Consider the following 111,848-nt stretch of genomic DNA (forward strand, 5'->3'; position numbering starts at 1 on the left):
TTTAGTAATAAACAAATTTTGTTATGGGAATAAGAGTTTAAATTATGGTTTTGTGATAGTTTTTATATGATATACGTGTTTGTAAACCCGAAATACATTCATTTTAGGCTGTTCAGAGTGGAAGCAGGATGAGTTGGGATGGAATGCAAATCAAAAATCAAGAATATATTTGGATTTGATATTAGCTATTATAATAATAATTTAAATGACAAAAACATTTATTAGTATTATTATTATTTAATATTAATAATATTTTTATGAATTAAATAATTAAGAAAGGGTTTTAGGATGGATCGGATGAAAAGTGAACTCATTTATGTAATTTTGGGTTAGATGGTCGGGATAAAGTGAACAAAAGGTATATATTCTTAACACCTTTAAGGCAGGTGTAGTGTTATACCCAGTGAGAGGTGTACGTGTTGATGTGGCGTCACTCAAAATGAACATCACGCCATCTTGATATGTGAGGCCCCGTAAGAAAAGGATGGCGCGAGTGACCTATGCTCATGAGCCATACAAAATCAATTTTCTTAACTATTAATTAATTCTCTTTAATTCTTCATCATAGATAGGAAGGACTATACGAATATCATCTCCCTGACTGAATAAATCATGAATAATTTATTTTTATTATCTTACGCACATGTCAACATGATGACAACAAAATAATTTTAAAGTGGCTCCATAACCAACAAGAAATGATACTGAACGAGCATTCGGTCTTCTAAAGCGACGTTGATGTATCATGCAAAATCCGGCGTGACAATGCTTAACAAAGAAAAAAAAGTAGAAGTAATGTATGCTTGCATCATATTACCTTACATGATTCGAGAACACAGATGTAATGTGATTTGTCAATGTAATGAAGACATCCAACCGACTTTTGAGACAATTGATGACTAACAAGTTAATCGTCCAGAATTACGTAACCAAGAAAACGTAAATCAACATTGGCTTGGATTTGATTGAACATATTCACAAACCTTGTGTACCTGACTGCGACGAGGACCAGATATTTAATGAGCGGTATTTAATTTTTGTTTTTAAACAAGTGTTTAAAAATATTAATAGTAAATCAGTTATATCTAAAATGAAATTTAAAATTGTGATGTCTCACCAAGTATATATAACACCATTTGAATAAGTTTTTTTATTAAAGTCAATATCACTATATATAAAGAGAAAATGATCACTTGAAAACCGTAAGAGGCCTAACTAAATACAAAGAGTTGCATACAAGACAAAGCCAAAACAACCCACAATTTATAATGAAGAAATTACGAGATTAAACTTGTATCAATCTTTCCAATCCACGCTTGCCATTTGAATAAGTGAGTGAGTGAACTTGAAGGTTGATGAATGATGTATCCTTGAGGTGGCACTGGCCACTGTGTAAGGTTTCACACTCTTCATGCATAGCACATGATAAAATTGAATAAAGTACCCTTCTCATGACCAAATGTTCCATGCTATCAAATTTGACTATACTAATTATCACCATCGTTCAAGTCTATTTAATTTGGATTAAAGAAAATGTTGAAAAGGAACTAGCTATGAGAGAATATAGGTAAGAAACTAGGCAGTCTAGCTACTTTTATAAGTGGTGTCGTTTGCATGCAAGTCAAATTGATGGGCATAAGTGCACATTTACAAAAGCATATATATAATTTGGAAGTGTAACTTGAATTTTATATTATACATGTACTTTCAACTTTCAAGTATATATTCAACTAATATATTTTCCCTTCTTCACTGAATATTTGATATTAGCTAGAGTTGGCATAGAATCATACCAATACAATTCCTCTTCATAAGATGAATCTCAGTCGACTGTTAGTCCCCAACGTAGTTGTTAGTCGAGATGGAATTTGAGCAAAGATAATCGCTAATTGTAAATCTCAAAGTAGTGGGCGCTAAACGTAAATTTCATTGATCAAAATCATGAATAATTTAAAAGAATAAAACTTATCGTCCAACTTTTTTTCAAAAGGCTAAAATCATTAGAAAGAAGAGAGAGTAACTTGCAAGCAATAAGAGCTTAAAAATGTCTACAAATCAAAAGAACAACAAAACATGAAGCAACAAACTAAATGGGAAAATTTTACAAAAAGTTAAATATGCACTATTCTTCCCAATCCAAGCTTAATTAACCAACTGCTCCTAAGTTTCGCCCATAAAAACGATGTTGCCTTGATGTCGTTAACCACCTTTTTTTAACCGAAATTGGTATATCCTGGTAAATCTTGTCATTTTTCGTTCTCCAAGTCAACCAAAAAGTAACAAAGAAGATTGCTTGTATCACTTCACATTTTGCTTCTATGTTTGCTCGAGATGTCCAGTATCTCTTTGACCGACCAAGATCTGGTTTAATATGCTCAACTAGTTAATAACTTTTCAATTTCTCACAAAAAGCATACATAACAAAATATCAAAAAGCACTTTCATGTTGAGAAATAAAACACTATGAAAAACACAATGAAAAAGAAACAATTGAAAAAACACTATGAAAATAAAAAACACAATGCAAAACACAATAAAATAACACAATGTCAAAAACACAATGCAAAAAACACTATGAAAAAATAAAACACAATTGTATAACACAATTTTGCAAAACACAATTTATAAAAAACTCACGAAATTTTTTTTTATTTTTATATAGCAATATGATACTCATATAAAAGATAAAAAAACACTCGTTATTAAGGTGAAATTGTTTTAAAAAAATGTCATATAAAAAAGTTATGGACGTTTTAAAATGATAGGGGAATTTGACATGTGCCTTAGCATGTGGAGAGAGAAACTCAACAAATGTGTTATCCCTATTATGCACTTACCCTTGTTTTACACTTGATTTTCTCTCTAATTTAATCTCAACCATTCAAATCTAAAATGAATGGCCAAGATTATTTCCTATCATTTTTACAAAAACTAATCTTCTTATTATAACTCAACCCTGTTTTGTATATGTGTGTATAAAAGTTATATGCTTTAAAGGTTAATTAGCCAAACTTTTTTAGAAATTTAAAGCCGGTGTAGTTTTCATATTAAAAACTAATCTATAAGAAACCATATAATTAGCTTTATATTTGTAATAATAAAAAATTTACCGGCTAGAAAAAATCATTCTGCATGCATGTTGGTAGTTTTTTATTTTCAATATAAATTAAGTTCTTAATTTTTAACATCAATATTAGATATACATAACAGATATTTTGTGCAAAAATGAAGCTAGGTTCTTTCAGATTTCGCAAACAATGTTTCTATTTTTTTTTTTGAAAGGCAAGCTTGGAATAGAAACCAAACCCGGAAAAAAAACCTAACCGGGCACAAAACAAAAATTACATGCTAAGGGGCTGTTTGTTTTTCTTCAGAAGCTCTTCCAAACCACTTTTCACTTCGCCACGCAGAACACGCGCAGAGGTTATGGTCTGTAGTGTGTTTGTTTTCCCAAAGTGATTTCATTAAAAAACCTCTTCACACCCTCTTCTCCTAGAAGTGTTGTTCTTGTTACTTCTCACCTCTTCTCCCCCTCTTCTTCCTTTTTCCTTCATTTCCTTCATCAGACTCCAACCAAAGCTAAACCCTAATCATCTCCAACCCTTTACTCCACGCCCCACTCCTCCACAGCCGCAACCCCGCCGGCGGCCTCCACTCCACCGCCGCACTCCTCTCCACTCCACCGCCGCTGCTCCACTAACAGCTGCTGCTCCACCCACAGCTGCACTCCACCTTCTTCCTCCATCATTACAAGAAATTTGACAAATAGCAAGCTCAAGATCTGCCATCACCGGGCACCACCTGTCCACCAGCCCGTCAAGATCCAAGCTTCCAAGATCTAAGCTTATGTTAAAAATATATGTAAACATTATAATTTATTTTTTAGTTTCCGTTTCACCATGTTTTAGATCTGGAATCATGTAATTTGCCCGATTTTAGTGAGAAATTACATGTGTTTGTTTCAATTTTGAGTTCAATTTGATTAATTATTATGTTTTGTTGTGTTAAAAAGTGTGAAAATTCTTCTCCGGTAAGTTTTCGGCAACCCCCTAACGGCTACGGCATGGTGTTTTCCGGAATTTATACGTAAAATGACTTTTTGATTTAAATGTCAGCTTATTAAAAAATTTATGTTATATTTTAGCAGTTTGCAGATGTTAAAAAACAAACAGTCTTCTTGTTGCAGACTGCAGAGTTTTGGTCCACCTCTTCTGCTACAGATGTTGGCAGATGTGGTCCGCAAACTTCAGACATTTTACCTCTGAAAAAACAAACAACACCTAAGTAACGGGTATTTGAGCCACACCTGCACCCAGTTCAAATAAAACTAATTACGAGATGATCACCATACTTAACTGAAACAATCGAATCAAACAATGTTTCTATTACTTCACGTAAGCAAATGAAAATACAAAAACATATGGTTATATATACGAAGTAAAAAAATGGAGTTACACTCCATTCTAAAAAAATTACATATAAACTTCAAATATATCGAAAGCTTTGATCACAAGCTACATATGTGTAACAAGAAAATAGTGAATATCTAAGCATATTTAGACGCTAAAAAACCTAAGATATTCTAGTAAATCTGAATAAATTAAGCGAACGATTTTAGGGTTCTGCGGGTATGCTCTCAAGCATGACTTCATTGTTAGGACTGATCCATGGATGATCATGAACTAAAGACACACGACTTGCGGGTATCTTTGTGAGCTCTTTAGCGACGTTCTTGAAACTGAGGGTTCCTGATCCACGCTCACATTTTGACAACAACATCATTGCTTCTTCCTTGCTCATCATCACTTTAACCCTCACGGTACCCGTGTTCTGATTGCCACAAGGGCTTGAGTGCTTCATATCACAATTAGATACATATTGAGTGACCCCTTTAGTGACAACCTTTTTGTGTACGTCTAGATCATCTCTAGCTACGTAATTTGAAGATTTATTGCTATTCTTCTTAAACTTGCATCTTGCAAAACAAGAGCTCAAGAAGCAAAGCATTGTGTAAAATAAAGGAGTATTAATGAAGGCGGATTAGTTGAAAATCTGCCTATCTAATTATCTATATGTTTTTAAAGATGATGTTGATGAGGAAGTTGATGTAGAACCAAAGGCTTCCTTGGTGGATGTTACAAGTACTCCCTATTTCTATAGAGTGGAATGCGGGTTTAAAATTTGCGTATGAATTGGACTACGTACACTAGTTTCCAAAAAAAACAATATGTTTTAATTTTCCAATAATAATAATAATAATAATAATGATAATAATAATAATACAATAGTATAAAAAGAACAATTGGTGACGTTTTATAAAAGTCGTTGTACGTATAATATTTATATCAATTAAAATAAGTAAAAGGTTACTCATGGGACATGTGATTGCATAAATATATATATATATACGAATTTTAAGCATTTGCAGCATGTGAATATAACTTTGCGTATCTTTATTTTTACATGTAAATTAAACTCTATTGTTGAATGTTGGTTGCTAAATCTTTATTTTACCTTTTACAATCCCCAAAGAAAACATAGTATATGAGACTTCTAATTACTTTAATTGTAACATACACATGTTAGATGTTTATGTTAACCGATATTATTCGTTTTACTCTAAATAAACTTTTGTTTTTATCAACCGGTTGATCGAAAATTTTCCAATATTATGCAATTATCATTCGGGTGATCAGAACTCTACTTAATGTAATTATCCTCTTATACATAATCAACATGTTACGTGTTGATATTATTTATGGTCAAATATTACTTATAAGACAAGCATCTCCCATACGCATCACCAGTTTGAGATTTGTGTGTAGAATGCACGTTACATTCAATCAAAAAAAAATTATGAAGCATAAAACAAGCAAGCAACAATAAAACTATATATAAATGCAAGTGAATAAAGATACAACGATACATGAGCTGATATGCATAATATGATTTAATAATATACGTAATAACCTATCTTATGGATTCATAACATATAAATAATGATAAATAAAATTTAATAATTCATCAATATCTAAAAATCTCATTTAATATAACATTTAAAGTTACATTTGTAACTTTGTTAATTAGTAATTCTATATCAATAGTATTAGTATTATTTGACATCCTAGTTAGTTATTTTAATTAAATGACATGTGAAATAATGTTTTGTTTTAATAATATAGAAGATTTTCAATGTTTGTAACGATGGTTATGAAATTGCCTCTTTTTATTAACAGTCAACGGAATTTAGTCTTAGGCTGAGTTTTGAACTTTATTATGGAATTTATATCATAAATTTGTCAACATTGATATAAATAAAAATGCTAGAAATATGAAGAAGCTTCACCACAAATAAGTTAGGTTTCTTAGATGTAGCACTTGATGTAGAAAAAATGTAGGTTGTCTCGATTCTCAGAGAAAGACATATAACCGTTTGTTTGTTTGTTGCCTCTTCCATTCCCACCAAACCGTTTGCCTGTTTTATATTATTTTTTAAAGCCACTTTATTAAAACAGTTACATACTAAGAAGCTGATTTCTAAGCCGCGCTCTACTTAGCATTAATCTAAAATTACGATTACTTGAAGAAAACCAAAAAATAAATAAAAAAGACATCAAAACGATTGAATCGAAGAGTGTTTTGAAACTCAATATAGCCTCGTTTTGAGCTCTCTAGATTATCCACCAAATATTAATGCGTATGTTGTTTTTATTTAATCGGTGTCATTTTATTTTAGTTCAATATCAATTTATTGGAAGTGTATAAACATTATGTTTCATATCAGATGAGTTTATATGTGTTTTTAATTATTGTTTGAGGCTTTAATATATAAATGAATCATAAGTTGTTGGTTGTTTAACAAATTCTCAATTAAAAAACATAACAGGAAAAAAGAAAGAAAAAGTTACATGTTTATATTTAGTGACACACATGATGACCACTAAACCTTGTATAATGTTCCTTATACCGATTTTTTTAATCTCTCATGTCACATGTATCTTTCTTCTACATGTTAATTAAAAGAAAAAAAAGAGTTTCAGCCATTTGCCTATAACTTTAAACCCGAGAGTTCCTCCATGACTACATTATGAGAGCAATGCGGCTGCCTCTTCCTTCGTTTTCAACACTTTTATTCTCATTGTCGTCCCAACACCGTCAATTTAACAATGCCATGTTTATGTTCATGTTTCACATACGAACCATCTCCCCCCACATTGTTTGGACAATTAGACTTTTAGTAGCGTTATTCCTCAACTTAAATCCTTCAATGGAGCTAGATGTCACAAAACTATGCATCGTCACGGTTAAGAACACAAAGATTTAATTAACTATCCATTGTCTATAAAATCCGTCTATAAGAAGTGTAATAGACGATGGTAGTTAACAAACACAAAGATTTAATTAACTTTTAAATGGAAGTCGGTGGATGATAGTTAGTTATGTGCATGGAGTGAAATTCGAGGCTAAATCAACGTATAATATGGGTTTTACACGTTAAGACGTCATAACTGTCTATGTGTATCGCTATCTCAATTAAGAGCATCCACAATGCTAAACTCATCCACTTTTCTAAACACCATTTATCTCTTCTCTCTCTACTTTTCACTTTTCTCTCTCTACTTTTTCATTAACTTCACACTCACAAACTTATCCAAACTCATCCACTTTTCTAAACATCATACACTCTCTCTCATCTATTTCTCTCTCCTCTCTCATCCAACTCATTTGACACATAGACTAAATGACAAACTAAATATATGGTTGGAGATGCTCTAAATGAAACCATAAAGGATAAAAAGCAAAACATAATGATTGTTTTGGTAAGAATGCTTATGACATTATTAAACAGCTCAGACTACCAGACCTTGGAAAGGAAGTCAAAAGTGGAGAGTTTCACAAGTTTCCAATCCCACAATAGAAGAATCCCGAGATGGCTTTTTAATAACATTTTTAACTACCTCTAATACCCGAGTGAGTTTTTTTTTGACGAGATTTCAGTCATTCATATTGATTTGACGTTTCAGGTCTAACTCAACGCCCTGCTTGCGGTGCACACATATAATGTATATATGTGTGAACTCTCGGGTGAGCAAAAGTAAAATTGCACTAATTTTGACGTTATTTTACTAATCTCATGAAAATAACGTTAAAAGTGGCGGAAGGTTAATCAGGCATCATGTGGTGGCGTTGATAGCCGAAAGACAAGGGCACATGCACCAATCAGCCGGTGTCCCGATGATTGAGTGCTATGTGCCTTATGTCCAAGGCTTGATGCAAAACTACTATCGAGCCGGGGGTCTCACTGGAAGCAGCCTCTCTATCCCTATGGGATAGAGGTAAGGCTATCTACATCTTACCCTCCTCAGACCCTACCATAGCATTGCTATTGGTGGGATATACTGAGTACGATGATGATGATGATGATGAGGTCTAACTCATCCAAGAACGCAACAATCAAGGATCAAACCCACCATTATTGAAAACCTTCTTGAGTCATATTTCGATCCTAAGATAATAAGAATTCCAAGATGTTAAAAGTTAACTATAACTGTTTAGCGTGCGAAACGAGTTGATAGTTATTTCATGCCTTGTACTTGCTTAAAAATCATTAAAGAAATTAAAAAGAAAGCATAACAAAGAAGTTAAACGAGTTAACATTCGTTAAAAAGCTTTTAAAACTTTAAATTTAGATACAATTTTAAATTGTTTTGTTTAAAGCAAACTATTACACCGACATAAAGCAGTTTCAAATTTGTATTTGAAACATAAACTGAACTGTTTTAGGTTGATTCCCTTTTCTATTCTAATTCATTTTAGTTAAGACGAATGCGGAAATTAATATCTAACAAAAGCAATTTAACGAATAAGTCAATGGTCTTTAATAACTTTTCAAACACGTGATTAGAAGAAACTACATAGTTAAATAGGTCAACGAGAAAGAAAAAAATAATTAAAAAAGTTGGAAATAAAAATACTTTTCTTTTGATCTATCCCAATCAAGCTTTTGTATTGGAAAACTTTGACCCGTTAAAAGGGTATTATTGATTATTCTTTCAAAACTAAATTACAAAAGTTTAAATAAATATTAAAAATTAAAAATGATTTCTCATAATAGATATATTATAGAACTAGTGGGCTTGAATCCATGAGTTGAGGCAGAACGTTGTGTGGATTTAGTGGTATCAATTCAGTTAGTTATAGCACCGACGCTCGCTATAGCAACCAGAAAATCCAAGCCAACTAATTTATTTGTTGGATTTTCAATGATTTGCGTAAAATTTATTGCATAACTATTTTTACATGTAATGTAAATGAGTAATTATTGTGCATAATTAGTTGTATATATGTTGCATAACTATCTAATTTTTATACGTAATTATGACGCTAAAAACCTTTGTGCATTTTGTACAATAAGCGTCATTTATACAAACGTTTATATGCTCACACACTTAATAAATAAATATATGTATAATTTTACATCGGATACTCTAATTAGTTCATAAATTTGATTCCGTCTCAAAGTTTGAATTTTGAATCACTTCTAATCTAATACAAACTTTTGAAAACGAAACTTTAAATCAAATTCCGAATACCAACAGTCTTAACTAGAGGTGCACCAAACCGGTTTAAAACTCAAAACCGGTTTGGGTTAAAACCAGTTTGGTTTGGTCAACAAAAGTCAAAACTGGTTTATGATCGGTTTCGGTTCGGGTTGAAACCGGTTTCTTACCATATTATGATCGGTTTCGGTTCAGGTTTTGATAGGTTCGGTTCGGGGTTTGACCGACTTTTTCCCGGTTTTGGCCGGTTTCGGTTCGGTTAACCGGTTTGGAACTAGTTTTGATGGAGAAAACTACAAACAGGTTCCAAACCGACGGTTTCAATCAGTTCCAAACCGGTTTCTACATAATCGGTTTCAAACCAGTTCAGTTTGGGTTTGGTTTTCGGGTCAGTTTGGTTAACCGATTTATCTATAGTCTTAACACCCATACTTTAGTTTGTGCAATTCAAATACCAATCAACATCTAGTCTGTTTTTGTCAAAAATCTTGTAGAAGATTAATTTTAGGAACAATGATAGTTTACTAAAGGAAAATTTTCACTTAGTAGTAAACACATTTTTCAGTTGTTTCATGGTCCCACTTAATATTTACTTTCAACTCATATAAAAGTTCCAAATAAGTTTAAAACCTACAACAAAAGTCAAAGTACACTATAACGTTAACAAAAATTTTGAGTGATTTTAAAGTAATTGATAAAAACACTTAATTAGTATTGTGTAAAGTTATATTTCAATTAATTCATTAGTAAAATCACATAATGCAACATTTTCATAAATAAAATAAAATAGCACAAAACAAAGAAGTAGAGTGGAGCGCTCATACATTTAAGTGGTTTACTGCTTTAAGAAGAACATTAAACATAGTAAGACTATAAATAGTATTCATACGGTACTTTTGATTATTAATCGAAACTAATCAATAACCAATTTAATCGAAAATTAGTTAGCATTATTTTTTATACCCTCGGTTAATTGAAATTAACCCAATTAAATCGTTCATATTTTAATATATTTAGAGCTTTTATAAATCAATGTAACGCATTCCATGTTTTATACAACAACTATATGATTTATATCTTTATTTTATAGATTTATATCTTCATTTCATGAACTTATATCTCTATTTAATGCATTTATATGCATCCAACTCATGCATTTCCAAGTAAAAATTTTAGTCCAAATTTGATTTTGATTATTAACCGAAACAAACTAAAAACCAAAAAGTTAATCGAATAATGGTCGAGTCTAAAAATGGAACTAAACTGAACCGAACCAGTACATTAACGACCAAGAGTAACTTTGAACTTTGATAAAATTGTAACTTCCCATATAAACATAAACTAAGGGTGCAAACGAGCCGAGTCAAGCATGGGCTCGACTATGCTTGAGCTTGGCTCGTTTAACTTACACAGGGCTCGAGCTCTGTCTTTAAAGCTCGAGCTCAACTTGTTTACTATATATCAATTATTATTTATACATTTATAATTATTTTTATATGTTTTTTTCTATTATAGTTTTTTTTATAAATAATATATATTATTTAGTTATTTTAGTTTATTTTGATAACATTATATATATATATATAGGATGAGTATCATTACAGAACCCTTAAAATTATTTAAGAACTTGAATGAACTCTTGAAAACTAACGTTTTTTATAAATTTTTTTGTATATTAGTGTTATTTGAGTGTAGTTTTATTACTATTTATATATATATATTTACGATTACAATTATGAAAATTAGTTTTTACAAATATCTAATTTTTTTATTGCATATATGTAAATTTGTTATTACATAAATTTTACACATATGTAAACTTGTGATTTATATATGTAATAAAAAATTTATATATAAATATGGTAAAACTAGTCTCAAACAATGTTAATATATGAAAATAATTAAAAAATTGTTTAGTTCTTATGAGTTCCTAGAAGTTCTTAACTTTTTTAGAGTTCTCAACTGATACTAACCATATATATATATATTAATTAATAATTATTAAATATAAATATATATTTTAAAAAGTTATATAAATGACATGCTCGTTTAAGCTTGCGAGCTGACTCGAGCTCAATAAGTGAAGTTCGGGCTCAGACTTGATTAAGCTCGGCTCGATCGAGCATTTTAATAGACGATCTCAAGTGGCTCGCGAGCACCTAGGCTCGTTTGCACCCCTAATAGAAACAAACAAACATTAATTTTCTCTATTCTCTCTTTTTGAATTAAAAATGGCAACACATAGGGATGAGATGATACCGGTCACGAAAATACCAATACCGACTTTTTTTAAAATTCTTAGTAATGATACCAAAGACAAAATTTGAAAAATACATATTTAAAAAACTCAAAACCTAATACCGATTGAGTAACCGTACCCGTTTCCTCATCCCAGTCATACACGCCAAAAAAATATGGTCAATTATTTTCAATATTATTTTATAACCAAAGACCGGTCCCTTGGAACTCGCAACCGCAAAATATTCGTTGGTCGCGTTCGCCGTCGCCGCAAACCACCGCAGCTTCCAATCGAGTAAGCCATGGGAGCATCACAAGCGTTGAAGAGAGTTCCACGGATCAAGTTTCCACAGCGTCATCACACGCCTTCTGGTTCGTCTTCCTCTTTCTAGGGTTTCATTTTTTATTCCTTCTTATAAATGATGTTCGGATTATTATTATTATTATTATTATTGTGCATTTAGATTCAATATGAGAAAACGTGTTATTGGTTAAGTTAGATCTAATAAGTTATGTTAACTTATTAGTCAAAATGTGTTAGTATTGATGTTTAGGGTTTGTGTTAGTATTGATGTTTAGGGTTAAGTTATCTTACAAAATATTATATTACACAATGCCGAGCAAAAATAAATATAACACAAATCCGAAAATAAACAAAAAACACAATGATCCGAACAAAGTTCTGAAATCTACAAGCTATGATCGAAAAGCGAAAACCTAAAATTTAATATCACAGAGTTTGACGAGATGGTTTCAATGCCGCTCGTTTGAGTTCAATCAGAGTTTGTTTGATACCCTTTCTACAACTTCCTAGCTTTAGAGACTGTATTTGAACCCAACCCTTGATGTTCATCAGAGTGCTATTAGTTAGTGCATCATTTACTTGTACCTTTCTGTTATTATGCTTTGGAGATTGTACATGTTAGTTAGTTTTTGATTCTCACTTTCTCAGCTTCCTATATAATGGATATGGAAGGCTTGTATTGTAATTAGATTTAGGGATAGAATAAGAGAATTTGATTTTAGTTATGGAGCTCCAATTGATTAAATAGTTATTAATTCTGTAATGTTTTAGGAGATTTTGAATTTTGATTATTGGTTATGTTACTATATAGCAAGCATACAAATCAAAATGTGTTATATATATAGTCAGTTAGTGCATCATTTTTGTGTTCCTTTCTGTTATTATGTTTTGGAGATTTTACATTATAGTTGGTTTTTGATTTTTAGCTTTTTATATAAGGGATTACTCCATAGAATAGTAACCAGCTTTGAAAGTTGTTCCAATCAGGTCACTGATGTAAACTTTTGTTCCAATCAAGTCACTGAACTTTCATTTTTGTTCTAATCCTAGATATTTTACCTGGATAGCAGGTAATCTAGATTTTTTTTTAATTTTTCAATGTTTTTACTTTGCATAATAACTTTTAAAGGTTACGAAATTTAGTAAAAATGCGACATATAATTTTAAAATTCCGAAAATTTGCCAAAAAAGTTTAGAAAATTGCAATAAATTGCAAAAATAGTAAAAAAAATAAAAAAATGTTCAAAACGGGTCGGAACGGGTTAGGATCAACATATTCGGGTTAGAACGGGTCAAGGTCGGAACGGGTAAAAACAGGTTTTGGGTCAGTTTTTTTTTACCAACGAATCAGCACGTGTTCAACACGTTACAGCTCGTTTTAACAGCAAAAACTCGTTTAAGTAACTTTTTCAGTTCGTTTCAGCACGTAACAGCTCGTTTAAGCGATTTTTCAGCTCGTTTCAGCACCTAACAGCTCGTTTAAGCGATTTTTCAGTTCGTTTCAACGCCTAAAAGCTCGTTTAAGCGATTTTTTAGTTCGTTTCAGCACCTAACAATGATTTAGGGACGGGTTTCGGGTCGGAACGAACTGAAATATCGTTTAAACGAGCTGTTAGGTGCTGAAACGAGCTGAAAAATCGCTTAAACGAGCTGTTAGGTGCTGAAACGAGCTGAAAAATCGCTTAAACGAGCTGTTAGATGCTGAAACGAGCTGAAAAATCACTTAAACGAGCTGAAAAATCGCTTAAATGAGTTGTTAAGTGCTGAAACGAGCTGAAAAATCGCTTAAACCAGCTGAAAAATTGCTTAAACGAGCTGTTAAGTGCTGAAACGAACTGAAAAAATCGCTTAAACGAGCTGTAACGTGTTGAAAACGCGCTGATTCGTTGGTCCAAAAAAAAAAGCTGACCCGAAATCTGTTTTGACCAGTTCCGATCTTAACCCGTTCTAACCCGAACATGTTGACCCTAACCCGTTCCGACCCGTCTTGAACATTTTTTTTTTTTCAATTTTTGCAATTTATTGCAATTTTCCGAACATTTTTTGCAAATTTTCGGAATTTTAAAATTATATTTCGCATTTTTACTAATTTTCGCAACTTTTAAAAGTTATTATGCAAAGTAAAAACATCGAAAAATTAAAAAAAACCTAGATTACCTGCTATCCAGGTAAAATATCTATGATTGAAACAAAAATGAAAGTTCAATGACCTGATTGGAACAAAAGTTTACATCAGTGACCTGATTGGAACACCTTTCAAAGTTGGTTACTGTTCTATGAAGTAATCCCTTTATATAATGGAAGGCTTTGTATTGCAATATTTAATCGGTGAGAAACTAACAAGAGTTTGTTACATACTTGAATTAGCTTCTTTAGTATCTAGTATGTATTCTTAGTTTATGGTTCATTGACCCGATATAGGCTTTTCTAGGGTGTGCCTTTTGTATATATTGAGTTTTTTTCTTTTGTTATAATGCATTCATATATTATTCTATTCAATTTTTCAACTTGTGTAATATCATCAATATGAACTCATTAATCAAAGCAAGCCTTCTCTTCCTATTTTTGGGTGACGGATGGACTTAAAATCAAGGTTTGAACAAGTGAATATCCAATAAGGTTGCTGCATTGTGGTATGTGGGACGTGTCATGTATGTTTTCATAAGCTTATGCAGCTTTATGATATGTTAATGTATATAAGATAATATGTTACAAATCCTTTGCACGAATTAACTGCTCATATATTATCAATCTAGGGACATTTAAGTTGTAGCTAATGGGATCATTCTGCAGGTTCAGGGGCTCAGACACAAGCCGCACCTGCTGCCAGTGATTTACCATCCACTTTTTTCTCAAGGTCTGCTCCATCTGATAAAACTCTAGGGGGGAAAGCCTCTCTTCAACCCAAAAGAACTTCAATGACTCAGGAGGAGATTGATGCTATTATGGTAAGCAATTTCTTATCCTGCTTCTTTATACTTTATGTTGGAAACCTTGAACCTAGCATTTATTTGAAGTAGATTGGTTTTAAAAATAGATGATGAAAATTAGGGTGTTTTTTGGTGGGGTTTGAGAAATAGGTTTAAGTTTTTTGTTGTTTGAGATGGTGACTTTAGCTAAGACAGAATTCTGGAACGCTGGTTTGATATATTAGCAACTCTGACACAACAAGCCGTTATCTTAGATAGTGACTAACCCGCAATTAATAACAAAAAGTAATGGCCTTGTTTGTCATCAATCCTTTTGAAAGAAATTATGCTTCTTTATACTAAATGTTGGGGGAAAATACCAAAAATAATTAAACATAGCAAACGAGGGTGAAAATAAAAGAAGACTAAACATAGGCAGTAGGCACTTGAGTGGTTAGCCTAAACATAAAGTCAAAACAAATGTGGTGATTCTTCATTGGCTGAAAAAAACGCCAGCTAGTGTTGAGGGTCTCTGTGCTAGAATCGATCCAATATACTAACTATATAATGTTTTTCTTACACGGTTTCACCTTGGCGAACTAGCCGGCGTTGCACCACTTGTGATCTTAATACATGTGTTTTTTTTTCTTTGACAGTTGGGTGGATGCTTTTGAAGTTGATGAGGCTTTTACAACTGTCTTTTGTTTTCATATTCATCTATGAACGATTGCTGTATGTTATGAGAAATCAAAACCAATTTGAAACTTTTGTCCATAAAAGATATGGTTGAATCTTAATTCTTTTATGTATTATGGGTTGTTCGCAATCTTTATACTGGTAATTACTTCATTCAGTGTAAACTGTAAACTAATAGACAAGCTTTGTGTTGCGTAGATTAACAATTTCAGAGGTGTGATGACTTGTGCCGCGAATGACATGTTAGGAAGGCCCTTTTTTCTTTTTTGTTATATATATTACTTTCATATAAAAATATTTGAAGTTTGTGAAATTGTTTTTGATTTTCAAAAAAATAACATTTTAATATGTAATATGTTGATTGTTTACCGAAAGCACTTTTTTCTTTTAAAATATCTCTATTTAAAAGTTATAACCAAAATAAGCAAGCTACGGCTGTTATGTTGTGATTGTAAACTGAATTGGTTGTTCTGCAATCCGGGGGATGGAACCGTTAACGTTTCAATGGTAGCTTCGAAGCATAAATACGTAACGTAGAAGCTAAGAACACAGTTTGATGTAAGTTTGGTTCTGAAACACCGTCAGCAAGCAACCATCGTCGTCTTCTTTTCTCTCTATTCTTGCTCTAGAATAAGTTTCTTCAATCTGCATTTATAGTCCACAGATTTAGGAGTGACAGAGTGTGCCCACTCTCTTCAACTGCTTGATGCTTGCTAGAACCACGCAAGATTCGGGTTGGACTGAGTAACCCATACGCATGGAAACATTTAAATCATTTTACGTTATCTTAAGTTGGGATTATACATAGTTTATAAGTTATCGAGACATATGAAACATTTTAACATGAAAGGATACCAACCCAACCCGAAAAGACCAAGACCAACTGACCATAAATTGGTCTCGTCTTCGGTTATGATATTCTATAAAATTTTGAGTCTGTTTGGTTCAATTCGGTTTGGCTTCAACTTGACACACACAAATGATTTTTATGTTTGCTATTACATTAACATGATGTTGGCCACTTTAATCTATAACAATGCTTCGAACCTTATGGAATGCACTAGTTCGGATCTGACCCACTAGTTCGGATCTAAGTTGTTCTGAGCCAAACAAATAACACACGTTATTGTAAAAACAATGGTCAAAAGGTAGTACTTTTAGTTTTTACCCTCCAAAAATTATGTTTTATAGAAAAACCCATGAGGTTTACTGCATGACAAAGAAACCCACCCTTGTTTATCAAACACAAACATGTAAATTAATTTGAAGATTCAATAACTACTTTTTTAACATATTAAAAAAATTAAAAAGAAAAAAAAACCTTGCGTTGTTTTGTTGATATTTGTTATCATTTTCACGGTCTACATCTTTCAAGTAACTAAAATCAAGAATAATTTGTAGGTTCTTAGCTCAGATTTTGTTTACTGTATCTTACATATAACGTATCGTATTTTTTGTGTCACACATTTCTTAAATTCCACTGCTCCTGAATAAGAGAGATGTGGGGTCGTAATAAATGCATCGTCTTGAATTACCAATGCAATTGGTTGTGAATAAGACGTGAACTTCATAGCTCAATGTGATTAAGTAGAAAACCTTCAAAATTTTTACGGATGATTAAAAATAAAGTTGAGAGCTTCAGGTGGGTGAAATGAACATAGCAGGACCATGTGAGTATGTGATGCTACACTACATTTTTGAAGAATAAACAAGAAAACTTTAACCCCATAAGTAACATTTGTAGATTTAATCAAAAAACAAAGGACCAACTTTAAGCTAAACGAAAAGCGGATGGATGTAATTGTAATTTAATGCAAACCTTAAGGTCTTTTTTGAATTTCCCAACTGCTAACCACATGTTTTAACTGTTTTAAGATCCTTTTCTCCATATTGAAACCAAAACAAATACATTTTGTACCTTACTTTGTTGTCACTCATATTAATTCCATTTTTCTTGTTAAATTCTGGTTGATTGTTGTTATTTTGATTGATTGATCGATTGAGAACGACGATGAGTTCTGAAATCTACAGATCCGCCTCACGGGCTGCTAGATCTCTTCTCTTCTATGCTTCCAAACACAAGCATCATGTTTCATCTAGTAAGTTTTTTTATCAACTTTGTGATTTTTTTTTTAAATAAAGTACGTTTCTTCATTTCAAATAAAAGGATCCAATCACAATAAAGAGGGTGGTAAGCGGGCAACAAGTTGCGCCGCCACCCCCTTTTGAATGGCAAAACCGATCCTACTGAAAATAAAATTATCGTTCTTTGGTGTCGTTGAGTTACTGTGCATGACCCGCTGAACTCGTTTTAGAAACGTAGCAGCATCGGGAGCGAGAGACCCAAATGTATCAAAAGCAAAAGGAATGAAAGCGTGTTGATTCTCCACACACGTTTTCTCGTGTTTAGCAATTTTTCCTGCTTCGGCCTTTAACACGGCCTGCCTAGCAACAATGCCGGTGTCCCTAAGCCCGACAAGAGGGGACACCCCAGTAAGGTCCACACAAGCATGCTTCCCCCCAGCCTATCCAAACACAAGAATGTCCGCTGGTCGGAGAGTAGACCTTCCTTCACGCGGATCCGACTAGAAATTCACTGGAGCCTCTTTTCTTGCCGAAATTCCCGCCCGTTTTAACAGATCAAAAAGGACATCCCTGACCAAATCATGTCTATATTTAAATCCCGGGAGTTCTTTGCAATGAACCGCATGTTCACCAAAATTGTCTAAACACGCCTTACGACAGACCGGGCAGGGCTCATCAACTGGGAACAGGGGGATCATTAACCGATATTTAAGAATGGCTCGGTACTCCACTGCTGACATGTGCTGGCCTAACCCTTCGATGGGGGTGACAGTCAAAAAGTCTTGAGCATGAGGAGCCTGAAGACATTCTAATATCGCTCTCTGACGAGAGGACATGCCAAACTTTTCTCCCAAACTTTAGACGGTTTTACTATAAAGGGCACTCGCCAAAGCATTTTGGGCTTTAGGGGGGGGGGGGGTGCGGTGTCCTTATTAGCGAACCCGCCAAGATCAAAATCGGGAATAGAGTTATGCATATAATCCATTGCACACCCAAAATCGGAATCTAACCCATCAACACCACAATCACGCAAAATGTGGTCCTGTAACTTCCAAGATTGTGTTCTCGAGGCTACGAAAGCATAGGTGGAAACATCCTCAGCTGAATATAACCCTAAACTACCGTAATGGATAGGGAGAGAAGCCAGTCTCCATTGAAAATCCCCAAAAAACGGACCCCCGCATACCACAATATCCTCAATCGCCGCTCGAAGCCCTTTGTCAAAAACAGAGACAGCTTCCTTAACAAACATAGACTGACATGTTCGGAGTCTTAACAACAACTTAGCCACCCCCATACATGAACAAAGCAAGAGAAGCTCACATTGAGGGTCACGCAGGCGAGTAAGACATCTCATTAGTTTCACAGCTCTTGAAGCTCTGGTACTGGCCAAACTAATGATAAACCCCGCGTCTAGGCTAACCGCACCTCCAAGGAGTTATATAATTTGATTTATGTGTGTTGCATAATGTACATTATCAAGTGTGGATCTAGTTAATGAATAATGGCAATTGTTGATGATTTCGAATTTTGGTTACTCGTAGAAATGTTTGTGTCTATAAAATATGCAGGATTGACATAAAATGTTAGACACGAACACGGCACGATAACTAATCGTATCATTTTATGCAAACTGATATCGTCACGTGTTTAGAAGCAGCTTACATGACACGGTTCGTTTCGAGCTTTTGCACACATATTTGTAATTAGCCCCATTGTATACCTAAGTATAGTTGGTTAATCAAAGCATATATCCTAAATTTCTAGTATTGTTAACTAAATGCAGCTCCATCAAGGCCTAGAATCATGCTCAACCATGGAGAAACTAAAGCAATATCATTCCCAGCTCATCAAACTCGGGCTTCAAAGCGATAATGATACAATGGGTCGAGTCATCAAGTTCTGTGCTACCTCAAAAAACGGTCATTTGGGTTATGCGCTCAAGGTGTTTGACAATATACCTCAACCAGACACATTCATTTACAACACCATTTTTAGAGGTTACTTGCAATATCACCTCACTAAAGATTGCATATATTTGTACATACATATGCTGCACGCTTCCGTCACACCCAATAACTTTACATTCCCTCCTGTCATCAAAGCCTGCATTTTTAACAATACTGTTAAACAAGGCCTGCAAGTTCATGCTCAGGTTTTGAAATTCGGGTACCAATCGGACGTTTATTCTCAGAACAGTTTGATTCATATGTATGTGAGTTTTGAGAGGTTAGACGAAGCAAGGCGGGTTTTTGATATGATGCCACAACGGTCCGATGTATCGTGGACAACTTTAATTAGTGGTTATTCACAGTTAGGATTCGTTGATGATGCACGCGAACTGTTTGATAAGATGCCTGAGAGAAACCCTGCTTCTTGGAATGCAATGATTGCAGCATATGTTCAAAGCAACCGTTTCCATGAAGCGTTTCAACTGTTTGATCAGATGCAACAGTCTGATAAATTTAAGTTAGACAAGTTTGTTGCTGCTAGTATGTTATCAGCTTGTACCGGGCTCGGAGCATTGAAACAAGGTGAGTGGATACATGATAATATCAAGAAAAACGGGGTAGAAATTGACCCAAAACTCACGACATCTGTCATTGATATGTACTGCAAATGTGGGTCCCTCGGAAAGGCGTTTGAAACGTTTAATAAGTTAGAAACTAAAGGAATCTCGACATGGAATTGCATGATTGGTGGATTTGCGATGCACGGAAAGGGGGAGGAGGCGGTTGACCTTTTTAAGAAAATGGAAACCGAGTCAAACGTGTCTCCAGACTACATCACGTTTGTGAACTTACTGACCGCGTGTGCTCATTCCGGGTTGGTCAAACTAGGTCAACACTATTTCCAACACATGGTCAAAGTTTATAACATTGCACCTAGAATGGAGCATTATGGATGCATGGTGGACCTGCTCGGGCGAGCAGGAATGTTAACCGAAGCGATGAAGGTTATAAACGAGATGCCAATGAACCCGGACGCGCGAGTGATGGGTGCACTTGCTGGGGCGTGTAAGATACATGGAGACTTAGAGTTAGGTGAAAAGATAGGGAAAAAAGTTATAGAATTAGAACCTTATAACAGTGGGCGATATGTATTATTAGCTAACATATATGCAAAGGCTTGTAAATGGGAAGCGTTGCCAATATTAGAAAGTTAATGAATGACCGAGGCGTGAAGAAAGCGAGTGGGTTTTCGTTAATTGAAACCGATGGGACGATTTATGAGTTTGTTGCAGGGGGGAGAAGTCATCCTGACTGTGAAATAATTTATGCAAAAGTGAAAGAAATGTTGTCGTGTATTCGGTCTGTTGGATACGCGCCTGAAGGTGAGGGTGTCGGGCATGATATTAGTGACGGAGAGGATATCGAGAAGGCGTTGTTTTACCATAGTGAGAAACTAGCGATTGCGTTTGGTTTGTTGAAAACGAAAGCGGGGGAGACTCTAAGGATTACTAAGAACTTGAGGGTGTGTAAAGACTGTCACGAGGCGAGTAAACTTATTTCTAAGTTTTATAGTCGGGAGATAATCGTTAGAGATAGAAGTCGGTTTCATCATTTTAAAGATGGTGTGTTCGTGTAATGATTACTGGTAAGGTGATTATGAACAAATTGTGAATTTACTGGTCGGACTAGTTGGACCGGTATTAGAAATCACTCAATCAGAGGACATTGTAATTACTTTTAAAAACATGTGTATAAGCATTGCATATAAATTTACTGTAAGACTAGTTGACCAGTATTAAAAACCAAATGACAAAATTGATATTATAATTACTTTTACAAAACAAAAGGTATATAAGCATTACATAAAATTATTATCAGCTCAACAACCTAGAGATGCAAATCCTAACCAGTTAATCGAACCGAAACCGACCTGGAGTTGAAATTGGTTATTAACCGGCATAGTAGTAGGCTAGAAGCCAGGTTGAAACTGATATTAATCATAGGTTGCAGACCAGTTAGGGATTTTCACATAGGAACCAATTAACTGAGATCAATTAGTTCAGTAGGTCAATAAGGTTGGTGTTAATAAGGATAACAAAATTTAAATCTCACCGGTCACTCAAAAAAACTGTTAGAAACTGATACGTACCACTAATCCCGCACCCATGTTCTATCATTTATCCACGTTGCTTTAGTTAACCTCATGCAGTTGTGCATGTTTACATTATTTCCTAGTTTCATGTTTGTGGTAGTTTATTTATTTGTTTCTTTAAATACGTACACTTGCATTGAGAATGATTAAGAAGAATAGTGAAGTAAATTACATGTCTTGTTCTCTCTATTTCTTTGGAGTCTGGGTCACTATCTTGAGAGATTAGCCATCTCGAATCAGCGTTCTATCAGAAATCTTAACCAATTACTGCCAATAACCGGTTTTGACCGTTTGTCCAATAATCGGATACGGTTGATAACCAACTTTTTAAAAATTGGTTAACCGGTATTTGCATCTCTACTTTACATCAACCCATGACTTGCAGCCAACAGTCCAATCGGCCAATTGGAACAGGTCCAATTTTACATTTTTACGCTCCAAGCTACATATAGTCCATAGCCTTAGCTTTCGGGGAAATATTAGACCTTTGTATTATATACTCTATATATGTGAAGGGAGCCACTAAAAAGCCTCTGTATCTGTAGTCATCTTAATATTGTGTTCATGTATTATATGGAACAAAGTCACAAACACGTTTCTTTGATTATAAGTTGGATGGTCAATTTCTTAGGAAAGAAAAAAAGGTAACGGTACGTTGACTTTGCTTTGTTGTATAGAGTTGACTTAGAATTAGTCAAATACTATGATTTAAGTTTGTTACATATCACGAAATTAGGCCACAAAACACACGTTACAAACAAAACAAAGTATGGTATTCATTCACCCATTCTTATATTACTCAATAGTCTCCTAATAAAGTAAAATAACAAGTCTTTCTTATGCCCTGAAGTTTTTTTAAAGTAGGGAAAGAAAACGAAAACTAAGGATAGTCAAAAAATAGGTGTTCCCTTGAGTTTTTTTATGATGGAAAGGAAAGGAGTATGAGGAGTTCGAAAGGATTAAATTAATGTATTTTCCCAGTAAGTTATTTCCTAAAAAATGGGATGATTCCTAAGGATAACATAATTATCCTTTCATTTCCTTTAATTTCCTTCCAACTCAAGAACACACCTAATTATAAAAAATTAATTATAAAAAATATCATTCCCTTTCCTTCCCTTTCCTTTCATTTTCTTTCCTTGGTTAAAAAACTCAAGAACAAGACGTTAGTGTCAAGTCCACATTTAATTCTAGTATTTTTTTTTCTCATAATCTTCTAATCTTTTATCTCCTTCAATCTAGTTATTCATGAGTCATGGGTCAAAACTATTTTGACAATCTTAACCTTAAGTATACTTGAAACTCGATAAATTAATACTCGATTATTTTATAAACTCTCTAAGATAATATTTTTTGTCGGTCCCGACTCGGGATAAGGTGCTAAATTAATAATTCGCTAAAATTATAAGATAATACGTTTTTGATAATTTCTTTAGACCCCATATAAAATATAAATCAATAATTCTTATATATAGCATATTACATAAATGATTTATGAATGTTTTTTGAAAAATAACTTAATTGTCTTTTGTTTTTTGTTGAAATCAATTTCCCCTTGAATCTTGTCTCTAATTTTTCTGGGCATGGTAAGAACTTCTGGTGTTGTTTTCTCATAACTCAACAAGAAATTGTTCAGTGTGATTGCCGCTTTAATAGCTTCGATTCGCGAAGGGGGCTCCATTGTAGAACTTTCATAATCTTCTTCATCGATATCATCTTTATTAATTCTAATAATGCTTTCAATAATTTCTTCATCAGTCCACAACTGTGCAACTACATTTTCTTCTGGGTGAGTCAGAACATCTTCGACATCCATTGCATTGCGATAGCCCAACTCTTTGATCAAATTTTGGAGTTCTTAAGTGCTTTCACCACCTTCATCTGAGTTCTCAAAAGTCATGTTATCTGTTGATCGAAGTTTACAATGACGAAAGCAGTTCGCAATTGTATTCGACTATAAATTAATAAAATATTAATTAATATATAAATTAATAATTATTAATTTATCGATTAATTAAAAACTCTTTTAATTAATAAATTTTGGTGGTCCCTAGTGTATTATTTTATAGAGTTTCTACTGTATATATAAACAAAACATCCTTAAAATTCTCTCAAGCCATCATATTGTTTTATTTGTAAATGAAGGTTTCTCATGCATTTAACCCGAATTCACGGGTATGAGTCTCAGTAAACCCAGATAGCCCTTAGACAGGTTATAACATTTCATTAAATTAAAAATTAATCTCACCAAATAAAAGATTTTCAAAAATACGACTATCTCTACGGACATAGTTTTGGAGGAGATTAAAACTAACTTGTTTGGTTGGATTAGGTCTCGCTCACTACACAAAGAGATAGCTTGGAGAGTTTGAATGGAGTCTCCTCTTTCTAGTTTAATGCTTTGAATTTGTTTAATTGTTGATTGTATGTGCCCTTTTTTATCTATCTGTTGCTTTGCCAAACAAAAAAAAAACAAAAACAAAATATTTGATATGAAAATTCTAAAAAATAGGTATATACTAAAATTTAATATCTAATTCTTTTTTTTAAATATTATTTATAATTAAAAAACAATTTTATAGTAAAAAAATAAGCGGGTTATGGGTCCACAAAACCCAGCTTTTAACGTGGTTATAACATATCATTTATTTGTGAAACCATTTTATCATCAATTTCTAAGTATATTATTAACTTTTTTACAATAAATAAAGTTAAAATCCTAAAAAAATATAAGTATTATAAACGAATAATGTAAAACAACCTCGTAATACGGGAGATAAAAGCTAGTTGGGTTATAAAATAGTAATTTTGTGTCATATTCTTCTAATCTCTCATCTCATTCATCCAAGCTATCCATGAGTCATCGGTCAAATGACTGGGTTATGAAATAGTTAGGTAATAAAAAAAATATTGACCGAAGATCAAATAAGTAAAAATATAAAAGTTAAACAATAAAAAATAGCCGAGAACAATCTTTTATAAGGGTTGGTTTGTTTCTTTATGTCTATAGTTCATTCTATGGACACCATGTGGCACTACCCAAGGTAACTAGCAGGCGTGATTAAAAGTTGTTAATGTTAGATGACGATGAGAATGTTTGTGATCAAACAACAAATGTGTATATAAAGAGATTTTCTCATATTTATAAATTTGGGATTATAAACTTCTTATCTACTACATATTTCATTTCTTTTATATATTTAATTTTGTTTATTCATTTTAAATAACGTATCTTATTTACTTTTATCATTTAACAAATCGTGAGTCATACACATGTTCAAAAGCTAGTATAATTATAAATTAACTTATCGTATTATAATCTCCCATAATTATATATCTATGATATATATAAACGAAAACAACAAAATCATATGTGTCGCGATGTGGTCGCTTCCCCTTTTTTTGGAGTCATTAGATTTGCTTGATTTTTAAATGGAGACTTCTCATGCATTTGATCTGAATTCACGTGTATGGGTCTTACCAAACCCAGATATTCCTTAAACAGGTTATAACATCCCATTAAATTAAAAATTATTCTCACCAAATTAGTGATGTGAAAATCCTATAAAATAGGATATACTAAAAATTATTATATGATTTATTTTAAAATTATTTATAATTAAGAAACAATTTTATAGTAAAAAATAAACGGGTCTTGAGTCTTACCAAACCCAGATAACTTTTAAACCGGGTTATCACATCTTAGTTATTTGTGAAACCTTTTTTATCATCAAATTTTAAGTATATTATAAATTTCATTACAATAAATAAAATTAAACCCAAAAAAGAATATAAATATTAAAACGCGTAATGTAAAACAGCCCCCGTAAAACGGGGGATAAAACTAGTTATACCATATATATCAAATTAACTAAAATGGAACAAAAGTTATTTTATATTTTTTCTTTCAAGGGGAGACTGTATCGAAGCAAACCAAACCGGTTCATCGTTTCCCGGTCCTCATTCTACCTCAGTTCGAGGACACACCGGTTGAATATGGTTTCCCAACACATGCATGTTATGCTTTATTTGTTAGGTACACAATCATTATTATTGTTATTTTTTAATAATATATGTTTTTCTTAAATGTTATTATACGTATGATCACTCCTGGACATCACATGGTAGTATGCAAACTTTCCTCACACATAATGAATCAAAAGCTACCTCAACTTTAATTTCAAATACACTTTAACCCGTTGTCACACTAACTTTATCGTATTTTAACTTTAGAATTTATATTGTTAAAATAAATAGGTAATAAGAAAATGTTAGGCTAATTAATAAGTATATGGCTAATCTATTACTTGAATTAGATAATCATATCTCAAGCTAGTTTCTTGTTTTGAGACGTATGTTTGTAGCCTTTTTCTTTATAACTTAGAGATGGAAAGCAAAATAAAGAACGAGATGTAGATGCGATTTAGCTCTTTTCTATATAATTTAGAGATGGGGAGCAAAATAAAAAAAGGATATGACTTATGAGTGCTTTTAAACAAAGTATTGACACCTTATCATGAAAATATCTCACGTCTAGACAACAATTCGAGATGAATTACTAATTAGATACCCGTTATTAAAAACCTTCTTGTGTCGTAACAATTATCAAAATCTAATTATTCTAACTTTAAATAAAAAGTATAAAAGTTTCTATTACATATCTTTTCCATTATCAATGGCACGAGTATCTCAAAACTTGAGCAAACCATTTAAGTTGAGATTCCCCAAATTTCTTCTCTTCCCCAAACTGGGGTTGCCAAAACTACACTAAAAAAACCCTACTTTTTGACCTCCCTCCATTCTTCCAATCTGTCACCACATGTATAATTATTTAATGTATAACTAATTGTTGTTAAAAATTTATAATTAATGAAAGAAATTATGTACGGGCATTTGAATTATTGACGAACTATTGACTTACTAGATAATCTTTATTTTATCATCAAGATGAAACTTCTCATAGAAAAGAAAATTAGAACCTCTATCTTTTGTCATATATGGAAATTGAATCAAGTACCATCTTATTAGATTGAAATCTTTTAGGTAGCGTTTGGTTTGGTATGTATGAATGATAGAGAGAATGGAATGATTTATTACGTGGGGATGAAGAAAGCATTGTTTGGTTACTCAATGGAATGAAATCATCCATTATACATGGAATCTCATTCCATCAAAATCATTCATTATCACCCCATTCTTTTTTCATATCATTCCTCGCTCACCCTGCTTTATTAACACCACCACCACCTAACAACAACCATCACCACCACCACCACCACCACCTGACCGCCACTGTCACCGTTATCGTCACCGTCACCGTCACCGCCACCTTACCACCAGCGCTACCACCGCCACCTGACCATAACCACCACCACCACTGTCGTTGCCTGACCACCACCACCGTCGTCGCCACCCTACCATCGCCATCACTACCAATTCTACTACCGCCACCCTCGCCACCACAACCACCCCGCCTAACCGCCACCACCACCACCGTCGTCATTTCAGTTTTTTATTGGTAAAAAAATATATTTTGGGATAGGAATATTTTTAATATTTCTATTTCATACCTACAAATTTTTTTAGATACCAAACATCATAAATTATTTATTCATTTTATTCTCATAGGTTAACCAAAATACCAAACAAGACAAATGAATGATAATGACTCATTTTATTCCCTTATTCATTTCATTTATTATCTCATTCCATTACTTCTAACTAAGCATAACCTTAATGATTCACCTTAACTATTTGGACTCTATTCATTAAAATATAATTTAATAAATGTATATATACAATTAATATGTGTAACACCGCGTCTTTTACCCTCTTTAATTTAAGCTTAAAAATACTAACTTAGAAAGTACAGGTACCAGAAGTGCAAATTCTGAAAATTTGCTCCCATCACGGTACGTGACGGGGGTAACAATCAACCCATCGCGTAGCGCGATGGGCTTGCTGAGTCAGTGGACACGTGTCCAACAACGTGTCAACACGTGGCACGTTGTGAAAGGCCACGTGTCACCACCGCATAAGGCGGCGTAAAAAGGCGGCGCCGCGGTACGCGACGGGTCCCAAAGAACCCATCGCGTACCGCGATAGGGTATGAAATCAGCCTATAAAAGGGGGTGACGGGTATTGAGCTCTCCTCATCCCATTTCACCTCCATTTACACACACTTAACCTCGAAATGTGTGCCCCATTGCCGTAACAAGCCGACGTGCTATTTTCTCGTATTTCGTGCAAGAAAGGAAGTTATAATCAAGTAGCAATCACTTAAGCGAGTAGATCAAGATCCTGCCTTTTTCTTATTATCAATCTAAGTATCCGCGTTAAGGTAGGGATTACATTTAAGTTATTTGAATTATAGCTTAGATTATCAATCGAGGCTATGGCCTTTAACCTTGATCGTATTTTTACAAACATTCATTCACAATCATGTTTTTCATGAACGTCACTTCATGATGAAGTAATGACAAACAAAAGATATATTTTGATGGGCATGTAGTAACTGGAAGGGGGATATCACTAGTAGTAAGTTTCTTGCCTAAGGAAAAGTAATTCGCATAAATCCCAATCAACCGAGGGACCCGTTTACTTACCTGGAGAAACTTACCAACGTGATAGAACCTATTAGGCCAAAGCATGCTATATCAAACGTCACATAAAACAAGTGTTTTCATTCACAATCAAAGATAAACGATTTCAAGGTTAAGCTTACAATCATAGCTTAACATCATTCAAAACATTCATACGAACCTATTTATGTATAGGTTAATATCATTCACAATCACTCAATCAATCAGTCAAGATTTTCAACACCGACGGTACAGGTGAATACGTCAACCTTTTTATCAGTCAAAACATATTTATACTCAATGAGACAAACGGGTGTTTGTCTTAATGAGTCAATCAATGTCTACAGGGGATCAAGTGATCTCTAAAACATTATAATACAAGATAGAAAATAAAAGCAACTCAGACCGAGTACACATGTGTCTGGATCCAAACATAACTGTTTAGCCTAATCAGTCAAAGGCCAGGTGGCCGTGGGCTAACGGTCATGACTAGTTCTCCTTGCAAGGGCGTCATAGCTCGGGAGAACATTTGTGTGTATGTAGGGTAGTGGTACAAATCCCAGATGTGGCCGTGCATCTGCTGAGTGTACAGAAAACTATAATTGTATTATAATTGTCATTCAAAATGTTTTATCGAGTCATACGTGTTCACCAGCATATAACTAACGTATTTTTCCAACCCATTGCAGGTAATTAAGCATAAGTAGTCTTAGCAAGGATTGGAGTTCATATGAAGATAGAAGCGCTTACAAGATGGCTCCGTTTTTTGATAAATAAATCCTTGTATTATGAAGCATATATTTTGTAAACTATACTTGGGTGTTTAAGTCCCAAGTAAATTTTCAATATAAATTAATCTTATATACGAACTACAGTCTTCCGCTAAAATTAACCTATAAACTCTGATATATTTACAAAACATGTACCAACTTGTGGTCACACGCCTAGACCCTAAGTCGGGGTGTGACAATATGTATAATTAATTATTAATGTGTATATATATATATATAACAAAATTAATTGTTTTTTTAAAGAATCAATTAATGTATGTATACGATTATTTAATTTAATGTGTATATAGCCAATGAACTTGTGTGACTTTGCGTTCATTAGTTGGACTTTGAACTGAAAAGATTTTATTTCACCGTATGGTCATGCCTTTTGGCAAGTGTTTACGGACGTTGCCCTTAGGCTAAATTTTCCCCCAGATCGAAATAGGAGTATATCCTGATGTGGTGAATTTAATTAGTATCTCATTTGAAGAATAGGTTGGCCATTCAAAAAAAATGTGTGTGAGTATATATATAATTAATTGTTGTTAAAAAAAGAAGAAATGTACGATTAATTTAAAAAATTTACCAATCCCCCAACTGTGACCTAGTGATTAGCGGCCTTGAGTTCTTCAACGAGAAACCCAAGTTCAATTATCACATATGTCACTTTGAATGGATATTGACAATGCAAGATTTAAGCTAGATCTTGCAAGGTTGTCAGCTCGGATTTCGCTTTCCAGCCAAATATGGTATGATTGTGAAGGAAATGTTTATAGCTCATTACAATATTACTAATTTATCCTATCTCAATTATCTTTTGCATGTTACTATGAGAACATAATTGTAAAGTTACAATTTTATCCCTAACTTTTCCTTACGATCTAACTCAAGAATGTAGTTAACATTTTCTTTTCTTTTAACTTGAAAATTCATTTTAACTATATAATATCTTTTCTTTTCTTTCTCTATCAAATCTTATCATTTTTTTTTATATTTTAAACCCGAGAATACGGTGTAAAACCAACGTAAAGCGGTTAAAACAATGACTATAATTGTGCAAAAATGCTCTCCAAATTTGAAAATTAAAGGCAGTTATATAAAAAAAAATTAACGTATCCATATACTTAATTGTTGTTCCAAAAAAGTATAACTAATTAATGTATATATAAATACATATTTAATTAATAAAAATGTATATATATAGAACATAGCACAACACAATTCTCCAATCTTATCATTTTTTTTTATATTTTAAACCCGAGAATACGGTGTAAAACCAACGTAAAGCGGTTAAAACAATGACTATAATTGTGCAAAAATGCTCTCCAAATTTGAAAATTAAAGGCAGTTATATAAAAAAAAATTAACGTATCCATATACTTAATTGTTGTTCCAAAAAAGTATAACTAATTAATGTATATATAAATACATATTTAATTAATAAAAATGTATATATATAGAACATAGCACAACACAATTCTCCAATCTTATCATTTTTTTTTATATTTTAAACCCGAGAATACGGTGTAAAACCAACGTAAAGCGGTTAAAACAATGACTATAATTGTGCAAAAATGCTCTCCAAATTTGAAAATTAAAGGCAGTTATATAAAAAAAAATTAACGTATCCATATACTTAATTGTTGTTCCAAAAAAGTATAACTAATTAATGTATATATAAATACATATTTAATTAATAAAAATGTATATATATAGAACATAGCACAACACAATTCTCCAATCTGTCTGTCACAAATATTATTATTCCCTTCATTCACAGATCCCTCACATCACATCACATCACATATAATAATAATAATAATATTAATAACTGTACATAACCAACCAACCAACCAAAACCCCCAATTCTTCCTTAATTCTTCTTCTGCAGATTCAGTCACCTGCAGTTCAATTGGGTTCCGATTTCACAGCACAACATTTGGTCAATTCAATTTATTAATATTAGCAATCAATCACAATGTCGCCATCGCATTGCGTTCTTGTCACCGGTGGTGCCGGTTACATCGGCAGTCACACCGTCTTACAGCTCCTATTAACCGGTTACAAGACGGTTGTCATTGACAATTTTGATAATTCTTGTCAAATCGCTCTCAATCGAGTTCAGGAACTTGCTGGTGATCGTGCTGTTAACCTCATTTTTCATCAGGTTAGTGTTGTTGGTTGATTTGATTTGTGGGTTTGTAGAATTTAGGGTTAGGGTTTGTGGAATTGGGGGTTTTTGGTGGGTTTTGATTTGGCTTAAATTGGAATTGGGTTAGTTGATTTAGACATTGATCTCAATTATGCCTAAATTGTTATGTTAATTGATGTTGACCTGTATGCCTAAATTTGAAAGTTGATTTGATATAAAGAATATATTTTTAATTTATTTTATTATTATTTGTGTTGTTATTGTTGTTGTTTGTAGGTTCTCAGCCGGATTTACACGGAATATCTCGTTCTACGTAGGTGCGGAATCCCTACGTAAGACGTTACGAGCGTAGAAGACGATAGACGTTAACACGATTAAACACACGTTACAATAAACAAAGACACGTTGTATTGCAACTGGAAACACGTGATATCAATCATCGATTACACTGGACAACTCGTTACAACTCGATCAACACACATTCTTTCTGCCGTAACCTAACAGATTATATAAACACGACAACTTCGCCTGGCATGTTCAGGCGAAGTTGTCACTAACTTCGCTTATCTAACAAGTTCGCCCATATCAGGCGAACTTGAGACTCAACTTCGCTTAATTCAAATACAAAACATTACTAACTCGATTACAGACACTAGACACTGAACTACTGACATCATGTACCAACAGACTCCCCCTTGGCAGTAGCTTCATATCTTTATCTTCAAGCACGTGTCTTGTAATCTTCAACAATCTTGTATCTTCATCTTTAAGCATGAACTCCTTCACGTACACAAACTGATACAATTCTTTGATATTTCTTCGCTTCGTCTTTCCAAGCAGGAATATAAAATATCTTCTTCTCATTCAGCACCTGCAGATCAGCTTGAGACAAGTTCACTAGATGCATCGGATCATAGACTCTCAGCAGCTCTTGTTCATCTTCGACCTCCATTACTGCTTCAGCTGTTTCACAATCTACATACCACCACTTCAGATCTTTCAGCACATCCTTGGGCATTTGTTTCATCGGCACTTCTTTTAAACACCGGATCGGCTTATACTTCATGATCATCCAAGGCTTGCCATCTGCTCTCAATCCTCTATCTTTGTCTTCAATAAGTTTTCCCTTTTGTGGTTTCAACAGCTCGAACTTCTTCTCTTTTATACTTTCCTTCCAAACAATCTTCCCAATGACTCTAGCCATGTTATCATCACTCCTGTTTATTAACCCCAATCTGGCTAAGTCTTTCACTTCACATTCTGGCAATGTATTCAATGATCTCAACAGCCTATTGAAGTACTGAACACCATCATATCTTTTAATCACAAAGAGCCTCAACTGCTCATCATATATCCAGCATATAATCCCCTTTCTCGATTCAGCATAACCTCTAACGTTGTAACTCTTCTTAAACATAGTAGGGACCGCCGGTTTCTTCGTTTTTACAAACCATTGAGTGTAGCCTTCTTTCCATCTTGGCTGCTCTTCCCATTCCGTCTCATCATTTCCCATATCTTTACTCATATCTGCCTTATCAACATCCGGAATCTCATGCTCAATATTCTCCTCTACTATCTGTCCCTCTTCAATATCATTATCAATAACAATCTCTGCACCAATCTTCTCTATCTCTTCAACTGGTAATACATCATCATCACCAATAAACTCATCATCCATCTCCTCAACATTCACGACCACCACCTCATCACCTGTACCGCCCGCTGCACTTGTTGACTCCCCCTGAGATGTGGAAGTCCCAAGAGCTTTTTCAGTTCTTGGCAACTCTCCACCTGCACCTTTCGATGCATTAGGATCATCGTCTCGATCATTTCGCTTCTTAGTCCTCAGCTCATCGCCCTAAGTGAAAGACTTAGCCAGATTGGGGTCAATAAACAGGAGTGATGATAACATGGCTAGAGTCATTGGGAAGATTGTTTGGAAGGAAAGTATAAAAGAGAAGAAGTTCGAGCTGTTGAAACCACAAAAGGGAAAACTTATTGAAGACAAAAATAGAGGATTGAGAGCAGATGGCAAGCCTTGGATGATCATGAAGTATAAGCCGATCCAGTGTTTAAAAGAAGTGCCGATGAAACAAATGCCCAAGGATGTGCTGAAAGATCTGAAGTGGTGGTATGTAGATTGTGAAACAGCTGAAGCAGTAATGGAGGACGAAGATGAACAAGAGCTGCTGAGAGTCTATGATCCGATGCATCTAGTGAACTTGTCTCAAGCTGATCTGCAGGTGCTGAATGAGAAGAAGATATTTTATATTCCTGCTTGGAAAGACGAAGCGAAGAAATATCAAAGAAATGTATCAGTTTGTGTACGTGAAGGAGTTCATGCTTAAAGATGAAGATACAAGATTGTTGAAGATTACAAGACACGTGCTTGAAGATAAAGATATGAAGCTACTGCCAAGGGGGAGTCTGTTGGTACATGATGTCAGTAGTTCAGTGTCTAGTGTCTGTAATCGAGTTAGTAATGTTTTGTATTTGAATTAAGCGAAGTTGAGTCTCAAGTTCGCCTGATATGGGCGAACTTGTTAGATAAGCGAAGTTAGTGACAACTTCGCCTGAACATGCCAGGCGAAGTTGTCGTGTTTATATAATCTGTTAGGTTACGGCAGAAAGAATGTGTGTTGATCGAGTTGTAACGAGTTGTCCAGTGTAATCGGTGATTGATATCACGTGTTTCCAGTTGCAATACAACGTGTCTTTGTTTATTGTAACGTGTGTTTAATCGTGTTAACGTCTATCGTCTTCTACGCTCGTAACGTCTTACGTAGGGATTCCGCACCTACGTAGAACGAGATATTCCGTGTAGATCCGGCTGGGAACCTACAATTGGTATCAGAGCATTAGCTCGTGATTGTGTGGTTCGGGATTATCACGCGGGTGTAGAAATCGTTCCATTCGACTATTCGCGGGACGAGTTTACCGAGTTTTTGTGTCCTACTCACCTCCCACCATCATAAACAACCCATTACACCTTCACATACCTCGTAAAATCCAGAAGTCAAACCTGCAAAATCATCGTGTTCATCAGGCGAAGTTGCCGTCACTGTTAGTAGGGTTTAGGCGAAGATATAAGGTTAAGCGAAGTTATCCACAACTTCGCCTACCTCACAAGTTCGCTTATCTCAAGCGAAGTTACCCACAACTTCGCCTACTTCACAAGTTCCCTTATCTCAAGAGAAGTTATCTACAACTTCGCCGAATCAGGCTAATTTTAAAAAAAAAAGGAGCGAAGTTAAGAATCAGCGAAGTTAAGACTTAAGCGAAGTTATCCACAACTTCGCCTACAGTACTGTTAAGAATAAAATTTTTTATTTTTTCGGGTTTCTTTGTGTTTCGTGAAAGATGACTTCTATAAACATTACGGAACTGGTGAAGATGGAAGTGGAGGCGGGCTCAGCTACTAAGGCACCGAAGATGCTTAAGGGAACCGATTTTGTAGCGTGGAAGGATTGGTTTGAACAATATGTCAAATACCAAGATGCTAAGATGTGGGTATGCATTCAAGATGGATACATTCCACCAACTGCTGAGTATGAGGGTCGTGATCAGATTAAGAAATACAACAAGATGGAAGAGGAAGAAAAGAAAATGTATGAGGCTGAAAGTAAAGCTCATGCTGCGATAACTATGGCTCTTCCACAAGAAATTCTTCACACCTTCAGGAAGTATAAAACTGCTAGAGAACTTTGGGAAGCGCTTGAAAACCGATTTGAGGGTAATGTGAGGATTCGTGCATCAAAGATTAAACTACTTAAAACCCAATTCTCGGTATTCAAGTACTTGAAGAATGAATCACTTGATGATATCATCACGAGATATTATCATCTAATGACCGAACTCAGCAATTATTCCATTGCTTACAAAGAAGATGAGATCGTTGAAAAGCTTCTTGATGCTCTCCCACCGAAATGGGAGATGTACACTGTCTTGATGAGAGAAGACAAAGAGTTTGCCGACTATGACTTGGAAACAGCAGTCAACAAACTACGAACGTTTGAACTTAACATGGTTCGAAAAGAGACACCAACTGATCAGGTTCAAGATCCAGGAATGTATGGTGCAAAAGTTAACTCAAGTTCAAGTTCGAAGTCTGAATCAACTGCTTACTACTCTAAGGGAGACTCGGGCGCTAACTCAACACATGAAGGTCATGTATCTCTCAACATGAATGGTGATGTGTGTTTTGTAGCTGGTGGATCAAATGCTTCTAAACCTCAAGCAACCAAGGGTAGTTTTTCCTCAAGTGTTCCTAACAACAACTACTCTAAGATGCCCATGAGTGTTAAATCTGCTGAACAGCAGTTTGCTCTCTATGCATCTTTCATTGCTTCGTATGAAAATTACATTCAAGGTAAGATTGTTGACCCTGCAACTTTAGACGAAGACTATGATCAGATCGATGCTGATGATCTGGAGGAGATGGACCTGCAGTGGCAGATGGCGATGATTGTGAGAAGGGTTAAGAGGTTTATGAAGAAGACAGGTAGAAAGTTTGTTGGTGAAAGACCAGGTTTTGACAAGTCAAAGGTGCGATGTTATAACTGTCAACAAAATGGACACTTTGCGAAAGAGTGCACAAATGAACGTGTAGAACGCAGTCAAAACAGGTCTACACAACAGAGTGGGGGTGGTAATGAGAATAGAGCCATGATATCCGGACAGAACGGAGAGTACAACTGGAATCTGCATGTTGAAGAAGTGTTCGAACAGGCCAATTTGGCGAACATCGAAACTGCAGATAGTGAGAAAGTGACTGGCGAAAATGAAGCTTACATGGCAGAAGTGACAGACCGGCTCTCCAAGGTAAGTACTAAACTCCCTTGTACTAAATGTGAAAATATGTCTGAACAATTGACAACTATAACTGATCAGTTTGTTAGTTTGGATGCTCAATTTAAAACATTAAAAGAAGATAATCATTTCACTAAAGCTAGAGAAAATAGTTATAAGGTAAAAATAAAAGCTAGTGAGAAAGATATTAGAAGTCTTAAAGCCAGTCTAGCTGAGAAAATACAAGTAATTGATCTTAGCTATGAAGTGTTAGAAGAGAAAACCAAACTAATAGCTGAAAGGGATAAACAGATAGCTGATCACCAGGTGAAAGTGGTGGAACTTAACAGAAAACTTGAGCAATTCAGAAATTCCTCCGTTATACTTGATCACCTCGTTAGTGATCAAGGTTCCCCAGTTAAAAGGGGAGGAATTGGATATCATGAAGTTCCACCACCTTACAATCATAATTACACTTATGATCCTAGTAATCAGAAATCTGTTGATGTTGACATTGGTCAGACAGTTCCGGTTAAGGTTACTATTAAAAAACCAGAAGTTAGTAAAGGCGAAACAAGTAAGCCTGTTTCGAGTGTTAAGATTTATGTTCCTAGTCCTGTCTCATCAAACTCGGACAAGTCATCCGAATCGAGTGAGACAAAAGAAGAGGCAGTGTTACCAAAAAGTGGAGAGAAACATAAAACAACTGACAAGAATTCTCCACTAAACCCGTATGTCCCACCATATGTGAGACAAACGGGCAGTAATGCAGCCTCAACATCTAAAACAACTATTGAGAAGAAAGTTGAACACAGGAGTTGTTTCAGATGTAATCAATTAGGACACCTAATTGCTGATTGCCCTCTGAAGCAGAGATTCAGAGGTGTGAGGCCTTCGAAAACTGAGAACAGAACTAACAGTAATCACTATAATGGTAAAAATGAAAACTCATCAAAGTTCAGACATTGGACTAATCCAGGTTTTCAAATAAAACGATCTCAATTTTTCACTGCTAACAACCAAACCATAAGTAATAATTCACGAAGGTTTGGATGGCCTCATAGTCAATCTACAAGAAGGTATCCTTTTATGACTTACAGAAATTATTCTGATACTAACTTTGGACAGCCAAAGTACGAGATGTATCGACCCAAGACCAATAGGTCTTGGGTCCCCAGATTTTAATCCTCTGCTTTAATCGTGCAGGAACAGTTGAACAGGGCTGCAAACAATCTATGGGTTGTGGATAGCGGCTGTTCCCGGCACATGACGGGTAACAAGAATTTGTTACACGAGTGGAAACCTGTTCAGGGAGGAAGAGTTAGTTTTGCTGGAGAGAGCGGTGGAAGGATCACATGAATTGGGACGGTGACTAATGGAAAAATGACGTTAGAGAAAGTGAATTTCGTTGAAGAACTGAAGCATAATCTGCTGAGTGTTTCGCAGATCTGCGACAAAGATTACACCGTGCACTTTACCAAGAATGAAGCGATCGTGCTGTATCCTGGTTTCAAGATACCAGAGGATTGGATAGTTATGAAGGCTCCAAGAGAAAAGAATACGTATATTATGGACATGAGATCGACTGAGATGGCAACAGAAGAATCGTGTCTTCTGTCAAAAGCAACTGAATCGGAGTCCGAATTATGGCATAGAAGAATGGGGCATATTCATCTTCGGAAAATGAACTACATTGTCAAGAATGGGCTGGTGCTGGGTGTTCCCTTGAAGAATTTCAACTTTGAAGACCAATGCTTATCGTGCAAAAAGGGAAAGCAACACAAGAAATCCCATCACACCAAGAAGGTTAATTCAATCGTCAGTACCCTAGACCTACTTCACATGGATCTCTTCGGTCCCGTGAATGTAAAAAGCCTAGGTGGAACATCATACTGCTTGGTGATCACTGATGATTTCTCTCGATACTCTTGGGTATATTTCCCGAAGTCAAAGGATGAAACGGTTCAGATGGTAATAAATTTGATTACCAAAGTTGAGAATATTATGGGGAAAAGAGTTAAATACATCAGGAGTGACAATGGGACAGAGTTCAAAAACTATCAGATGGAGATCTTCTGCTTACAGAAAGGGATAGAACACCAGTACAGCGCTCCGTATACTCCGCAACAAAATGGGGTGGCTGAGAGGAAGAACAGAACGTTAATTGAAGGAGCCAGAACCATGCTGGCTGATTCGAAACTTCCTGTGGTGTTCTGGGCTGAAGCTGTTGCAACAGCCTGTTATATCCTTAATAGAGTGTTAACTGTTAAAAGATTGAATAAAACATGTTATGAACTTATGCATGGGAGAAAGCCTAACTTGAGTGGTCTCAAACCATTCGGGTCCCCGTGTTCGATATTAAAGACAAATTCTAAATTTGGTGAAATAGCTGACGAAGGTATTTTAGTCGGATATGTTGTTGGGACTCCCAACAGACGAGTCTTTAATACATCGACCAGCAAGGTTGAGGTGGTGTGTAACACTGATATCACAAGTTACAAATCACCAAAACCAAGCACGGGACCCGCTGGGGTTTTTGACTATGATAGACTTTTTAAATCTTTTAACATACCTTACTTGGATTGTGCAGAAGTTGATGAAAGAATAACTACGAAGATGCTTTACGATGAGGAAGACAATGTTGTGCAAAGACCGATGTACGATGAATGTCAGCCTTCCTCGTCAAATGCTGTCGATACCCCTGCTGCCTCTACAGAAGAGGAATTCTTCAATCCGTTTCACTCTCAACAACAATCACCCATTGATGAGCTACCTTCGAACCTGGAAGACAATCTGCAAGTCAGTTCGGTTCCGACTACGAGAGTTCACAAAAATCACCCTTTGGAGAATGTGATAGGTGATCTGTCCGACGGTGTACAAACAAGACAAAGCTTGAATGAGCACACCTGTGTTTACACAAGCATTAAAGATACGGGCATAATCAACGAATGCTTGTACACCTGCTTCATCAGCCAGATTGAACCAAAGAACTATCAAATGGCTCTCAAGGACAGCTCGTGGGTCGAAGCCATGCAAGAAGAGTTAGCCCAGTTCAAGAAGATGGAGGTATGGAATTTGGTTGCAAAACCGAAGAATGTGCATGCGATTGGCACCAAATGGGTTTTCAAATGCAAGAGAGATGAAAAAGGGATAATCATCAGGAACAAGGCGAGGCTGGTTGTAAAAGGTTTTAATCAGCAAGAGGGGATCGATTACAATGAGGTGTTTGCTTCTGTGGCGAGATTGGAAGCCATTCGATTGTTTTTGGCATTTGCTGCACACAAGGAGATGAAGGTCTTTCAGTTAGACGTGAAGAGTGCGTTCCTTAACGGTAAAGTCGATGAGGTTGTGTACGTTGAGCAACCTCCGGGTTTTCCTGACCCAGACTTTCCTGATCACGTGTACAAGCTAAGTAAAGAACTGTATGGGCTACATCAGGCCCCTCGTGCCTGGTATTCAACTTTATCCGATTACTTGCTTGAGAATGAGTTTGAAAGGGGAAAGATCGATAGCACACTGTTCTTTAAGAGAAAAGGAAGCGACTTTCTTCTGGTGCAAGTCTACGTGGACGACATCATCTTTGCTGCATCAAAAGTCGCCATGTGTCAGGAGTTTGAGGCCGTCATGAAAAAGAGGTTTGAAATGAGTGCTATGGGTGAACTAACTTTCTTTTTAGGGCTGCAGGTTGATCAGAAGAAAGATGGGATGTTCATTCATCAGACTAAGTATGTCCATGATGTTCTCAAACGCTTCAAGATGAAGGACAGCACTCCATTTGATACTCCAGTCTGCGTCAACCATAAATTGGGTGCTGATTCAGACAATGATGCAGACGTGGACCCAACCCACTATCGGGCAATAATAGGTTCTTTAATGTACTTAACTGCTTCTAGACCTGATATTATGTTTGCAGTTTGTCTTTGTACACGCTTTCAGGCAAACCCAAAGGAATCTCACTTGAAGGGTGCGAAGAGGATATTGCGCTATCTCAAAGGCAAACCTAAGCTGGGGTTGTGGTACACGAAAGGAGGAGACTTGGAGTTGGTCGCCTACACAGATTCTGATTATGGAGGGTGCAATCAGAGTCGGAAGTCAACAACAGGTGGATGTCAGTTTCTTGGAGGCAGATTAGTGTCATGGCAGTGCAAGAAGCAGACCTCAGTCGCCATTTCAACCTGTGAAGCAGAATACATGGCAGCATCGAACTGCTGCTCCCAGGTTCTTTGGATTCAACAGCAATTGCGCGATTATGGTCTGAATTTCACTCATACTCCTATTTGCATAGATAACACTGCTGCTATCTCAGTAACTAACAATCCCGTAAAGCATAGCAAAACAAAACATATTGACATCCGTCATCATTTTATACGGGATTGTGCTGAGAAGAAACTGATTGTGCTCGAAAAGGTTGATACGTTAGATAATTTCACTGACTTGTTTACTAAAGCGTTTGACAAAAATCGTTTTCAAAACCTTGTTGAGCTGAATGGGATGATCAATCCCGAGTAACCGTGTTTTGTGTTTTTGTTTAAAAAAAAAAAAAACGTCACTATCGCTTAGAATTATGTCGGTTGCCTCAGTTTGAAGGACATGTCTTCGGATATGTTTGGTCCTCATTTCTACTTGTAGAATATGAGGATAGCCATTAACCAGATGACTGAAAGTGACCGGGGCGGTTTATGATGTGTTTTTATTCTTTCGCTGAAAATTAGTCGTTCATACTTAGTTAGAGGGACACATACTTGTATATGGTCGGTCCATCTGATCCATTGGATCTTCAGGATAGCCGTTTACCTGAAAACTTCAATTTGATCGGGGCGATTGACGTTACAATTTTTTTTTGGAGATGAAATTATTTTTCAAATCTACTACTTCGTAAGAAGTTCCTTTACTATGTTTAACAGAAAATTGATCCAACCTTGGAAAGTGATAGATATACTGATTCTGTGTGCTTAACTAGTGAAGTTATTAGGCCTAAAAGACTTTAGAACAATCATTGTATGTCATGGTAGCTTTTTGTGGTGCGTAAAAGTAGAAGTGATACTAACTAAATCTACTCGATTTTACGTGGAAACTCCTTAAGAGTTGTGCATGTCTTCATATATATCTTTCCGAATGATAGGCAGAAAAGCGATTACCCAATCATACACGAGCCCGTGAGTGTTCTGATTCCCGTGAAGATAGCGTGTCAAGAAACTGCAGTGATCCAGATTCGGGACTTGTAGTTGTTTACTACTCTGAAGTTGTGTAAATACTTAAAAAAAAAAGTGAGTTATTGAGACATTCTAGAGTTCATAAATTAATACTTCTCAATCAAGGTGTAAGAAAGAGAAAGGGAAGAAGAGTCTGAAGATCGAAGAGTAAATACTATTTAATCAGACACTACGGGTCGAGGTCAACTCGGGGTGACTTGGGGAAAGCCAAATACGCTTTGAGAATAGATAGGAGGCATCATAATCTCTGAGTTGTTGCCCACTTAAGTTTTGAGCTTAATTGAACCTAACCCGTATCACAGAAACGATGAAAACCATTTTAAGTTATTTACCTGCTTACAACCTTTTTCTTTATGTCATAATACAGCTGAACACGGATCTGTGTGACAGTCACTTAATTAGTATGATTCCTGTTCGGATCTTTTCTAAAACATGGTAGTCCCTGTCGAGACTGAAATTTGATCCCGTGTACTTTATTTTTAAAAAAGTTTTTCTACTTATGTAGTTGTATGATTTTATAACTGGTTACTTGGTCTTGATCGTATCATTTAACTCTTTAAAGGATGTTTTAAAACTTAATTGCAAATTGTTCAAATTATGGGGTTTGTTTTGTAAATTTTCATATCGGCGAAGTTATTCATAACTTCGCCTGCAATAGGCGAAGTTATCCATAACTTCGCCTGTATGACTTTGACCCTATATAAAGGAAATTAAAGGTCAGACTTATCATTTTTTTCAAAAACCAGCGAACTTATCTTTCTTTAAACCCGACGAATTTATTATCGTAACCCTCAGCGAACTTATCCTTCGATTCTCATCTGTGTTATTATTTTCTCGATTACAATTCCGATTAAAGGTGTGTACGGTTGTAGTATCGTATTATCACTGTCATTGGCGTTATTCAACAGTCGATTCGACCCGTTTCATAACCTCTGTATTTCGAAACCTAACCACCCGATTTTCAAACCTTTTTCACGTGGTCATAATCATATTAATAGTCTAGATCATCTCTAAAACATGTGTTTAACAGTCCACGATCTTCAAAATTGACCAAATCAGTTCATTCGAAAACCTAACTGTTGCCGATTCATATTCGGCGAAGTTACATTTTAGGCGAAGTTATCCGTAACTTCGCCTGAGGTTTAACTTCGCCTGATAATTAATTATGTAACAGTATATGAGGCGATGTTGTGGTTAGGCGAAGTTATCATTAACTTCGCCTGGCCCTTTGTACTTAACTGTTATCCGGCGAAGTTCAAGTTGAGGCGAAGTTGTTCCCAACTTCGCCCCACCTCTAACTTCGCCTATACAGAATAAATCATAACTTCGCTCATGGTAAGAGGCGAACTTGTGATTTGCCTTGACGTTTATCTAACTTAGTCTGTTTGTTGCAGAAATAGCTGCTGTAGCTGGAGCAGGTGGCGCAGGTGGTGATGATGGAGGAGATAACCAACGACAGTTTTTCCCGGGTCATAACATGTACATAACATTAGACCCGGATGCGAGCGGTGTTGATGATTTCCGCGAGATCATCACGTTCTTACTCCGCTCGCGTATATTCCACGCGATTACCACAACACTGCCGATATCCTTGCCAAACATTGAGGATTTTTGGCAGACAGTGGAGTATGACTGTCGCGTCGAGCCCCCGGTGATGCGAGCAACGGTCAACGATCAGATTGTTCAGTTCTCATCTGAACAGATCCGGGCGGCTTTGCGGTTTGGAGACGAAACGAGAGACGATCCGACAGACTTTGTAGCTCCTTTCCGAGATGGAGCGTTTCTGAGAATGGGATACTCTGATCCCTTGGGAGATACTCAGAGACGCAAGGGGTTCTTGCTAGACCAGTGGCGCTTTCTCATGCATGTGATGATTGTGTGCATGTCAGGGAGAAAGGCTGGTACTGATGGGATGGGCGCGACCATGCAGTCGGCGATGACTGCTCTGACTTACAATAAGCGTTACAGCTTTAGTCAGATGGTCTTCTACGAGATAGATCGACAGAGAAGAGCGGTGGCACGTGAGAGATTTCTTATGTATCCAAGATTCATTCAGATGATCTTGAATCACGTTGCTCCAACGTTACCTCAACGCCGCCCAATCAGATATGTAGAAAGTGTGATCAAAAGGATCTTCGCTCAGTGCAGATCTTCCAGTGCGAGGAGTAAACCTGAGCTCCGTCCTCGACATACTCCTTTATTCGGGTACTTGATCAACCTGGAGTATGTTCCAGCTCGTGGGGACGAGTTTCGGGATCCTCAACCACAACAGGCTGGAGCGCCTCAAGCTATACCTGCTGCTCCTGTTGTGTCACCGGAGGAGAATGTAGACCTTGATGCTGCATTTGGTGGTCAAGGCTTCTTTGATATGGATCGGGTTGATCCTGAAGAAAATGTGCAAGTATCATTTGAAAGGGTTTCGAGTGTGAATGTGACTAGGGAAGCTACAACGGTGGCTGATTCTGATTCTGATGATGAGTTGGCTGAAGCGAGACGAATTTTGGTAACTCAAGAACGAACTCATGGGAAAAGGAAGAGAACTGATGATGACAGCGACTCAGATTATGAGGAAGAAGTACATCAGTTGATTCGCAGATCAAGAAGGGAACGGACAGGTGCAGGTTCGGGAGCTGGTGAGAGCTCAAGGGTGGTACGTTTCACTCCACCCGCACTGTCCGGTATGACTATTGTACCTTCATCGTTGCCAGTTACCAGGCCAAGCGCCACGGATGTTCCCGTGGTGGCTACCTCATCTGCATTCGGCCTCCCACCCACTACATTCCAACTTTCGGCTCCTGAGATTGTATCGTTGCCGCCTCCAACTCTTACTCCAACGGAGGTCGTGGCAAGATTTATTGAGTCGACGGTTGTAGCGACTGCAGGGTTGTCAGTTACGTTGCCACATGCGGTTACGTTTACGCCTACTTCTGAGGTCCCAGTTACATTGGAAATCCCTCCTCAGTACACTCAAGATATATCACATCTGAGGTTTGATTTCGATGCAACCTCTACCGACACGGAGCGAATAGCAGCACTTGAACGGGTCGTGGCAGAACAATCAAGGGTGAATCTTATCCAGACCCATGCTATTCAGCGCCTTGTTGCAGAGAATCAGATACAGTCGTCCCTGCTGATAGAACATGGCAAAATCATTGATGCTTTGAAGGAGTTCATGGCATCTCAGGGGGAGACGAGCTGTAAGGGCGATGAGCTGAGGACTAAGAAGCGAAATGATCGAGACGATGATCCTAATGCATCGAAAGGTGCAGGTGGAGAGTTTCCAAGAACTGAACAAGCTCTTGGGACTTCCACATCTCAGGGGGAGTCAACAAGTGCAGCGGGCGGTACAGGTGATGAGGTGGTGGTCGTGGATGTTGAGGAGATGGATGATGAGTTTGTAGGTGATGATGATGTATTACCGGTTGAAGAGATAGAGAAGATTGGTGCAGAGATTGTTATTGATAATGATATTAAAGAGGGAGAGATAGTAGAGGAGAATATTGAGCATGAGATTCCGGATGTTGATAAGACAGATATGAGTAAAGATATGGGAAATGATGAGACGGAATGGGAAGAGCAGCCAAGATGGAAAGAAGGCTACGCTCAATGGTTTGTAAAAACGAAGAAACCGGCGGTCCCTACTATGTTTAAGAAGAGTTACAACATTAGAGGTTATGCTGAATCGAGAAAGGGGATTATATGCTGGATATATGATGAGCAGTTAAGGCTCTTTGTGATTAAAAGATATGATGATGTTCAGTACTTCAAGAGGCTGTTGAGATCATTGAATACATTGCCAGAATGTGAAGTGAAAGACTTAGCCAGATTGGGGTTAATAAACAGGAGTGATGATAACATGGCTAGAGTCATTGGGAAGATTGTTTGGAAGGAAAGTATAAAAGAGAAGAAGTTCGAGCTGTTGAAACCACAAAAGGGAAAACTTATTGAAGACAAAGATAGAGGATTGAGAGCAGATGGCAAGCCTTGGATGATCATGAAGTATAAGCCGATCCGGTGTTTAAAAGAAGTGCCGATGAAACAAATGCCCAAGGATGTGCTGAAAGATCTGAAGTGGTGGTATGTAGATTGTGAAACAGCTGAAGCAGTAATGAAGGACGAAGATGAACAAGAGCTGCTGAGAGTCTATGATCCGATGCATCTAGTGAACTTGTCTCAAGCTGATCTGCAGGTGCTGAATGAGAAGAAGATATTTTATATTCCTGCTTGGAAAGACGAAGCGAAGAAATATCAAAGAATTGTATCAGTTTGTGTACGTGAAGGAGTTCATGCTTAAAGATGAAGATACAAGATTGTTGAAGATTACAAGACACGTGCTTGAAGATAAAGATATGAAGCTACTGCCAAGGGGGAGTCTGTTGGTACATGATGTCAGTAGTTCAGTGTCTAGTGTCTGTAATCGAGTTAGTAATGTTTTGTATTTGAATTAAGCGAAGTTGAGTCTCAAGTTCGCCTGATATGGGCGAACTTGTTAGATAAGCGAAGTTAGTGACAACTTCGCCTGAACATGCCAGGCGAAGTTGTCGTGTTTATATAATCTGTTAGGTTACGGCAGAAAGAATGTGTGTTGATCGAGTTGTAACGAGTTGTCCAGTGTAATCGGTGATTGATATCACGTGTTTCCAGTTGCAATACAACGTGCCTTTGTTTATTGTAACGTGTGTTTAATCGTGTTAACGTCTATCGTCTTCTACGCTCGTAACGTCTTACGTAGGGATTCCGCACCTACGTAGAACGAGATATTCCGTGTAAATCCGGCTGAGAACCTACAAACAACAACAATAACAACACAAATAATAATAAAATAAATTAAAAATATATTCTTTATATCAAATCAACTTTCAAATTTAGGCATACAGGTCAACATCAATTAACATAACAATTTAGGCATAATTGAGATCAATGTCTAAATCAACTAACCCAATTCCAATTTAAGCCAAATCAAAACCCACCAAAAACCCCCAATTCCACAAACCCTAACCCTAAATTCTACAAACCCACAAATCAAATCAACCAACAACACTAACCTGATGAAAAATGAGGTTAACAGCACGATCACCAGCAAGTTCCTGAACTCGATTGAGAGCGATTTGATAAGAATTATCAAAATTGTCAATGACAACCGTCTTGTAACCGGTTAATAGGAGCTGTAAGACGGTGTGACTGCCGATGTAACCGGCACCACGGGTGACAAGAACGCAATGCGATGGCGACATTGTGATTGATTGCTAATATTAATAAATTGAATTGACCAAATGTTGTGCTGTGAAATCGGAACCCAATTGAACTGCAGGTGACTGAATCTGCAGAAGAAGAATTAAGGAAGAATTGGGGGTTTTGGTTGGTTGGTTGGTTATGTACAGTTATTAATATTATTATTATTATTATTATTATTATTATTATTATTATTATTATTATTATTATATGTGATGTGATGTGATGTGAGGGATCTGTGAATGAAGGGAATAATAATATTTGTGACAGACAGATTGGAGAATTGTGTTGTGCTATGTTCTATATATATACATTTTTATTAATTAAATATGTATTTATATATACATTAATTAGTTATACTTTTTTGGAACAACAATTAAGTATATGGATACGTTAATTTTTTTTTATATAACTGCCTTTAATTTTCAAATTTGGAGAGCATTTTTGCACAATTATAGTCATTGTTTTAACCGCTTTACGTTGGTTTTACACCGTATTCTCGGGTTTAAAATATAAAAAAAATGATAAGATTTGATAGAGAAAGAAAAGAAAAGATATTATATAGTTAAAATGAATTTTCAAGTTAAAAGAAAAGAAAATGTTAACTACATTCTTGAGTTAGATCGTAAGGAAAAGTTAGGGAAAAAATTGTAACTTTACAATTATGTTCTCATAGTAACATGCAAAAGATAATTGAGATAGGATAAATTAGTAATATTGTAATGAGCTATAAACATTTCCTTCACAATCATACCATATTTGGCTGGAAAGCGAAATCCGAGCTGACAACCTTGCAAGATCTAGCTTAAATCTTGCATTGTCAATATCCATTCAAAGTGACATATGTGATAATTGAACTTGGGTTTCTCGTTGAAGAACTCAAGGCCGCTAATCACTAGGTCACAGTTGGGGGATTGGTAAATTTTTTAAATTAATCGTACATTTCTTCTTTTTTTAACAACAATTAATTATATATATACTCACACACATTTTTTTTGAATGGCCAACCTATTCTTCAAATGAGATACTAATTAAATTCACCACATCAGGATATACTCCTATTTCGATCTGGGGGAAAATTTAGCCTAAGGGCAACGCCCTTAAACACTTGCCAAAAGGCATGACCATACGGTGAAATAAAATCTTTTCAGTTCAAAGTCCAACTAATGAACGCAAAGTCACACAAGTTCATTGGCTATATACACATTAAATTAAATAATCGTATACATACATTAATTGATTCTTTAAAAAAACAATTAATTTTGTTCTATATATATATATACACATTAATAATTAATTATACATATTGTCACACCCCGACTTAGGGTCTAGGCGTGTGACCACAAGTTGGTACATGTTTTGTAAATATATCAGAGTTTATAGGTTAATTTTAGCGGAAGACTGTAGTTCGTATATAAGATTAATTTATATTGAAAATTTACTTGGGACTTAAACACCCAAGTATAGTTTACAAAATATATGCTTCATAATACAAGGATTTATTTATCAAAAAACGGAGCCATCTTGTAAGCGCTTCTATCTTCATATGAACTCCAATCCTTGCTAAGACTACTTATGCTTAATTACCTGCAATGGGTTGGAAAAATACGTTAGCTATATGCTGGTGAACACGTATGACTCGATAAAACATTTTGAATGACAATTATAATACAGGTGATGAGGTGGTGGTCGTGAATGTTGAGGAGATGGATGATGAGTTTATTGGTGATGATGATGTATTACCAGTTGAAGAGATAGAGAAGATTGGTGCAGAGATTGTTATTGATAATGATATTGAAGAGGGAGAGATAGTAGAGGAGAATATTGAGCATGAGATTCCGGATGTTGATAAGGCAGATATGAGTAAAGATATGGGAAATGATGAGACGGAATGGGAAGAGCAGCCAAGATGGAAAGAAGGCTACGCTCAATGGTTTGTAAAAACGAAGAAACCGGCGGTCCCTACTATGTTTAAGAAGAGTTACAACATTAGAGGTTATGCTGAATCGAGAAAGGAGATTATATGCTGGATATATGATGAGCAGTTGAGGCTCTTTGTGATTAAAAGATATGATGGTGTTCAGTACTTCAAGAGGCTGTTGAGATCATTGAATACATTGCCAGAATGTGAAGTGAAAGACTTAGCCAGATTGGGGTTAATAAACAGGAGTGATGATAACATGGCTAGAGTCATTGGGAAGATTGTTTGGAAGGAAAGTATAAAAGAGAAGAAGTTCGAGCTGTTGAAACCACAAAAGGGAAAACTTATTGAAGACAAAGATAGAGGATTGAGAGCAGATGGCAAGCCTTGGATGATCATGAAGTATAAGCCGATCCGGTGTTTAAAAGAAGTGCCGATGAAACAAATGCCCAAGGATGTGCTGAAAGATCTGAAGTGGTGGTATGTAGATTGTGAAACAGCTGAAGCAGTAATGAAGGACGAAGATGAACAAGAGCTGCTGAGAGTCTATGATCCGATGCATCTAGTGAACTTGTCTCAAGCTGATCTGCAGGTGCTGAATGAGAAGAAGATATTTTATATTCCTGCTTGGAAAGACGAAGCGAAGAAATATCAAAGAATTGTATCAGTTTGTGTACGTGAAGGAGTTCATGCTTAAAGATGAAGATACAAGATTGTTGAAGATTACAAGACACGTGCTTGAAGATAAAGATATGAAGCTACTGCCAAGGGGGAGTCTGTTGGTACATGATGTCAGTAGTTCAGTGTCTAGTGTCTGTAATCGAGTTAGTAATGTTTTGTATTTGAATTAAGCGAAGTTGAGTCTCAAGTTCGCCTGATATGGGCGAACTTGTTAGATAAGCGAAGTTAGTGACAACTTCGCCTGAACATGCCAGGCGAAGTTGTCGTGTTTATATAATCTGTTAGGTTACGGCAGAAAGAATGTGTGTTGATCGAGTTGTAACGAGTTGTCCAGTGTAATCGGTGATTGATATCACGTGTTTCCAGTTGCAATACAACGTGTCTTTGTTTATTGTAACGTGTGTTTAATCGTGTTAAGGTCTATCGTCTTCTACGCTCGTAACGTCTTACGTAGGGATTCCGCACCTACGTAGAACGAGATATTCCGTGTAGATCCGGCTGGGAACCTACATTGTTATTGTTATATCTACTTTTCAATTAATTTCTGTTTTTGAGCAAATTAGGGTTAGGTTTAAGTGTCTAATTTGTGAAATTAGGGATTTTATTTGTTGAATTGAATTAATGCTTAATTTGAGTAATTTGAAATTGGGTTAGTTGATTTAGACATTAAATCCCAATTATGCCTTAATTATCATGTTAATTGATGTGGACCTGTATGCTTCAATTTGGAGAGTTGATTGAGGAAAAGAATATATTTCGATTTGTTTTTTTTACTATTATTATTATCATTATTGTAATTTAGTTGAAGGTCTTAAATTTTGTTGAATTTTGATGGGTTTTGAATTGATTTGATGGTAGATTTGAGTAATTTGAAATTGTGTTAGTTGATTTTGACATTAATTACAATTATGCCTTAATTATAATGCTCAATTTAATTTTGTTTTTGAGCAATTAGGGTTTGGTTTTGCGAAATTTTGTTAGTTGAAGTTGTTAAATTTTGATGATTTTTTTATTGATTTAATGCTTAATTTTGAGCATTTTGAAATTGGAATAGTTGATTTAGACATTCGTCTCATTTTTGCCTAAATTGATGATTTGATGTGGACCTTTATTATGGCTTTATCCTTCAGTTTGAAAAGTTGACTGAGGAAAATAAAATATTTTTAATTTGTTATTATTATTATTATTCTTATTATTTATCTATTTATGAGTTAATAGTTGTGTTTTATTTATTTTGATTCACTGCAGATTGATATTAGGGACAAGTCAGAGTTAAAGAAGCTTTTTGCCTCCACAAAGTAAAAAAGCCTTATTTACTGATGGTTTATAAGTTATAATTTATAAACAACTGGGAATCTTTGTTGATTTTGATTGTTAATTGTTACTTAGGTTTGATGCTGTTATACATTTTGCTGGTTTGAAGGCGGTTGGTGAAAGTGTGCAGAAGCCGTTAATGTATTATGACAACAATGTTGTTGGCACTTTAACTCTGTTGGAAGTTATGGAAGCTCACAGATGCAAAAAGGTATAAAATTTGCTATTTTTTTGCTTCACTTTGTACATATTATTTATACATAGTTTGTAAACGTGACATGCTTTTCTTCTTTTTTTAAACGTTGCAGATCGTGTTTTCATCGTCAGCTACTGTTTACGGTTGGCCTAAGGTGTTACCTTGCACAGAAGATTTCCCGTTATCCGCAGCCAGCCCATACGGACGAACCAAGGTACCAAACATTTCAAATTGTTATCATTATTCTAGGAATTATATGTGTGTTTAACGTATACGCGTTTAATTGATTCAGCTGATGGTGGAGGACATTTTTCGTGACATTTATGCTTCGCATTCTGGGTGGAAAATGATAATGTTAAGGTATTTCAACCCAGTTGGGGCCCACCCGAGTGGGTATATTGGTGAGGATCCTTTGGGGTCTCCGAACAATCTTATGCCTTTCATTCAGCAAGTGGCTGTTGGTAGGTTACCTGCACTAAAAGTATTTGGAACTGATTACTCAACCAAAGATGGAACAGGGGTATGTTTTTGCTGCCCATATTACATTTTTCGTCGCACTTAATGTGGAGTTTAATGTAATATCTTCTATTCAGGTGCGTGATTACATCCATGTTTCAGATCTAGCAACTGGACATTTGGCTGCTTTGAGAAAACTCTCGGATCCTGAAACAGGTAGGTTTTTTTCTTTTATAGTTGGAATAAAATAGGATTATGTTTTATTCTACGGGTTTATAAAATATAAATGTTATTATTATATATAGGTTGTGAGGCTTACAATTTGGGAACCGGTAAAGGAACATCTGTTTTGGAGATGGTTGCAGCATTTGAAAAGGTTTCGGGAAAGGTATACTAAATTTCTTTAAAAAATCACTTTTTTTTATATATTTTCTAAATTATACAACTTTTACACCTGTTAATTTTTATTTGCTGTAGAAAATTCCTCTAGTAATATCTGGAAGACGACCAGGTGATGCTGAGGTGGTATATGCTTCGACAGCCAAAGCAGAGCGTGAGTTAAACTGGAAGTAAGTTTTCTTTTTCTGTTTTTGCATAAGTTATTTATTTGTAAAAGATAAATAAATAATATATATTATATTTTGATTTGATGATGAGTGTAGGGCTGAGAATGGGATAGAGGAGATGTGCAGGGACCAGTGGAACTGGGCTAGTAAGAACCCGTACGGTTATCAGAGCAAATAAACAGGTGCACAAAAGGCGGTTGTGGAGTTTTTTAAAGTCAAAGTCAAAATCTTCGAAGTAGCGAGTAGAAGGTTAGATAGGGTAATTATTACCATAAGTTAAACAATAAGCATTTGATAGATAGTCATATTCTTTTTCCAATTATTTAAGTGTTGAGGGGTACCCTTTTACTTTTTTACATATAGTTCACTTTGTTCTTGTATATCACAGTTTAGTGAGATATGGTGGTTTGCAGCTATTGAAGAGGCATATGTCATATACATTTGGGAATTATTCTATTTATCAATTTCTTTCTCCCTTTTGACCTTGTGTTACTGGTTGCTTTTTTTCATTGCCATTTTACTTGTAGGTTTTGGTTTTCTTTTGTAAAATTCCATGTTTTGTCTGGTTATGTTTGGTCGTAGAGCGAGAATATCAGCCGAGAGATTAGGCAAGCATTTAGAATCGTTTAATTTCTTATTAGCCAAGTATTTAACTTTTTTAACGCCCGCTACACACAGTCTCTAAAAGGATTCAAGTTTCAACTATCATAATCTTCTCTAATATTCCATACGCCTGGCAATAGATGAAGGAAGATATGAAGCTAGATCAAATACCACATTCTCATTGGCTACCACAAAATCTTATTATCCACTGCCACCACCACCCAACCCCACCTTATCCCATCATACACCAAAAACCTTAAAACCACCACCATCACAAGTCACAACCATACTTCACCAATATGGCCATGGCTACACAAGCATCCCTCTTGACACCACCAACAATCTCCAACCAAAGAAAACAACCCTCACCACTCACCACCATCAAACCCCTCAAAGTCAAACCCACCCCACGGTTGACCACCATCAAAGCCATGGCAGAAGAGGCCGTCACCAAAGAAGCTCCGGTGGGCTTCACCCCACCGGAACTCGACCCAAACACCCCCTCCCCCATCTTCGCAGGCAGCACCTAGAGATGTTCAACGAAACCGGTTCCTGGAACCGAACCGGTGGACCCGAACCGGACCCGAACCGGTTCCTACCCGTTTTTTGTAGGAACCGGACCCTATCTGATTAAACCCGGTGATCCGTGACCGGTTCTTGCATTTCTGAGTGGGGGCGGGTAGGAACCAGAACCGGTTCTGGAGCCGAACCATCCGGAACCGGTTCCTAACCGGTTCTAGCCGTTGGATCGAATATAGCCGTTGGAAATCGTTTTTTTGGCCGTTTTTTGACCGTTGGGGTCAAAAATAGCCGTTTTTTGGCTCCCCCAAGCACCCCACTACTAGTATAAAATAGGTATTTGGTGTCATGGGTTCATCACAACACTCAAAACGCAAACCCGAACGCAAAAAAAATACAAAAAAACGCTATTACAACGTTTTGAGTTCTCTAATCTCTTGTTTTCTCTTCTTCTATATTCATATTTGTTGTTATGGCTGCCTCACAATCATCGGTTGGTCAAGGTTCCAACGCCGAACCAAGTTTCGTTCGTATTGTACCTCATAATCGTAATCAAGAGATTTGGTGCAATTGGGATTTGGTTGAATTGAGTGACCATTCATTGAAGGCTCGGTGCAAGTTTTGTGGGATTTATTTAAACCCACTTTCGAATTCAAATTTGAAGAAACACATCGAAAAACCGTATTGCAAGGCGTTGAAAAAGAACGTCGATTCGCAACAAACGCAAATGGATAGTGAAGGCGGAATATTTACATACCAAATTGATCGAGTTCAAGATCGTATGGCGAAGTTTGTGATTCAAGAAGCTTTGCCGTTTAGCCACTTCGACAACCCTCGCTTAACCGCCATGATTCGAGATACGCTTCAACCACAATACACTCACGTAAGTTGTCATACTCTTAAACGTTATTGTTTAAAATTGTGGAAGAAGGCCAAAGAGGTACTAATTGCATATTTTGAAAATATAAATACGGGAATAAACTTAACTAGTGATGTTTGGTCGGCTCCACATGGTCTACCCGAATCTTATCTTTGTGTCACCGCTCATTGGGTAGACCCGTCATCGTGGGAAATGATGAAACGCACCATTGCTTTCGAACTCTTTGAGTATCCACATACGGGAGATAATTTGTTTGAAATTTTAGATTATGTTATAAAAACTTATAAACTAGAAAATAAAATATTTTCAATGGCATTTGATAACGCGTCGAATAATACATCGGCGGTTGATAAATTAAAATTAAAATATACGCCGATTTGCAATGATGTATTTTTTCGCTCAAGGTGTGTTGCACATATCATTAATTTAATCGTGCAAGACGGACTTGCTTCGGATGAGGTTACATCGGTTATAAACGATTTTAAACTAATGATACATGAAGTTTTTAAGAAAAGTAAAAAAAGACAAATGGAATATAGAAAATTTTGTAAAGATACGGGAAGAAAAGCTTTGGGAGCTAATTGAGATGTACCTCATCGATGGAATTCCACTTGCATAATGTTTCAAAATGCTTTGAAACAAAGAGAAACTTTACAAATGTTTCATTCTAGTATTGCCGAGAATGATTTGGCAATCCCCTTTTCAAATGAGAAATGGGAAATTATCAATGACTTATCGACTTTTCTTGAAGTTTTTAAAACATCAACTACGAAACTATCGGGAATGTATTATCCGACAAGTCCCTTGGTTCTTTCGGAGTTATTTTTAATCGTTAACAATCTTAAAGAATTTGAAAATAAAAGTCCAATGTTTTCAAACATCATATTACCAATGAAGTTTAAATTAAAAAAATACTTTCTTGAATTGCCACCGGTTTTTACTTGCGTCGCCGCTTTAAACCCAATGTTAAATGTTACGGGGGTTGAATGTGTGATAGACGAAATTTTTTCAGCCTTAGATATGCATGAAGTTGACCCAAACTTTTCAACAGAGGCAAAAAATGATTTTAACTTGAATTTTAAATTTATGTATGACTTTTTTTTAAATAAATATGGGTCAAACATACACATGCCTATGCCGGGGGGGTCTTCATCAAGTTCAAGTGCTACTAGAGTACGAGATCTCATGATTAGCCTTATGAACACCGTTCGCAACGTAACGGCTAAAAACAAAGGGGTAACACCTCTTCAAGCGAACTAGGAAGGTATAGTGCAAATGATTACTCTACCGGTTTATCCGAAGAGGAATATGGCACTTTTGATGTTTTGGCTTGGTGGAAGGTAAAGAAAACCGAGTTTCCGATTCTTGCCACCATGGCCCGTGATTTACTAACCGTCCAAGCTTCTACGGTAGCTTCGGAATCCGCCTTTCTCTTAGTGGCAGGGTAATATCGGTGAGAAGAACAAGACTAAATTCGGAGTCGGTGGAGATGTGCATTTGCTTAAAGGATCACTTGGACTCAATCGATCGTATTCAACACGTAACCACTCTCGAAGATGAAACACCACTTGATGTTCGAGTGCACGACGAACAAGAAGGCATTTCTACAAGTAATTCCGAGGAAGAAGTCGCCGCTCAATAATTACGACGAACAAGAAGGCTTTTCTAGAAATAATATGTCACAACTTTATATTTATAAGTTTAATGTTCCCACTGATGAGTATTCCTCATCAGTGGCAACCTTCAGTAGTTGTCATCAGTGGCAGCTTTCCCACTGATTCAACTGATGACTGTTCCCACTGATGAGGAATACTCATCAGTGGCAGCTTTCCCACTGATGAGTATTCCTCATCAATGGCAGTCTTCAGTAGTTGTGATCAGTGGCAACCTTCAGTAGTTGTCATCAGTGGCAACCTTCAGTAGTTATCATCAGTGGCAACCTTTAGTAGTTGTCAACTTGTCATCAGTGGCAACCTTCAGTAGTTGTCTTCAGTGGCAACCTTCAGTAGTTGTCTTCAGTGGCAAACATCTTCAGTAGTTGTCTTTTCTTCATCAGTTAATTGTTTATTTTTATGTTAATTGTTTTTTTTATTTTTCATGTTATACAAATACGAATCGTAGTTTAGAATCCAAATCGCAAACGAAAAACGAAAAAAAAAAAATTTTTTACACTGTAACCGGTTGGAACCGGTTACGGTACAGGAACCGGGTTAGGAACCGGTAAGAACTGGTTAGATAGGTTAGGGGTCCGAGGGTGGGAGAACCGGTTCGGTTCCCTAACCGGAGCCTGTAACCGGTTTAAAAGGGGGTTTTGAATATAGGAACCGGTTAGGAACCGGTTCCGGTTCCTAGTCCCAAACCGTTTTGAACATGCCTAGCAGCACCGGCGGCTTACTTCGTAAAGCCCAAGTCGAAGAATTCTACGTCATCACATGGGACTCCACGAAAGAACAAATATTCGAAATGCCAACTGGAGGCGCCGCCATTATGAGACAAGGACCAAACTTACTAAAACTAGCAAGAAAAGAACAGTGTTTGGCTTTGGGGACAAGGTTGAGGTCTAAGTACAAGATTAAGTATCAGTTTTATCGGGTGTTTCCGAACGGGGAGGTGCAGTATTTGCACCCGAAAGACGGGGGGTACCCGGAGAAGGTTAATCCGGGTAGACAAGGGGTGGGGCAGAATATGAGGTCCATTGGGAAGAATGTTAGTCCCATTGAGGTTAAGTTTACTGGAAAACAACCTTATGATATATGAGTATGGAATTGATGGTTTTGAGATATGTTTGTGATTATGTGATTTTCGACTCGATTAACAAACAGTTTTATGTTTTTTTTTATATTGGATTTACTTGCTATGTTTGATGGTTATGACTTTGACTATAAACAAAATTACAAAATGACTTATAGAGAACTTAAGTATATAAGTTACAACTAAAAAGTGCTTAAGTTTCCTTCAATCAAAGTGACCCGAGTTTAGCGGGGTAAACGAGCCAAGATGCTTGTGAGCTACCCTGAGAAATACATATTTAAACGAGCCAAGCTCGATCCCCTTTTAAATTAAAACGAGCCGAGCTCGAGCCTAAACGAGCTTGGGCTTGGCTATGCTTGTTTGCACCACTAGCCGGATGAAGTACACTTAAAACATGTAAGTTACAAATATTGATGAAGTACACTTAAACATTGTTCGGATGAAGCTTGGGCTTGGCTTGGGCTTGGCTATGCTTGTAAATATTGATTAATTTGTCTTAGGGAATAAATACACTTAAACAATTGAGAAAAATAAATACACTTAAACAAATAAAAATAACTAAGTTACAAAAGAAATTGTATTATTACAAAAATATTAAGTTGATGAAATAATTAATTACATTTATAAATTCTTTGAAAATAAAAGTGATAAAAAGAAGAAAGTGAATAAAAGAAAAACTACAAGGAAAATGCTGGTTAGTTGAAATGACGAAAAATGTGACAAAATATGAACTTTAGGCATGTTTTGTGTACTTGCAAAATTTAGATGATACAATCTGCAAGTTATCTCATAGATAAAAGACAGAAGCTCATCCAAACTTGAATCTACAAGCCTTCTCTCTTAAATAGAATGATTATGATTCACATTTCACAACAAGAACTTTGTTAGAAAGTGGATACAAAGCATGTAACTACAAAAGCCAAATTCAGCAAGGAGATCTAAAAAAACACCATTGCTGATCACACTTTTATTAGTATTGCTCTTAATAAGCAAACACTTCACAATAAAACTAGAAGCAACACATCACTCCATCCAAACCAAATCAATTACATACATACATGACACACGTATACCTAAACACGCATATTCTCGAGTTCAAAATCCATGATTTCAGACACAATTTCAAGAAACGAACCCTCGTTCATTCCCTTTAGCATGGACTCATGAGCTTTCTTAACCATCTTCTCAATCATGGATTCTTCGTTAACCTTTACTCTGCACATGATTTGACCGATGGCAAAAGGCGAGAGCCCTTTTGATGCACCTTTTTTCAAAAGCATGGTGGCAATGCGAAATGTGCGTGCACACTCTCGCGATAGGTCCCACCCGTGTGACCTCAAAAGTGCTATGTCTTCCTCTGCATCCAATGAGTTTACATAGCTGATAACTTGTTTTGAGTACGGTTCACGCGCTTGTGGCCAATACAGCCAATCAAATGTGCAGTCTTTAAACTATAAAAAACCAAGAAATCATATTATTATCAAAATTAAGGACCAAAAAATATATAGTTTTGAGTTCTTACATTCTCGGGCAAGCAGTATCCATGGTCAATAGGGGTCAACACAATCCGACCCCCTTCTCGGTTCATCAAAATATTCCCCGCGTGCCTATCAGCATTCGCGGTTCTTATATCCAAAACCGTGATCTTATGCACCTCTTCAACCGGAAAGTCCCTCGGCCCCATATCTTCACAACTTCCACAGTTTTTCACAAACATTTGTAAAGATCCAACTTTTACATTCTCGGGCCCGCCAACGTACCCTAACGGATGATTAAACTCCGGGCTCAAACACTTAACCATGACCGTCGGTGGCACGCCCGCAAAACCCATCACACGGTTCGTTGACCGGGGTCCGGTCAACAGATGGTCTAAGATATAGGCTGCAACTTCTCTCAAAGCACCTTCACCTACTTTAGTCCCTCTCTTTAACCCTTCACCGGTTTCTGACACCGGAAGCCCGTTTGGGTTATTAACTGCCATCGGCTCTTCATCTACGGGTTTAAAAACAGCAACAGTTTCGTTACCCACCGCGTGCCGCATAAAATACGTGCCTCCCGTGCCTTCGGTCGATCTAACCGGTTTCTTCCCAAATTTCAAACCTTTAGACGCTGAATTTAACATACTCCATATCACATTAGGGATTTTCAAATAAGGGTTTACAATAACAGGCTGCAACAAGTAACCAAGATTCTGTATCTTTTGTTTCTTGACTAGAAACCCTTTACATGTTTGAACCTTTAACTCGACCGATGCAACCGAATCGGACTCCAAAATACACATGGGAATCACTGAACCGGCAACAGTTAGGTATATGACAATGGGTTTGTGAACATTATGAGCAAAACCCATATGAATCGGACCCAAACCCACATCAACAACAGCTGACATTGTTTCAGTTTGACTCACAAAAAGTCAAACTTTTTATCACCTCTTCACTCTCTTCTTCTTTAATTACAATATTTCACACATTTCAATCAAATTGAAGATTATGAATACACAAATCTTCAAATTACTTACAAGATCAATACAAACAAAACCCTAATTGGGTCGTATCAAAAGGGCGTTTTCGTCAATTGGCTCCAAAATGCAATTCATTTCAGGGTTGGGTAGATTGTTACCTGAATTGAAATAATCTAAAGCCAATTTAATGAAATTGATGAATTTGGTATGATTCGTTGATGTGAATCGGTGTTAGGGTTTGTTTCAGATGTGCTCCAAAACGCAATTCATTTCTGGGTTGAGTAGATTGTTACCTGAATTGAAAGAATGTAAGGCCAATTTGAAGAAATGGATGAATTTGGTATGATTTGTTGATGTGAATTGGTTTCTAGGGTTTGTTTCAGATGGATTTATGATTCCGGGATAACGAGAGAAGGAAAATATAGCCGTTGGGGGTGTTGGTACTGTCTTGACCTGGGCCTTTCGAGCGGTCTCGTCTTTTTATGTGTTGTAGCTTTTGTTTAATAATACATGTACATTTGAATAAAGTAAACACTCATGAGTGCTTTATGTGTATTGCACTTGTCAAATACTTGATTATACATGTTAGTAAAGCACATGCTACATTTGTAACATCAACTATAAGATTTATATGGTTCTATGTTACAAGTTACAACACTTATCTAGATAATAAGATAACTAAGCATGATAAAAATTAATTAACTTAAATAAGTTATTTATATTATTTTTAATAGAATCTTAAATCCCAATCTTACATTCGGTTAAACAATTTTTGGTAGAATTTTATAAACCATCTTACAAATCTTTCACGTTTTCATCAAAAAATTCTAAAAAGCAACCCTATGTGGACCGTATAGGGCTATACGCATTGGACTACAGATTGACAAGCTGATCATTGCCATGCAAACAATGTCTATACAGGTCGAATAGACCTATATGATCTGTATAGGTCTGACGGAGTTGCAAGTTCTATACGAGATACGAGTCGTATAGCTTGCAACAATTGGTGACTATGATTTCTTTGTTCGTGTGACACTGACATGCATGCATTGTCTATAAAGGTCTTGTAAGCCTATATAAGTCGTATAGGTCTGTATAAACATTATAGGGATGGTGTTTGTATATAACATCCCAAGTAAAATGTAGACATGTATAGTGTTTTGTGTTTCTTAAAGTAAAATCATTTTTTCACTAATTTAGCTATAAATGTTGTTTAACCTTTCACATCACGTTCTTCATATTTATTTCTATGTATTTTTATATTATTTCTTTATTCTTTCTTATTTGCTCGAGTACAAACTGAAATGGTTAGGGTAATCATCAAAATTCGAATTTGGAGATAGAGATACAAATTCCGATAAAGAAGTATTACTAATAAATTTTCTTAAATTTAGAGAGAGGTCCTTGAATTCGAATATGTGATTTTCAAATTGAATTGACATGAATATTCAAATCCATATTATGTAATTTATTTGTGTATTGATTTGTTCTTATATTTGAATTTTGTGTTATAAATTTCAAGATGGACTAACCCGAAATCCTATCCTTTTACTTGTGTAGCATTGATATTTCTCCCTGAACATTTTTTCATGAATCATCTTTGTTAATTGATTTAATTATTGTCTATATCCCATGACATTATTGTCATATACATTAAAATTAAATCATTGACATTGTTAAGCATTCTAAATATTTTAGATTCCCTGTTCTTGTTGTCGCATTCATGCTCATGATATTACCAGTTCATGGTTCATAATACAAACTATTCAATTCTTGTTTATTTAGAAAAATACATGTAACAATTATGAACGACTAGCATATAACCTCCGGTCACATGATGGATGATATTGGTATCATGTGGCCGGAGCTATGCATCGTGTATTCGTTTCATAGTTTTATTCGAGGTCTTTTTTTTTCTTGTCCATTTGAAAAGGTATACGTGCAGTAAGTCTTTCATATAATAATCGGATATAAAAATAAAAATTATTTACAACTTAATTTTTCTTAAATGATTAAGCATACCATGACAAGAACTCCTACTAAGATTTCAAATTTCAAATACAAACTATGATTATAGGAAGAAACTTAAGAATATTCATTATATTTATTTATATCGTTTTACACAAGTATAATAGTTATTTATATTGTTTTCAAATGCCTCTTTTTCCAAGAAATTCATCCGATAATTTCTTTTCTATTATGATACATTAAAATCAGGGGAATATATATAGAGTTATATTATTTGTAATCCAAACTTTTGCATCATCTTCGGCATTACCTGGTCAACAAACTTCTTAAATATCTTATTCGACATAATTTGTTGTTAAGATCGGCTTCCATTCCCATAAGATACACTATGTTTCACCCATCACTAACATTGTTTGGTCCTTTTTACTAATCGATATTAAAAAACTTGTTACATTCAATGTATAATAACATTATATCTCTTAAATCAATGTGAAAATTTTATAAAAACCCCAACGGCTCGGGTGACTGGGTCCATTGGGGTTCGAAATCTGGTGAATTTTATATATTTGGAATATAAGCAGAGAAATACAATGATTATTTTACATTGTGTTAACAAGTTATTTAACGGCAGTTGATGACAAAAACCAGACGTGTTATAGATGGCTTTATGGCAGTATTATTGTTATGTGCACTGAATTGATGTATCAATTATGCTTATTGCTTTGTACTCATTGTCTCGTGTTCGCTATATTACCAATTATGCTTCGTTATTCAAACCTTTTATTTCTTGTTTATTTAGGATGATACATGGAACAATTTTGAACATCCGCACCTCACGTGACTGATAATATTGGCATCAATGAGTTCTTTATCAAGCTCCTGAATCTCGAGTCCTGCCACCACTACCTGTCTATGAAGCTTGATATATAACACATTGACGCTAATATTATCACTTGTGATGCTTATGTTGGCTCCATGGAGAAGATATCCTATATTTTGTCAGTCCGTGGCTAGACTTTGAAGAATCGTATTTGATGATTATGATCCAAGCGAATCACCGACTAGTATCGATATGGATGAAGTAAAACTTGTGCAATTGTGCTTGTATTGGTAGTTGTCATTAAAGTTTACAAGAGAGGGGTTATAAATTACAATTCATATTTGCAGTTACATTGTGATCTAATATCCCCTCACAAGTTAAGGCCAAGAACGACATGTGCTTGGACTGCAAGAACATGTTGAATCTTTTGAGAGATGATTGTAAATTTGTAATTTTGATCATTCGTTGATATAAACTGAATACGCATATTGTTGGGAATTTCGGTTAAAGGCCGTTACTTGGCGTGCAAGGTTAAGTAACGAGATTTAAGGAGTGGATAAATATAAACAATTAAATGTGCTTAGATTTAATTGTTAGTATAATTATCATGTCCTATTATTTAGCAATCCTAGTTGTAGTCTAAACGTGATAGGTTAGATTATAAATACCCGTGCTTTGGGGTTTAGAGATTGTAACTGTGTAATCAGGTAATTGAGTTTTGTGAAGTTTCTCAATAATAATATTCGTGTTTGGGTGTTAGCCAAATTAGCGAGTCTGAGTTCGTGTTCAATACCCGGTACCAATTCCATTAATTGGTATCAGAGCTTTACAATCGGACCTGTGTTCGGAATCAAACCTGCAACCGGCGTTCAATCGATTAGGCAATAGCGGCATCCAAACCTGTGACGTGAGGTGGAAGCAGCAGCAATCGATCAACGTGAACCTGCCACCGGAATCAAAACCCGCGACGTGAGGGAACTTTGTCCGGTTATCAGAAACTTGCAATTGTCGAAGGTTCGTTCAGCTAAATCAGAGCAGTGATAACCTGAGTTCTGATTTTGATAGTTCAATCGGTGGACGATTGTTTGAATCTGGTCAGCGAAAGAAAAGAATATCAAGTGGTTGGTGATTTAGAATCTTGTTCCTTTGTTGAGGTAATTGTGAAGTAGGTACAATTACAAGGTGGAGGTTGTCCAACCTCTCACGTGAGTATTCAGTAAACTAAATTCTATTATTTATTAATAATTCACCAAACAAATAGAGTCTTTGGTCAGGAAGGCACAACAATAATATTTTGATTTCAATTGCAATTTCATTGAAAAAAAGGCATTGTTGTGTCTTTGAAATCGAAAGGCGTGTTCGGATCAGATTCGGAACCGAGTTTTGTTATGTAGGCTGGAAAAATTGAACCAGTTACACTAAAGGATTTTTAAAAAACTTATACTCGTAGAACCAAGATGGGTGACGCGAACCAAGCGAAAAAGGAGACGATCTCTGGGTTGTTTCAGTGTCCGCGTTTGACGAAAACAAACTACACGATATGGAGTATGCATATGGAGGTTATTTTTGGGATTCATGGAGTTTGGGATGTGATTGACCCGGGCTCTAATGACGCAAAGCAAAATAACATCGCGAAGGCGCTTCTGTTCCAGTCGATTCCCGAGGAACAGATACTTCAAATCGGTAATTTTTAAATTGGCAAAAGAGATGTGGGATGCCATAAAGTCAAGAAATATGGGTGTGGAACGTGTGAAGGATGCTAGACTTCATACGTTAATACGTGAATTTGACGGTATGGCGATGAAAGAAACCGAAACCATTGACGAGTATGCCTCGAGAATAACCGCGATCTCTTCTAAAGCAGCCACACTTGGACAACCGTATGAAGAAAGGAAGCTGGTCCAGAAATTCTTCACAAGCCTGCCGAGCCGGTTTATCCAAGTCGTAGCATCCCTCGAGCAAGTGTTAGACCTTAAAACAGTCGGTTTTGAGGATGTTGTCGGAAGGTTAAAGACTTATGAGGAGCGTATCAAAGGACACGTGTTGCGTTCTGAAGAATTACAATGTCACACCCTCAAAATCCACTAACGGAGTTTTACCGTCAGAGGGTGTGAACTAACAGGATCAGAATCATTAGTTATAATCAAACACCATAAATAAAGTTTTCAAACCATGAAACATTTGAGTGTAAATTAGTGTGGAAGCGTAAATTCATAAACCAAGTGTTGCGTCACGCAGGACGACTTATAACCCAATTAATGACAGTTTAAAAACAAGTTTGCAAAAACGATAGAGTTCAATGTAATGCATGTTCCTATACCGCGCGCTCGCCTCGGCTACCTGAGAATAACATGCTAAAAGTGTCAACACGGGGTTGGTGAGTTCACAAGTTTATATAAATAAAGCGTTTGCGTTTGCGTTTTGCGTTTTGCGTTTGCGTTTGCGTTACCAGATAATGTTAAATCAATTATATATCGATAGGTAGCTAGCCTATACAACAAGTATTACTAAGTGTTCGACACCGAAGCTGACTGTTTATCAATTGCCTTTCCACCATGTCTATCCCGACCATGGAAAATGTGTTAGCCAAGATTACACCCACTCGACCTCCAGTCGAGTTTAGCTTTGGGTGGGGTTTGTCAAACCCAGTAGTACTACTCAACAATGACTCACTTTTATACAAATACTAAACGGTTCGATGTTATGAAGGACTTTAGTTGTTTCGTTTGCCACTTAGCCTTTACAAGTGATATATAACTAATAACAAAATCTAAAGCGTTTTGGAGTATGTTATCTCCCCCAAGTAAAAAGCGTTTAAAAGAGTAAAAGGGGAACGTGAAACTCACTGTTTGCGAAGAATTCAAAAACAAGTCAACCAAGAGATGCGCGTCACAGAAAATCCTCACTAGCGTTCTAAAACAAGAATGAGATTTTCTAAGTGTTGGAACTATTATTGAGTCTCTAGACTCGGCACATAATACCTATGCATGAGATACGTTTCGTGTTTCGTTTGTGAATTATGTGTGACTCGACAAACACATTGGTGACACGTTACATATGTATACAACTACTTAAGTATCAAGTACTAACATTGTACATTACTAGCAATCATTCCCCACAAGGGCAATTTAGTCAAAAAAAACATAGCAATTATCTAACAACAAGCACGTTTCATGTATTTTCACATAGTTCAGCAGCTAGTTTTATCAAGACAGATTTCTACTTGAAAGATTACTCTATTCAACAGATCATAATATATCAATTAATTCACCAAAAATCGTCACAAAAGCACACATGAGTTGGGTTTCCAGAACTATTTTTATTGTATTTTTATTCCACGTAGATTTCTCACAAAGACCAAAACATTACAGTAAACTCACAGCAGTCAAAATCGTGCGCAATAGAATGTTATTTGTTATTCCCGTTAAATGAAAAACCCAATTAATGCAAGACTAATTGGGTTAGTTTCTTAACTCAACATGTTAACTTCCAGAAGTGGAACCAACCCATTTGGTCTTGTAGTTCATGAGATATGATAATTACAAAACAGCCTAACAGCAGGTCTCACAATTCAGACTTGCACTTCAGTTTTGTAAAATAATAAAAGTTAACTTTTACCCGTCCAAAAATTACAAAATTGGACTTTATAGAAGCTAGACTCAACCTAGTACACTGTAGTGTTAACAATCTCGACCAATTACCACATTAACATTCAGTTACAGTTGTCTAAACATAACTTACAATCTGTCCAGTACCAGTTTTGACCTTTGATCACATTTAAATCGTTTGAGCAACCAAAACACCTCCAAATCAGGCGTGGTTGGGTTTTCTGAAAACTAGACTCAGAGCACTACCTTTTAGACTCATAAATATTCCAGTTTGGTTTTATATTTAAGAAGTTACGCCTCGTTCAAGTTTAACTATCACTGCTGTTAAAAATCAGCAAGCACACACAATCGTCTAGCATGCATCCTAAGCATACGACATATCTCCAATCATGAAATAAACATAATTATCCATAAAAATCAGTAGTAAACCCTCTAGGGTTTACAAACAATCAATGATCTAACAATCTTTCACCGTTCAAAATCACACATGATCATCTAAATCAATAACCGAAGCATAATCAAGCATCATCTAATTAAAACAAAGCATATGAACACTTAACACATGATTTACAAAATTAGGGTTTTATGTTTATACCTTAAAAACGCAGAAACGAGCAAGAGGAAAGTGAGAGATGCCTAGAAACAAGTGCGGGATGCTCCGATTATGAAAAACAAGGCCAAAACGGAAGTAATATGGTGTTGGTGGTGGCTGCCGTCGCAAGGGGGTGGTGAGGGCCGATCGGGTTTGAGGAGGGAGGGGTGGGGATTAGGGTTTTTAGTATTATTAATAATATGTTACACAAAGGCCCCTCAACTTTTAGTTATTACTTTTCTAGCATAAAGTAGCTTTTTGCATCTTGAGTTAATGTTCTACACAATATTATCACATAACACATAAGCCTAATACATAATTATCAAATAATTATTGTTTGGATATTTGTCGTTTATTCACCAATGGTTTGCGTCAAATCGTTTGTGTTTCGGTGCAATCCCGAAAGACTACATGTGAGTGATTGTCAAGCGTCATTTAAAACCCTAGTTTAAATGTAATGAGATGTGCGTTATAGAGTGATCTTAAGTTTGAATTGACGGAGTTTGGATTAACGGAGTTAACCTGAAATTGACGAGTGTCACATCATTCCCATGTTGAAAGAATTTTCGTCCCGAAAATTTGAGTTAAGTCGCGATGGGTGTCTGAAAAAGCAAGAAAAAAAATTTTCAGTTTGTCATATCAATCCCTAGTAGAAAGAAATTTCGTCCCAAATTTAATTCATACCTCTGGTGATTTCTGACGGTTTGACGGCTTTCGCGGTTTTCGGTGTTTGGTCAACCCTTCAAAAAGGTGAGGATACTTTTTCATCATTTGATCCTCGCGTTCCCACGTGAACTCCAGTCCACGTTTCGAGTTCCAACGAACCTTAACGATTGGAATTTTTCTGTGCTTGGGTGTTTTGGTTTCCCAATCCAAAACTTCGACTGGTTCTTCGATGAAGCGTAGCTGTTCATCAACTTGTAGCTCGTCCAAAGGAACTGCTTGGGTTTCATCGGAAATGCATTTCTTCAAATTGGATACATGGAATACATTGTGTACGCTACTGAGTTCCGTTGGTAAATTCAGTCGGTACGCTACCGGACCAATGCGCTCAGTTATCCGGTATGGGCCAACGTATCGTGAGTTGAGTTTGTTTCGCTTTCCAAAGCGGACTACACCTTTCCAAGGTGAGACTTTGAGTAAAACTTGGTCGTTCACTTGGAATTCCAGAGGTTTTCGGCGCTTGTCGGCGTAACTCTTTTGGCGATCTCGTGCTGCTGCCATGCGGTTTCGGATTTGGACAATCTTTTCAGAGGTTTCAAGTACTAATTCTGGACCAGTGATTTGGCTATCACCCACCTCTGCCCAGCAGAGAGGTGATCGACACTTTCGTCCATACAACGCTTCAAACGGCGCTGCTTTAATGCTAGCGTGGTAGCTGTTATTATACGAAAACTCTACCAAAGGTAAGTGAGGTCCCCAACTTTTTCCGAAATCCAACATGCATGCACGCAACATGTCTTCCAAGGTCTGAATGGTGCGCTCACTTTTCCCATCCGTCTGAGGATGGTATGCTGTGCTCATATCAAGGCGGGTGCCTAGTGCACTCTGTAGTGACTTCCAAAAGTGCGAAGTGAAGCGGGAATCTCGATCAGATATGATTGAGACAGGCACTCCGTGTCTAGACACTACTTCTTTCATATAGATGCGAGTTAGTCTTTCCATTTTGTCTGATTCCTTGATTGCTAAGAAGTGTGCAGACTTAGTCAACCGGTCAACGATCACCCAGATGGTATCGCATCCCGTCGGTGTTTTGGGTAATCCCGTGATGAAATCCATGGAAATGTGTTCCCATTTCCATGTTGGAAGTTCCGGTTGCAGTAGCAGGCCAGATGGTTTCTGATATTCTATTTTGACTCTTACACGAGTCAAACATTTGCTCACGTAGGTGGCAATATCGGCTTTCATGTTTGGTCACCAGTAAAGTGTCTTTAAGTCATGGTACATTTTATCTGAGCCAGGGTGAATGGGATATCGGGTCTTGTGTGCTTCGTCCATCACTAGAGTTCTCAACTCCCCGTATCGAGGGACCCAAATCCGGTTTTCGAAATATCGGACCCCGTCCGATTTGGTTTCGAGTTGCTTGTTCATGCCTCGCATGAGTTCTGATGGGAGATTATCGTCTTTCAAGGCATCGAGTTGCGCATCGCGAATCTGATCGGGTAAGTTGGCGTGAATCGTGAGTTGTAATGCTCGCACTCGTCTAGGTTTATCGGTTTCTTTCCTGCTGAGAGTATCGGCCACTACATTGGCCTTGCCAGGGTGGTACTTGATGGCACAATCATAATCCTTAAGCAGCTCGACCCAACGACGCTGTCGCATGTTCAGCTCCTTCTGATCGTAGATATGTTGGAGACTCTCGTGGTCGGTGTAATTGGTAAACTTGGTACCGTACAAGTAATGCCTCCATATCTTAAGAGCAAACACCACAGCTCCGAGTTCCAAGTCATGGGTCGTGTAGTTCTTCTCGTGAATCCGTAGTTGTCGAGAGGCATAGGCTATAACTTTCTCGAGTTGCATCAACACGCAACCGAGACCTTGTATCGATGCATCACAGTGCACTTCAAAGTTTTCCGTTCCCTCGGGGAGGGCTAGGATAGGGGCACTACAGAGTTTGGTTTTCAGCAGTTGGAAGGCAGATTCCTGCGCGTCACCCCAATTGTACTTAGTACCCTTGTGAGTCAAAGCGGTGAGGGGTTGAGCAATCTTTGAAAATCCCTCGATGAAACGTCGGTAGTAGCCAGCCAGTCCTAGGAATTGTCGCACCTCAGTCGGAGTCTTAGGTGCTTCCCAGTTTTTGATGGCCTCTACCTTGCCGGGATCGACATGGATACCATTCTCATTGATCACATGTCCTAAGAAGTGAACCTCACGAAGCCAAAATTCGCATTTCGAGAGTTTAGCGTACAGTTGTTCCTTCTTTAGCAATTCCGGAATTAACCTTAGGTGTTCTTCGTGGTCGGTCTTGTTCTTGGAGTAGACGAGGATATCATCAATAAAAACAATCACAAACTTGTCGAGGTACGCCTTGCATACTCGGTTCATGAGATCCATAAATACGGCCGGTGCGTTGGTTAAGCCAAAAGGTATAACCGAAAACTCGTAGTGACCGTACCGAGTTCTGAATGCCGTCTTTGAAATGTCTTCTTCGCGCACTCTTAATTGATGGTAACCAGATCTCAGATCGATCTTCGAGTAGTAACTCGATCCTTGCAGCTGGTCGAACATATCATCAATTCGGGGTAAGGGATAACGGTTCTTGATCGTCACCTTGTTCAGCTCTCGGTAGTCGATGCACATGCGGAAAGTCCCGTCCTTCTTTCGGACAAATAAGACAGGGGCTCCCCATGGTGATGAGCTAGGTCGGATAAAACCTTTATCCAACAAATCTTTCAATTGGGTGGACAACTCCTGAAGCTCTGCCGGTGCGAGCCGATACGGGGCTCGTGCAAGGGGTGCTGCACCGGGGGTCAATTCGATTTGGAATTCGACTTGTCGAATAGGTGGGAGTCCAGGAAAATCCTCCGGGAAGACTTCGGAAAATCTCGCACAATCGGTATGTCTTTGATTCGCTTCTCCTCCGTGGATTTCTCGACAATATGAGCTAAATTGCCAGATAACCCTTTCGTAGATATTTCTGCGCCTTCATGAGGGTGATGACGCTGGTGGTCATGCCGCTCTTCTCGCCCTGGATCGGAATGATCTCGCCGGAAGGGGTAGTGATGTAGACTATCTTGTCGTGACATATAATCTCCGCTCGGTTCTCGGATAGCCAGTCTATGCCGACAACGACATCGAAACTACCAGGTGTAAAAAGTATGAGGTCGATATCAAAAGTATGACCCGACAGTTTCAACTTACATCCCGCAAGTACATGAGTTATTTCTATAGACTTATCGTCAGCTAATTCGACAGGAAACTTAGCATCTAACGGGGTTGGAGTTAAGTCTCGATACAAAACTCCTATCAGCTCCAGTGTCAAACAAAACATAAACAAAACAGTCGTTCACTGGAAACTTACCGGTAACCACATTCGGATCGATGCGGGCCTGGCCCGACCCGATGACGAAAGCTCTACCTTTACCACTACTTCTGCCACTGTTGTTGCCTCCATTGTTCTCATTCTGCTTTAGTTTGGGGCAATCCTTCCTGAAATGACCCTCTTGACCACACTTGAAACACCCTTTAGTCGCCGTAGGCTGTTTAGGAGCACCCTTTGTCGCTAGGTCTCCCCTACAGTCTTTGGCCTGATGACCCATTTTTCCGCATCTCTGTAAGGCCCCGAACCCGGTAGCCCTACTTTAGCGTCGGATTTACTCATAAACACAGTTCTTACATATCAGAGTTCATTAAAACTTTCGCGGAATATAAAAACTTTCATGAAACGTTACAGCAATCCAAAACTTGCCTTAATTAAACATTCTTGTCTTTCAAAATAAACGTCAATTACATTAAAACATCTTGAGTCTTCAGATGCCAGTCTCCTATTCGCCCACCATGTGCCCGCTCAAGCTAGCTGTCTCATTCTACTCACCTGCATGCAGACTAAAAGTCAGCTACGCTGAGTGAGTTCTAGTTAATCAAGCAACTTATCATACAACCACTACATACAATATATACGTATCCGAAGACACATAGTCCACAGTCTAACATGCCACTGCTTAACCACTTAATTACCCCTATAGCTTAGCCTCTTAATTACCCCTACAGCTTAGCCACTTATGCCACTTTATGCCACTTGATGTCACTTTAATAACGAATATCGTTATGCCACTTTGCCACTTTAATAACGAAGTCACGTATAGGCTTACCCTACCACGTACTATCGTCATGCCACTAACACTCTTACTAGACTCTGCCACTTCTATCACAATCTACCCCTACTTGTCTACAGCACACTTTATATCAATACAATATTTACATAATAAGCAAGTCACATCATAGAATACATACACACTAACAACCACTTGACAATCACTATCCTTGGCGATACGTGCAATATCCGAAGATCGTTCACGTACCGAGAAGCATTACATAATAGCTACTTGTATAACATCTATACACTTACCACTTAAGGTAAGTGTATTCACACTTTCACATCTAACCTGCTTACCTTACCACTTAGCCTCTTATTTACACCTACCACCTTGCCACTTTGCCACTTTAATAACGTATAACGTTATGCCACTTTGCCACTTTAATAATGTAAAACGTTATGCCACTTTGCCACTTTAATAACGTAAAACGTTATGCCACTTTGCCACTTTAATAACGTATAACGTTATGCCACTTTGCCACTTTGCCACTTTAATGACGTAGTCACGTATAGGCTTACCCTACCACGTACTATCGTCATGCCACTAACACTCTTACTACACTCTTGCCACTTCTAACACGCTCTACCTCTACTTGTCTACAACATGCTTCATATCATTTACATAATAAGCAAGTCACATCATAGCATTCATACCCACGTAATAACGATGGCACGTACAGGCTTTCCCTATCACGCGCTCACGTTATGCCACTAACACCCTTAGATTCTTGCCACTTCTAACACACTCTACCTCTACCTGCCTATATCACACTTCATATCAGTTCAGTATTTACGTAATGAACAAGTCACATCGTAACATTCATACACGCTATCAACCACTTGGAATTTACTATCCTTGGCGATACGTGCAATATCCGAAGATCGTTCACGTACCGACAAGCATTATAAAACATATACCTCGTATAACATCTATAGCATACACTTACCACTTAAGGTAAGTGTATTCACACTTCACATCGAGTATGCACACAGCCCCGAAAACATAACAAGGAATGGGGCTAGAAACTCACCTGAACTCTGCTTCTTCCTCCGATAGTTGTAAATCCCTTCTTTAACTGAGCTCGGCTGACTGTATAAGTTACACGTATCAATACTCGCCTGATTTAATCTGGTGGCCTAGTATTAGCTTACTTTTACTTATCGTTTTTAATCTATTTTCTAATCGAACTTGACTTTAGGAGAAGTTAAACCTTAGGCGAACTTGGCTTTAGGCGAAGTTGTCATCAGGCGAACTTAGCTTTAGGCGAAGTTGTCATCAGGCGAACTTAGCTTTAGGCGAAGTTGTCATCAGGCGAACTTAGCTTTAGGCGAAGTTATCAGTTAGGCGAACTTGGCCGTAAGCGAAGTTATCAATTAGGCGAACTTGGCCTCAGGCGAAGTTACCAGTTAGGCGAACTTGGCCGTAAGCGAAGTTATCAATTAGGAGAACTTGGCGTCAGGCGAAGTTATCGCTTTGAAGGCGAAGTTATCGCTTTGAAGGCGAAGTTGCCCAGTTCGCGGCGAAGTTGCCCAGTCCAGCCGCTGTTTGGTTTCTATCAAGCATTTTGGCGATTTTAACACCCTTGTTATGGTTCAACATCACCCACTACGTTCCCCAACCGTTTTCGGTCGTTTATACACTATAAAGCTTGGATCTTTAAACTTCAAAGATCAAGAATCATACCTTTTTGAGCTTGTTTGGATCTCGTTTAACTTGTTTAATCACAACTAATCGCTCACCCTCTCTCGGATCTTGTTCGTTCCTCTCCTCGGCCGTCGGCGGTGTATGTGGTGTGTGTGTTTTGGGTGTGTGTAGAGATATGGATAAATGGATGGAATGGAAAGGATTGGGGTTTAAGGGGGTATTTATACTCCCTCAAGCCCATGGACCGAAGGCCCATATTTCCTTTTGGTCCATATCCAAACCCATCTAATTATCCTACTAAGTCTTCATATTATGCTGTTCCACTAACTCGTTTATTTCACCCGACAAAATAATATATTAAATATTACTTAGAAATTTCGGGATGTTACAATCTCAGACACTTGATACGGTCGCATGCGCCAGCATGGTGATAGTTGCACTTGTTGCATTTCGGGTACTTCCCAGCATAGCCACTCGAACCCTGCCCGACACCGTTGTTGTTATTGGTGGAACCCTGGTTATTGAAGCTTTGAGTGAGTTCGGGCTTACGGTAGTTTTGTTGCTGTGAGGGGTTCGATGATGAGGACCTGGTGTTGTCGAATTTCCTCTTTCCATTGCTCGGGTTGTTGTTGTTGTCAGTGCTTAAGTTGTCACGGGTTTTAGAGGTTGAACCTCTAGGTGGTAACGCACCTTGTGTCACTGTCTGGTCCGTCAGTTTGTGAGCAAACCAGATCGCTTGTTGAATTGTAGCCGGTTTGGAAGACGTCACCATACCCTGAATTTGTGGTACCAGCCCATCGATATACATCTCGATTCTCTTACTCGGCGGGTCTACCATCCGTGGACACATCACTGCTAGCTCGTGGGAATGGGTGGTGTAGGCTTCAATCTCGGAACCCACCATTTTCAACGACCAAAACTCAGATTCCAACTTCGCGATTTCTTCTCTAGGACAATACTCTTCCCGAATCATATTCTTGAACTCTTCCCAGTTCATAGCGTTCGCCAATTCCAACCCAAGAATTTGCACATTGGAGTTCCACCAAGTGAGAGCAGAATCTTCTACTGTTCCAGCAGCAAATTTGACCCTACTGGCGGTGTGGACAGTTACACATCTCGAAAGCTGATTCTGCCTTCTCAGTCCAACGCAGGAAACCTATGGCTCCCTCAGTGCCCTTAAACGAATTGGGCTTGCATTCCAGGTAGTTCTTGAAAGTACAGGCTCCGGCTTGACCTCTGGCTTGATTCTGAACGTGCGCAGCTAGAGGGCCGCCGCATGGTCATTCAGTAGGGTTTGGAGTTCTGCTGCGGTTAGGTTAATGTTACCGCGACCATGACCAGCGTTTCTTCCAGACATCTAGGTGTTATCATCCTGAGATGTCGTCGCCTGAGAACACGTCAGAGTGTGCATCCTCCTCAGTATCTTCCTCGGGTTCTTCCTCAGGGTTTTCTGCATCCGGGGCAATCTGCGCCCCTAGTGTGTCGCAGCGGGCTAGAGCTGTCGCTGCAAGGGCTCTTGCACTAAAAATTTGGTCACGCAAATCTATCATCTCTGCTTGCATTTTGTTCTTTATCTCCATTTGCTGAACATGAGCATCCTGAACTTCCTTCATGGCTTCGGTCAGGAAGGAAAGTCTCTCTCGGACATCGATTCCATTCTCTTTCAATTCTCTCACTTTTGCTCTAGTCAAGTGCATAATGTCAACCTCACGCTCTAAACAATAAACGAGGGCTGCGAAAGCACGCTCCATCGGGAGTGTCAGGGGGTGGTAGCGTTTTGAAGGATGTAGGACAACCTTGGAGAGGTAGCGGTGGAACTTGCACACAGTAAATGATCCGCTCGACTAGACACGGTGGTACCAACTCCAGTGACCATTGCCTCGTACACGTCTCCAGATGGGCGATACCTCTTCGGTGCGGGGGCTGCTAGTGCCGGGACTACTCGGGGTGGTGATGAGTTGGGAAGGTGCGGTTCCTTTCTAGGGGCGTGAGACATCGGGTCAGATGATAATGACGATGGCGTCGACATCCTTACAGGATAAGTCGTGTATGGGTTACGCGCGTACGAATGAATGAGGTTAATAGATAAAGAAAATGAGTAACTAAATATATATCATATCTATATACTTATATGCAGTGCGTAAGATCATAACTAATGGGTCGTTGCGGTTATAGTCTAGTATGCATGCAATTCTAGTTCGCTATAACCAATGGCTCTGATACCAATCTGTCACACCCTCAAAATCCACTAACGGAGTTTTACCGTCAGAGGGTGTGAACTAACAGGATCGGAATCATTAGTTATAATCAAACACCATAAATAAAGTTTTCAAACCACGAAACATTTGAGTGTAAATTAGTGCGGAAGCGTAAATTCATAAACCAAGTGTTGCGTCACGCAGGACGACTTAAAACCCAATTAATGACAGTTTAAAAACAAGTTTGCAAAAACGATAGAGTTCAATGTAATGCATGTTCCTATACCGCGCGCCCGCCTCGGCTACCTGAGAATAACATACTAAAAGTGTCAACACGGGGTTGGTGAGTTCACAAGTTTATATAAATAAAGCGTTTGCGTTTGCGTTTTGCGTTTGTGTTTGCGTTACCAGATAATGTTAAATCAATTATATATCGATAGGTAGCTAGCCTATACAACAAGTATTACTAAGTGTTCGACACCGAAGCTGACTGTTTATCAATTGCCTTGCCACCATGTCTATCCCGACCATGGAAAATGTGTTAGCCAAGATTACACCCACTCGACCTCCAGTCGAGTTTAGCGTTGGGTGGGGTTTGTCAAACCCAGTAGTACTACTCAACAATGACTCGCTTTTATACAAATACTAAACGGTTTGATGTTATGAAGGACTTTAGTTGTTTCGTTTGCCACTTAGCTTTTACAAGTGATATATAACTAATAACAAAATCTAAAGCGTTTTGGAACCAACCCATTTGGTCTTGTAGTTCATGAGATATGATAATTATAAAACAGCCTAACAGCGGGTCTCACAATTCAGACTTGCACTTCAGTTTTGTAAAATAATAAAATTTAACTTTTACCCGTCCAAAAATTACAAACTTGTACTTTATAGAAACTAGACTCAACCTAGTACACTGTAGTGTTAACAATATCGACCAAGTACCACATTAACATTCAGTTACAGTTGTCTAAACATAACTTACAATCTGTCCAGTACTAGTTTTGACCTTTGATCACATTTAAATCGTTTGAGCAACCAAAACACCTCCAAATCAGGCGTGGTTGGGTTTTCTGAAAACTAGACTCAGAGAACTACCTTTTAGACTCATAAATATTCCAGTTTGGTTTTATATTTAACAAGTTACGCCTCGTTCAAGTTTAACTATCACTGCAGTCAAAAATCAGCAAGCACACACAATCGTCTAGCATGCATCCTAAGCATACGACATATCTCCAATCATGAAATAAACATAATTATCCATAAAAATCAGTAGTAAACCCTCTAGGGTTTACGAACAATCAATGATCTAACAATCTTTCACCGTTCAAAATCACACATGATCATCTAAATCAATAACCGAAGCATAATCAAGCATCATCTAATCAAAACAAAGCATATGAACACTTAACACATGATTTACAAAATTAGGGTTTTATGTTTATACCTTAAAAACGCAGAAACGAGCAAGAGGAAAGTGAGAGATGCCTAGAAACAAGTGCGGGATGCTCCGATTATGAAAAACAAGGCCAAAACGGAAGTAATATGGTGTTGGTGGTGGCTGCCGTCGCAAGGGGGGGTGTGGGCCGATCGGGTTTGAGGAGGGAGGGGTGGGGATTAGGGTTTTTATTATTATTAATAATAATATGTTACACAAAGGCCCCTCAACTTTTAGTTATTACTTTTCTAGCATAAAGTAGCTTTTTGCATCTTGAGTTAATGTTCTACACAATATTATCACATAACACATAAGCCTAACACATAATTATCAAATAATTATTGTTTAGATGTTTGTCGTTTATTCACCAATGGTTTGCGTCAACTCGTTTGCGTTTCGGTGCAGTCCCGAAAGACTACATGTGTAGTGATTGTCAAGCGTTATTTAAAACCCTAGTTTAAATGTAATGAGATGTGCGTTATAGATCGAGTGATCTTAAGTTTGTATTGGCGGAGTTTGGATTAACGGAGTTAACCTGAAATTGACGAGTGTCACATCATTCCCATGTTGAAAGAATTTTTGTCCCGAAAATTTGAGTTAAGTCGCGATGGGTGTCTGAAAAAGCAAGAAAAAAAATTTCAGTTTGTCATATACAAGCCTGCCGATCCGGTTTATCCAAGTTGTAGCATCCCTCGAGCAAGTGTTAGACCTTAAAACAGTCGGTTTTGAGGATGTTGTCGGGAGGTTAAAGACTTATGAGGAGTGTATCAAAGGACACGTGTTGCGTTCTGAAGAAGGTGAACTTTTGTTTAATAATTCTGAATCCTCTTCGAGTTCGAATCAGTTTTCACGCGAATCGAGTACAGGGCGCGGGAAATGTTTGAACCGAGGACGTGGTAGTGGACGTGGGAGTCAGAACTGTGGTTCACATGGTGGGTCCAACGAAGTGGATAAACAAAAGGGTAAAAAGGATTACTCGGGAGTTCAATGTTTTCGTTGTGATGAATTTGGTCACTTCGTTTCGAGATGTCCGTTACGAAGGAAAGAAAGACAAGCACATTTGCCGAAGCAAAAGAAAAAGATTCGTCCCTCTATATGGTGCAGTGCGTTCAAGAAAAAGTGTACTTGAATGAACAGAAGGTTATACCAAAAGATTACGAGAGTGGTTCGAACGAACAAGATATGTTGTATTTGGATAACGGTGCGAGCAACCATATGACGGGTAATTTATCTTTTTTCTCTGAGTTAAATAAGCGTGTTGGTGGCAAAGTTAAATTTGGAGATGGGCCTTATGTTGATATTTGCGGGAAAGGCTCGATATTGCTAATCGGTAAAACGGGGGGAGCAACAATTATTGACCGACATTTATTATATTCCTAGTTTACAAAGTAATATTATTAGTCTTGGGCAAGCAACAGAAAGTGGTTGTGATATTCGTATGAAAGATGATTACTTGTTGATGTATGATGATCAAGGTAAATTGTTGATGCGGGTTACTCGATCCAAGAATCGTCTTTATACGATAAAATTGAAGACGGGGAAACCCGTGTGTTTACAAGCCCGGATTGATAACGAGAATTGGCTTTGGCACGCGAGACTAGGACACCTAAATTTCGAGCCCGGATTCAATACCTGGTACCAATTCCATTACATATTAATATTACAAACCCACAATTGACACATTTTTAAGTATAGACAATATTACCTGAATTACTTTTAAAAAGTGTCACACTTAAAAAAAGGATACAATAACGAGTGTATGCAACTTTCATATACGGGCTGTAGAATGGTTAAAAGTATGACGTGATCGATATATCTAAAACATTAGGGACGGGTATGGGACTAACGAGCATTTGGCCAACATGAAGCACGATTTTACAATAAGGTATAAGAGTGTGATTTCTTCATCCGTCTCATTGACATCCCTTAGGTTGATTGTTATATTTAAGGGTATTCAACAAATCAAATATCGAACACACAAACTAATCATATTTTGAAATTGTATTTGAATTAGCACCCGATTCGAAATTTGATTTTAACCGAGTTCGAAATTCACATTTAAATGTTACGAATCTAAACGGTAAATCTTAAAGTCTTAGAAGTGGTATATTCGAATAGTAAATCACAAATCCTGATGATACTCAAATTCATTTTGAATGGAGTTTTGAGTTTTCGAGTCCGATTCACATACTGAACACCCCTAACTTACCAAACCATTTGATTTTATTGAAACCATAAAAACTTCAAGGGACCAAACAGTCATTCGCCAAAACATGTAGTTATGTTCATGTAACACCCTTCCAAAATTGTCGGAAGACAAAAAGTGTGTTCCTCGTAAGACAGCCAGCCAGGTAACCTTCTCCTGTCCACTCTTACGAGATATGAAGAAGAAACCCACGACCATCATTCATGACGCATCTGCAGACGTACAAAACCTTCAATTATACATCAAGAAATCAGAAAAAGAGAGTTTCTTAAAACTCTCGTTGCCTTTAATCATTACGTTTTGGTTCCCTTTTATGATCTCATTCTCTACGTTTCGCCCCGATCAAGGTTTATTCTCTGTATATTTATTGGATTTTGTATCCAATTTGTTACAAATTATTATATGTTTTCATTACATTGTTTATAGGCATTGAATTCATTGCATGGATTGATGTATGTAGATCACGGGTTTAACAATTTGTTCTTCGTTTTGCCAATGGGCGGCAATTGTTGACACCACCCGAACCTGACATGAAAAAAAGAGAGTTTTTGTGTGTGCGAGTTAGGGTTCAAATCTTTAACAGGAATAATAGTATGAGTCGGGTTCGGGCTGCAGTTTTCAACCCGTTAACCCGCCAACCCGACACGATTAACACCCCTAGTTTTGTTTCATAATTAGGAGTGCAAACGAGCTGAGCTGCTCACGAGCTACTTGAGATCAGATCGATAATAATCTTGAAACGAGCTGAGCCTTATCGAGCTCAGGCAACAAGCCAAGCCTTATCGAGCTCGGGCATCAAACAAAACTCTTTTAGTTATCTAGCCCAAGCTTGAGCCTTGTGTATTTTTAAAGTTTAGCTCTTTCAGGCTTCTATGTATAAAGATAACTAAATTTTTGAGCTTTGGCTCGTTTAAGGTTTCTCGAAATATATAAAGATAGTTAAAAATGTTGATAAATTCGTTAATAAATAATGCACGAGCTAAGCTTGAGCTTTAGAAAAAAGAGCTTGAAACAAGCCGAGTTTGAGCTTAGGCTCAGCCCGTTTGCACCCTGCTCATAAGCAAGTGAAAATTGGAGTTATATACTTATATTTGATATAATTCTTGCAGGGATTATAGGTGTTTTTAATAAGAACATTACTAATATTAGCTCATATCCACACCTTAAAGATCAAGCTCTAAATCATACCGACCCGGTTCGTTTAGAGTTCAATATCTCTACAGTTTATAACGAATCAACAACTAACCAACCAGACCTTGATGAAACCGAGGATGACCCGCTTCAAGACACAAGCCCGACCGAAGAATTATTTTGGAAAGTTTTATGTTATTCGACATTCGTTTGTGAACGACAAGTTCAAGACATTTATTTAGAACATAAACAAGAAGAGGTGCAAACAGGCCGAGCCCATTTAGCATATCTCGAAGGTAACGGGTTAAGTGGTGGGCCAAGCGGGCTAGTCAACATCACCCACCGGCTCGAGCCGGATGGAACCAAGTACAACTATGCAGCCGCGTCGAAAGGTGCCAAAGTTGTGGCTCATGATAAAGAAGCCAAAGGTGCAAGCAACATTTTAGGTGAAGATCATGACTTGTATTTAAGAAACCCGTGTTCGGTTACCGATAAATATGTTGTCATCGAGCTTGCAGAAGAAACATTAGTTGATGCAATAACAATAGCTAATTTCGAACACCATTCGTCAAATTTCAAACAATTTGAATTATTTGGTAGTTTGGTTTTTCCAACCGAAACATGGTATGAACTTGGAACATTTGTAGCGGAAAACGTTAAGCATCGACAGTATTTTAAGTTACCCGAACCAAAATGGGCCCGATACATAATGTTAAGATTAATAACTCATTATGGCTCGGAGTTTTATTGCACGCTTAGTGTTTTTGAAGCGTATGGCGTCGATGCAATTGAGAAAATGCTTGAAGATTTGATTATGGCGTCTGGGGAATCGACTGATAGAAAGTTGTCAAACGTTAATCGGACTGTGCTAACGGGTAATAACGGGTTTAGGAAACCGGATGATGAGTTTGATAGAAAGATTGATGGGGTTGTGATGAAAGTTCCTGACAGTGTGACTAAAGGTAATGGGAGAATACATGGTGATGCTGTTTTAAAGATTTTGATGCAAAAAGTTAGGTTATTGGAAGATACTTTGTTATTGTTGGAAGATAATATTAATGAGTTGGATAAGGTACAAGGGGATGCTTTTCCACAGCTTGATAAGGACATTGTGAAGTATTCGGGGCTCGTGGAGCAAGCGCGGTTGGAGATTAAGGAGCTCTGGCCGTGGAAGGAGACCATGGTAAGTTGGTTCGAACTGTAAACCGAAGTGGTCTCAAGATGGTTCAGTGTGATTGGTTCTATATATAGAACCAATCAAACTGAGCAAGGTTGGGTACTTTTTATTTAAATTTATAAATAAAAGTAAAGTAATAGTGAAATCTACTTTTTTTTATGAAACAATTTATGAGGTTTAATGTTATCCAATACATGGTGACTTTCAACTGGTTTACATTTTAGACATCTTTTTTTTTCCTTTTTCTAAATTTATACATCTGACCCGGTGGAGTGGAAAAATAAACCATATTAACCCGTTAACGGTCAACCAATAAAAGAAACGAAATTCACCTATAGGTGCTTATTGCTACCTTCTTTTTGTTAACGTGTCATGGTTAATGATTTCAGAAGAAAGAATTTACGGACTTGGAGCCATGGAAGGCTTCTGTGTCGTTTCGTTTGGAGTCGGTTGTTAAAGAAAACATCATGTTAAGGTAAAGTTGGTTGTATAAAACATAAATTTAAGCTTCATTTCTTGAATTTCATAATTTGGTGATGTTAAAGAAGTAAAAACAGATGCATTATTGACATGTTGTTTGCCTCATGTGGACTATTCTTTTTGCCTTTTGACCAGAAAAGTCAAAACACTTTTTGATTTTAAAAATTTCTTGACATGTGGTTTGCAATTTTGCATCCATGATTTACCCTAAAACAAGATTAAAAAAATCACTAATAATGGGAATATAATGAAATTTAAGCCCTTACTGACGGAAATTGGGCCCACGAGTTGATAGGTGGGCCAGAGAGTGTGGTCTTGTTGGCCCATTTTTCAGATTATTGCTAACTCGTGTTAAGTTGTTTTGTAGGCAAGATATAGAGAAGATTGCGAACGATGAAGAAAGACTCGACAAGGCCGAGCACGCTTTGCTTTGCGCAAGTCTTTCCATCACCATTGTAGTGGCATCTATGATTCTTTGGGATCTCATCTCAAACCCCAAGTCAACCTCCTCCGTTGACTCGTCACACAGAAAAGTACGAAGGTCAAAAGGCGGGTGAAAACCTTTGGTGTTTATCAGCACTTTTATCAGTCGTTACTTTGACTTTTTCTTGACTTCCTAACCTATTTGTACACTAACCTTAGTATAGCCATTTTTGCTTCAAATTGCTTGCGGAATGAAAATCTTCAGAAAAGATTTGATACCATTTTTTTTTATTTTGTTGACAATAACTTAATATGATTATATGATCACTTTGATCATCTAGAAAAATAGAATTCTAGAATATTAGAAAGTGTCAATCTTTGGACCACATATTGAATATTGGACTTGAGTTGGTGACTGGTGGGTTGCAAAGTCAAAACATTCAATGGTCCAAACTACCCCTACCCCCAACCACTTTGTCCATTTCAAGATTGTGATGTTGAACCTGTTGGTTGAACCGTTAAACCATAACCAAATTAATATTTAACGAACCTTCTATTGGTGTACTTTCTTTATCTGCTATATGCATAAAAAGAAACATTTTTTTTTCTTTGAAGGTCGATGATTCAAATCCTACAACAAACATGCTAAAAAAATCGCATTAACAGACAAACATCAAATCTTAACAAATAAATAAAAGTCGCATTATATTTTTATTTATTCAAATCGAGTTTGTATTTTCGCATATATACCGAGCCAAACAACCAAAAGAGACCATCATCTTCATGATTGCATACTTACATGTACTACTTTCTTTATAGTAGCTCGATATTAACATTTATTAGTTACATATATATGACTATATACATTTCTCATTCTCCTTTATAATACATATGGATTTCCTCGAATGTGTCTCAGTTCTTGTTCTCGTCAAATATGTCCAAAAGCGAGAGCGCCTGCAACAAAAACATTTGTTAAGCGATTTGGATGTCGAACTGTGTCACAAAGGACCGGAAGGGTAAAAGGGTAATTTACCTCAGGGATGTTGAGTTCAAGGCGAAACTTAGGGCCGTCATAGTGGTGAAGAATTGGCCTGAACGAGTCTTCTTCTAAAGGCTCAGCTAACTTTCTAGTGATGACTAGCACTTGAGCCGGGAAGCGTGACTCACCAGGGTTCTTTTTGTCTTCCCATGCGGTCGGGTCAATGTTTGTTCCGCCAAAACTTGCAGCCTAATCATTGAAACCAAATTCCATTTTAATATTCTGTTAGGTCAGATTGCCTATTAAAGTTGCAACATATGCACTTTATATTATAACTTTAATTATAAAAGCATCTTTTATCAAATAGAAATCAATTACATGAAACTTGCTCTAGAAGTTAAATGAATGTGATTGATTACCTCAAAAACACCATGGAGCTGGTGAGTGGAGTAGTTGTAAAGGAAAAGAGGTAGACCAGGTGTGATCTGCCTAACCGAGTCCCGGTAGCGAGGAGGCAAACCTGAAATTCAGATTATGAAAAATTATTAGAAAAATTCATAATAGAACTATACTTAAATCTGTATAATAAGTTCATAAATCATTCAAGACGCTCAACAAAATTTAGGAAAAAAAATTTCATTGTTTTAACTCAGAAAAATGTGTAACCAATTTGTAAAATCTTCCAAAAACTAAAATTTGACCTTGTGGAAGAAGTCAAGAACATAAAAAACTAACCCATGTTCTAATTTGTGGCCAACTGGCCACAATTCAACATTGACCTAAAAACATGTTTAATTGTTCTCTTATCCTTAAAAACATTATCATCTAGAGGTGTTATAAAAAGTAATATATATGTAAAATCGCAAAAACAAAACAAAACAAAATATAAAAAATCACTCTAAATCTTGAAAAAAAAAATACACCCTAATTTTTTTTTAAAAAAATCACATCCTTAATCTTGAATAATAAAAATCAGCAACACTTACACAACTATACAAGCATATAATTAACACAAAATTGATCAAATTAAATGAAGAAAAAAAACATACCAAAAAGCAGCCTTTGAAGATTCTCTTGCATAGTATCATTGTTGCAAACAAAAATATAACCACCAACAGTCTCATTCCTCGGCAAAGATTCCGACGGTGGCAAAGTCTTAAACCTCTTATCAACACTATTCTTATTATTATTACCATCATCCTTCTCATTACCATTATTATTATTACTCTTCTTCTTATTCTTTCCATGTTTACCCACAAACATATTATTATTATTATTATCCTCACCCAATTTCCCATCTTTCTTATTCACACCAAAATTAATATTATTATTCAAACTGGGTTTTGAATAAATCCCCTTATTAAACCCACCATTAATCCCAAAATCATTATTATTATAACTATTATTATTGTTATTGGACTCTATTTTCCAATCGAAGTTAAACCCATTAAAATCTGAGTTGGTGTTGCCGGTGCCGGAGTTGCTAAACTCACCGCCGACACGGATGTCGAAGTTCCGGCGGTCTTTTTCCGGGCGTCTGGCGGCGTAATTGGTGCTCCAGATGGAGTCGTTTAACGAGAGGTTTGAAAGATTGTTGGTTTGAACACGAAGCTGGTCACTGAACTGGTAGAAAGATGATTGATGGGTGTTGGTCTCCATGGTTCAAGATTAATAATTTGTTGATACCCAGATGGGAATTTGTGAAATTTGTAGGAGATTGTGAGAAATGTGAAGTGGGTGTCGGTTAATATGATATGAATAATATGAAGAGAGAATAGTGTGTGATGATGATAATTTGTCAAAGGTGTGTGAGTTGAAAATGAATAATAAATACATTTAAAAACATTTTCTAAAAGTGTCCACTCTAATTTTCTTTTTTCATAATTGTCCCCTGTCTTGTTCACATGTTTGATATTTCTGACGACGTGTTAACAAACCATCAAAAAAAAATGTATGGCTGAAATTATCGTCAGCAAAGTGTTATCCAAGCTCTCCTATCGTCGACAACATGTTATCCCTAACCTATCACGTTGCCAGACCGTTTTTTAATTATATCTAGTCGTTCCCCCATTATGTTAATAGTAAATCATGTCGTTTTGGTATTATGTTAGTATATCACGTCATCTTTGCCTTATGTTAAAAGTAGATCTACTACTAACCACTAACCCATGCCAAGACAACGTGAATAACTACTAACAAAAGGCCAAGATAACGTGATCTATGAATATAAGGTGAAGACGACATAATCGACTACTAACATAATGTGGGGGACGACTAAATATGAATAAAGAGTAGTCCGGCGACACGATTGGTTGGGGACAACATACCGTCGGCGACGGGATAGTCAGGATAACACATCGCCGACGACTAATTTCGTTCACGATCTTTCTGTGATTGGTTTGTTAACACGTCGTCGGCGACGTGATAGGTTGGAGACAATTAATTCTGAAAATAAAAATTAGTGGAGACAAATATGAAATCTTTTTCGATAATGAGACATCTTGGAAATTTTCCCTATATTTAATATAAAATGTTGAATTGTTATTAGTTATTTGTAAGGGTCTGAACTATTTGATTTGGGTCGGTTTTAATTAAAATGGAATAAAAATTGAAATTCCATATTTTGAAGATTTGAAAACTTTTTTGGATTTTTGGTGTTTAGTTTAGTTTCGGTTTTACTATTTGTTTAAAAGTTTTAGATCAAATAGTTTATTTTGTTAATTGATAATTAATAAATAATTGATTTATATACATTCGAGCTAAAAATATTTGAGTTGCATATTTATCAAGTTCTTGTAAATTACTTTAAATAAATGATGAAAATCTATAAATTTGATTCGGGCTTTTTTGGTTTTTATCACAGGCAAAACAAAACAAAACAAAACTGAACTATAAGGTTTGGTTTTTAGGCCACCCGTAGTGGGCGGGAATTTCTGGCGAATTCGGGGCGATGAGGGCGGGCACACCGCCCCCTCGGGTGAAATGTGGGGCGATAGGGGGGCAAGGAATTTGTCGTCGTTGGTTGTGTTTGTGTTGTGTGTAGATATTATTATTATATTATTATGTGTGTGTGGTATATATATATATATATATATATATATATATATATATATATATATATATTAGGCTACAACACCATTACACCATATAAACAAATTTCTGTCATTTGCTGACTGGACGTCATGTGTCACAATTCGTCAAATTTGTAGCCCCTCCACTACACATAATCTTACAAATAACATTAAACTAAATTGTTACCTTTAATTATTATATGGATCTCGGTTTTACTTGTCAAAGATGTTGGATTTTATTACTTATTTGTTAAAATGTTGAATTGTTATTACTTGTTTGTTAAATATAAAGATGCCGGTTATATTCTAAACAAATTTGTAGATTTAAAAGTATGTGTGTAGACTATGAGGTGGCTAAAAACTTATTTGTTAATGGATGATGAAACAATAAATTAGACTAATTGAAAAGAGGAAAAGGTAAAAGGTGATAATAGATGAGGTTTGTTGAGCGAATAGATGGTGCCTAAGAGCATTCTCATCCAACCCCTCATATTATGTGAGGGGTGTTTTTATAATTTAGAGAGTGATTCAAGGTGTTGTGAGTGAAGAGTTTTTATATTTTAGAAAAAGTATTGATTTTTCTGTATATTTGAAAAGTTACTGTTCATCCCCTATAATTTTTTAATATATTTTGAAAGTGGCTGTGAGTGAAGGAAAGAGAAAAGGTAATGATAAAAGGTATAAAAAGTATTATTTAATTGAAATGGAGAGAGAAAATAAAGTAAGTTTTAGTGTAATTTTTGGTTTGGAGATAGGGGGTGGGATGAGAATGCTCTGAAATAACGCGTAAAGATTTGTGTGAGAATTGAGAAAGATAAGAGTTTTTTATATCCTTGATGTTTATGGTTATGTACCATTATGACCCCTGCAAAACATGGGTTAGTAAGACTCGCCCTTAAAAAGGTATGATCTTTTGGGATTGATTTCATTTTGAATTTATAATGGATTTTGATTTATAGTGGAATCATCAAGAGTTTGGAAATGAAGTTTGATTTATCTTCTCGTCAGAAAGCGGTGTTTGAGTGTCTTCGGTCTCCTCGGGCTCAAGATTTCTTAAGTGTTCTCCCTATTGAAGGATTGGGCCAACATATGTCGGCTTTGGAGTACCGGGCCATCCTGAAGTATCGGTTAATGATCCCTTTGTTTCCGGTAGATGAGCCGTGCCCGGTTTGCCGTAAGGTTTGTTTGGATTCTTTTGGCGAGCATGCGGTTCACTGCAAAGAGTTGCCTGGGTTTAATACAGGCATGATTTGGTGAGGGATGTTCTATGCGATGTTCTTAAACGAGCCGGAATTTCGGCTAAAAAGGAAGCCCCCGTAAACTTTCTTACGGATCCTCAAGAAGGAAGATCTACATTACGACCGGCCGATATACTTGTTTTTTGGGTGGGTAGGGGGAAAAAACACGCCTGTGTTGACCTCACAGGAGTGTCCCCTCTTGTTGGGATTAGGGACACTGGATTTGTAGCAGGCCAGGCAGCATTGAAGGCGGCATCGGGCAAGGTTGCTAAACACGAGAGAGCTTGTTTGGAGAATCAACACGTGTTTATCCCCTTCGCCTTTGACACTTTTGGTTTCTTAGCTCCGGATGCCGTGGACCTTTTGAATAGGGTTCAGAAAGTTGTGTATAGTAACGTATCAGCCCATAAGAATAAAAAACTTTGTTTTTAGTCGGATTGGGTTTGCTATCCAAAAGGGGGTTGCGGCGCAGCTTGTTGCCCCGCTTACCTGTCACTTCATTGTAAATCGTTTGGATGTTTCTATGAAATATAAAAGGAGCAAATGAATTTTTGTTGGTTGATGTATTATTGTTGGGTTGGAAGGGTGTTTAGATGTTTCGTGTGTACTTAGGGAAGGTTAACGTACAAATGAAATTAACATCCTAAACGTGATAATCAAGTAGAGTAATTATATATACAATAATTACTCTATTTGTATATATAATTATTCTACTTGATTCTCACGTTTAGTACGTTAATTTCATTTGTATTTGATCCAAACCCTATAAACTTTTAGTGAGATAACTATTTGACTGGGATTAGGGATAATTAATTGGTTGTTATTTGTTTGTTATTATCTATACTGAATTATGTTAGTTAGTTTAAGTATGACTAAAATGAAGTGTAATTATATGGATATTATCAACAACAAATATCCAAGTAAACAAAGAAATTAAGGGTGACGCATAGAGAGATGCCATTGATGCATGTTTGATTTGTGGATAAACCGTCTTAGGTCTTTGTAAAACAAAGCAAGGATGCTTGAAATCCAAGTTAACCAAATTGATATTCTAGTGGTTAAGTGGTATGCCCCATAACCAAATGTTGATGAATTATATAAGGTGCGTGTTGTATTTGACTTAGAAGATTTAGAAATTGTTAAAAAAAAAACATACATGTCATTCGATATTCGATGCATATCAATATTAAGGAAGCGTTATGTGTTTGGATTAAGCTTTTGATCATTTGAAATGAATACATTATTTTTGTAAATTTGTAACCATGTCATATAATTATATAAAGTAACTTAAGGATTTTAAAATATTGATTTGATCAACAAACCGGTAAAAAAATATTATGCATAAAACGATAAAAGTTTGAGAAACGAACATGAACAATGTCCTATTCAATTCGGTTTATTTACGTCCCTAACAATAACTATGGAGTTCCACTTATAATGACGTTTATGATTAAAGTATAAAAATATATTGAACCTTACTATTGTAGATCCATTCAAACTTTAGGGGCTAAAGTGAAAGGATTTATAATTACACGAAGTAAAGCTAAGGGTGATCCATCTAGAAAGTTTTCGTTCACACCTATATTTCAAAAGATTTATAAGACTATGTAAGTGAATGAGCTATTATGATGGAATATTTAATATGTGACGTCACGTTAGTAGGAAAGACAATTTTTATTTTAGTGTGTACTGAAAATCGTATAATAATATAAATTTATTATTTTTTTCAAGTTGAACATCGACAAATACGTGTCAAATCGCCTAAGGGCAGTGTGGAGGGTGATATTAGGCAAAAAGTCGCCCTAAAATTTCCCACTACACACAACCTAATACCTTATTCTATAGGCATTATTAATTTATTAGAGCCGATTATTTCAACCTATTTATCACATTGCGTTATTTATAAATAAATAAATACACATATAATAAACATATGTAAATTGATTTTATTAAATTATTTGTAATCATAAAAATATTATTTTTATTTGTTTAATGCATTTGTAAGTATGAACTAATACTCGTATATCGGTTTAGAATTTGATCAACATGTACTAGCTTTAGTGGTGGTTTCTATAAAATGTGAAACACACTATGCACTGTTACTATCACGTATGCATGGGTGTCTTTACTAATCACATTCATTAAAGTGTGTAATGATTTCATATTAAATTAAATAAAGATAAAGTGTACGTGGCTTATAGTTATACTAGCCATGTAATTAACAACAATCCATGACCACGAGCTCGTCTAAAGCACCTAGAAAACGCCCATCTTAAGCGGTATTCAACGCTCTTTTAGGTTGAGGTGACCATGGGAGTTAGCCTATTATGGATAAATGAAGAAACACTAAGTGATCCCGGTAGATTATGGATAATCTTAGGGTTAAGTAGATGTTTTCCACGAGGGTTAGGTCCGGCAAAGATGGTTATTCTTCTTGACCTGCAAAACAGACACCGTGAGCTCGTCACTGAGAAGGGGGGGGGGGTTCCTCCTTGTGACCACCCTCCGGCGTGAGAATCAGACTAGATTGCTCTGAATATAAGTGTATATAGAGAGAAATAGCTGAAGATAAGATTATATGAGATGCCGATACCGTTCCAAGGTGTTGGAGTATTTATAGCCGAATGTAGGTTTCCAAGCAGGTACGACCAGCTGTATAATATTCCTTTTCCACCAACTATGGGCTATGTACGTGCCACGATGGGAGTTGGTGGGTAGGCAGCGGCTGATAGTGACATTTTGTACTAGAGCGTGCTCCTCCTCGTACTATTGTCGGTGAGCTGTCACCCTGTGATTGGTTAATGGGCTGCTTTGGTCATATCTTGTCTATTTTGTCCATACCTTGGCAGGTATAGTACAAAAGATCTTCCAGAAGCGTACGGACTGGCTCTTTTGGGCGGGAATATTCCCGCCTTGCTCATTCCTTCAGGTGACATTGCTGAAGTTAAGAGTTAGTGTCTTATGCGTGTAGCCTTACCGTTAGTGCGGGTAGCCTTCCTTCTTGGCTTGTACCCATAGCTACGGGAACAGGCAGGGTACTGTACCAAGGGAGGCTTTCCTGCGGGAACAGCTGGCTTACTGCGTGTAAGGTCTTCATCTTTGAGCATGGTGGGTCCTGCGGGACCAGTTAGTCTTTGCGCAGACGTACCTCTTCAAGGTGTGTCTTGCGGGTCTAACTGGGCTTTGCAGGGATCTACCTCTTCAGATACCGTAAATCACTATCATTTAAAATCCTCTATTAATCAATTTTATTAAACTTTTACATATATTTAATTTCAAATAAATTTTTTTAATAGTACTCTATCATCGACTCAATTCGTCTTCTCATCTTTTATCACCTCTGAAGAATATATTAAAGAATTTAAAAGGAAACAAGAATAACAAACTTTACTTGAGTAAGTTAAAGTGAAGCAGCCGTTGCCATTGGTTCTACTTCTGGATACATACGTGTACCAAACAACCCGTGCTCACGTGTTAGCAAGTCTGTTGTTTCCCTGTTTAAGCTTTAATGGGCCTATGGTCAATTAATATGGGCCAGCTCATTTGAATCATAAACCCAAGGGCCAAGACCCAAGATGTGGGCTAAAGTATCGGGCTAGTCATTCGGTCATGGTCAATCCAATAATAAGCACGTCGGAGTTGTCGCCACGTCCCCTTAACAACCCTTAGCGCACCTCGGCTCGATGTTTAACGCTCGATCATGCAACTAAGCCTGCAAAAGCTGTGCAACATCGGCATAGACGAATTCAGAGTGTTGAAGGGTGGGACAACGCACACCATCCAACCTTAATATGTAGTGTAACAGATGTCTATCATCCAAAACTTCAAGTCTGATGCCTAAACCAATTCAAAGCTAAACCTAATTGATTAATTTTGAATGCATCGTGCCATCGTGAATAAACTTATGTCTTCCATTGCTTTGCATGTTGTGTCGACTCACAGCCGCCACTTATTCGTATAGTGCCCCTATTCAAAAAATTCACGTATCTATCTTTGCATTCATTTTTGTTATGGTTAACAGACCCATAACCAACTCGTTATAACCTTAAAAACCGATTAACCGTAACCGCCATAACAAATCGGTTATGGTTAAGATTATCTATTAACCGATATATCGGTTATGGTTATGAGTTAGACCCAAAACCACCCCAAACCGATCCATGTACACCCCTAAAGAAAACTAACACAAAACTAAACATTTCACATGTTACTTTAATGCCTCACGACAGATTTGCAGGTATACTTTTTGACTTTTCGTCCTCTCACATGTCATTCTTCCATCTCTACCCTTATTTTCATTATTATATTTATAGTAATGCTCACATTACAAACCAAATCAAACTCCTATTTTCATTTTCACCATTTTCTATTTCATAAGCTTCTTTTATCATGCCCTACTCATACATACTAATAATAATTTTGTTTGATAAAGTGTTTATAAACCGTCCGTTTATCTTACTCCTTTTCCGATCATCACATCCACCGGCCTCGGCCGTCGCAACCATCACCAATGACGTTTTTCTAAGCTTTAGTAAGGCAAGTGTTAATAATTTCCCACCGGCTATAGCAATGCTTTGCATATTCGCCAAGTAGTGTAATTTTGCTATTTCGTTGGGAAATTTTATATGTATTGAGCCCGGACGGCCCTAAAATATTTTTCGGTGCTCAAGCCACCCCTTAGATTAAGCCCAAGCTTCGCCATTGCGTACTGGTTAATAGATATAGTCGCCAAAGATTTGCGTCTGTCTCGTAATAAAGATTTGCCTCTATTTCAGTCTATAGACTCCGTGTCTGTATCAGAGATTGCGTAGCATGCAATACTAACGGCTGAAAGACCAAATGTACTGGTGGAGTTTACAAGGGCGATATAGAAATTAGATAGTAATGAATTCAATAGTCAAAGTTTATTCATAACAATGAGTGCAGATTTAGAACATTTACAAGCTAATATCAAGGAGAAGAATATGTAAAAGTAAATAACATAATAAATATAAACAAATGCCTATTTTAGAATCTTGATCTCCTGCATGCAATGTTTTGAAACCCGGCCCGGCCCGGCCAGTCGGACCGGTCCGACCGGGACCCGGTGCTTATACCGGTCCGGGTCATGGTGTAAAACCCGTTTTCTAATGGACCGGTCGGGTTACGCGGGCGGCGGTTGGACCGGACCCGGTGACCCGGCGGGTGAACCGGCGATTTTGTTTTTTGTTTTTCAAATAATCAGATCCATATAGCAAAAATGCCCATTTCTTGTTTGTGATGTTCTTTCCTCACCAGTCGTACTTCAAATCTCAAACCGTAGCATAATACTTGTTCAGTCGGTGCTTAATAGATGAGAAGACAAGATCTGAAATTTGAAGGTTGATTATGCAGTCTCCATCATCAATCGAACTTCGACTCACAAATCGATCTGCTTCCTCTTCTTCCCGTTCCGGCGATGGTTCTGTTTATTCCGGCTACAAATACACGGTAGAGGGTTTTTGGGTTTTTGCGTTTGGATTTGGCCATTTGGGGATATGTTATTTTTAGGTGAGATGTATGTCAGAAAATGTATAAATATAATAATTTAACAGTGTGTATCTTGGTGTGTTTCTTTAGGTTTATATATATATATATATTTATTACGTCATCCGGGTTGATGACCGGTCCGCCCTCTCGGGTCGGTCCGAGATCGACGTCCGGACCGGGTCTGAAAACATTGCCTGCATGAATTGAGCATAATATTAATTCAAAGTATTTGAATTAAATGTGATTATATCTTTATTATTAATATCCTCCCGCAAGATTGGCGGTCTAGGAGTTAGTCCAATCTTTGTCATTAAGAGATCAAATCTTGAACGAGGAGTCGGCTTTGTAAGGGCATCAGCTAATTGATCATCCCCGGCAATGTAAGATTGTGAGTAACACGAATGGATTGATCGGCTACTTTTTCGCGCACGGAATTAAAATCAACTGCAAGATGATTCTTGCGGGAGTGAAATATAGGATTGACAGAATATTGAGTGGCACTTAGGTTATCAAAAAAGATGGTTGGGGTGATGGTAGACTTGAATCCGAGTTCATGTAAGAGAGATTTTAGCCATAGAACCCCGGTGGTTGTAGATGCAACAACTCGGAATTCAACTTCGCCACCCCCCCCCAACCCAAAAAAATGGAAAACGCCGAGGTACACCGCCTGGAGCGTTTTATTTTTTTTTGGGGGGGGGGGTCGAATTTGGGCTTGAGCGTTTTGTAGGAAACACCTTGTGGGGTTGGCTTTCTTCCAAGCCAACGGAGAGGAAGGTGGGGGTGTTTTGGGGAAAAACCACTACGCATGGTCTTAAGCATCGTATTGTAATGTAAGGATAAGCAAATAGCACGGTATACTTTCGGGACCTACTTTTGAGGTTTCGGGATATGTTTGGCATGGCACATAACTAAGCATTTTGGGTACCCATACCCATTTTTTACGATTTTCGGTATCGATGTTTTTGTACGTTCAGTTTGATGATCCGAGCTCGTCTCTAATTAATTTATTCGTTTGTTCTGTTAGATGATCCGTTTGAAATTTTTGTTGGATAAATAATGTTGGTGACATGTAATGTTTGAGAATGAATGACTCTTTGTTCATTACTGTATGGAACATAATTATGGCATTTGACTCTATGTTTGTAAATTTTTAAGATGTTATTGGCTTTTGACTTATTTCACAATCTGTCCTCCTATCTACGACAAGTGATACATTAAGGGTGTTAATCATGTCAGACTGAATTATTTAACCCGTAGTTATTATTACCTCTCAAATCCTTCGACTAGGCCCATTTTTCAGGTGGGATTCAATATGTGTGCTAATAGTTCTTAGGCGAGCGCTTCAGCGTTGTCCGGTTCTTCTGGGCTAAGAGAGAAAAAGTTCAATCTTCAATTGTGATTATACTAATCCTAAATTCAAAAAACTAAGAATGGTGCTTGAAAATTTAAACCGATTCCAGGCAAAACAAATTAATAATTAAAAAAATAACACAGAGTGGTAAACATGAGAGTGTTTACCGTGTAATTTTTGTAGTATGGGTTATAATTCAAGTAAGGGCTCCGGGTTCAAGTTAACATAGAGTGCCAATATCAACATCGGATTTGCTAATAAACGAGGGGTTCTTGAAGGAGAAAATGTTTGCCCTTTATGTGAAGTTGTATCCAAATCGACGGAGCATGTTCTCATTTCATGCTATGTAGTATTGGTTGCATGGCAATTCATGAGTAATTGGCGTGCTATACCACCGATTTATGCTTTTGTAGTTAGAGACCTTCGAAAAGAACACTCAACCATAAGGGCCCATGATGGAAGAAAGAATGTTATTCAATCGATTATTCTAAAGGCATGTTGGTGTTTGTGAAAAGGATATGGGCCGGCTCAATTGAATCATAAACCCAAGATGTGGCCCGAAGCTATGTTTATTGACAATTTTAATGACATATATTAAAAAAATAAAAATAAAAAGAATCCATCTATCGGGTAAGTCATTCGGTCATGGTCAATCCAATAATAAGCATGTCGGAGCTGCCGCCACGTCCCCTTACCCCCCCCCCCCCCCCCCCCCGCTTAACAACCCTTACCGCTTGGCGTGATGTTTAACGCCCGTTCATGCAACTAAGTCGGAAAAATCGATGCAATGCCGGGATTGTCGAATTAGTGTTAGAAGGGTGGGCCAAGACATATAGTCCAACCCTAATTTTTAGTGTACCATATAGCCCAATTATCTTGCTTAAGTCTAAAATTCCACCATCCAAAACCTCAAGTCCAATGCCTAAATCAATTCAAATCTAATCCTAATTGATTAATTTTGATTTTCGAATGCATCGTGTCATCGTGAATAAACTCCTGCCTTCTATCGCTTTGCATGATGTGCCGACTTACAATTTCCACCGATCTGTATTGTGCCCCTATTCAAAAATTCCATGTATCTATCTCTACATTAGTTTGTGTTTGTTTACAAAATTAATGAGCAGACATGTACAAATACAGACAAGCTCAAATCCTTAACGAACAAACACGGACACTAAATTTCGTTTAATAAAGTGTTCATAAACCGTCTGTTTAATGAATAATAGGTTAACAAACTAACACAAAACTAAACATTTCACATGTTACTTTAATCCCTCACGACAGATTTGCTGGTATACTTTTTTGACTTTTCTGTTAAACTTGGAATCGTTTCACAAGTGATAATTAAACCACAGTTTAAAACAAGAACTGCAGCAACAGTTTATTGCTACTGATCAACCAGAACCAAAACAGAAACAAATTGCTTTGATCTTCAAGCTATTGACTGCAATTGACAAAAACAAAATAAACCAACGAATGATTACGCTTTATTGATAAAAGACAAACTCAAAACTAAAAACAAAACACCAATACAAGGGTATACATATACCCCACGGTTCTCCAATCCTATTCTATATCAAATACATAATTTGACTCAAAAACAAATAGGACTAAATAGATAAGACTAACTTATCTATAATAATAATAAAAGAATTATTATTAAATTAAATCTCCTCCAAGCCACCCCATGAGATTTACCGAACCACCCTTTATAATATCGCAACGTTTAATACTCCCTCTCGATATTAGCTTCCACCATGCCAATATCGCTGCAAAACTTCATAACCTTTTCTTGAGACAAACTCTTGGTAAACATATCTGCAACTTGTTCCATCGTGTTGACATATTTGAAGTCAATCTCTCCTTGCAATACTTTCTCACGAATAAAGTTATAGTGAACTTCAATATGTTTCGTTCGAGCATGAAATGTAGGATTTTCAGCTAACTTAATCGAGGATATATTATCTCCAAACAACGTTACCTTAGCACCCGTCTTTTGATTTAACTCCTTCATGAGCTGCACCAACCAAGTACTTTCCTGAGCAGCCATCGCGGCTGCACGGTATTCTGCTTCGGTGGTAGACAGCGAGACGGTTGGTTGTCTCTTACTACACCAAGCTACAGCTCCACCTCCCATAACGAACACATACCCAGTCGTCGAACGTTGGGTAGACACGTCTCTAGCATAGTCGGCATCACAATAGCCAATTATATTCAAACTCGACTCCCTCTTAAACTTTATACCATAAGTTGGAGTAGTTTTAACATACCTCAACACTCGACGAACAACATCTAAATGAGGTTTCAAAGGCATTTGCATGAACCGACTAAGCACACCTACCGCATATGTGATATCGGGCCTTGTTAGCGTAAGATAAATAAGACTTCCTACAAGCCTTATGTACATAGTTGCATCATTTAACTCACTTCCTTTATCAACTTGCAACTGCAAATTCACATCCATAGGTGTAACAGTGGGTTTTGAGCATTCTAAACCAAATCTTACTAAAAGATCCACCACATATTTATGTTGGTGCATAATAATGCCATCATTTTCATATTTTAACTCTAGACCCAAAAAATGGCTCAACCGACCCAGATCTTTCATCCGAAACCGAGTTTTCAGATTCACTTTTAGTTGACTTATAACACGAACTAAGTCACCTGTTATGATTAAATCATCTACATACACCAACACCACCGCAACTTGTTCGCCTTCGGTTCGAACAAACAAACTCGTGTCGGCTAGAGTTGGTACAAAACCATTTGCCTTTAAGAACTCACCGATCTTTCCGAACCAAGCTCGCGGTGATTGTTTTAGCCCATACAACGCCTTCTTTAATTTGCAAACATAACTTGGAAATTCTGCGTTTATGAACCCATTCGGTTGCTACATATAAATAACCCAATCAAGATCACCATATAAAAACGCATTGCTTACGTCCATTTGCCACAAATTCCATTGCTTACTCGCGGCTATGGCTAGAACAACTCGAACAGAAGCGAGCTTCGCTACGAGACTAAATGTCTCTTCATAATCGATTCTGAACTCCTGAGAAAACCCCCGAGCAACCAAGCGGGCCTTGTACCGCTCTATTGATCCATCAGCCCTTCGCTTAATCTTAAAAACCCATTTGCAAGTAACCGGTTTAACTCCTTCCGGTTGTGGGGTTAATTCCCATGTTTCATTTTCGCGTAACGCACCCAGTTCATCTTCCATTGCACGAATCCAATTCTGATCGGTTAAGGCTTCTTGAACAGATTATGGTTCTCTTTCGACAGTTTCAGTAATAGCCACATTTGCATAGTTTGGGTTAGGCCGCCTTATTCTTTTCGATCGACGAACAGTAGATGGGCCCGTTTTGGTATTATTTGCTGCATTTTGACCAGGTTGCTGGCTTGGGGACAGACCCGTTTGCCAGGCTGATCGTTTCGGAGATGACTGTTTAGAGGTTTCGGTTGTTCTCTCGTCCACTTCTGACTCGTCTTCGGTTTCTTCCAATCTTAACGAAACTTGTTCATCAAATTCTTTCTTTAAGTTATTTGAATCCGGTAGTTGTTCATATTTAGTTGACCACCATGAAGACGCTTCGTCAAAAATTACGTTTTGGGACACGTAACACTTCCCGGTTACCGGTTCACAACAACGCCACCCTTTCTTTTCGTTATCATACCCAACAAATATGCATCGAACCGCTTTCTTTTCCAACTTGTGTCTTAGATGGCTCGGGATGAACACGTAACACACGCATCCAAAAACTTTAAAATGACTAACATTCGGCTTAATCTTGAACAATCTTTCAAATGGTGACTCATAATCCATACCTTGTTGTGGCAAACGGTTACTCACGTACGAAGCCGTTTTCATACCTTCAGCCCAAAATCTTCCAGGAACATTCTTGTCATGCATCATACTTCCACACAACTCTGTTAGGTGACAGTTTTTTCCTTTCTGAAACGCCGTTTTGTTGAGGCGTATTCGAACACGTAAATTGGCGCTTTATTTTGTGTTCTTTCAAATAATCTGAGAACTCTTTCGATGTATACTCTCCACCATTGTCAGATCTTAGACACACGATCGAACACTTGGTTTCTCGTTCGGCTTCAAATTTAAATTCTTTGAAACATTCAAACGCCTCCGAATTTTCCTTCATAAAGTTGGTCCACAAATATCTTGAAAAATCATCAATAAACGTAATCATATACCGTTTACCTCCGATTGACGATTGTTTGACGGCCACCGAACACATCGGTATGAACCAACTCGAGAGGCGCGGTTGAACGGTGCTGTGAGCTTCCGTATGGTAGTTCATGTGCCTTCCCATATTGGCACCCGCTACACACTACATCGAGATTAACGCCCAGATTAGGCAAACCAGTTGCCAATTGTTTCGTCATCATGAGTTTTAACTTGTCATAGCCCACGTGGCTTAGTTGTTGATGCCACAAATTTGCACTATTGTTTGTTTTCACCTTCCCTACAAAAGCCGTTACAGCCAACAATACGTACACCGACTCGTTCTTCTTCCCGTGCACCACCGGTTTCGATTTGGTCTCGAATTCATCAAAAATCATTACTTTCTTTGGCCCAAAAAGAACATATCTCCCGGTGTCGGTTATTTGGGGAATCGAAAGTAAATTTTTCTTCATTCCCGGAACGTGGAACACATCCTTCAGGAGTAACATATCACTTTTGCTTCCCGGGAATAATTCAACGTCTCCGATATGCTCAATACCGTGCCTTGAGTTATCCGCTATCACCACTACTTGGTTTCCCTTATACTTAATCGGGTCCTTCAAATGAGACTTATCTCCTGTCATGTGATTGCTACATCCCGAATCAACTATCCAGTCTTGGATTTTATTACTCAACGATTCAGTTGTTGCAACTAGAGCATGGACCGACTTAGTAACCATTTGGGTGAAATTTGCTTCTGCATCCCAAGTAGGTTCAACCCTCGGTTCCGCTTATGCAACGTTACCTTCTTCTTGTGGTTTCGATGGACAATCTCTAGCTATGTGCCCTCGACGACCACAATTGTAGCACTTAAATGTTTTCTTTTTCTTATTCCAATTTCCCTGTTTTTGATCACCACTCCACTCCTTTTGTTCACGTTTATTGTTGTTGTTTGCCCTGCTATCATCAGCCCCTTTCGTTCGAAACCCCGAGTTTCTTTTTCCTTGCCACTTTGATTTTCCTTTACTTGCATATAGGGCTTCTGATTCCTGCTTGACTGAGCCCGAAACAGAAACATCTGACATCTGTTTTGCAAGAGCTTCTTGACTAGCAGGAAGATTTTCAAATTCTGCTAACGAGGGCTGATTTGGCCACCCTTGAACAGCTGCAACGAAGCTTTGGAATTCTGGTTTCAGCCTGTGCACGATAATTCTCTTCATACGTGCCTCGCCACTACGGGCTTGTGGATCAAGATCGCCTATTTCTCGACATAAGGACCTAACCTTATGAAAATACTGTGGGATCGCCAAATTTTTCTGAGTTATAGATAATAACTCATTCTCCAACAGTTGAAGTCTCATATCATTCTTCTTGGAGAAAAGGGATGCCAAAGCGTCCCATGCTTGCTTCGGTGTTTCGAGATCCCGTATGTGTTCCAAGAGTTCATCTTCAACAGTAGTTTTCAAGGTAAACATAGCCTTACCCTTCTTAACTCTTCACTTGTGAACAGCCCCATTCGTATCGACCCGTGGTTCATCGGTACTATCTCCGTTTACAACTTCCCAAAGATCTTGTCCTTGTAGGTACGAAACCATACAAGTTGACCACGTGTTGTAATTGTTGTTGTTCAATTTCCTTATCGCAGCGGACACTTGAGAATCAGCCATAGTGAATGGGGTTGACTCCTCTTCCTTCTCACCTAAAGATTCTTCGACCTACAGCCTGATCGTTCGCCTGGAAGCAATCGATCGTGAGACTAGTCTCGTTGGCTGGACCTCGATCGCAAGAATCTTGTAACGAACGGATGCTTCGGTAACCTGGCTCTGATACCACTTGTTAAACTTGGAATCATTTCACAAGTGATAATTAAACCACAGTTTAAAACACGAACTGCATCAACAGTTTATTGCTGCTGATCAACCAGAACCAAAACAGAAACAAATTGCTTTGATCTTCAAGCTATTGACTGCAATTGACAAAAACAGAATAAACCAACGAATGATTATGCTTTATTGATAAAAGAAAAACTCAAAACTCAAAACAAAACGCCAATACAAGGGTATACATATATACCCCACGGTTCACCAATCCTATTCTATATCAAATACATAATTTGACTCAAAAACAAATAGGACTAAATAGATAAGACTAACTTACTAAGATAAGACTAACTTATCTATAATAATAAACGAATTATTATTATATTAAATATCCTCCAAGCCACCCCATGAGATTTACCGAACCACCCTTATAATATCGCAACGTTTAATATTTTCGTCCTCTCACATGTTACTCTTCCATCTCTACCATTATTTTCTTTATATTAATGCTAACATCACAAACCAAACCAAACTCCTCTCTTTTCATTTTCACCATTTTCTATTTCACAAGCTTTTTTTCCGATGGCCCTACTTATACGTAATATCTTTGTTTTGATAGTGTTCATGAAACGTCCGTTTATCTTACTCCTTTTCCGATCATCACATCCACCGGCCTCGGCCGTTGCAACCATCATCAATGACGTTTTCCTAAGCTTTAGTAAGGCAAGTCTTGAGTTTTGTCAACGATTTATGGCTATGCTTTACGTCTTGGTTCATAGATATAGTCGCCAAAGATTCTCCTTCATCTTGTAACAAAGGTTTGCCTCTGTTTCTGTCTCCGGCTCCGTGTCTATATGAGAGGTTGCTTAGCATGAAATATCAGCAGTTGTTAGACCAAATATAGCGGGGCGTTTCGGAGGGGGGGAAATCCCAAAAATGGCAGGGTACACTGCCCCCGGGGTGTTTTGGGAGACCGAAATGTATGGTCTTAAGCATCATATTGTAATGTAGGATGAGTAAATGGTACCATGTACTTTCGGTACCCACCTTTTAAGGTTTTGGGATCGGTTGGCAGGGACGTAACCGAGCATTTTCGGTAACGATATCCATATTTGATGATTTTTGGTATCGGTGTTTTTGTATGTTGTGTTTGATGATCCGAGCTCTTCCCTAATTAATTTATTCCTATGTTCCGTTAGATGATTAATGTAATAATGTTGGTGACATGTTATGTTTGAGGATGAGTGACCTCTTTGTTCACTACTGTACGAAACATATTTTTTTGACGATTTTTAATATCAGTATTTTCGTTATTGATACCTAGACCATCCTAATTTTTTGTATGTTATGTTAGATTGATGATCCGTTTATAATTTTTGGTGGATAATTAATGTTGGTGACATGTTTTGTTGGAGGATGGATGACTTTTTGTTCATTACTGTATGAAACTTAATGTTGGCATTTGACTCTATGTTTGTAAATTTTTAATATGTTATTGGTTTCACTTGTTTCACAATCTATCCTCTTGTCTTTAACCAGTGATACGCTAAGGGTGTCAATTGTTTCAGATTGAATTATCTAACCCATAGTTATTAAAAGCCTTTGATTCTTTTGTCCATGCCCATTTTTCAGTGAGGCTCAATAAATGCACATATAGTTCTTAGGTGAGCGCTTCAGCACTATCTAATTCTTCTGGACAGAGAGAAAAAAGTTCAATCTTTAATTGTGATTATACTAATCCTAAATTCGAAAAACTAAGAATGGTGCTTGAATGTTTTACTGATTCCAGGCCAAAATAATAATAATAAACAACATAGAGCGGTATACAAGAGAGTGTTTACCCCTGTAATTTTTTTTGTTTTTTTTTATTTGAATAGTGTTTTGATCAATTACCAATACACGAGTGAGCCTTTTTGAGATGAAATGTCAACTGTACATACTGATTTTGACGCTCCATACCTGACTCACCCAAGAACACCATCAAGGAGGAAACTCATCACCGTGGGAAAACCCCCTTGAGTCAGGTCTCAATCCTGAGACCTCAAAAATCTCAAGCCTTAACCATCATGCCATTGAGCCCAGAAGACCAATTGCATAATTTGCTCAATATGGGTTATAATTCAAGTAGGGGCTTCAGGTTCAAAGTTAACGTAAAGTGCCAAACTGCCAATATCAACATCGGATGAGCTACATAAACGAGGCGTTCCTGAAGGAGTAAATGTTTGCCCTCATGTGAAGTTGTATTGGAATCAGCGTAGCATGTTCTCATCTCATGCTATGTAGTATCGGTTGTATGGCAATTCATAAGGAATTGGCGTGAATTGGCGTGCTATACCACTGATTTATACTTTTGCGGTTAGAGACTTTCAAAAAGAACACTCAATCATAAGGGCCCATGATGGAAGGAAGAGTGTTAGTCAATCGATTTTTCTTGAGGCATGTTGGTGTTTGTGGAAAGGATAACGAGACATTGTTTAATAATACGTGAGTATCAATAAATAGGCTAAAAGAAGTCATCAAACGGTTCTCGTTCTTAGGGTGGAGGGAGTGTCCTTCCCCTCATTCACCATAATTCATGTTCTATCTTCTCAACATCAGTGCCACTTAATTCTATCCATAGCCAACATTCAACTATGAAATGCTCCTCATTCATCCCAATCCGTCATTCAACCATTTATTTGTATAGAGAGAGAGATGCTTGATAGAACTACCCCGTGCGGGATGAGTTTTTTTTGGTACGGGTAATGACAGGTGGTGTTCTTGTCAGAGACGGGCGACATTGTGCCCGTTGTTCAGACACTTTGTCTGCCTAGAAGAAAAATGGTTTAATATTTTGTTTTGATTAATATTGTGCCTTGGCCTTAACTATTTTTTGGTGGAGTTGTAAAATTGGTGTAATAATTTGGACCTAGTTAGTTGCTAGTTTGAATTTGATAAAATGTTGTACTTCACTACTTCCTACTTTGAATTTGATTACCATGCTATACTGCCGCATTGTCGTTTCTAGACGTTTTCAGATCATTACGTGTATATAACTATTAAAGTTTTGAGGTTTAGATTTTATATGTAAAGGCTTTAAGTGTTTTAAAAAGTAATAGATAAATAGTTATTTTCTGATGTCTCGAATTTTTAATGCAAATTTCAATCATGAAACTCCAAAATAAAAAATTAATTTTAAAGAAGCAGTGGATGCCTCTTGGACCCACCATGAGTTGCCGATCTCTGGACCTTGCTACATGGATTGATGCCCCGAAACCTTTTCAAAGGAGCGTTGCCACCTTAGAACCCTAATTGTATAAGGGCTAAGCCCTTAAGATCACAATAAACTCAAAAAAAAAGTATATATATAACCCCACCTCTTGACTTGTTTGATGAATAATATGATATACGTTGGTAAAACAAGTTAATTCACGTACACTAAAATATCTAACGTTGGATTCAAATTTCATCATGTGCTTATAAAATAATTCGGGCTCAAATTAGGCGTCATGTTACTCTAGCTGCATCAAGTTAAGATCGACAACAAAGAAAAATATCTAAAACAAGTTATTTTTCACGTACACTAAAATATCTAACGTTGGATTCAAATTTCATCATGTGCTTATAAAATAATTCGGGCTCAAATTAGGCGTCATGTTACTCTAGCTGCATCAAGTTAAGATCGACAACAAAGAAAAACCTCCATACCAATAAGGATGGAATAAAATTTACAGCTATGTTTTCTGAGTACTTTAATGATACGCAAGTGTTAGTATATGTGTACCGAGCAATTTGGTGGCATATTTGCTTATGGCTGACAAATTCCAATCCTCTTTCCAATTTGGTCGTCAGTCTCACGCGAGGGGGCTTGCAAACTAGGGTTAGGGTTTTATTTGGGGAGAAAAGGATAAAATTGCCTCTCACATGAGGGCCATGCTGATGGGTTTAATGACCAGACTTAACATGATTAGTGTGGTTGGGTTTAATTGCAAGTGAAATGAAATCACAGGGACGAAAATCGTAGATTTAAAACCATTGGACTAAAACCGTAGATTTGGGCTAACCACAATGACAAAAGCCGTAGTCTACTCAAACAACATTTATTCGGTTGGTATAACCCGAGCGTTGAAACCGGGCGTTGGTGAAACTATGGCGGGTAAAAGCCAAGAGTTACAAAGGCAGGTTGATGCAAATATGGTGAATAGTTCGTTACGGTATAAAAACGTTGGTAAAACACAAGCGTTAATAACTGAAACATAAATTCGTCAAATTTACATATAAAAAGACTAGCATATTAATAAAGAAAATATCAAACTACATTTATTCTGTCAGTAAAAACTCGGGTGTCGGTAAAAATCGAGTGTTGCATGTCTTGGGCGTTGCGGCGATGAGTTGGTAAACTTGGAGCATTGTCAGTTTCAGGCTTTGTGGCGATGAGTCAACACAAATTAAATCGATTTCTATTACGTTCGTTACGATACTGGAAGTAAAAAACGTGGCCCAACGTCCGACCATCACTTGGCCAAATGGGATGCTAGCGACACTAAATTTCTACTATATATATATTAGATAATTAAATAAAAATAAAGTGTATGCGCTTATAATTATACTGACCATGAGAATTAATTAAACAATAATCCATGAGTTTTAGGTTGAGGTGGTCATAGGAGTTAGCGCATTACGGATACCGTAAATCACTATCATTTAAAATCCTCTATTAATCATTTTTATTAATTTTTTGCATACATGTATTTTCAAACAATCTATTTTTTGAAACGTACTCTTCATCATTGACTCAACTCGTCTTTTCATCTTTATCACCATTCACTTCTGAAGAATATATTATTAAAGAATTTAAAAGGAAACAAGAATAACAAACTTTACTTGAGTGTTAAGTTAAAGTGAAGCAGCCATTGCCATTGGTTCTACTTCTGGATGCATACGTGTACCGAACAACCCTGTCACGTGCTCACGTGTTAGCAAGTTTGTTGTTTACTTGTTTAAGCTTTAATGGGCCTTTGGTCAATTAATATGGGCCGGCTCAATTGAATCATAAACCCAAGATGTGGCCCAAAGCTATGCTTATGGACAATTTTAATGACATATGTTAAAGAAATAAAAATAAAAACAATCCATGTATCGGGTATGTCATTCGGTCATGGTCCATCCAATAATAAACATGTCGGAGATGCCTTCACCTACCCTTATCACCCCCTAAAAACTCTTACTGTGCCTTGGCGCGATGTTTAACGCTAGTTCATGCAACTAAGCTGGAAAAGGCGATGCAACGTTGTAATTAGCGAATTTAGAGTGTTAGACGGATGGGCCAAGGCACACCGTCCAACCCTAATATGTAGTGTAACATATGTCCCAATTATCTTGCTTAAGTCTAAATTTCCACCCTCCAAAACCTCAAGTCCAATGCCTAAACCAATTCAAATCTAATCCTAATTGATTAATTTTGATTTTTGAATGCATCGTGACATCGTGAATAAACTTCTCCTTTCATCGCTTTGCATGATGTGTCGACTTACAGTTTCCACCGATCTGTATTGTGCCCCACTTCTAGAATTCATTTGTGTTTAATAAAGCGTTCATAAACCGTCTGTTTATTGACAAAATTCTATCCCTACATTCGTTTGTGTTTGTTGACAAAATTAATGAATAGGCTTGCACAATAACAAACAAGTTCAATTACTTAACGAACGAATACGGTTACGAAATTTCGTTTAATAAAGCGTTCGTTCATAAACCGTCTGTTTATTGGATAATAGGTTTACAAACTAACACAAAACTAAACCTTTCACATGTTACTTTAATCCCTCACGACAGATTTGCTAGTATACTTTTTGACTTTTCGTCCTCTCACATGTTATGCTTCCATCTCTACCCTTATTTTCTTTATATTAATGCTCCCATCACAAACCAAACCAAACTCCACTTTTCATTTTCACCATTTTCTACTTCACAAGCTTCTTTTCCGATGGCCCTACTTATACATAATAACTTTGTTTTGATAGAATGTTCATGAATCGTCCGTTTATCTTACTCCTTTACCGATCATCACATCCACCGGCCTCGGCCGTTGCAACCATCATCAATGACGTTTTCCTAAGCTTTAGTAAGGCAAGTCTTGAGTTTTGTCAACGCGTTATGAGTATGCTTTTTACGTCTTGGTTCGCAGATATAGTCGCCAAAGATTCGCCTTCATCTTGTAACAAAGGTTTGCCTCTGTTTCTGTCTCCGGCTTCGTGTCTATATGAGAGGTTGCTTAGCACGAAATATCAGCAGTTGTTGGGCCTAGTATAGCGGCGGCGTTTCGGAGGGGGGAAATTCCAAAAACGGCAGGGTACACTCCCCCCGGGGCGTTTTGAGCGTTTTGGGAAACAACAATGTATGGTCTTAAGCATCGTATTGTAATGTAGGGATGGGTAAATGGTACCATGTACTTTCGGTACCAATTCGGTACCCACCTTTTAAGGTTTCGGGATCGGTTCGGCACGGGACATAACCGAGCATTTTCGGTAACGATATCCATATTTGATGATTTTTGGTATCGGTGTTTTTGTATGTTGTGTTTGATGATCCGAGCTCTTCCCTAATTAATTTATTCCTATGTTCCGTTAGATGATTAATGTAATAATGTTGGTGACATGTTATGTTTGAGGATGAGTGACCTCTTTGTTCACTACTGTATGAGACATATCTTTTTGACGATTTTTGATATCAGTATTTTTGTTATCGATACCTAGACCATCCTAATTTTTTGTATGTTATGTTAGATGATCCGTTTGTAATTTTGGTGGATAATTAATGTTGGTGACATGTTTTGTTGGAGGATGGATGACTTTTTGTTCATTACTGTATAAAACTTAATTTTGGCATTTGACTATGCTTGTAAAATTCTAATATGTTATTGGTTTGACTTGTTTCACAGTCTATCCTCCTGTCTTCAAGTCTTCAACCAGTGATACGCTAAGGGTGTCAATCATGTCAAATTGAATTATCTAACCCATAGTTATTAAAAGACCTTGATCCATTTTTCAGTGAGGCTCAATTTTCAGTGAGACTCAATAAATGCACATATAGTTCTTAGATGAGCGCTTCAGCACTATCTAATTCCTCTAGACAGAGAGAAAAAGGTTAAATATTTAATTGTGATTATACTAATCCTAAATTCGAAAAACTAAGAATGGTGCTTGAATGATTAAACTGATTCCAGGCCTAAATAATAATAATAATAAACAGCATAGAGCGGTATACAAGAGAGTGTTTACCCTGTAATTTTTTTTTGTTTTTTTTATTTGAATAACGTTTGGATCAATTTCCAATAAACGAGTGAGCCTTTTTGAGATGAAATGTCAATTGTCCATACTGATTTTGACGCTCTAGACCTGACTCACCCAATAACACCATCAAGGAGGAAACCCATCACCGTGAGAAAACCCCCTTGAGACAAGTTTCGACCGTGAGACCTCAAAGATCCCAAGCCTTAACCATCATGCCATTGAGCCAGAAGGCCAATTGCGTAATTAGCTCAGTATGGGCTATAATTCAAGCAGGGGCTTCAGGTTCAAGTTAACGTAGAGTGCCAAACTGCCAATATCGACATCGGATGAGCTACATAAACGAGGCGTTCTTAAAGGAGTAAATGTTCTCCCTTTATGTGAAGTTATATCGGAATCAGCGGAGCATGTTCTCATCTCATGCTATGTAGTATTGGTCGTATGGCAATTCATAAGTAATTGCCGTGCTATACCACCGATTTATGCTTTTGCGGTTAGTGACCTTCAAAAAGAACACTCAATCGTAAAGGCCCATGATGGAAGGAAGAATGTTAGTCAATCGATTATTCTTAAGGTGTGTTGGTGTTTGTGGAAAGGATAAACAAGACATTGTTTGATAATACGAGCAATAAGTAGGCTAAAAGAAGTCATCAAACGGTTCTCGTTCTTAGGGTGGAGGGAGCGCCCTTCCCCTCATTCACCATAATTCATGCTCTATCTTCTCAACATCAGTGCCACTTAATTCTATCCATAACCAGCATTTAACTATTAAATGCTTCTCATTCATCCCAATCCATCATTCAAGCATTTATTTGTAGAGAGAAAGAGATGCTTGGCATAACTACCCCCGCTTGGGATGAGTTTTGTTCGGTACTGGTAACGACATGTGGTTGTTCTTGTCGGAGACGAGGCGGATTTTTTTTCATAATGGGGGCTAGTTTTGCTAGCTTAATCACCGGGGGGGGGGGGGGGGGGGGGGGTTATCCATGTATTACAAGAGGGTTTATTGTCAATTGTAGTGGCGGGGAGTTTATATGATTCTAGACATGTCAGAATGTGTAAGAGTGTTTGTAACTAAGAGGCACACATCGCCAATCTTAGTGGCGAGGAGTCACTTTTCTTGCCACTAGAAATGACAATGGCTTTTATTTTACATATAAACTAGAATCAGCGTATAGATATAAGAGAATTTATAATTGGTTGTATTTTATTTTTGTTAATATGATTACTACTTTTATACTTTATTACCAATAAACAATAATGGTTAATACGAAGATTCATGGTAGGGTCGATACTTCGTAAATCGTAATAAGTTCAATAATGATACGATTTGAGGATTTATTTTAGATATTATATATGTATAATATCAACAAAATCTCTACATATTACAAACGGGTGCAAAACATTGAATGTATCCGTATTTGAAAGTAAAAAAAATTACTGATACCCATACCGAATATGCTAAATTGGTACGGGTACCGATACGAGTATTAGAGACAAAAGGCTCATCCATAATTTATTATAACTACTTTAGAGCATAGTCTATTTTTCTCTTTTAACTTTTAAAATATGAGTTTTTAACAATTTCAAGTATCTCATTACAACGTGTGTATTTTTATCTACGTCTCAATATTGTGTTTATACATAATCGAGTTGTGAATAGTACTGACTAACCTGTGGTAGTGCATGCAAATGTCTCTGTATAACTTACGATATATAAAGACGCCTTATTTGTAATACAACTTCGGTTTTATAAAAATTTATATTGAAACGCAAGAAAAAAAGATAATCAAACGTGAAATTTGAAAAGTAAAATAATAATAACGAACGAAGATTATCATAGTAAAAAATTAGTAAAAAACTAAACGGGTTAAAAGACGTAAATTATGTAATGAATAAAAGTAAAAGTAGAAGAAAATTAATTTCAAACATCACATACAAAACTAGTCTGTGATAGGGCTGTTCAAACTGCTCGCCGCTCGTTTGAAAATTGCTCGAAAAATGCTCGTTTGTTTTGGCTTGGTTTGGAAGTGAGTCGTTTGGCTCGGTTCTATTAAAAACAAGCCAAGCACAAGCAAAACTTCGCTCGGTGTGGTTCGTTTCGTTTGCTCGAATTAATTTTTATTTATTAGTTTATATATAAATTTTATGTATGTATAGAAGTATATTATTTTTTTTATAGTTGATAAAATTTCTCTCATTTTATATATGTTTTGTTGTTAACTTTGAATTTTAGACATTTTAAAGTTGGAAGTTTAAACATTTTAGAGTTAAAAGTCTTGAATTAATTATATTTTGAAGTTTTAGAAATTTAGAATTGAAAACTTTGTACGAAATCAAGCAAAACCAAGCCGAACCAAGCCACTTAGTTTCAAACCAAACCAAGTTTAAGCATCAAAATATCGCTCATTTCTTTAATTTCAATCCGCTTGGTTCATCTCGCTTTCAAACCAAACCAAGTATAAGCAAGCTTGCATTCGGTTCAGCTCGATTCATAAACAACCCCAGTATGTGAGTGAATAATTTTTATAGTTTGTAAATTATTAGAATAGAACACAGGATGGAACAAAACCTATGCCAAAATAAAATTTAAATATTTTTAATATTATGATGAAAGCAATTTTCACTACACTCTTACACATTCTAACATGCCTAGAATCTTTTAAACTCCCCGCCACTAAGATTGGCAATAACCCCCCCCCCCCCCCCCCCCCGGTAGTCCATGGATAAAACCAGCCCCCTTGTGATTAAGCTTGCAAAACTAGCCCCCATTATGGAAAAAAATCGACGAGGCGACACTGTGCCCGGTGTTCAGACACTTTGTCCGGCTAGAAGAAAAATGGTTTTAATATTTTATTTTGATTAATATTGTGTCTTGGCATTAACTATTTTCGGTGGAGTTGTAAAATTGGTGTAACACTTTGGACCTAGTTAGTTGCTAGTTTGAATTTGATAAAAAGTTGTACTTCACTACTTCCTAGTTCCTACTTTGAATTTGATTACCATGCTATACCGCCACGTTGTTCACATCACCCATAACATAATAACGTCAATGGGTTGGGAGGCAAAAGGTAGAGGGGATAAGAAATGGTGTGTATATCATTACCTATATATAGTTGCAACCATGTATCTTTATATATCCATTTCTAGACGTTTTTAGATCATTACATGTATAACTAGTAAAGTTTTAGGTTTATACGTGCTAATTTTTTTTTGGAAAACTAATTATTTTTTGATGACTCGATTTTTATTGAGAATTTCACTTGTGAAACTCCAAAATGAAATTAATTTAATGAAGCAGTGGATGCCTCTTGGACCCTACCATGGGTTGCCGCCTCTAGACCTACTACATGGATTGATGGCCCAAACCCTTTTCAAAGGCGCATTGCTCCGTTGGAACCTCGATTGCCGCTTAGCAATAAGGATGGAATAAAATTTATATCTATGTTTTCTGAGTACTTAAATATGCAGGTGTTAAATATGTGTACCGAGTAATTTGGTGGTATATTTGGTTATATCTGAAACTCCTATCCTGGTGAATGTGGCTGCAGCCAAGGAGATGTTGGACTTTGGTGAGAATCAAAGTAATGACAAAGTCAAGAAAACGACGATACAGGCGGTATTCTTGGTCACATTATGGAGGTGTCTGGGATTCCTTATTTTTGTCTCCTTATAACTTATTAAAAAAGTTTAAAAGGTGTTTGGGTTTGCTTAATATGTTAGAGGAACAGTTTCATAAGCCATAAGGTTGTAACTTTTGACTTTTCCGTAAGTCATAAGGAGGTAAAAATAAGGAATCCCAAACACCCCCTATGGTCGAATTGGATATGCGAATGATGGAGTCTTTAACAAGTGGAGATTTGCTAAAAATAGAGTTATTTGTATGATATAAGAAGACTCCACTTTCTGGCTAAAAACCTGATCAATTTGCTGATTAGCTTGGGGTGGTCACTAGTTATGGGGTATTTTAATTTCCTTTGTATATTGTGATGTCTTAGTTGTATACTTGTATATGTTCTGGTGGGCCTGTCTTATGGTTTCTCTTTAACTTTGGGCCTAGTTTTGGGCATCTGGTTAATATAATTTTGGGCCTGCAAGGCATTTGACAATTGACACTATCCAAAATACTATTTCTAAAAACATTCACTCGAGAGATTAATTCGTAGCAAAACAATGAGCAGATCATGCAATGTTAATTGAAGTTAAATTAGAGTGAATATTATAACTATTTGCTAACCACAAGGTGCGAAACGTATTTTACTAACTGGAATAATGTCAGATTATAATTTTTCTTAACAGCGTTTGGATCCATTAACCAAGTTCGACACCTATGACAAGATTTCAACCGACCCAATTGTTTTGACGCTCCAGGCTCGAGCCCAAAACCTCTAAGGGAAAACCCCATGACCACCTACTCTGTCTCTAGGCGCCGATGGCTTAAATCATACTTTTTAAACCGTATCTAATCCTCTCAACTTATCCTTCTTGCCATAATGCTTTAGTGACATCCTTTACCGACATGTGGGAGCCCTTGGTTTGTCATATATTATATGGATTTTTGTATACCAACATGTCTTTGACCTAACGCTATATAGCATACAAATAACGTGTCCCACAATTAAGTGCTTGACGGTACACATCACACATGTGATAATTATAATGTGTAAGTTTGTTGTTTGAACATAACTTGAAAAACCACGAATTCGATTAGGACTGAAATTGAATTGGATCCTTGACATAGCCGAATTAGAATACATGAATTCCAAACTGAACCGATCTGATTATTCATATATAAGTTATATATTTTTTGTCTTTTATATACGTTATTTGTTAGCTATTTTTTTCGTAATACATGTGAATTCAAATCAACCCAAATTCAACCCAATTCGAAATAGTTCGATTTTTTTTTAGAATATGATTCAGTTCAAATTCAAATGTATTTACAAAATTTCAG

The 111,848-nt window shown here is 37.0% G+C and overlaps 4 protein-coding genes, 1 long non-coding RNA gene and 2 pseudogenes across 5 annotated transcripts; 5 read left to right on the plus strand and 2 right to left on the minus strand.

Moving 5' to 3' along the window:
- The first annotated feature begins 11,979 nt into the window (after nt 1-11,979).
- LOC143531266 (uncharacterized) lies at nt 11,980-15,961 on the plus strand. The gene is made up of 3 exons (XR_013134992.1): nt 11,980-12,170; nt 14,896-15,050; nt 15,668-15,961. It is a non-coding gene; the product is annotated as an uncharacterized LOC143531266 (long non-coding RNA).
- A 3,496-nt stretch (nt 15,962-19,457) lies between these two features.
- LOC143531255 (pentatricopeptide repeat-containing protein At5g66520 pseudogene) lies at nt 19,458-21,393 on the plus strand (annotated as a pseudogene).
- Nucleotides 21,394-30,968: 9,575 nt separating this feature from the next.
- Nucleotides 30,969-52,193, plus strand: LOC143531267 (UDP-glucose 4-epimerase GEPI48-like). Its single transcript, XM_077026599.1, has 9 exons — nt 30,969-31,417; nt 50,486-50,535; nt 50,627-50,762; nt 50,860-50,961; nt 51,040-51,267; nt 51,341-51,419; nt 51,509-51,591; nt 51,681-51,772; nt 51,866-52,193. Exons 1-9 carry the CDS (start codon nt 31,229-31,231, stop codon nt 51,945-51,947), a joined length of 1,041 nt encoding a protein of 346 aa, XP_076882714.1. The 5' UTR covers nt 30,969-31,228; the 3' UTR covers nt 51,948-52,193.
- Nucleotides 52,194-52,561: 368 nt separating this feature from the next.
- On the plus strand, nt 52,562-56,529 carry LOC143531273 (photosystem I reaction center subunit II, chloroplastic-like). Its single transcript, XM_077026605.1, has 2 exons — nt 52,562-52,898; nt 56,156-56,529. The coding sequence occupies exons 1-2, from the start codon at nt 52,672-52,674 to the stop codon at nt 56,526-56,528; spliced, it is 600 nt and encodes a 199-aa protein (XP_076882720.1). The 5' UTR covers nt 52,562-52,671; the 3' UTR covers nt 56,529.
- Nucleotides 56,530-57,514: 985 nt separating this feature from the next.
- LOC143531299 (phosphatidylinositol 4-kinase gamma 4-like) lies at nt 57,515-59,517 on the minus strand. The gene is made up of 2 exons (XM_077026625.1): nt 58,045-59,517; nt 57,515-57,973 (listed from the first exon to the last, which is right to left on the minus strand). Exons 1-2 carry the CDS (start codon nt 58,909-58,911, stop codon nt 57,596-57,598), a joined length of 1,245 nt encoding a protein of 414 aa, XP_076882740.1. The 5' UTR covers nt 58,912-59,517; the 3' UTR covers nt 57,515-57,595.
- An 18,803-nt stretch (nt 59,518-78,320) lies between these two features.
- Nucleotides 78,321-81,682, plus strand: LOC143531256 (SUN domain-containing protein 5-like; annotated as a pseudogene).
- Nucleotides 81,683-82,165: 483 nt separating this feature from the next.
- LOC143531300 (DCD domain-containing protein NRP-B-like) lies at nt 82,166-84,219 on the minus strand. Its single transcript, XM_077026626.1, has 4 exons — nt 83,514-84,219; nt 82,884-82,984; nt 82,519-82,713; nt 82,166-82,439 (listed from the first exon to the last, which is right to left on the minus strand). Exons 1-4 carry the CDS (start codon nt 84,121-84,123, stop codon nt 82,398-82,400), a joined length of 948 nt encoding a protein of 315 aa, XP_076882741.1. The 5' UTR covers nt 84,124-84,219; the 3' UTR covers nt 82,166-82,397.
- Nucleotides 84,220-111,848: the final 27,629 nt, after the last annotated feature.

The sequence above is a fragment of the Bidens hawaiensis genome, unplaced genomic scaffold (assembly GCF_021521415.1).
Source record: "Bidens hawaiensis isolate Kalapana, Puna unplaced genomic scaffold, B.hawaiensis_p1.1 tig00009139_1, whole genome shotgun sequence".
Taxonomy (NCBI): domain Eukaryota; kingdom Viridiplantae; phylum Streptophyta; class Magnoliopsida; order Asterales; family Asteraceae; genus Bidens; species Bidens hawaiensis.

Bases quoted from the DNA above. Each gene is read 5' to 3' on its own strand.
- LOC143531267 (XM_077026599.1), top strand. From the start codon at position 31,229: ATGTCGCCATCGCATTGCGTTCTTGTCACCGGTGGTGCCGGTTACATC. The intron at 50,536-50,626 runs GTAAAAAAGCCT...ATTGTTACTTAG, and splicing joins AAGCTTTTTGCCTCCACAAA to GTTTGATGCTGTTATACATT. The intron at 51,592-51,680 runs GTATACTAAATT...TATTTGCTGTAG, and splicing joins TTGAAAAGGTTTCGGGAAAG to AAAATTCCTCTAGTAATATC.
- LOC143531300 (XM_077026626.1), bottom strand. From the start codon at position 84,123: ATGGAGACCAACACCCATCAATCATCTTTCTACCAGTTCAGTGACCAG. The intron at 82,714-82,883 runs GTAATCAATCAC...TTCAATGATTAG, and splicing joins AGCTCCATGGTGTTTTTGAG to GCTGCAAGTTTTGGCGGAAC. The intron at 82,440-82,518 runs GTAAATTACCCT...TTTTTGTTGCAG, and splicing joins TTGAACTCAACATCCCTGAG to GCGCTCTCGCTTTTGGACAT.
- LOC143531299 (XM_077026625.1), bottom strand. From the start codon at position 58,911: ATGTCAGCTGTTGTTGATGTGGGTTTGGGTCCGATTCATATGGGTTTT. The intron at 57,974-58,044 runs GTAAGAACTCAA...GGTTTTTTATAG, and splicing joins GATACTGCTTGCCCGAGAAT to TTTAAAGACTGCACATTTGA.
- LOC143531273 (XM_077026605.1), top strand. From the start codon at position 52,672: ATGGCCATGGCTACACAAGCATCCCTCTTGACACCACCAACAATCTCC. The intron at 52,899-56,155 runs CTAGAGATGTTC...GCCTAGCAGCAC, and splicing joins CCCATCTTCGCAGGCAGCAC to CGGCGGCTTACTTCGTAAAG.